The sequence below is a fragment of the Adiantum capillus-veneris genome, chromosome 28 (genome assembly GCF_014529385.1).
Source record: "Adiantum capillus-veneris isolate H3 chromosome 28, ASM1452938v2, whole genome shotgun sequence".
Classification (NCBI taxonomy): domain Eukaryota; kingdom Viridiplantae; phylum Streptophyta; class Polypodiopsida; order Polypodiales; family Pteridaceae; genus Adiantum; species Adiantum capillus-veneris.
The window spans coordinates 53,774,990-53,919,168 of record NC_140958.1 but is presented as its reverse complement, the minus strand read 5'-3'; the positions used below and the strand labels follow the sequence as shown (position 1 = coordinate 53,919,168).

At 42.6% G+C, this 144,179-nt stretch overlaps 1 protein-coding gene across 2 annotated transcripts; it reads right to left on the bottom strand.

Annotated features, from left to right (window-relative positions):
* Positions 1-49,198: 49,198 nt before the first annotated feature.
* Positions 49,199-120,874, bottom strand: LOC147420469 (outer envelope protein 80, chloroplastic-like). Of its 2 annotated transcripts, none has more exons than XM_086504697.1 (16): positions 120,156-120,874; positions 102,535-102,628; positions 102,067-102,149; positions 101,894-101,991; positions 101,736-101,805; positions 101,335-101,428; positions 101,161-101,245; positions 101,042-101,077; positions 100,801-100,954; positions 100,562-100,717; positions 50,793-50,863; positions 50,636-50,714; positions 50,454-50,569; positions 50,214-50,361; positions 49,713-49,782; positions 49,199-49,625 (listed from the first exon to the last, which is right to left on the bottom strand). In XM_086504697.1, exons 1-16 carry the CDS (start codon positions 120,771-120,773, stop codon positions 49,471-49,473), a joined length of 2,127 nt encoding a protein of 708 aa, XP_086360823.1. In that variant the 5' UTR covers positions 120,774-120,874; the 3' UTR covers positions 49,199-49,470. The 2 variants fall into 2 exon arrangements, with proteins under 2 accessions (XP_086360823.1, XP_086360822.1); XM_086504696.1 differs by having other exon boundaries at positions 101,332-101,428; positions 120,156-120,873.
* Between the last annotated feature and the right edge of the window lie 23,305 nt (positions 120,875-144,179).

The window sequence follows — 144,179 nt, the reverse complement described above, 5'->3', positions numbered from 1 at the left end:
TTCCCCCAAATAGGGTGCCTGGCTCATTTATGTGACACATTATTACCTAATGACACATTATTACCTTATGCACACTTCACATCCCTCTCCCTACCTCGCTCTCAAAGATCTCTCTCTGCTATGCATACGCACCGACTGTGTATAGGGCTCCTTCTCTCTCCCATTGAAGTTACCATGGAAACTATCACCTTAATCATAAGCCTTGGGATTCTAACGTGTTGATGAACAAACATGGAATGTATTCTCCTTGCTAGCGCTACTGAGTGCATCTATTGGAGGTGCTTCACTATTTACATGAGGTGAGGGATGCTCTATGCCCCTCACTTAGCCTTGTCTTTTGCGTATAGTGTGTGTTTGGGAGAGAGAGATGTTTAAGGGCTTTCTCTGCTCTACTGCATACCGTGTGGCTATGGAGTTGGTGGAACATGGGTGTGCTTCTCGGCTTCCAAAACTAACTTGGTTTTTTTATTGACAAGATATGATCTGCACATTGGATTAGTAAATATTGTTTAAATAAGTTCAATTTGCCACTAACCAATGAATTGCTAGAAAGGATGCATGCAGCTAGGATGAGACCTCATTCTCAAAGCAATGTACAAAAATAGTTCTAAGACTGAGTTATTTTTGTACCAATCATTGTCACTTGTCTAAAGCTAGCTGTCTTCTGAATTGAAATGCTCATTTATGTTGTATTCTTTACATAAAACAACACACACACACACACACACACTTACACTTGGTCACTGCATCAGACCAGGGTAGCTATTTCTAGTTACTCTAACTCTACCTATTGGTATTACTACCCTAACTATGTATGTTGGTTAGCACTGTTCCAAACACACTTCTGACAGTTTGACTAATCCTTTGCTACTTGAACACAAGTAGCGTACCTTTAGCATAAGGATCTCCACCTTGGGTATGAAAACACTGAAATGATACTTGAATTCCTTGTTGCTGGCCTACTATGCTATCTTGATCAGCGTGGTTGAATGAATACCACAAAAAACCTAACTCGGTGGTGGAACCCCTTATGGATTAAACCTTAGTTGGTTTGCTTGGGTTAGTGTGAATTCAACCCCTTGTGGATTAAACCTTACTTGGTTTTGCTTGGGATAGTGTGAACCAATATTTTGGAACATGGGCTCAGTGGGAGCAATCCCTAAAAAATTCTTTAAACCCATAAGTGCTAGGCTTCCTTCTCGGTTACGCTTTGCATTATCGGGGTAGTTTACTATGTCGGGGCAAAACTCTTCCCCTTCCACTAATGCTTCACGATACATCTCGATGGGCGGCTTGACACAACTCCGGGCCATCAACTGCTTGGCATGATTCTAAAAGCATCCTACCCTCCTATGCTAGGCATCTGCGGCACCTTTGTAACTGAAGATTTTTTGGGGATCTCCCTTGTCTCTGATTTCAAACTGTAGCCAACATGCTTTGAGCTGTTGCTTACCATACGGCTATCACTATAAAAAGGTGAGGGGTGTCTTCTCCTCCCTCACTTAGACTTGGTGTAGAATATGCAAGTAAGGTTGATGCTTGGCTCTGCAATAATACATATCCGCTGCTACTGTGATGATTGTTAGGATGGCTTCCAATTCAAAGGTTTTTATTCACCATCTTTAGTGTGTATTGTGCATTTTTTCCACATTGGCTTTTTTACCACTAATCTAGGTTTGCAGGACCTTGTGCTATTGATTTATACTGCTATAAGTGAATGGATGCAGGTGAGGACTCTGTCATTTCTTAGAAGTTTTTTGGCTTAAAGAAAATGTGCGTCCTTGACATACCAGGCTCTTGTCATTTCATGGAACATACACTTTAAATCGACCACTGTACTTCTACACTAGGATGAGACCTCATTCTTAAAGCAATGTACAAAAATAGTTCTAAGACTGAGTTATTTTTGTACTAATCATTGTCACTTGTCTAAATCCAACTGTCTTTGGAATTGAAATGGTAATTTATGTTGTATTATTTACGTAAAACAACTATACGTGCACGAACACACGCACACACGCACGCGTGCATGCACACACACACACACACACACACACACACACTTCTTTGTCGTTGTCTAATGGAACATGGGATGGGGAGGACTATGCAATGCCTACAATTTTTAGTGAATGGTTGAAAGGTAGAAAAATTGAAGTTTATAATTGTGCAGCCAAAATAGAAGTGATAGAGGGAATTGAAACCTTTGCCATTTTTAGACTCTCTCTCTCTCTCTCTCTCTCTCTCTCTCTCTCTCTCTCTCTCTCTCTCTCTCTCTCTCTCTCTCTCTCTCTCTCAAGTCTATGGCACTATGTTAAATGAGGACAGAGAGTCGCACACAAAGAGGACATCCACCCTTGTGTTGGCATGTGTTATGGGATTGACTGAACGGGCACCCACCTGGTCGGCCACGTAGCACCGAACACCACATTTCTACTCTTATTATTTTTCCGAGCTAGTGTAGTGATACTCTGTGTAAATCCTCATTCTAGAGTAGCAGGTCAATTTCCTAAGTTGTAATTTTGTCATGATGATTGTAAAGGTCCATGTGAATCAGCCATTGGCTAGTTAGAAAGCCGTAGGTATAAAGGTCAATAAATTTAATGTGAAAGGAGGCTTATCTTTAGAAGAAGAAAGGAGCTCTAAAAATGTACGCTCAAGCTATTAAGTTGATCCAATTTGTAATCAACTTTCCTAATGATTGGGTAACTAATTTTTGATTCCAAAATTGCATTGTGTTCCTCTCTCTTTGCTCTTTCAAAGCATTGTTAGTTTTGCTATGGTTTGCGACTATGCGTATGTAAGCCTTAATTGCAGATTTGAGTGCTTAAATCACTATTTTTAGTCGTTTTGACCATAGGAGAGTGTTCCTAGACCATAGGTCGATCTTTCTAGATAGTTTTGTTGCACTTTTAAGTACCTTTTTCATGATGGATCGTGATTTTGGTACCTTATTGGATTGCAACTGGACTTGGTAGGATAGTGCCCCTAGGTATCCTAGACCTCCTCCTACATTTTTGTTGCATTTTGAGTCCGTTCGAGTGCCAATTCAGTGTGATGACCTAGAGTTGCAAGAAAGGACATAAGTAGATTTACTTGATCATTGAGTGTTGGTTTGCTTGTTGAGTTGGTGTGTTTGCTTGTTAAGGTTCACTTCTTGAGATTGAAGATCTCAAAGAGTCTCCCCCATCCAAGTCACTTCCCTGAGTATTGACATTATATTAGTGTCGATGGCTATGCTATAGACGTCCGTCTCACGGGAAACCCACTAACATTGCCGCCGTTGTCGAGGATATGATCCTTAGATGGTGAGTGACCTAGTGCATTTTTATAGCGTTCTTTTTTGAAGATTTTTCTCTCCATTCCATTTACACCTTAGTAGTGAAGCAGCTAGACACAAGGTCTAGTGCTTGATAGAGTCTAGAAGTTGAGGACTTTCTGGATCTATTATCAAGAGGTAAAGAGGGTTGTGAGTGAGATAGCCAAAAACATTTCATTCTCCCATTTTCTCTATGCTTTCAGAGTGATTTTTCCGTTTTGTTTGTTTTTGTTTCATGTTTCATTTGAGTACTTAGGAGTAGGGTAAGAAGAAACTACCACCATCAAATTTGGGATAAAAGATTGAAGAAAAACAGGGTGAAAACCATATTTTGGCCGAAATGACCATAACTCTAAAATTCTGAAAATTTGATGGTAGACCTCAAAAGTAATGCAGATTCAAAAATTTGTGGATCAAGGATATTAGAAGACTCTCTAGAAGAAATCTGGAAAGTTTGGCCAGATCTTATGGAGAAACCTGGATCACGATCCATGTGTTGGGATGCGAGGTTTTGTTGCATCTCTTGTGTGAACAACTCCTTGCACCGCATGTGTCAAGCCATGTGAAGAACCTCTTACAACCTTTGTGTAAAGAACAACCACTTGTGTTCGTTCATAGGCAGCCACATCTTGTGCTCATGTGTCAAAAGGCTATCTCTTTTGTATAAGCCTATATATAGGCACATTCTGTTGAATAATATCAACCCTTTGTCATTTGCAATATACCCTATTGTATTGTGCAATAGTCTCTCTCTCAAGCTCTACACTAACTTCTCCAAAGCATGCCATTAGCATGAATGGCACACTAACCTATCCACCTTAACCCTAACAACTTGTATTAGAGCTATTCTTAGATTAGTATCTCCTAATCTAATTAGATCCTAAGCATTTTTCTATGCTAGATTCCATTGGCACCTACTCTAATTAGCCACTACAATTGTTAACTCAATACCCCTTTGCATTCATATTCATCATGGCGCTAATCACGTCGTTAATTCTTTTTCTCTTTTGATGTTCTTTGGTAATGGGATATGTACAATTTGTGTCACTACCCATACCAGTTGATCACGAAGAGAATTTAATGATTTTTCATATTTGCATCGTGATTGTCGCATCATTAGCATCAATAATTAGGTCAATTTTATGCATTTTCTCCCAAGCTCTACACTAACTTCTCCAAAGCATGCCATTAGCATAAATGGCATACTAACCTATCCACCTTAACCCTAACACCATGTACCCCAGAGACCATTTTGGTAGAAAACTCATCAATGACAGTGAGCATCAGTGGGATATTGCCATGATCAAGTTTATTTGAAAGAAAAAATCAAAAAGCACTTCAAAATTGCCTGATAGGGAAAAAACAGAAAAACAAGCATTTTAGACAAAAAAACTTGGGATTTTTCAACTTTTTGGGATCTAAATTCAAAAAAGGGTGAGATTTGGCTTCTACAGGAAATACAAAACCATTAGAAAAAAATTCATGAAAAAATGTTGTCAAACATGGATCGCGATCCATGTAACCTTTGACAATTGAAAGTGACATTTGACAAGTACATCCCTAATAACTACTGGAACTATTTCGCCAAAAGGCACAATGTCAAGAAACTAAAAAAAGTTGGTCAAAATAGCCAAAAACAAAAACTAGTCAAAAACCGCAAGACAAACATAAACACTTGCTTTTGACTGACAAAAAGTTGTCTAAATTCAAAAAGAAGAGGTGGAGTAGACTACTGACATTGCATGTAATCATTAGACCAAATCTGGTGTTCAGATGTGATGGAACGTGGATCACGATCCATGTACCTTATCAAAATTTTTGACTGGGATTTGAGCACTAGGTAGCTGAGACATAGACAAACACTTTTCCTAAAAGAACCATATACAAAAAATTGTAAAAAGTGGTCAAAAGAGCCAAAAATAGTTCATTGTCAAAATTGTCACAACAAACTGTAGAAGTCAGTTTTGGTTAGGCAAAACTGATCCAAATTCAAATTTTTTTTGTGAAGCAAGCTACAAAGATCATAAGCTATCAGCACACCAAAGATTGTCCAAAAGTGGTGGAACATGGATTGCGATCCATGTACCCTTGCGAATTTTTGGAAAGAAACTTTCCCAGCCTGTAGCCTAGATCATTGTGAACAAAAGTCTCCAAAGGAGTTTTGTTGAAAAAGTCCAAAAAACTCATCAAAAGAGCCAAAAATAAGTGACAGACTAAAACCCGCAGTGCAGACCTAGTATTGGGAATTTAATCTGTCAAAACAAGTCCAAATCCAAAAAGATTTGAGATTTATCTTGTGGACATAGTCACGAACAAATTCCTAAGAGATAAAGTTTAGATGTGGTTGAACATGGATCACGATCCATATATCTCAACCTCAAAATTTGATAAAAACTGATACAGAGCCTGCTTATGACCTTCTTTACATACTGTCAAAATTTGGAGAAAAACATCTGACAAGGGAACATGGATTGCGATCCATGTACCTTAGCATAGTGGGGGTATTTGACTTGATGATCTTATAGACATACTTGAGGACATCCAAATCTCAAGTTTGAGCTAAAAATACCTTCAGAAGGCCAAGATACAAGCCAAGGTTCCTTTTTTCTGGTCCTAAAACTGCTTTGAGTGTTGTTTCAAGTGCAGTGCACTAAAATTGTTCTAACTTTTCATTGACAACTCCAAATTGAGTTAGGTATGGACAGGAAGAAAGCTTGCGAGCAATAGGACACACCTATTTTTGGTTTTAGAGCTGAATTATTTTAGGTTTTCTAATTCCAAACTTTTAGGGTACCCAAAACTAGTTTCAAAAACCAAAAGAGTCACAAATTCTTGACTTATGAGAGACCTGATCAGGGGAAAAAAGGGATAGGTTGTGGGTAAGCGAAAGTGGGCTTGTCAAGGACTATCTTGAGAGTTTTGAGTGAGCCTCAAACATGAAAAATCACCCGCCACTAGGGTTCTCTACTCCACTCAAAGACATGAAAAACCCTGTAATGCCGATAACACTGGGAGTGGGAGAATACCTAGAGGAGAGGTATCCTATGATCAACAAACCAAATGTGAGATTCATCAAAACCAATGAAGCCATGAGAGTTCTAATGGATTATGCTCATGATGGCTTATACAGACTCACAAACAAGGAGCCATATAACTTCTATCAGTGTGTAGAACCCATTGCTAGGGAGTTGACCACCCATAAGAACCTCTATGCATTCATGTATATACATGCCCACGGAGTGTAAGATTTGATGGTAGATAAGTATGGATGTGAGTACATACTTGTTGATCCAGTTGACTAAGAACAATATGCATACAAGGGAACTCCAATCTCTACTTACTTTCAGCCAAAAATGATGCCAAAGTACGATTCAGAGAGGATTCCACCAGGATTTTCTCTAAGACGAGAGGAGAGAGCGAGAGAGATCTTTAAAAGAGACCACGACTTGATTAGATTAGTGACTAAACCACAACAATTAAGGCCATATCAAGTGGTTCAATGTGTTAAGACAAAGTACAATGGGTCAGGGGATCCATATGCTCATGTATCACTCTTCAAAAAAGTTTTGAGAGTTGAACAAATTGTAGATTTTCATACACAGTATGAGGGTTTTGGATTGATATTAGAAGGAACGGCTTTGACGTGGTTCCAATCACTAAATAGAGATGATTTTCCCAACATAGCACAACTCTTACAAGAGTTTGTAGAGGAGTTCTCAAAAAGGGGAATCAAGCACAACATGGTGTCACAAATCTATGCTTTCAAACAAAAGAAGGACAAAAAAGTGAAGGAAGCTCTACTTCGCTTCAAACAGTACATAGACAAATGTCTTGTGAGAGAGTTACAGACAGATGAGAGATTATTAGTTCTCTTCATAGAGGTCTTGAGAAACGAGACTCTCAAAAAAGACCTACATTGTAAAGGATGCACAACATTTGTGCAAGTCACTAGAGAAGCTCTTTATCTAGTTGACAATTGTAAGGCCTACGGAGAGGCGACGTACAACATAGAAAGTGTGACTAATAGTGCCTCTTCTCCAAAGAGTGAACTCGCAACAAAGCAAGATGTTCAAACTCCTACGTAGCCGAGCTTTGATCAAGTGGTTGAAGAAGTGATTAGAAGAATAAACGAAGGCTACAAATAGAACCTGAATGTATGAAAACCACATTTGAGGAGATGTAATACTTGTGGAGGGGATCACCCCACTCCATGGTGTAACACTCAACCAAAACCACAACATGTGCTAGAGAAAAACCCACCTCTTTTGAATGATTATAGAGTGGTATTCACTACACTCGGCCAATGTATGTGCCACAACCCATGAGAAATCAGTACTCCATGGATGTGAATATCCTTATGCTCATAGCCAATCAGGAATATGGGTCGAAGAACATTATTACCAGGCAAGAACAACCATTGGCTAGATCACCAGCTATGAAACAAGAAGGTCCATGCTATGAATGTGGAGGTGACCATTGGGCACGAGGTTGTCTAAGCAAGGGTCAACAAATAGAATTCTTTGTATTATGTGACGTTTGTGGAAGAGACCATCTACTCCAACACTGTGCTAAGAATCTAGACTACAAAGGGAAAGCAACAATGAATGTTGTAGGCGTGATGCCTTCTTCAAGCGGATCCGAGGTAGAACCTAGAATTACTTTAAAGGTAATGAGTCAAGCTCAAGCTCAAGAAGCTACCAAAATCGCAGTTGTTGAGGAACCCACATTGCCACCCCAATTAGAAATCAAAAACATATCAGTGAGAACTGCAAGAAAATCATGGAAAACCAATCGAAAAACCTTTGGCCTAAAAAATCTCTTCGAGTATACACCTCCTCTATCCTTGGGCTCCCTAGAACTTTGGTACCTGCCCTAGCCTTCTACACTGCACTCACATGCTGCCTCTACCTGGCATTGACCATCTCCTAGCTCGGACCAACTTTGGTTGCACCATCATTGCCCACCCCCTTGTTGAACATTTATGTTCAACCACACATGGCCTTATTGCACTAAAAAGCTGCACTCCACAAACAGACTCAGTGTACACTGCAAAACACCCACCATATGTACAAAACCGGCACCTGCTACCTGCCACCTTTGCTTATGCGGGTTTCCCAACCCCCTGCTTTACCTGTCACCAACCTCCTGGGTCGAACACTTTGCATTGGTCTCTTCCATCCACCTGCAACAGCTTTGCATAGTGCCACACCAAGGCACAAATCCAACCACATAGCCAAACTACCAGCATCATGCTTCTACTACTCCAAGCACTTCTTGGCAAACTGCCCACTCACGACAAAGCACTTCAAAGAACACCAAATAGAGCACTCTCGTGATCACCATCAAAAGACCTGCTTGTACTATCACTCACATCAAACAAACCTAACATATCTGACCTGCCCTCCCATCCATGTAAAGCTAGATCCTCGTCTAGCAAATCCTGTACCTGCTCAACAGCATACTGCACAGCCGCTTTTATCACCATTCCTTTCAACCACCACTCACAGACCTTCTTACAAAGCTTGGATACTGCCTTGGAATTTGCATCACCTATCATAGAGGGCACTGACTGCATAGGGAGCACCTCTATCTTTAACTACGCATTGCCCTTCTCACCTACTATGAACTCAATTCCAGCATCGTCGAGCTCCTCCTCGTGAATTGGCCCTTCAAGGTCAATAAGCACCGCCTGCTTGTCCGCTGTAATTACCTGTTCTTCTACTTCTGCATCATCAATCTCTGTCAAGGAATAGAGAAACTCATTCTCTATCACATCCTCCTCGTCCTCTTCCATAGGTACAACTGCTCTATTCCTCTTCGCAAAATTTTGCACCTGCTGCACCACTATGGCATACTCTACTGCTATCTTCATCAACATGGCCATTAGCATGGCACTGCACACCAGTTTTACTTACTCTTCACCACATGTAGGGTTAGACTGCTCCACTTGGTCTTCACTAAGCACCTCGGCTTGCACTTCATGCTTCTCCTTGCACATATTCACTGCCTCTCCACTAACATGTAAGAGGTCAAACTCATCATACCTAGATTGGGATGACTCGGTCTCCCAAGTCGTGTCTGCATCCATAGAACTACCATCACTCGACACAGTCTCCACTTTGATTTCAAGCTCGGGAATCTCCTCTAGCTTCACCGCTTTGACCTCGTCTGCAAACCGCACTCCTTGGTCTTTACCGCACTCCAATGGAGCTTCTATAGCTGCACTTGAATTCGGCAACACTTCCTTGTCCATTCTGGAACCACCAGCACCTCCTCCACAATTGGAACTTCCTTAGCCGGCATCTTCGGCATAGGAACCACCCTATCTCTCTGTAGCCAAAGAACCCTTGGTTCTTCTTTCACTTGCATTCCTCTTTGCACCACCTGTGGCTCAGCTACCACCGCATCACACTACTTTGGTATCATTGCCTCTTGCAAACATCGCCTAGCCTCGCGCTTCTTCAAAATCTTTTTGGTTCGCCCTCTCGCTAGAGCTACCGCCTCTTCATATGACATTGGGCCATCTATCTCCACTTTATCTCGCACTTTCTCATGCAGGCAATCCATGAACTTACACAATTTCAAAAAACTGGCATTCTGTGCAGCAGTTACCTTGATCAATTTCCCCCAAAGAGCTTCGAACTCCCACTCCAACGCTTGAAAACCTCCCTCCAAGCTCTGCTTCAAACTATCTAGCTTCCGCTTTACTTCATCTAGCTGCACATCCGCAACAAATCTGCTTCGAAAAGCCGCCTCCAGGGCTTCGCAATCGACTTTTTCTTCTTCACCCAGGCCATCAAACCATAGCCTAGCTTTACCACAAACTAGGAGCGGGAATACCTGTACCGCACCATCTTCTCTCGATAAACCGCTTTCCAACACGAACAATCCGTAGTCTTGAAGCCAAGTTTCCGCATCTTCAACCCCAGTAAAAATGGGAAATCCTGCCCAAGCCATCCCTAGCAGCACCTGCTCTTCAAAGGCCGCACCTTTGGCATCACAAAAATCACTGATTTGACTTCAACTAGGAGCATCAGCATACTCCTCCGTGGGGGCACCAGAAGATGGAGAGGGGGAATGGGGGAACACGCCCAGCACAAACAAAAGGGCCTCTCTATAGCTCAGGGTATTCACAGCACCCCTATCCTCTCAGAAAACACCTTCAAACACACAACTCACTCTAGCAGACCACCGCCTGCTCGATTTCCACTGCTCACACACTCCACAAAACCACCACACGATGCACACTTGCTGCCACGGCCTGTCTCCACCCTTACACATGCACATAGCCACTCAATCTCACTCTCTCACTCAAAACACCGTCGATCCGGGGGGGCACCACATCCACACTATCGGCACCGGGGAGAACCATGAAAGTAGGAGAAAGAGAAGGGGGGAAGGGGAAACAACAGCGAGAAAGGGCAACAACGGCTCGATTGCACTCCACAAAACACCTGTACAAACTCACATTGCCATCACCATGGCCACTTACACAAGAGAGATACAAAGGGCTTTGACAGGCACACTCCTCTGTCCAAGAGCTCCCCTTTTCAGGCTTCTAATGGCACAAAAACTAGGCCAAAAAAAAGCCCCTAATTTGATCAATTTTTTACCTTTATAGGGTGGGGTCTTCAATTTGGGAAATTGCACTTTAATTGGTCCATTTGGCACCCATTTTTGGTATCTTTTGGGAAGGGGGGCACCGCCTTTCTCCATCTGCTCTCTTTCTCTCTTTTGCACTTGGGGGGGGGGGGGGGGCATTAACGACGTGGCTATTGCCCCCTAGCATTTTTTTTATTTTTTATCCTTCAATTTTTACCTTCTTTGGGCTTAGCCTTGCACTACTCAATTAGCTTGACTTTGACTTTCCCTCTCTATTCGACTCCTCCAGCCTTCTCTTTGGTCCTTGGCCACCCTTTGTCCGGCTTCCATTTTGCTTTGCTTCGGCGACTTGGCGGTCTCCTGGCTTACCCCTCTCCCATCTCTTTGCCGCCATGGGACTCCTCCCCTAGCCTCGCAATAGCGATGTCGCTAATGGGTGGGGGGAGCTCCCTTTAAAAACTTGGGCCTTTTGGCCGCGGGCACAACCCCCAGTGGGAGGCCTTGCCACGTCATCACCGGCGCCACCTTCGCCAACCTTCTTCCCCACACGGGTACACCGCCTCGGGCGCTGCCTCACCGGCCAAAACCTGCGTGATCCGCCCTCTGCCGCCTACTTTCAACACAGCGCCCACGACGCTAGGCTCCATAGCTAACGCCACGAGAGGAGCTCACTCCTCTTTAGATACCCCTAATGGGGGCACCTTCCAGCACTTATAGACTTCCGCCCTGAGCATGGGCACCGCCTATGGGCTCATTCAGTGCCATGTGGTAGTTGCCCGTGAGCCGCCTCCAAAAACCTCCCTTGAGTACTCAAAAAACTCTCTTAAGAACTTCCCCATGGTGTCCCTTTTATCCTGCAACATTTATTTGCTCACATGCTCAATGCACATTCTATCAAGCCTAGTACGAAGATCTTCTTGTTAACTCCAGCCCACCCGGACCTCGTTCCCCTTTGGCCTTAGTGTGCCTTCGAACAGTGTGCGTAGAAAACCAAAAAGTCGTCTGGCACCCCACTTTCATTTTTTAACTGCCGACTTTGACTTACAACAACTCCCCGCTCCGAGCTTCGATTCACGTGCCGTCACTTTGTGCTAACTCCACACAGTGGACACTACCAGCGAGAACCTTGGCGAGGCTAAAATGATGCTAGATGGCACCTTTCCCAATGCAGTCAAGTGGGATCAGACCCGGCCCCCCGAAAATATTCAACTGACCATATCTTACTAACCAGAGCTCCGATTCGCAATCCGAAAAAACAGGCATGCTCCATAACTCGAGCTCTACACATGTGTGCACTGACATCAGCTCGGGCCACCTGTTCCCAGCTGCCCTGTCCGTCGAGGATCTGCTACACACTCCAGCTTTAAACCGCAATATCTTGAGCACCAGGGCTCCTTTCGATGAGCTGTCTAGACCGGCTTGGAAAGCACACAAAAGACCACATTCTAGCACATAAAACCCACATCTCGGGCACAGAAGGCCACCACCCTGCTTGGCTCTTTGCAGCACACCTTTGGCCTAAAAAACCACTTCGAGCATACACCTCCGCTATCCTTGGGCTTCCTAGAACTTTGGTACCTTCCCTAGCCTTCTGCACTGCACTCACATGCTGCCTCTGCCTGGAATTGACCATCTCCTAGCTTAGACCAACTTTGGTTGCACCAACGTCTTCTAGAACAACCTCTAGATGAAGATGAACTACGTATATAAAGTGAAATATATACTTAACTTATACAATAATTTTTCTTTGGATAGACAAACGTTGTTAGCGTGCAAAAGAAAAGGAAAACGAGTGCCTCTATAGCCTTGCATGAGTCACACTGTCGGAAGGAAGAACTATTGCACCGCCCAAACCACTTGTGATAAGCACATGTAAAGATTTATGAAACACCCTTCTAGCATGAAGAACAATTGGAATTAGGAGAAACCAAGGACAGAATGATGTAGCTCATCTCAAGTAAATGTCCGTAGAGTATCCATAGACTAAAAACAGAGGAAAAATGAGAGAGATATGGCTATCCGAAGTTGGGGGTACTCTGTCTTGCTAAAAATTGAGCTCTCTGAAAAGTTTGTAGATGTTGTAGCTATAATAATGGGGGATTTTCTTATCATTTATCCCCAAATATTTCTCCTCTCTCCTCATCCGACAAGGCTTTCTTGTAAAACTTCATTTTATTGGTCCTTTTTTGGGCTCAATTTGGGTATATAATGGACATTCGGTGACTTTTTGACCAAGGGAAGGGGTGGGGGCAAGTGTCTAGAGGACCAAAATGGGCACCCCATCCTCCCCTTATACCCCCCACTTTCCCCTTTCCTCTTCTCATGTGGGATGATCTCATTGCCACATGGCACATCCCTCCCACTTTTCTCCAAGTCCCTTCTCTCCCCACAAAAAATTTCTAGCTTGTGACCCCTTCTCAGGACCAACTTCCCCAGAGCATAGTATACCATTCGGGCATCAAATGTGACACTGTAAAGCACAGCTCGGACCCCATTGCTTCGACTATCTTTAGAAATTTCAATTCCATCATTTCTAATTTTAGATCATTGGCCCAGTTGCCTTTGTCGCATGTATCTTCAACCACTTTCTAAGTCGGGACCGTCCACTTCAGATGCACATAACTCATTATCTACAAGTCCGATTCACAAGATATAAAGCACGACTAAAAATACTTATTGAAAACCATGTTTTGGAAACTCAAAAAACCCAAAATATCAGCACTCAAGCCTGGCAAAACCAAACCTTTGTACATGAATTTTTACATGGTCACTTCCAAGACTTGAAGCACTATGTACACATATATACATGAGGCTAGTTAGCAAGCTTTTTGGCATGATCTAATGACTTTATGCTCATCCAAAAAATGTCTGACATAGCTTGCCAACCCCCCTGGTTTTCTTGATCATTCATGACAAGCAGAGGTTTCTAGGGTGAACAAATGTTGTAGCTCATTCCTAGAAACCTCATTCACATTTTCACATGTCTTTACATTGTCTTCCTCCATTGATAACATCTCATCTATCACAATTTTCATCAAATGTGCTAGATATTTCTTTAGTCTATAGCCATTGACATGGTATTTATGTTGTGCACCACCCAAATTTATCAATTGATATGTGCCATTGTCAAACTTGTTCACAACAGTAAAAGGACCTTCCCACTTGATTTGAAACTTTTTTCCTGGAAAGTATTGTCCAACTCACGATTGTACCGCAACACAAGATCACCCTTTTCAATCCCCTTATCTTTCACACACTCATTAGCCTTTATTTCAAACTTCCTCATAGTAGCTTAAAGCCAAAACTCTGTCCAATTGCAAACATTGTAAATCCAATAACCTTTTCTGCCAAGTATCTCTTTTCTCTTGATCTCCCAATGACAATAATTTAAGTGTAGGAATTTCCACTTCAATTGGCAATAATGATTCTTTTCCATAGACCAAGTGGTAAGGAGAAAACCATGTGCTCATTTTGATAGCAGTCCTATATGCCCATAATGCACAAGGCAACTATGAATCCCAAGTTTTCCCATGTGTCTGGGTCATCTTTGTCAAGATTTTCACCAACTCTCCATTGAACCTCTCATTGAGACCATTGCATTGTGGTTAATAAGGAGAGTTGTACCTGTGTTGTATATTGATCTTTTTGCTTAGGAAATTTAACAGCTCTCCTCTAGATCCCGGTCCTCTATCAAAAAGTAGTTCTAGTGGCACACCAAAGTTGCAGCATATATGTTCATATACAAACTTTCCCATTTCCTTTTATTGATAATTTTTTTGACAGCTTTAGCTTCTGCACAACATGGCAAATAATCGATTGCTGTCAAGATGTAAGTATTCCTTTTACTAGTCATGGGTAAAGGTCCAATAGCATCAAGGCCCCATTTTTCAAACACATCAAAAGCTAGAATTGTCTTTCGCCTCGTAATTCAAGCTTCAGAATTCTCTTCCCCATTTTCTGGCAAGACAAACAAGATTTGCACCAATGGTTAACATCTCGCTGAATACATAGCCTTTTGAAAAATCTTATGCAACATGATTTTCATGGCAAAATGGCCTCCAAAAGATCCCTCATGATTTTCTTCCAGAATCTTGTAGATCTCCTCTTTCTAGGGCACAAGATGCAATACTAAATCACTTCCTTTCATGTAAAGCACATCATCAAGAATTTTGTACTTCCTAGCTTTTCTTATAAAAGTATACTTTTAGGATGATGGTAGACCCTAATTAAAACACTTGTTTAAAAAAAATCCACCTCCTTTGATAACCCTTCCCTTCCATGATATAAAGGGGCATTTGCCTTCAACACAATCACACAAGTGATCATTTCTTGGGCATCACCATAGCTTCTTCATTTTGAGACCTCTCAATATGCTGCAAACTCCTTGCTTCAAACTTTTTGAGTAACGATTTCACCTTGAAGCATAAATTCTTCAGTTTAGGATTCGTATTCTTCCATACTCCCAATAATTGCTTCACGACCAACAAGGCATCTCCTTTGATCTGTAAGCGTCTAATTCCCAACTGTAAGCTGATGTGCAAGCCACCTTCAAGAGCCATGTACTTTGCTTCATTGTTACTTTTTGCATCAAGTTTTAGCCCCTGTTTCCTTACAAATTTTCCTTGTGCATCATAGATGACAATTTCTCCAAAAGCAACATCGTGACTTCTTCGATTAGAGCCATCAAAATATAACATTGAAGCATCAAATATGGCAAGAGTATCGACTTCCTTATTTCACACCACCTCTTCCTTAACCAAAACAAGAGTTTCTTTATAAGTGAGTAAATCTACCAGGGTAGCACGAGTACTCTCTTCTACCAAAAAGGTGAGCTGGAACTCCTGAAGTTCAATAACCCATTTCATCATTATTTTTTATGTATTCAAATTATTGAATAGCTGTGAGGAAGCAATAAATAATTCGTGAGAAAAGTGAATAAATTTTGCAACAAGTAATGTCTGAATTGTCTGCAAAGCATAAACCATCACCAATTCAATTTCAGAGTAATCTCTTTCATCGGGAGTGTTCACTCTGCTAGTGATAGCCGTTTTTCGGCTTTCCATAATTGCCATAGTAAGCTACCTCACCCTATCAAATCACTCAAAAATTTTGGTTATCCCTACCATTTCACTGTACATAGGCGTGTGTGAGTTAGGGGACTTTTTCCATATCTTCTTAAAAACCCTCAATTAGCTAGTCATTGGGCTAGTTGAGCCAAAAAATTAAAAATAATAAAAAATATAAGTATATTATGACCCATTTGTGTGTAAATATTTCATTGTATATAGGGCCTAAATATAAGGATTTTTCATAATTATTTTGGTATTTATTTAAATATTTCTACATATGGTGTGTTATTTATGCTATGTACATTGACTCACCATTACCATATTTTTCCTTACCATTTTGCATACTCTTTATTCCATATAAAAATAATTTCATGCAAGCTTCTCTTATTTTTGGTGTAATTCCATCCCAACAAAAATCCAAAAAAACTAGTTTTATTTATATGTATATTTTTTCACTATTGTGATTTTTCCTTCCTACATCTATTCTCTTTTACTCTCATAAATTAGACAACCAAAAATATTCATCTTTTTATGGTAGACTTATAATGAGAGAGATTTATTTTGACCCCTTTATATTTTTTCCACCTATATTATTTATATTTGACATGTACATATTTTTTTAGACCCCTCAATATTTGATTTTCTTAGTTGTACTATTCACTTATATCATGATCTCAACAATATCTTCAATTATAGACCTACCAAATAAAGTCAAGGGTATGCGGAATGCATGCATGCACCATGGGGAGCTCACTCTTGGAGGTATTCAAAAGAATCATCCAAAGAAGGACCTCACAAGGACCTTGTGTAGTGGAAGAAACAGTCGGTTTTGCTGAATTTTTAAAGATCACATGCTCCCCGAATTTGAAAAGGTGATACAAACAAAAGTTGTAGCTCGTGAGCTGAAAGTTCACCTCAAATTTTTTCATATTTTTTTGAGCTACGAGGTGTGAGCTAGGATTTTATTTTTGAACCCCAGTTTGCCCATGCTATGCAGCCACACTCCCTCTTCCACTTTATCATTTTCCTCTTTCACACACACCTCTCCACTCATCATCCCCACCTCTCTCACCACTCCTCTCTGCACCCTACTCACCTTCTTCTAAACCTTGAAGAATAAGAGAAACCATGGTGAACTCATATTTCCTACACACACTTCCATTCCAAAATTGACCACCTAGTCTCATTTTTCCTCATCCATATTACCCATATCTATCAAAAAACCATAAAATTCAGCCTCTTCTCTTGAAAGACAGCATCATGGTGAATGATTACTCATATTCAATTACCTTGGCTCCCAAAGGAAGGTCAAGAGTGAAAAAAACGTACCGTCAAAGCTAGTGGACCGTCAACAAGCGTCAAAATTGACCCTACTCAAGACACTTGGAGCATCAACATTGTAAGAAATCCATGTTTCTTACCTATTAAGAGTTTTTTCTTCCTTATTTGTATCCTACTTGGATACTCCCATTGTAAATATCCAATTCCATTTTTAAATCAATAAAATAACTAACTCTACTAATTTACTAACACTAACCTACTATGAAAAGTCATATCACCTCCACTTCTCTCCTCTCTCTCTTCTTCATCTATCCACACCAACTTCTTGATAATTCCAAGCAAAAGAAATTAGATAAGTGCTGAAAATCTAACCCAACCATGGTTAGAGGAGTAACCCTAGCCCTCAAAATTGCTATAAAAGGAAGGTGTAGCTAGCACAAAAAGGGGAGAGCCATAAGCAAGAGCACTATGCTATAGCTTGAGAAGCCAAGGTCAACCTCTCTAGAAGGAGCTGTTGAGTGGAAGCTCATTGTCTTATGCATGTGAATCTGTTGTATTAGGGGTGATTAGCAAGGGAACTCTATGCCATTGTAAGAGAGAGGGATCATTCAATTGAGAGTAGGAAATCTATCATTTCTCCTACTAGTGTAAGCCCAACATTTGCTGAATCAAGGAGGGTGGATTTGGAGTAAGCTTGGATACTTTGTCTCTCTTCCAACGTGAAGTAATGGACAACAATGATATGTAAGTGTCTTGGTGTTTTTTTAAAGTTCTTGATAGCTTGTCTCTGGGTGTTGTCATCAATTTAGCCATAAATCCCACATACTGTAAGAGGGCGACAACAGGGTGGAGAGGACTCCCCTGGCCTTAAGACAATGATTGGGGTGGCTTTTCTTGTGATGTGTTGTGGTGGTGTGATTTACTCAAGCTATGTTGAACAAATACTAATCTCACTTTCACTGGTCATGACAGATTTGTAAGAAGGTATTAGTGCAACAAGCACCCCCTCCCCCTTCCCTCTTTTTCTTACATATATAATTGTGTTTGCTTGATCATTGTCGAACATTTCAAAGCAGCCCGAGCACTCTCTCTCTCTCTCTCTCTCTCTCTCTCTCTCTCTCTCTCTCTCTCTCTCTCTCTCTCTCTCTCTCTCTCTCTCTCTCTCTACGTGTCCTAGTTTGCATCCAAAACTAGGTGGTGCCCCAAATTTTGTAGGGTTAGGTTGCGGGTTTGTGTGTGTTTGCTGTTTTTTCCAACCCCCAACCCAATTGAGCAGCACGGGAGCCTAGAAGAGTGCTTAGAGGCCACTCTTCTTGTTGCCCGCCCCGGACCGCCTCAAATTGGTGCCCCCACGGAGGAACGGCTTGTGTATGTTTTGTGAAGGCTCAACTTTTAGCATAATCAAGTAGCTTGCATGAATGACGAGAATTTGTATGATCCTTTCCTTCCGATTGCAAGGCAAAAGGTACACATAATTGTTAGTACTAAGTTGCAATTTCAACGAGTAATTCGTAGAATTTTAGGTTCTCTTAGGTCTTTGTTCTATTTTAGGCATTAGGTTATGTATAGAGCATGGATAATGGCCCAAAAATTTTCCCTTTTTACTTCACACCACATATTAGGATAAATATTGCACTTAGTAGAAAGATACATTTTCAGCAGCGTATGGTGTTTATGTTTGGGGCTGAAAGAACAGGGGAAATTATTGCATCTCCACAACCTGTCATTCTACCTCTCATCAACTACCACACTTCTTTTGAAGTACATGTGTTCATTTTATTTTAAAATGAAGTGCAGCCAAACAAAATAGTGTGTATGTTGGTTTTTTGTTTGTCCACGTTTGTTACAAAAACATAAAAAACGATCATTTGTTCTAACAAGGAGTGTGTGTGCAGTGAAAATTCAATCCTTAGAGATCTAGCTCTATTACCGATTGAGTTGCAGGAGCAGATAGTAAAGCGTCTCCCTCATAACAAGAGGGTGGTGAAGCTAAGACTAAAGGTCCTGCGTGTGGATTCCATTTTCCTTTTGTTGTTGGGCACTAAGGAAGACCGTGCATTCATCCAAATAGTGTGTGCCATAATATTGGTAAATAGAGTGAAATTTGGTGTTTGGCGAGTGCATTTCACCATTGAGGAAGACTCTTCAGGAAACTTGCGGCCAGAGTTCATGCTTCATAGACTCACATTTGGTGAATTTTTCCCTCATTTGCGTCTTATTAATAGTCTTCCTTTCACTTTCAACAAAGGAGATAGGGAGCTATTTAGGGCTTGTCTTAATAAAGAGGGCATCGAGAAGATTGCAAATTTGTATAAATTCTCATCCTTCTCTACTTTCTATGACACTTTGTTCATAGAGATGTTGTAAATCTCTTGATGCTTATGAATGATTTAACCATAATCCTAAGGAGTTTTTGTCCAGGAGTTTTGTAGCACAAGTGGAGTCTTTAAATCTTGCAAGCTTGATTGGACTTGAGGAGGATGTTCTTTATGAAATTGTGAGAAGGTTGCCTCATTCCGACTATGTGGAACTCGAAGGAAAGGAGCTCCTAGTCAATTGCTACTTTCTCACAGCTTTCGAAGAGCATGAAGATCTAGTTTTTATACAAACCACTTGTGCATTGGGAATTGTAGAGCAAGTGCAATTCATTACTTGGGACGTGGTTGCTCTTCTAGATCCAGAAAATGAAGTTTTAGATATTTTTGTATATCGACTTAGCTTTGAAGAATTTCAACCCTTCTTAGAGCTCATAAATAGTCTACCCTTTTGTTTTGATCAAACAAATCGAAACCTCATTGAAGCTTGGATAGCTGAAGAAGAAAATCTAGAGTGTTACTTTCTTACTTCTTCATTTGCAGGCGAGTGGTTCTAAATTTCTATTGTATCCCTTGTTACAACTCGTGTTGTAATCTTTCATAATAATGGAAAGCCAACACCAAATGTTCGGATACCCTCTTTTCTTTGGAGAGCCTAGAGAGGATGCAGAATTATTTTTAGCAAATTTCAAGATGTCTTGTCGTATCAAGAGGATAGTAACTGATCAAGAACGTGTAGAGATGTTTGAGGTGGTCCTTAAGAAAGATGCTAGCACTTGGTTTGACTCTTTGACTGAGGAAGTTAAAGGGAATTACACGGAAGTTGTGAATCATTTCAAGAGATACTTCTTTGATCCCCAAAACACTCAAAAACTATGGCAAGACATTGTTTCTCATAAGCAAAAGGATTTAGATGACTACTACTTGTACAAGCAAGAGTTTCTACGTCTTTGGGCTCTATGGATACGAAATGTTTCTAACCCTGGTGATGGTGCAGAATTTCTAAAGAAGGAGAGATTCATAGCTGGACTCTTTCCTGATCTTAAGGTAAAGGTGGAGGCGGATGCACCTGCCACCTATGATGCAGCTGAAATTAGAGCTTCCAATAAGTATAGGAAACTCAAGTGCCTAAGGGGAGAGGTTCCAATAGAAGGTCTTAGACCCAAAGGTAAGTCACAAGCATCAACATCTAGGGAGCTTCCTGAGGTAACGGTGGAAGTGATTGAGAAGTTAAATGAATCTTTAAGCAGCTTGTCAATTCACCTTGCACAAGCTGTAGGTCCAAAAGGACAAGCAAGGAAGTCTGAAGAGCGAGATCCACGACCTAGGAGAGTCTTACAATGTTGGAATTGCGGAGAGTCTGGACATGGGATGTATAATTGTCCTTGTCCCTGTGGGGAGCCAGGGAGACCTAACTTGAATTACCCAGTGATGAATGCAGGTGAAGAAACTAGTCAGCAACCACGGCTTCTACAAAGGCCAAATGGAGCTAGACCACCTCCACAAGGAGTGGAAGGAGTTCCACCTTTGCCAGACCCAAATGTGCATATGGTAGAGGTGACAAACTCAAGAGAGGTTGACATGGAAGCAAATGGCATTAAGCGTGGCCGAGGAAAAGGGAAGGAGAAAGAAGGAATCACGTCACAAAGTGACCATGGACGAGAAAAGAAGGCAAAGGAGACCAAGGAAGCTAAGAAGACTCGACGTCGTATCAACCTCCAAGACTTCCCTCTTGGACATGGAACAGCTCCATATAACTTGTTGGAAGACATGAGAGGTAAGGGTCCTGATATCTCATAGCCTTAGTTTCTTGCATTATGTCCACAAGTTAGGAGAGATTTAACAAAGGCAGTTAGCACTAGGAGAAAGGTAAAAGAGAGTGTGCATGTTGTAAAAATTGCACATGCTGAAATGAATGAGGATATTACACCTGTGTTAGATTGTTACATCAAAGGAAGATTGGTTAGGAAAGGTCTAGTGGATGGGGGTGCACAAATTTGCATCATGATAGAGGGACTCATGCAAAAACTAGGCATGCACATCCATGAGACACCTGAAATTAAAGTCAAGATAGCAAACAATAGCAAGGCTAGGTGCGTAGGCATTTGTAAAAATGTCTTTGTGGAGGCCTTTGGCATTAAGAAGGCGGTGGATTTTTATGTTATGTCTACCAAAGGAAATGGTTACCCATTTATCTTAGGTAGACCATGGCTAATGAAAATGCAAGCTTTGCAGGATTGGGAGAGTGGAAAGCTAATTTGCAGGAATGACAATCATAAGAAGGTTGTCTTTGACATGAAGGAGCAACGCCAAGAGGAGCTCCATGAAGAATCATCTCAAAGTGAGACAAAGGAAGGCTGGACCGATAGCACTTCAGAAGGAGAAAGTAGCGGCAGCATTACTGAAGAGGAGTCTTCCATCTAAGTCATGGGGGTAAGGTTTAAGCCAAACAACCGGGAGACCTCTTCTCGAGGTTTGGAAGAGGTAGGTACTCAAGAGAACCAAAATGTGCAAGATGAAGGAATGTTAGAAGGTATGTTGTCTACAACACTTACAAAGGACGAAAGAGAGGAGTTCAAATGTGTGCTAGGGAAATTTCCAAGGCTTTTTGCTAAAGACTACACCGATGTGCGTGGAGTAGATGCTGTTCAACACAAAATTGAGTTGAAGCCAAAGGCCACACCTAAGGCTCAAAATCTACGAAGGCTAGGAGTCATCAAGGAGCAGGCTTTACTCAAGGAGGTAAGAAAGCTTCTAGCAGCAGGTTTCATTTATCCAGTGGAGAATTAAGAGTGGGTCTCTCCCGTTGTTGTCACTCCTAAGAAAAATAGCAAGTGGAGGGTGTGTGTGGATTACCGTCCACTCAATGAGGCAACAAAAAGAGATCACTTTCCCCTCCCATTTCAAGATGAGATACTAAATGAGGTAGCTGGTCATGAGAAGTACACTGTGTGTGATAGCTACTCGTGTTACTTTCAAATAGGTATCGCATTGGAAGATCAGTTAAAAACAACCTTCATCACTCCTTGGGGTTGTTATGCTTTTAGAGTCATGCCATTTGGTCTGACAAATGCTCCTGCAACATTCCAACGTTTCATGAACATGGTGTTTCAAGCATTCTTTGGAAAGTCAATTAGGGTGTTCATTGATGATTTCTGCATTTATAGCTCAAAATCATTGCATCTACAAAGGGTAGAAGAAGGTTTAAAGAAGCTCTATGACATGGGAGGTCAACTCAACCCCGACAAATGTCACATAGGTGAGGATGAAGTGATCTTGATTGGTCACAAGGTTTCCTATAAAGGCATTGAGGTGGATCCTTCAAAGGCAAAGGCTCTTATTGAGCTCCCATCACCCAAGAATCTCAAAGAGGTCATCTCATTCATTCAAAAGGTGAAGTATATGTCACTCTTTATTCACTTAGCTTCGGAGTTGCTTCATCCTTTGCAAAAGTTGACACAACAAGTAGAATTTGCATGGTCTTATGAGCTTGAAGAGTACTTTTGTAACATTAAAGTCATCCTGTCAGAGCTACCAACACTCATGCCTCCTTGTTGGGAGTACACATTCTTTGTTAGCTCTAGTGTTGGGAAAGAAACAATTGGAGCGGTTTTGCTACAACAAGATCCCCATAGTACCCGGATGCGACCCATCTACTTTGCTAGTAGGGTCATGAATGCTTTGGAGAGAGGCTACACGGAGGCAGAACTCATGATGCTTTCTCTCATGTTTGCGGTGAGAAAGTTTAGATCCTACTTGCTACCAAAACCTTTTGTAATTCTCACTGCAGAAAATTTGTTTCCTTGGGTGTCATCTCAAATGAATCTTAGCACTAGGATCTCAAAGTGGATTATGGAATTGCAAGAGTTCCAATACTCTTTCAAGGTAGAAGATAGTGTGCGTGCACAATTGGCACGGATCCTTACTTATAGGGTACATGAGAAGGAGATTAAGGTGCCTGAAATAAAGACCCTACCATTGCCACCACCGAAAAATATTCCTAATGCTTTTACCTTGTTCTTTGATGGAGCTTTTCGATGAGTCACAGGAAAAGCAGAGGGAGGGCTAGCATTGCTCAACCCAAGTGGAGAGGTGGTCATGAAAGAGAAGGTCAATCTACCAGGTTCAACTAGCAACAATGAAGCAGAATACGACACACTACTTCATGGTTTGAAGATGTGCATTGGCCAAGGGATACAACGTCTCATGGTAAAGGGAGATGCACTTCTCATTGTTAAATAGATTTTAGGCATTTGGGCATGCAAGAATGAAAGCTTACCGACAAAATTGTATGCCATTCGTAGGATGTTTAATCACTTTGAAGAAGTGCAACTATATCATATTCCTAGGAAACAAAATGAAGATGCCGATTTACTTGCACAACAAGCAGTTACATGTGTTGAGAAAGAAGTGCAGGTCATCATGGTGGAAGCAACTGTCAAGCAACCGAGATACCAGGGATTGGAGTCATTGACTCCCATTATTAGCTACATTTTGGAGGGTCAGTTTCTGCAAGACTTCACGAAGGCTCAGAAGAGGAGACTCATGAAAAAGGCAAGCGCGTATCTCTTCCTAGAAGGATCCCTCTATCAAAGAGGGAAGGATCAAGTGTGCAGAAGAGTACCAACTATCAAGGAGATTCCAGTCATTCTAAAAGGTTTGCATGAAGAGGCATGTGGTGGTCATTTTGCCCAAGAGTTAACTGTGAAGAAGATTTTGCTTGCGGGGTATGTTTGGCCAAGTCTGCATGTGGATGTCTAACATTGGTGTAAAAGTTGTCACAATTGTCAGGTAAATGGGAATAGAATATTGGTGTATGGTCCAAGGCAAATCGTCCTTGCAAATGGACCCTTTGAAAAGTGGGGGGTGGGTGGAAGCACAAAGTGTGGCAAAGGTAACTGAGAGGACAGTGAGCAAATTTGTCTATACTCACATTTGTTGTAGATTTGGCACACCTTTGGAGATTAATTCTGATAATGGTCCAGGGTTTAGAAAGGGCTTGCTCACAGAGGTCTGTGAAGAACTTCACATTCTACATCGTCATAGTACACTCTACTATCCCCAATTCAATGGTCTGGTAGAAAAAGCTAATGGTGTCATTGCAGGCATCATTAGAAAGATGGTGAGAAACAAGACAAAGTTGTGGGATGACTTCTTGGATGGTGCCTTGTGGGCGTATCGAACCACATATAGGGAAGCCACGGAGTTTACACCATTTCACTTGGTCTATGGTCAAGAGGCTTTACAACCAATTGAGCTCAACATTCCAACAATGCGACTTTATGGCAAAGCAGCACAAGATGATCAAGAAGCATGGATGGATCGACTTCTTACCTTAGCTGAGCTTGAGTGGAAAAGAGAAGTAGCATACGAGTGCTACAAGAGGGAAGCTTGACAAGAAACTAAAGGACAAAGGCATCAATGAAGGAGATCTTGTGCTAAGGTATGACAATCGACTCGATAATCGTTTTGATGCCAAATTTGAAACTAGATGGCAGGGGCCATACATAGTTAAGAAGGCTTTCAATTCAAGTTACTATCAACTTATGGACTTGAATGGGAAAGAGCACTCCAGGAAGGTAAACGGGTATCGCTTGAAGCCTTATTTGAGTCACCTTCTACCAAAGGATCTACCAAAGATCTGTCAAAGGGCAGATGTCTCATGTAAGCATTGTTACATGAAGCATGAGTGTAACTCCAGCCAAAATTCTGAGGGTCCAAACAATGAAGATCTTGTCAAGGACTCTGAAGCACTCTCTTTGGAAAAGATGCTCTATGATGGTACATGAATATACCATCATCCTGGGGGAGGGCTAATAATAGCCGTTTTTCAGCTTTCCATAATTGCCATAGTAAGCTACCTCACCCTATCAAATCACTCAAACATTTTGGTTATCCCTACCATTTCACTGTACATAGGCGTGTGTGAGTTAGGGGACTTTTTCCATATCTTCTTAAAAACCCTCAATTAGCTAGTCACTGGGCTAGTTGAGCCAAAAAAATAAATATAATAAAAAATATAGTGTTTTTATGGCCCATTTGTGTGTAAATATTTCATTGTATATAGGGCCTAAATATAAGGATTTTTCATAATTATTTTGGTATTTATTTAAATATTTCTACCTATGGTGTGTTATTTATGCTATGTACATTGACTCACCATTACCATATTTTTTCTTACCATTTTGCATACTCTTTATTCCATATAAAAATAATTTCATGCAAGCTTCTCTTATTTTTGGTGTAACTCCATCCCAACAAAAATCCAAAAAAACTAGTTTTATTTATGTGTATATTTTTTCACTATTGTGATTTTTCCTTCCTACATCTATTCTCTTTTACTCTCATAAATTAGAACACCAAAAATATTCATCTTTTTATGGTAGACTTATAATGAGAGAGATTTATTTTGACCCCTTTATATTTTTTCAACCTATATTATTTATATTTGACATGTACATATTTTTTTAGACCCCTCAATATTTGATTTTCTTAGTTGTACTATTCACTTATATCATGATCTCAACAATATCTTCAATTATAGACCTACCAAATAAAGTCAAGGGTATGTGGAATGCATGCATGCACCATGGGGCGCTCACTCTTGGAGGTATTCAAAAGAATCATCCAAAGAAGGACCTCACAAGGACCTTGTGCAGTGGAAGAAACAGTCGGTTTTGCTGAATTTTTAAAGATCACATGCTCCCCAAATTTGAAAAGGTGATACAAACAAAAGTTGTAGCTTGTGAGCTGAACTTTCACCTCAAATTTTTTCATATTTTTTTGAGCTACGAACTATGAGCTAGGATTTTATTTTTGAACCCCAGTTTGCCCATGCTATGCAGCCACACTCCCTCTTTCACTTTATCATTTTCCTCTTTCACACACACCTCTCCACTCATCATCCCCACCTCTCTCACCACTCCTCTCTGCACCCTACTCACCTTCTTCTAAACCTTGAAGAATAAGAGAAACCATGGTGAACTCATATTTCCTACACACACTTCCATTCCAAAATTGACCACCTAGTCTCATTTTTCCTCATCCATATTACCCATATCTATCAAAAAACCATAAAATTCAGCCTCTTCTCTTGAAAGACAGCATCATGGTGAATGATTACTCATATTCAATTACCTTGGCTCCCAAAGGAAGGTCAAGAGTGAAAAAAACGTACCGTCAAAGCTAGTGGACCGTCAACAAGCGTCAAAATTGACCCTACTCAAGACACTTGGAGCATCAACATTGTAAGAAATCCATGTTTCTTACCTATTAAGAGTTTTTTCTTTCTTATTTGTATCCTACTTGGATACTCCCATTGTAAATATCCAATTCCATTTTTAAATCAATAAAATAACTAACTCTACTAATTTACTAACACTAACCTACTATGAAAAGTCCTATCACCTCCACTTGTCTTCTCTCTCTCTTCTTCATCTATCCACACCAACTTCTTGATAATTCCAAGCAAAAGAAATTAGATAAGTGCTGAAAATCTAACCCAACCATGGTTAGAGGAGTAACCCTAGCCCTCAAAATTGCTATAAAAGGAAGGTGTAGCTAGCACAAAAAGGGGAGAGCCATAAGCAAGAGCACTATGCTATAGCTTGAGAAGCCAAGGTCAACCTCTCTAGAAGGAGCTCTTGAGTGGAAGCTCATTGTCTTATGCATGTGCATGTGTTGTATTAGGGGTGATTAGCAAGGGAACTCTATGCCATTGTAAGAGAGAGGGATCATTCAATTGAGAGTAGGAAATCTATCATTTCTCCTACTAGTGTAAGCCCAACATTTGCTGAATCAAGGAGGGTGGATTTGGAGTAAGCTTGGATACTTTGTCTCTCTTCCAATGTGAAGTAATGGACAACAATGATATGTAAGTGTCTTGGTGTTTTTTTAAAGTTCTTGATAGCTTGTCTCTGGCTGTTGTCATCAATTTAGCCATAAATCCCACATACTGTAAGAGGGCGACGACAGGGTGGAGAGGACTCCCCTGGCCTTAAGACCATGATTGGGGTGGCTTTTCTTGTGATGTGTTGTGGTGGTGTAATTTACTCAAGCTATGTTGAACAAATACTAATCTCGCTTTCACTTGTCATGAAAGATTTGTAAGAAGGTATTAGTGCAACAAGCACCCCCTCCCCCTTCCCTCTTTTTCTTACATATATAATTGTGTTTGCTTGATCACTGTCGAACATTTCAAAGCAGCCCGAGCACTCTCTCTCTCTCTCTCTCTCTCTCTCTCTCTCTCTCTCTCTCTCTCTCTCTCTCTCTCTCTCTCTCTCTCTCTCTCTCTCTCTCTCTTTACGCATCCTAGTTCGCATCCTAGTTCGCATCCAAAACTAGGTGGTGCCCCAAATTTGTGTAGGTTTAGGTTGCGGGTTTGTGTGTGTGTTTGCTGTTTTTTCCAACCCCCAACCCAATTGAGCAGCACGGGAGCCTAGAAGAGTGCTTAGAGGCCACTCTTCTTATTGCCCGCCCCGGACCGCCTCACTAGCATAATGAAGAGGCTTCATATACTAAGATTCCTTCCCCCTTTGCAACAACATGGCCCCAATGGCATTATCTCCGACTGATGGGTTAACATAAAACTCCTTTTCCCATCCAAGAGCTTGCATAATGTGTAGTGTACTAAAAACTTCTTTGACTCTGTGAAAAACATCTTCACAATCACGTGTCCACTCCAATGGATCATTCTTAACTGCTTGGTACAATGGATACAATAATTGTGATGCCAAAGGTATGAATCAACATAGATATTTAACATTTTTTATGAAAGTGGCCAACTATCTGGTATCCTTTGGAGATGATAGCAATTACAAAGCTTCCACTTTCTCTGGATCTACTTCAATATCATTTTTTGAAATCACTTGTCCAAGAAGCTTCACCCTTGGCTGCGCCAAATGACACTTCTTAGGGTTCAATTGACCCCCGCATTCATCATACCTTGCAAAAGTCATTTCAAGCTTTTGAACATGCTCTCTCCTTGAACTGTATACACAAAAATCATCTATGAATCTTTTGACAAACTTCCCAAGGAACAGGGTAAGGATCCAATCCACTTTTTTTTTTAAATCTCTAGGTCTATTTGTCAACCCAAAACAAAGGCAGCAAAAATAGAAAAAACCCCATGGAGTGATAAAAGCAGTTTTTTTTCTAATCTTCAGGAGCAAGGATAAGTTGGAAATACCCTGAATAACCATCACCTTTGTCACTACATTTAACGGCTTATAGAGTCAACACAAACTCTCCAGCGCCCATCTTTCTTAGGAGTGACCACTACAAGGCTCACCCATTCAACATTATCAACTGGTACAATGAACCCTGCATCCAAAGGTTTATCTACTTCTTCCTTTAAAGAATTCATTTTCTCCTTACCCATCCTCCTTGATTTTTGTCTTATTGGTTTTGCCCCTTCAACTAGTTCAATCTTCACGGATCTCCAACAAAACCCTTTATTTCTTGATATGAAGTAATGAAAAGATTTGGAAACTATTCCAATATTGTTAAGTACTTTCTTCTTTCTCCTTATGTCAAATTAGTAAACATATTTTGAATCAACTGCTTCTTCATTTGCAATTCCTGTTTGGGCTGCATCAACTCCTCAAGTTGCTCTAAACAACTCGAAGCATTTATCCCTTGACAATTGCAATACTTCACCAATTTCTCTCTTCTCCTCGTCCAACAGCAAGAATGACACTTCACACTCATCATTGGAACTAGAAGCAGTGCTACTTTCCGCATCTTCAGAACTATCTTCACTGGTAACCTTGGATTCATCATTTTCACTCGCGTCTTCTAGTGCCAAAGGTTGCTTGGTAGTCATATCAAACACCCTCTTTTCACCCTTCTTGCCATACACACAGATTGTGCCCTTGCCCAAATCTTGCACAGCACCAACAGCTCTCAGCCAAGGTTGTCCCAAAATGAGAGGAAAAGATCCCAAGCAAGCTGCCATAACATGAAAGTTCATTATAACCTTCACGTAAAGACTTCAACTTCCAAATTCTTAATCAGCCCCACTTTCACTTTGGCATGGTTTTCTAGTCGAATCCTAAACATAGAGCTCCCGCATGTAATGAGGCCCAGTCTCTCGGCACATGAATGTGTGATCACAAAAACTTGAGCACCTCCATCAATGTAGGCTTCTCCCACCACTTTGATAAGCACCTGTAAAGATTTATCAAAAACCCTTCTAGCATGAAGCACACTTGGAATTATGAGAAACCAAGGACATCATGATGTAGCTCGTCTCGAGTAGATGTCCGTAGAGTATCCACAGACTAAAAACAGAGGAAAAATGAGGCCACCCGAAGTTGGGGGGTACTCTCTCTTGCTAAAAAATTATCTCTCTAGAAAGTTTGTAGGTGTTGTAGCTATAATAATGGGGTATTTTCTTATCTTTTATCCCCAAATAATTCTTCTCTCTCCTCAGCCGACAAGGATTTGTTGTAAGACTTCATTTTATTGGTCCTTTTTTGGGCTCAATTTGGGTATATAATGGGTAACCGGTGACTTTTTAACCAAGGGAAGGGGTGAGGGCAAGTTGTTACCATATACATGTGGTAGTGATGTGTGTGAACACACTTAGGACCATCGAGGCATTTTTCCCCTCTTAAGGAGGTTTTTCCCCCCGTGCATTGTATATACGCCCATCCATTCTAGGGCTATCTATCTTTCCATTGCACACTAAGTAGTACACTCTCTGTTGTGTTCCTTGAGCTTCCTTCGTCTTCTCCAAGTTGTGTGTGTTTTCCTTGCAAACCTAATTCCAACAATTGGTATCAGAGCAGGTTGCGTCCTCTCGGGCTTAGTTGCTAGTAGCTCCAGCACATGCCTGCTCACTTTCTCCGATTTCAGTGAGCTTTGGTGAGTATTTGTAGGCCTGCTCAGATTTTCTATTTGGGCTCATTTTGGCCTCCATTTCCACTACAGGCAATACTGCATGGGCTATTTTGTCATTTTGTGCAAAAATTCTGTCAGTACCATTTTTTGCATAACAGGTTCCTTACAGTCTTCTTCGGTTTGTGGTGTATAGCACGTGTTGTTACTGCTTCATTTATCTTCTTTTTGGGTAGTTTTCACATCAAGTGCAGCATTTACCATGGCTGACAACAATGCAGATGTGTTCAAGATGTTTGCTGCTGAGGACAAATTGCATAGGGACAATTACCCTATGTGGGCTTACATGATGCAACATGTTCTTGTGTCAAAGGGCATATGGAATATTGTGCATGGCATTGATGCTTTTATTTCTTCTCAAAGAAAGGGTGGTAACAACAATGTATCCACTTCTTATGGCTCTTCTGCGAGTGGAAAAGCACCTGTTCCTAATGCTTCTATTGGCAACAATTCGTCCGGAAATTTTGGTGATAAGGGCAAAAAGAAGATGAGTTGCCATTATTGTAAATCTAATGATCACTTGATCAAGACTGTCCTAAGTTGAAGGCCAAAGAGGCTAAGAAGAAAGAGGGTAGTTCCACTGCAAATGTTGGTTCCACTACAAATGCAGTCATTGTTGAGTCTTTTGTGAAAGGAGACTGTGATGCTGATGTTGATGTAGAATGGGCTTTTAGTGCAGAGTTGCTGCAGATTCACATGTGTGGTCTTTTGACAGTGGTGCTACAAAGCGCATTACCTCACATTGTGAATTATTCACCTCTCTCGAGTCTGTCCCTCATGGGAGTTCACTCACTTGTGCCAACAATGCCTCTTATCCAATTCAAGGAGTTGGAAAGATTGTGCTTACTGCTGAAAATGGAAGTTCTTTCACACTTGTTGATGCACTTTATGTACCTAGGATCAAGAAGAATCTTTTGTCTGTATCTGCACTTGCTAGACTTGGACTTGTAGTCAAATTTGTGAATGACAGATGTACAGTTCATGATCTCAATTTTGATGAAATTGTCGCATTTGGTGTTTTGTGCCGTGGGCTGTATAAGCTCACTTTGTATTACAAGTGTGGACAAAATTTTGCAAATGCAGTTGCAGATTCAAGGGCTATTTCAGATGCAAAGCTGTGGCATGCACATTTTGGGCATCTGAATTTTGCGAGTTTGCTGCGTTTGCAGAAATTTGATATGGTTGCTTCTTTGCCGCCTCTTGAAGAACCTATCAAATATGTTTGTGAAGGCTGTATTTTGGGTAAGAGGCAGTGTTCGAAGTTTCCAAAGGATGGTTCAGTTAGGGCCACATGCAGGTTGCAGCTTGTGCATAGTGATGTTTGTGGGCCCATGCAAACTCCGTCCTTGGGCAATTACCTTTACTTTGTGACTTTCATTGACGATTACTCCAAGAGGCATGCATGGGTATTTCCGCTTAGAGAGAAGTCCGAAGTTTTTATGTGCTTCAAACAATTTTTGGCTATGGCTGAAAATGTATCGAAATGTACTATGGGCACGCTCCGTTCCGATCGAGGGGGGAGTATATGTCTCATGAATTTAATGAATTTCTCGCTAGTCGTGGGATAAAACACCAATATATTGTGCCTTATACACCTCAGCAAAATGGTATTGCTGAGAGTAAAAATAGGTCACTTATAGAAATGGCACAATGTATGGTCAAAACTCAAGCTTTTCCGCATTCTTTTTGGCTTGAGGTCATCATGTGTGCCACTTATGTATTTAACAAGTGTCCTATGAAATCTTTGCAATCTATTACTCCATATGAAGCATGGCATGATAGAAAGCCTTCTATCGAGCACATGTATGTTTTTGCTTGTTTGGCATATGCTTTGGTGCCACAAACACAACACAAAAAACTGGCTGATAAGGCTATCAAATGTATTTTTGTTGGTTATAGTGTTGAAAGCAAAGGTTGCAGATTGTATCATCCGCAAACAAAGTGTATTCTGGTTTCACGGGATGTAGTGTTTGTGGAAGATTCTATTCATCCCTTGTTGTCATGTACTAGAGATAGTAATGTAAGCTCACAGGACATTTATGACACTTTGTTGCCTCTTTTTAGTGGTGGAAGTTCGAATGTAAATTCCAATCAGGCAATTGTACAGCCTATGGGGGTTTCTAAAAATGTTACAGATCAGCCTATTACTGATGCAGATGTACATGATGTACTTGATGAGGAAAGGGCTGAAAATGAGCAGGCTAGAGGTATGCCAAAATGGCTAGTGCACACTTTACGTGATAGTAAATTGGATGCACCTTTGTCTAGTCGTACTCGTTCAGGTTCTTGCCATGCCTCTTCTGCATCAGATTGTTATGCTTTGGCTGTGTCTAACTTACATGATGTTGAGGAACCTTTGTCTTTTGATGAAACACAGAATTTAGAAAATTGGATGGCTGCCATGCAATTAGAATATGATGCACTTATAGAAAATGACACATGGATTTTATGTGATTTGTCTCCTGGCAAAAAGGCCGTTGATACAAATTGGGTTTACAAGTTGAAACGCAAGCCGGATGGTGAGATTGATCGGCATAAGGCTCAACTTGTTGCAAAAGGCTATGCGCAGCAAAAAGGCATAGATTATGAAGAAACTTTTTCCCCCACTTGTCATATGACTACTGTTCATTTTTTATGTGCATTGGCATCTCATTTTGGTTGGGATGTACATCAATCAAACATTGTTACTACTTTCTTGAATGGTGACATATTTGAGGAAGTTTATGTAACGCAGCCTTGCGGTTTTGTCAAGAAAGGACAAGAGGACAAAGTGTGCAAATGTAAGAAGGCTTTGTATGGGTTAAAGCAATCTCCTTGTGCTTGGTATGAGAAGGCTGACACTCATTTGGTCAAACGAGGCTTTCGTAACAGTCCAATAGAAATCACATTGTATGTAAAGTGTGAGGGCGATGTACTTCTCATTGTTGTTCTTTATGTGGATGATTTGCTGATCATTGGTCCCAATGAGGTACATATTACTGAATTTAATGCTAATTTGAATGCTACTTTCAAGATGAAATATTTGGGGCTATTGCATCATTACTTGGGTATACAATTTCCGTAGTGTGATGGTGGTATTGCCTTGTGTCAGAAAAGTTACATAGAGACATTGCTATGTAAGTTTGGACTTGAAGATTGCAAACCTATTGCCACTCCCATGGAAACAAATTGAAATTGAGTCTTCATGATACTGGTGATCTTGCAGATGTCACTCTTTACCAAACTGCTGTTGGATGCCTCATTTATATATGTAACACGGGGCCGGATATTGAGTTTGCAGTTTCAGAGGTCAGCAAATTTATGCATAGCCCAAGGTCTAAGCATTGGCAGGCTGTCAAGAGGATTTTCCGCTACTTGAGTGTCACTTTACATCTTGGCTTGTTTTATCCCAAGGGGGGATCATTTCCGCCAGACTTACATGCTTTTTCGAACTCAGATTGGTCTGGTTGTTTTGACACGCGAGTGTCGACAAGTGGTTTTTGTTTCATGCTTGGCAGTTCATGTATATCATGGTTGAGCAAGAAGCAACCTACTGTGGCCACTTCTAGTTGTGAGGCTGAGTACAGGACAGTCTTCATAGCTACTGTTGAGTGTATGGCTCAAATGCCTTATGGATAATTTGGGTGTTGGACAGGACATTGCCAACACTATCTACACTGACAGTCAGAGCACATTGGCAATTGCCAGAAACCCAATTTTTCATGCTCGCACATCGCACATTGAGGTGCATTACCACTATGTTGAGGAGAGGCTCTCAACAGGAGAGATCAGCTTGACTTATGTGCCAGCACAGGACAACCTTGCAAATCTTTTCACAAAGGCATTTTCTTGTGAGAAGTTCAAAGCTTTCTGCAAAGCTTTGGGCTTACTCCCCTTTGTGGATTGATCATGTCCTCAGGGCATGGCACTTCCCTTTACTCATGTGCATGCTCTCGTTCACCACATCACTCTAGGGGGGATTTGTTACCATATACATGTGGTAGTGATGTGTGTGAACACACTTAGGACCGTCGAGGCATTTTTTTCCCTCTTTAGGAGGTTTTTTCCCCCGTGCATTGCATATACGCCCATTCATTCTAGGGCTATCTATCTTTCCATTGCACACTAAGTAATACACTCTCTGTTGTGTGCCTTGAGCTTCCTTTATCTTCTCCAAGCTGTGTTTTCCTTGCAACCCTAATTCCAACACTAGTGTTTAGAGGACCAAAATGAGGGACATGCACCTGGATAGCTGAGCGGGAATCCAAAATGGCCTCTCTTCTCCCCCAAATGTCCACGAGTCCCCATAGCCAAGCTTTGAGAGTGCTCCTCTCACCTTTGATACACCCTTATTGGGCACCCCATCCTCCCCTTATACCACCCACTTTCCTCTTCTCGTGTGGGATAATCTCATTGCCACATTGCACATTCCTCCCACTCTTTCCCAAGTCCCTTCTCTCTCCACAGAAATTTACAGCTTGACACCTTCTTAGGACCAACTTCCCTAGAGCATAGTGCACTGCTCTGGGCATCAAATGCGATGCCGTAAAGCATGGCTTGGAGCCCATTAATTCGGCTATCTCCAAAAAATTAAATTCTCTGCATTTCTAATTTTAGATCATTAAGTTGGCCCAGTTGCCTTTGTCGCATCTATCTGCAACCACTTTCTAAGTCGAGACCGTCCACTTTGGACGCACATAACTCATGATGTACAAGTCCAATTCACAAGATATAAAGCACAACTGAAAATATTTATTGAAAACCATGTTTTGGAGACTCAAACAATCCAAACCATCAGCACCCAAGCCTGGAAAAACCAAAACTTTGTACATGAATTTTTACATGGTCACTTCCAAGACTCGAAGCATTATGTACACATATATACATGAGGCTAGTTAGAAAGCTTTTTGGCATCATCCAATGACTTTATGCTCATCCAAAAAATGCTTGACAATGTCAATGTTATTAATCAAGTTCTTGGAATGGTATGGTTGCAGAGAAGACATACCATAAGCACAATATCTAAACACATCCTTGTTTTGTTCTTGAAACACCACCGTGCCAATCACGTTGGCGTGGCATACATTCGGACTGAGTACATGCAAAAATAAAAAAAAAGTCCTATTGAGAACAACAATGAGAGAAGTGGAATGAACCCACCTCATTTGGTGCTCTATACATTACTGCACTAGCATGGGATATTTTAGAACATTGAGCAAATTTTCACACATGAAGGGTAGGGGTAAAGCAAACATGAGCTGCATTGTCTCCTTGCCCTTGAATAGACAAAGAATGGAAAAATATACTTTTTGTTTTCTCGCTAAACAAAGCCTTGCTTAAACTAACTATGCTCTTTTTGGCAGAGTTAGCTTGCGAGAGGCTCAAGTGTTGGTCTTCACATGTTAAAAGATACCATGTTGAGTGCATGGTTTAGCTAGATCGATATAAAATGATGAGACTAACCTATTTTCAGTAATACTAATAGGCTCATGCTTAATTGATATTTTTTATTTTTATAGCATTTTCCTCTTTTAGTTTAAGTTAGGGTGACATGGATAACAACTAGAGTCACCCCAGTTACCTGTTATGCTGTTTGAAATTGATTGTTTTCTTACTGTGGATGCAGGTAAGGGTGCTCTCTCTCTGCTTTTGCTAAAGGAAGGACATGTTGCCACTTTTCCATTTCTCTAGCAGTACCCTAGAGAAACTAAGAACTCGCATGCACATTAGAAAGATGTATTTTTTAGTATGAATGACTAAATAAATATGTCTACTTGTCAATATGTGTTATTCTAGTAACCTTCAAGATGTGGTTACATGACGCAATATAGCATCTTTGAGTTTCCATAAGTTTTCTAGTGCGCCATTTGGACACTTGCCAATAATGCAACTGATGTGGTGATATGGCACCGTGACATATTTTTGAGTTTCCTTAAGGCTTCCCCGTGCTTCATTCGGACAATTGGCAATAATCTCAATTTTCCCTTTTCCTTAAGGCTTCCGCGTGCTTCATTCGGACAATTGGCAATAATCTTCCCCGTGCTTTATTCGGACAATTGGCAATAATCTCAATTTCACACTAAAAGATCTGGCCTGCACATTAGATAGATGTATCTTTTAGTATGAATGACTTAAAAGATATGTCTACTTGAAATGGAAGTTGTGGTCTATGGGTCTTGAATTTTTTAGGAAGTTACATGTGCTATTTTACCCTATGTATATAAGAAACTCTCTCCTACATACATGGGTGGACAATGGCACATAGTGCACTGGAACACCAGAACCTGGGCTACAATTCTCTTTCCATTGATATCTTGTTTATCTAGATATCCTTGGATGGGGGGATTCCACACAACCATTATGGCTCTGTTTAGGTTGGTTTAAGGATGGCCTCCCTTCCAAATTTACTTACCTTGTTTAGTTCCTAGTTTCTAAGCTTACCCCTAAAATGTAAGTGCTCTAAGCTCATACAATTTTATAAAAATTTTGATAACCTTGGATGGCTTGTATGCACTGATAATTTGAATATTGTCTCTAACAAGGAGATGAAAGAATTGCTCAGTTTTGGGTTGAACCATATCCCCACCCAACCACTGAATCAACACTCGGCTTTTGCTGCACTACTTGATTGCTTGGCTGACATAGCCAATGTCCTAACATTGGACGGTATAACCCTTAAGAAATTGAGTTATGGCAAACATTAACACTAACTGTTGAAACTCTAACAAATTGGTGTAGGGGTGGTCATCACTTGGTGGTGGCCCCCCCTCACCAAGTGGTTGACCCTCCCTGGGATAGGGTGGGTCTCTCTCTCTCTCTCTCTCTCTCTCTCTCTCTCTCTCTCTCTCTCTCTCTCTCCACAAAGGAATACTTTCATCACTTCCTTTTCCCAATTTCTGGATGAGGTTATATGGAGCGATGGTGCAACTCTATATGCCTATGTGACCTCGCCACGTGCCATTCAGAGAATTAGCAATTATCTACAACATTTTTAGGAAGTTGTTGCATGGCGCGATGGCGTATTTTTGCTTTTATGGAAAATCTCCACGTCGCTATTACACAAACTTGCCATTATGTACTTTTACCTCTCTCTCTCTCTCTCTCTCTCTCTCTCTCTCTCTCTCTCTCTCTCTCTCTCTCTCTCTACACTTTCACTAAGATAGACACCACAACCTAGTAATACTTAATGTGATGACACCTAGGAAAATGTACGATGGAGTGGACACATGACCCCAAAATATCTCTTTTGACTTAGGGACTTGGGATATAATAAACCCAAGGGCCTATACCCTAGGCCTTTTTAAAGATAGGACCCCTTGTGTAGGGGCAAATACCTAGGTTGTTAAAAGCGGAGCGTGATGGCACAGTTACAATGCCTTTACTACAATTGAACTCAAGGGCAGTGGCCTTGAGTTTTATGAGGTGGTGCACCTTTATTGCTTGATGCCTAGACCTAAGCCACGGCCCTTGAATAGACAAAAAATGGAAAAATATATTTTTTGTTTTATCGCTAAACAAAGCCTTGCTTAAACTAACTCTGCTGTTTTTGGCAAAGTTAGCTTGCGAGAGGCTCCAATGTTCATAGAAAACCAACCTTTAGTGTAGTTTTCAAGTAAAAAAAATGAAATTTTACGGGTAGGCGAGAGGGTCAACTTGATGGAAACCGGCTAAATTTGGAGGATTTTGGTGTAAAAACCGATAAAAGCACTAAAATCTTCACTAAAAACTAGGAGATTTCCAATGCTCTCCTTTTTCCATTGGTTGCTTAAAACATTTTTGGCGAACTATAGACTAACTATACTGACGCCACCATTGGCCACCCTGACCTTCAAGTGGGAGGTTGTTGGGGTGTAGGCCAGGTGGTCATCTATAATGAAATATAGGGAGAGAAAGTGAGAGTTGACATGCACTCTCACTTTCTACTCCACTAACCCGATGTCTGTGCTTCTCCTTCTTCCCCAATTCCCCCTCACACACTCTCCCTTGCTAGTGCACCTATGCACACACGCATCCGTACGCACGCGATCTGTACAATCTCTACATTTTATTTTATTGCTTCTCTTTAGCATCTACTTAAAGAATTTAAACCATTCTTTGTTTGTGAAATATGCCTCAATTACGGATCATGCATCCACTTCGGAGTCAGGAAGGTCATATACTTCATGTGTTTGGTCTTTGTTCATGCAAAAAAACTTCTTTCTTCAAAGGACCATAAGGAGTGCATCTTGCTCTATAAAAAAGTAGGAAAGAATATAAAACATGAATACATGGGCAAACAGCGAGTAAAAGTTAAACTAAAAATGCATGAAGGCACAAACATGTAGCCTAAACAAGTATGCTTCAATGAATGCTTGCATGCCTCTACCCTAGGTTTTCACTGCAAGCTTGAATGCATGCATATAAGATTATGGAGCTTAAATGCATGCATAGATATCTAGCCTCTAACCCGGATCTTCTTCAAAGCAAGCTTACAAGCTTATGGACCTTCGAAAACAATAGTATGATGTGCAAAGATAGCCAATAGTACATGCATGCATGCACTAGTAATACATAAGGCTAAGAAACTTAGTAAAACACATGAATTCTCTGTTGGGAGTAACAACATCTGCCATCTTTGGAGTGGAGGTCTTACATGAAGTAGTATTGAACACCTTCTTTGCTCTCTCCTGGCAGGGGATGTCGATGGTGTGTACAAAGAGGAGTCTGAGGGTGGAGGAGACGGAGATGGAGAATGGGTTTTCTTCCTTCTCCCTATTGAATTTTTTTCCTTTCCTTCAGCTGAAGGAGTTGCTTGGCCACCAACGTTGCCCGCCCTCTCCAATCATTGACGCATAGGCTTCATGATTGTGCAGTAAGGTGCTAGCCCCCCCACTACTTTCACACACGTAGTGAGGTTCTAAAATTTCAAAGAGTGAAGCTTTTGATTCGATTCTTATAAAATATTCAAGTAATGTTCACTCACCTAGCTACCAAACATTGAACCCCCTTACTACCAGACTCACAAATAGGTAGCCAGTGTACCATCTATTCATGCATATACCCAGGAGCTACATGATCAATCAAAAGTAAACCAAGGAGAGATATTTCAGCAAGCAAAAGTAGTTGCAGCTAAAAAACAACCACCTAAGAAATGAATTGATACCAAGATCCGAGGATGTTGATTTTGACATGCAGCCAAAGGTGGATGTCAAAGATGACACTATGAATGATTTTTACAATGCATGTATCAAAACGTGATCCTTAGACAAGGGATTCAATATTCTCTTGGGTCTTTGTTTAATGATGAGAGTTTCCAAATGCAAGAAAGGAGAGATGAAACTATGAATGATTCATATATGCATGCATGACAAATGTGTGTGAGAAAGTGAACCCTAGACAAGGGATTCAAGATGCTCTAGGCTCTTTGTTTGATGATGAGAGTTTCCAAATGCAAGAAAGGAGAGATGGTTCCACTCTCTATGCTTTCAAAAAGGAATCCTTGGAAGTAAAGGTTAAAAAATTCTATGTGTTTGATAGAGGTAAGAGGGATGTGTTTGATTTCAAGAATGCATGGGCTTTTGCTTCAAGAAAGAGAGGTCTTAGTATATTATGTGTGTGGATCTTGGTTGAAACATGACTATGACTGGTAAGAGAATCGACAATTTTTCTACATCTCTTTGTATACATTCTTTGTGTATGGATTGGAACATCGAGGATGCCTAGAATAAGCTATAAAATATCTATGGAACACTTGAAAATGTTCCATACTTGTTGGAGGGCAATGTGTAATGTGTTTTTACAAAACGATGCAATCTACCCCAAAGACTTTGAGAAATATTTTTTAGTGATTTTGGACCCCTTAGATGTAAATAAATCATGTTTTTACAAAGCATACAAAGGTGGTGTGTGCCACCTGTCTCTACGTAGGGATAGTACATAGTTTTGTTATTTTTGTACACAGAAACGTCGACACTTTTTGTAAGTGAACTTAAAATATAAAGAAAATTTATTTTTTTCTTAGATTTGGGTTGTGAGTAAAGGGTATAATTCATTGATGAAGAAGAAGCTTCATGTTCAGGTAGCCTATGGTGAAGGATGATGTTTCGTTATAGAGGGGCGCCTCTTGTTTTGTGAGAGCCTGGTGTAGTGAGTTGAGAGTATGTCTCTCCTAAATGGGATTAAAAAATTGGGTTCTTAGCTTTACATGTTGGCCTCTCTTCATCTTAGTTTGAAGTATGGTAGCTATGTTGTGTGTAGCTCCCTAGGTTGTAGCTAGTCGAGAGTAGACTATACACTGCAATACCTTGTCTATATATATAAGAAAGAGCAAGGTTTATCCAAGTTTTCCACAAAAAAAAGAGTTTTTTCTTGATATTATTGGGTCTTAAAATTGGGCTTAATTTGAATGGGTTTTGGCCAAGCTATGTGCATATATGGGGGCACCAATGGAGGCTCTACTAGCACATGAAAGGGCGTTTGAAAAGAAATGAATATTTGGATTTATAATGAAAAATTCAGAGATTTCATGTTTTTTTCTCATAGTTTTTCTTTGATTTATTGTTTTCTTTTCTTTCTTTAGTGTAGCAAACTATAGTGGGAGTTATAGTGGTATAGAGGAAAGTTAGTTGGGGCTAGTCGAGGTTGAGTGTGTGTAAGGTTGAGAAACTTTGTGAGTGAGAATCAACCCATATCCTCTTGAGAAAAATATATATTCTTCCTCTTTTTCTTGTGGTGGTTTGAGGTGCTATAGAGACCAGTCCCCCAATTCTACACATCATCATTGTCATATTTATGATTGTCCTGAGCCTTTTTCTTGTCTCTTTGCCATGCACAATAGTCTTTCTTTAAGTGTCCTTTCTTATAGCAATGACAACACTTCAACATTGCGCAAGGAACCTCTACATTTGCTACAAGAACTCTTTCATCCTTATTTTGGCATGGTTAGGAGTGCGACATCTATGACTTTTTTCATTGGCAATATATATGTCACCTTGCTTTCCAGGCTCCATTGACTTCCTGTGTATCTCTTCACTAAGTAGAATGGAAAGTACAACATTATAGGCCAATTTTTCTCAGGCACAAAGTTGTTAATTTTTGTGCAAAATATATTCCATAAAGAGGATAAAGAGTTCAATAAGAAGATGGACCATACTTTGTTGTCAAAATCTAGTCTGTGTGACGTCAATCAATGAAAAATAACATCAAAGGCATCCGAGTGCTCAAAAATTGTGCCACCATCTTTCATGCAAAGCTCAAAGAGCTTCTTCATCAAGTACACATGTGCTTTGCTCTCATACGTATTGTGTGGCTTGTCCCATAAGTCTTTAGTAGTAGCTTCACCCACTGTGGTGAGATACATAGACTTTGTGATGTGTAGGTGTAAAGTGGAATTAGCTTTGGAGTCTTCTAATATTGTAAATGTCCTTCTCAAAAGAGGACTACATATTTGTGAGACTTGAGCACTATGGCAAGAATATCCAAAAAACTATGGCAAGAAACCTTGCAAAATTTTGGCAGAATCTTGTTTGTAATGGGAAGAAAATCTCAATCCAAAAGGGTTCTCAAAGTGCCATAAAACACATACGTAGACTCATGAGAAAAATAGAGTCAAGCTAAAAGGGCTCTCAAAGTTACATAAAACACATAGGTAGAGTCATGAGAAAAATTCAATAGAGTCTCCTTTGTATGGGGAGCTAAAACTTGACGCAAATGATGCATAAAATCCATAAAATCAACTCAAGAGATTAAAACTTGGCATGAATTGTCAATGGTCACTAACAAACACCATACACGGCGTCAAGCAAAATATCCCATGTAATGCATGACCTATGGCTAGGATACTGCTATGGGGAACTCCAATAACTTGTATCACCAAGTTTTCCTCAACATTTGAGAATACCCTAGCTTTAGAAAATGCCACGTAGGGACCTTCAAAGGCTACGCAATAGACACATGACACTAGCCACAATCTCAAAACAGGCTATGTCAGTCTGAGTCTAAAACATTATTAGGACCAAAAGCAGCTAGAAAAGGGATGTTCGTTAATCAAAGGATTAAAGAATCGTTCATTTGGTACGTATATAAAAGTATGGAAATCTTGTCTCCTCTATCTTGGGTCTTGATGGTCCTATTTTGGTGGAGAACAACTAAATGTCTTGGTCACTTGGACAAAACAGCTATATTTAGATGGTTTCAACAATTACGCTCATTAAATTTGCGGCTCAAAGTAACGAAGTCTAACCTTTTGTTCTATTTTATATTTCACAAAATCATTGCCAGAAGATACAAAATCTCTCTTTGAAGGCTCTGAAAACAGTCATTAATGGCAAATCACGTACTTTTTCAAACGTCTACTTGTTTCACATTCCCTCCATTTTGTGAGAGCTTTGCTTCTTTCAGTCACTATATTTTTATTTTTCTTCTCTGATCTCTGAGCTTTCTTGGTGTCTTCTACACCTCACCCTTCTAATAGCCATAACTTCTTGTGGCTTTCATAACATTAGAGAGGATGGCCTTTGGAAACCCATGTCTTTTTGTTTGAATGACTCGGTAACAATGCTTCCTTCATGCAAAGGTGTGCACAAGGTGAAGAGAACCAAGAAGATAAACTAAAAAACCATTGGAAAGGTCGCATTCTTGCCTCCAAAATGATCAACAATGGCTGGCTAGCTAAAGTTCATGTGTACATGGCCAAGGATATGGTGCTAAACTTGGATGAACATCCCATGCTCAATTCTTACTATAAGGAATACAAAAGCTTATCTATTTGATACAAGGAATTTAACATTCTCCATTGTTGTCTCTCATTTTTTTATTCTATTTCACTTATCTTTCCGTCAACAACTATGGAGTGGTAACCCGTGGAGAGCCTAAGTGGCACATTCAAAGCAATTCATAAGGGAATTGCAGATGTTATGTATGCTGACAAGCCACCTTCCTTTTACAAAACAATGGATTTGTTTTTCTATTTTGCAAAATACACGGTTCCATCAAGAGAAGGTGTGTATGGAGAACTGCATGATTTACACGTTCCCACCATAAGATCACTTGATTGGGAAGCCCTCGATGCATGTACCACATCAAGCTTCAAATCCAAAATCAAAGAAGGTATCCTTGAAGCAATGTCTCTGGGTAGGATTTCAAAAAGGATTTAACTTCAATGGTTCTTGCCTATATATGTCTTTGTGGCATGTTTCAAAACAATGGATTTTCAGAGGACAAGGATGATGCGGCTTAATAGAAGACTGTCTATGATTGAATTGGATAATGTACTTGGATTAAGCTAGGGTACCAAAGAAACTTTCCATCTTGGTGATAATATCATTTGTAGAGTAAGACCAAACTCTATGTCTATCACATACCAACTATGTTGTCAGTCATTAGTTGTGGGCTATGACTATAGGAGATGGAGAAGCAAAGTTAATAGTTGGATTCCTCTCGACTTTGAGGAAAATTTCCCAGAGTTTGAATTAAATATCATAGTCCATCCATTCACTGAGCCTAGAAGCCTTATAGTAGCAACAAATAGGAGACTACAAAATGTCAAAGAATCTCTTGAATTTCTTGTTGTGAGCACAAGGATGGAGAATTCAACCGCATGCATCACATGTCTCCCTCCAAAAAGAGTTGTATTTGATCCACTTGCAAGGACTTGACAAAAGTGGAGTTCAATACTATAATCATTACATTTTGCAAATATACATTTTTTTCCTACTTGTTGTGATCATTATTTATGTGGTATTAAATCTAAATGACACTGTGATACATAGTTAAGAATCGAATATTTGGTATTAAATTCTTAAGTACAAAATTATGAATCACCAAAGGGTGTATGTTCATATGGACAAAATGAACAAAAGTCTACATAGCTTTTAGGGAGTAATGCAATCAATCATGAAACTCCACTTTTATTTTTGCTTGAGAGGATCTTGCATCCTAAGAGACCCTTTTCCTTTTGTGTTCAAGAGGGGGTGAAATTGGTTCAAGGTGGTGGTGAGCTGGGTTCCTTCGGGGTTATGACTTGGCTTGGGGGACTTTGCAGTGGTTTCTTTGGGAGGTGGTGCATTGGGCTCAAGAGGGGTTGGCTTGGCAAACTTGGCAGCCTTTGGAAACATGAATGGAAGTTTGAAAGGTGAGCCAAGCTTTTTTCCCTTACTGTTCTTAGCTGAATGACGCTTTTGAACCTTGAATTTCAGTGGTGAGTGGAATGGAGGGTCCTTTGCTTCTTCCTTTCCTTTTGCAGCGCTCGTATTCTTGGTAGAGCTCTTCCGCTTGGTAGAGCTCTTTTTCTTTCTAGAGCTTTTCTTCTTGTCCTCCATTGCTTTGTAGATACACCCTTGGATGCTCTACCTTTGTTTGGTGGCATAGGAGAGTCTCGATCATCTAGGTTTGCTGGCATAGGAGAGTCTGGATCATCTGGGTGCCATAGGAGAGTTTGGATCGTTTGGGTTTATTGATCTTTCCAAGACCATGGAAACAGTCTTCTCTCTCACCCGTATGACCCAAGACTCTGGATATTCATGCAACTATAGCAAATAGAAAAAAATGAAGAACATGAGTAGATAAGCTAAAAGTTCAAAATAAATCAATGGCACATGTGATGCACACTTATAGTGAGTGTAGTCATCCTACACCTTAACTCAAGATATCTCCATGCATTGGCAAGCACCGTCCATACACAAGATGTTGAGTCTGTTTGTAAAGGAACTTTTTGATTGTAGTACTTGAAAGCTTCTATATTGTAATCCTTGTTTGTGGTACTGACCAATGATAAGTTTGGCAGCACTGCAAGCATAAAAGGAAACATCAATCGAAGAGCTAATAGGAAACAAGGGGCCATCAAACATAGACCATACTTCACGATTACAGTTTACTTCTCCCATGAATACTCGGCAGTGAATTCATAAATATAATATCTTTCTCCAAAAGATTGAAGATAATAAGACTCCAATGGCCTCTGCAAGAAAAATAACAATTAGCTAGGAATACCACAAAATACAAAAATGTTAGGAGTTGAGACTTACTCTTCAACATAGGTGTAGATTATGTAATTGCATGGCAAACTCTTCAAAAAAATGTGAAAGATTTTTCTGCTTGTTGAATAGGAATTGTATCACTAGAGGATCAAGTATGGATACTTGCATAGCTGTAGCCTCAGAGATCCCTCATAAGATACCTGAAGTCAAAGGTTATCTCTACAGAAGAGGCCACCTGATTGTGGGACCATGGGTGTGGCCAACGTCCTGATAAAAGCCGGACTACAACCACATAGTTTTTTTAGAAAACTGGCAAGTTCAGCACTAGAAGAGGAAAAATTGACCAATTCCTGATTGTATTGCTGAGCCAAAATAGGGAGTTGGGGGATAAATTCAGAGATCATAGCAAAGCCATCCTCAGGTTCTTTGTCTAGAGCAGCAAGGATCTTGACCCAATCATTGAAAGAAAGCATGCATAAAATAGAGGATTTCTTTTCTACTAATAGGGAAGAGTCATAAATAAGTTATGAAGCTTCCAAATTGCTAATACATCGAAGGACAAGAGGGCTGGAAACAGAAAGATGTTCAGACATCTTCAAAGTCGAACTGCAACAACACACGTAAATATCTTTAAGCAAAGATAGGACTTTTAGTTATGTCCATATAAACAAAACAATAAATTTTGTTAGACTTGGATATGTATTACAAGTCTCAAAGAGCCTACCAATCGTTATCCATGTCAAACTTAAAACAATTAAATTAGCTACATTCTTACTTCGTTGAAACTTTAGGAGTTTGGTATAAAACTAAAAGTATTTGACAAAGAAATGGTCTAAAAAACTACGACACAAAGTGGTCATGACATCCTCAAAGGTTCAAAAAAAATGTTTCATTTAGTTATGTTAAACCAAAGATTTGTCTTGCCCTACCGTGACGGACATATATACAAGCAAGCCGGGGCGGGGACCCTCGTAAATGAGGAAAAAGTTATCTCGACGGTCCTAAAGGTGTTCACACATCACTACCATAATATGGTAACATTTGGTTTGCCTCACGATGCTATTATATCAACTCAAAACTCATGGGAAGGGTTCATTTGGTAAATGCCTTAAGGTAGAAAGTGTTATTTTTTTTTCCCTCGAGGTATTTTCTATGTTGCAAAGAGATACACATGACCTTCCGAAGCAAGGCTACAAAATTTTCAAAAAGAGGTTAGTGTTGACCTCATGCACAATGGTATAGTCCAAAGTATTTTGCATACATGTTCATCTCCTTGGCTAGTGATTTTTCATTTTTCAGGGAAAAAGTGTCTCATCAATGTTAATGTGATTACTTTATGAAAAAGGAACCTTTTCCATTGTTTTAGGGAAAAAGTATCATGTCAATGTTAACGTGATTACTTTATTAAAAATGAACCTTTATACATGTAATTAGAAAGATCCAAGGAGGGGGAAGAGATTTAGGGCTATGTGAAGCTAAGAAGTGTCATTGAGTGCATTTTGTGATAACGTGACAATAAGCAACATACATATTATGAACCCTCAAAGTAGTCAGTTGAGCATGTCTATTGAGCAAGAGGAGCAAGCAATCCATTTAAAGGGAAACGGGGTGGACTAGGCCACATACATTGAAGAAATCGGAGTCTAAACATTCTCAAGTGGTTGGCAAGTCCGTCACGGTCGGGAGTCGAAGGGCGTGCTCTCCCAGCCGTCCATTTGCTCCACTTTCCTGAGCAGAATACGATCCCTTCACTGCCCGATGAGTGACAACTCAGCAGGCAGAATTTGCTGACGCTGTGGACAGTCTGCAGACCAATCAGGGGCATCCAAATCAGCAACCAGAATCTCAGACCACCAGTGGCGAATCAGCACAGGGAAAGTAATTGTAGGATTGACATGTCAACAGTAAGAATACACATCAGCAGCGCAGGGAAAGTAATAGCCCTCCTCCCCCCGACACGTGACGGCCGGGAAAGGACACTGAGTGTCCTTTCCTCCAGAAAGAAGACTCCCCCATGGCTCCCGGCTCGCCGCCGATCGCCATGGGGTCATCTTCTTTCTGGGAAAGGACACTCAGTGTCCTTTCCCTACACCTTCATTTTATACCACGCTAGTTGGTAGTTTCCACCAACACTTGGAAAATCCTCTATTTTTGGAAGGAGGAAGAGCATGCAATGCCAAGATTTTGACATGTGGCTATTTGAGAGCTAAAAAAAGAACCGCCACTATCTTATAATATAGACGTATGGCACACAATAACTAAACTCGAATGTTGGGAATAAGAATAAAAAGGCAAATTTAAAATGTGGGTTGGTACAAAGCCCAACCCTTTGTTAAATTTTAACAAAATTGTGCCTTAACCCTCATCCTTCTTTGTTGCAACAGCAAAGAAATTGATCTCCCACATAGGGGTTTAAAATAGCCTAGGTGTAGTGTAATTGCAAAAGGCAAAAAAAAAAAAGTGTTCAATGTAAATATAACATTAGGATGGAAGAAGACTAATAAAAATGGATGGAATTTATGTATCTGGACTCTAAAATGCTTAGTTTCATCGTTTAGCCTTAAAGTGGGATATCTTGACTTGTGATTAGATCTTGAAATGTATGAGCTGACAGCATAAAAGAAGATGCTTAAAGTAGAAAGACTTTGTTTGATCTCTCTCTCTCTCTCTCTCTCTCTCTCTCTCCCCACATGGTGATTAGGATGGGCATTCTATTGCTCTCTTCTTGGTTGTTCATCTCTATCATAGCCATTGAGAAGGAAGCCCTTCAGAAATTGCATTCATAGTTAGAATGTGTAGCAATACTAAATAGTATAAATAAGTATACATTTTTTATGAGGGCTCAATATTTTTTCCAAGTATTGAGTGTGTATTCTTCAAAAACATTGCCTGTAGTTTTGTGAGAGCACTTTTCATGGTAAGCTTGAAGTAGATTTTTTAAATTACTTCTGGCTACGCGTGGGCATTTTAGTGGAGTCCTCATAAAAATAAGACAAGTGTTTTGGTGCCAAACTAGTGCTAAAGGCGATTTGAAAAATAGATTTCGTTTATCCACAACTTGCACATTAGCTATTAAATGTGTGAGATTATGATTGATTAGCATTGATTAGCCTTTTATATGTTTTGAGTTTTATCTTGTGGTTATGCGGATTTAAAATTGTTCTTTAAGTGGCTGGATTTGCACATATTGGAGTGTCAAGCTACATCAAAAAATTCACAAAGGGTACTCTAGATAGGCCAAATTGCTCCATCTTGTATGCTTGAATGTGGGATAATCTTATCCCATGTGAATCCATAATATGAAAATATCTGTAGGAAGAGTCGACTTTCTCGATTTTCCTCCCATGTTCATATTGATGCATCAAAATCATCGACATGGCCGCATATTGGTCAGTCAGCATTGCATATTTCCTATGAAGATGTCTATGTCAAAAACATAGACATAGTCAAGCTAACCCAAAGAAAACGTGTCTGCAGAAGGCATAATAAGGTGTAAGAGGGCAGGCGGGAAGCCCAGGTGGCCTCTTATTCATGACAATATTGTATTTATCTAGAGCATTTTAAGATTATCAACATTAATCCAGACAGACTCTTTTGCCATATTTGACTGCACGAAAACCATCTCATTGCAACCAGAAGCCTGCACGTTCTCAGCTTTAGTCGTTTATATCAATGAATCGAACTTGTTGACGGAAAAAATTGTTAATGGTGGATTTATTAAGGGCAAAAATCATTAAAATTTTCAGCAGTGTACACAAACGGACACTACACTTAATCCAGCAATTTCGGACAACCAATTCTCTTTATAACAAAGCTCTGCATGTACAACAATATCGCAATAAATGGTGCAAACTTTCTCGGACAACTGAGCTTGGTTTCTATAGGCAAGAATTCAAAATTTTCGAATACATAAGCAAAAACATGGGAGCATCAATGTGTTTCTTTGCATCCATGCATGCTGAGTCGCTCATTTTACTCGAGGCTTAAGATGGGTCAAGATGCACATTTGGCAAAGAGAACCACCATGTAAAGAAACGTGTAGGCATAGTTTCCACTCAATTGCGATACCCAATCCCAAAATGAAACCTCCGTAGATTGATATCATTCAGTGCATATTCGAGACGAAGTGGACCTAAAGGGGAGTCTACCCTGATGCCAGCACCGTATCCGTAACCAGTTCCGGGCTTTCCACGGGCACCAGCAGGGTCCCCTGCATTCACAACAAAATTGGTAACAGATCTAGGTCTTCAAACAATGATTCAGCTTACGAATTGAATCTGCTGAAGTGAGCACATGCCTGAAACAGACTGGCCTGATCCAAGATCTGTTCCATAGTCTGCAAAAACCGCACCTTCAACAGGTCCGTACTGCAAAAATAGCACACAATTGAGAGTGCAAAAATTTCTTCTTTCTTCAATGGGCAAGGAGCAGGCAACAATGGGACAAGAGCCATGCTTCGGCATCCCCCATGCCACCAAATAATGCATGCTTGGGTAGTGGAGGGAACAGAGCAAGATAATGTTGTTCGACTGCCTTTATGTAGCAGCCGGCCTATGGACCACATAACCTTGTGAGACTATCAAAGGACTTGAACTAACAAACTCGTGATTGTGAGTCTCACGAGTGACTCATTTGGAAGAAAGACACAGAAAATCATGTGGTGAACCAGATTTCTTTCTTTCAAAATGGCTTCTTCTGTGGGTATAGCACTGGGGGTAGAAGGCACTCACTACCTGCAATATAACTTGCACTGCAAAAGATTTGACAGAACAATCGCTTAAAGCAGAGAGAGAGTTACCATTGGAAAAGATATTTCCCCACTAGCAACTACGCATGATCGCCCTGAGCCAACTGCCCCTTCTTCATACCCTCGAACACTATTTGTGCCTCCGATGGGAAAGGCTTCGTGGGGAGCAAGATCCCCAATTACTGTTCCTCCTGAGAAGCTGTACACCTTAAAGTTAACAATCTGATGCTAATCCACCTCTGAAAACTACACACTCAGCACCCTAGATCCCATAATCCGATCAAATATTACCTCGCAATAAAGCGCGCAGGACCTATTTGGATACCTTGACGTGCACGAACATTCAACCGATTGAAGAACAACCAATCTTGTGCGACTGGTAAGCCTTGCTCCACATTAAAAACAAACTGTTACATTAAGAAAACGCAATCAGTTCAAGGAAGCTACTGCGAGCACCACGAAGATTGATTCACCTGAGAAGAGCCATGGTCACCAGAATCTGTATAAACTGTTTCAAGCTTCGCAACAAGCATATCATCATACGCCTTACCGCTGTCCAAACATGAGAATGTCAAATTTGAAGGCTACAAGCCTACACAAAAGGATGTATTTCCATAACTGTAGCATCACCTGAAAGTCAAGGGGCCTCCATACATATCCGCAACTTTGGGGGAACCATTATCATCTCTAGCTCCTGCACGCTGACATGAGGTGTAGCACCTTACTAATGTGAGTTTCAACCCCTTGATACCAAACCTTTCCCTCATTATTTCAGAGAGATCACATACACAATCCCCATTTCCAACAAAAAATACATAATAACAAACGTGTCTTTAAACAGCTTCCCTAAGACCATGTTTACCAGGAAACGCCATCCCATGGCCTTGAAACAGCAAATGGCGTGGTTGGATAGCTTAACTTGGATTTGTGTGACGTTTGGAAACACTGAGCCTTGCCACGTGGCATCTCTTTGGTGACTAAACAAATTTTTAGCAAGGATGGAGAGAGAGAGAGAGAGAGAGAGAGAGATTCCACGTGACCTTTGAAGGCTACACGAGTCAGCATATAGAGGAGACAGAGCAGAGGTGAACATCAGCCACTAACGCTATTTTTTTCTTGGTATCTTTTAGCTCTCTCTCTCTCTCTCTCTCTCTCTCTCTCTCTCTCTCTCCGCTTCCACTGCTTGTTCAGAGAGGGCTTCGGACCACTCTCCAGAGTCATGCGGTACAAGGATCAGAGATGCTGGGGTCTGTTTTTGCTCGAGCTGCGCAGACACAAAGAGAGCCTGATGAGAGGAGAGGCCAGCCAGTCTCAGAGACAGATCACAGACTTCTTTAGAGCAGACACTGGACACCCGGAGGAGCTACTACCACAGGAGAGCTCGCCACCTCACACCGGAGGCACACTGATCGACCGAGCGACCGAGCTAGGGAGATCCAGATGCCCACGACTGCGGAGGACTACACAGCATCGACGGAGGTTGCATCAGAGGATTCGGATCACTTTGGCCCAACATGCACGACGCCCGGTCAGGCTATTGACCATGGAGGAGATTGATGAGATCCACCAACGACCGATGCTGGATCTTTTGTGATCTGTGATTTAGCTATCCCACCTATTTGCTTAGATCACACCTAGCTGTTTCAGATTCCATAGCATTTTATTCTGTCATTTTATTTTGTCATTGTCATTTTTGTTACTCTGACTTTGTATCAGATCCACCACATTGTAACTTTCTGGTCTCATAGGTCATTCTGGCCTTCTGAAGACGTTAATATAACATTTCATTTCATTTCATCTCTCTCTCTCTCTCTCTCTCTCTCTCTCTCTCTCTCTCTCTCTCTCTCTCTCTCTCTCTCTCTCTCTCAAAATAGAAAAGAGGCTGATTTTATTACTTGAAAGTCCCCCAGCACGCTCAAATGGTGCCTATTGTGAGGGCAAGTTCGTCATTGTTTACATAGCAAGCCCGAAGGAATCAAACGGAAGACTGAAAAACTAGGTACAACTAGGCACATGGCCAAATGGAAAAGATGGGATGCCAGGGTAAAAAACCTCTCCTATAGAGAGAAAAAGTGCCCTGTCAAGCTAATCGGAGAGAGGATGACAGCAGCCTATGAAAAATAGGCACTTCCACCAAAAGTCCAATCAGCAACTGCAAATCAAGAACCTGAGCCACCAAAAGCCACCAGCCGTGAAGATGACAATGAGTAATTGCAAGAGCTCGGTGTCGGGCAAATGCCCGCCAACTACAGAATGGAGAGAGCATTTGGTGAAGAAGATGAGGGAGAAGAGGCAGCTGTCATCACCAAGAAACTGCAAGAGGGTAGCATGAGGTGGGTAACAAAGCACTACAACAGAAGTGGCAAGGAGATAAATAAGGTGAAGCCACGCACCTCCTATTAATGAGTTAATAAGGTGCTTCACATGCAGATAAATACCTAGTCTGGGTACTAATGCAAGTTGCAACTGTATGGGAACACTCCCCCTACACCTAGCAGACACTGGCTGTGCTCATGTGCAATCAGAGGGTATGCAACTAATCTAAGTGCCTAGACATGCACGTTCTGCGTACAGGCCCACAAAGGTGCCAGAACACTTCCTAGGTTGTCCTTAACCCTAGAAACAGAAGTTAGCTTGTCCACATGCACATAGGGTTAGATGTGCACGTGACACTAGATCTGGAGGCTATAGGGTTCAAAGCAAGGCAGGGGAGGGGTCACAACAAGGGGTCGAGGGTGGCAGTGGGGGTAGCAAGCGCGGCGACAATTGCAAACAGCACAAGGCTGGCTAAGAGGGCAAAGAAGCGCGAGACGAGACAGGCAGAAGGGCCACGGCGGTAGAGGGGTGGTAGGGCATGGCATGGTAGGGGCAAAAACCTGCCATTGCCATGGCAGAGGGACGCCATCGCTAAGGCAGCTCTCTCTCTCTCTCTCTCTCTCTCTCTCTCTCTCTCTCTCTCTCTCTCTCTCTCTCTCTCTCTCCTCACATCAGCTCGAGATTGAGACTGGTAGATTCAGAGGGATACCAGCAGACAGCAGGATATTCCGATTATGCCAGAGAGAGCCAGAGACAGAGTTGCACTACATATGTCATTGCACAATGTTCTATGAGATACGGGGGCGTTTCCACTGCTTATTCAGAGAGGGTTTTGGTCCTCTATCTAGGGTCATGAGTTATGAGGATCAGAGATGTCTTGGACTATATCTACTTGAGTTACACAGGTATAGAGACACTTTACTGGGGAGAGCTAGAGAGAGGCAGTCCCAGAGACACATTACAGATTTCTTTTCACTAGATATGGGACAGCCAGAGGAGCAGCCACCACTGCAAAGCTCGTCCCACACTCATTCGACCACTACTGGCACTCTCATCGACCGAGCATTGGAGCTACAGAGATACAGACGACCGCGACTGAGGAGAGGAGCTACACAGCATCGACGGAGACTACAACAGAAGATTCGAGCCATACTCTCTCGACATCCAGAGTGCAGATGTGGATGGATCCTCACCATTTCTTCCATCTTTGTTTCACACACTGTTACATCCAGTTTACCGGGTACCTATTGTCTCAGCTGCTACACCCACGTAGTTTTAGATTGTAGTAGTAGTAGTAGTATTTTGTTCCACTCCTAGTTCTTTTCTAGTTCTTTTGTACCCAGACATGGTATTAGATTCACTATTTTGTAACTGATTGGTCTCATAGGTCATTTTGGCCTTTTGAAGACGTTAATATAACATTTCATTTCATTTCATTTCTCTCTCTCTCTCTCTCTCTCTCTCTCTCTCTCTCTCTCTCTCTCTCTCTCTCTCTCTTCCCCACCCCCAAGCAAAAGAGGCTGATTCTATTAGTTGAAAATCTCTCAGAACGCCCAAATGGTCCCTATCCTGAGTGCAAGTACATCACTGTTTACATGGCATGCCCGTAGGCATCAAACAGAAAATTGTAAAACAAGTTACAACTAGGCACATGGCCAAATGGAAAAGACTGAAGGCCAGGGTAAAAAAAACCTCTCCTAAAGAGAGTAAAAAGTGCCCAGGCAAGCTAAATGGAGAGAGGATGGCACTAGCCTCTGAATGATAGGCACTTCGAGAAAAGCCCATTCACCAACTGTAAATCAAGAACAAGATCCACCAAAAGCCAGCAGCGGTGAAGATGACAATGAGCAGCTATGAGAAGCTCAATGTCATGCGAAGCCCGCCAACTGGTAAAATCTGACAGCAAAAGTTAATGGAGGAACACAAGGGAGAGAGCAATTGGGGGCGAAGATCGAGGGTGAAGAGGCAACTGACATCATCAAGAGACTTCAGCAAGATGACACAAGGTGGGTAACAAAGCACTACACCGCAGCAGACAAGGAGCTTTTATCAAGAAGAGCGAGCAATCCACTTGTTGAAGGTGGCTCCTAAAGACCATAACTGAAGAGGGAACTCCAGGGAGACAGTGTAGGAGGCTCTGAAAATTGCGTCCAAGTGAAAACCGTCAAAAGAGTCCTGGGAGAGCGAGGAGACAGAAGAGTATCTTTTCGACCACCAAACAAGCCACAACCAACAAGTCACAACAACAAGCAAGCCAAAACAACGAAACCCCCAAAAACCCCACCCAATAGAGGATGAAAACAAACAACCAAACAAAAGCAATAGAAAGGAAAAACACAAAAATAATAAACTCGAAGGACATGCATCCACACACACACACGCACCCGAAAGCAAGTCCTCAGAGGGCAACGAAACTGTTGCTAAATTGGATTTATCTGACAGAAAAGTAATTCTAAATGAATTATTGGATTTATAAGTGAGAGGGTTTTTCCGCTTGGAACACCAAGAAAATTAATTCTAAATGAATTATTGAAATTTTAAGTGAGGGTTTTTCTCACTAGAGACATCTGAGTACAGAGTATTCCTAGTGCGTATTCAGAGTAATGACGAGAGCACTGTGAAAGGGAATATCTGTAAAGCCACCAGGAATGGGTACTTCTGATGCATCACATCGGATGGGTGACACGGAGCATCGGGAAGAAGTATCCAACCATCCGAGAACGGACATCTCTGATGCGTCATAGGATGGGTGACAGAGAGCATCACGAAGGAGATTGTACCGTAAATTCGATAGGAAAAGACTAGGTGATGGGTATTCCTGATGCGTCACAAGGTGGGTGACGGGTGCATCGGAAAGGGAATATCCATAGTCAGGAGGAAATTCCGAACTGTGTTAGAATTGTGCACAAGGAAAAGCAAGCACTTGAATGAAGATGGGTTCAAAGGAAACTTTGAGGAAAAAGAGATGCTTTCTAAGAAAGCCCGATTGCTTTTTGGGAAAGCATATGCTTTCCCGCGAGGAAGTCTATGTCTGCATTGCAACTGTGCATGTGATTGCATCCAGGGACGCCTAGGAAGTGCTGTGTAAGCATTGTTTTTTAACATATAAGGTTTTATTGAGTTTTTGGGCAGATTCAAACCATTTTTAAAATGTCGGTCGCCCACTTGATAAGTGGGCAGCCACCTGGAAAATAAAGTAGCATTAACCAACCAACCATTTCTCTCTCTCTTTCTGGCAGAACAATGCAAAAAGAAAAAGATTATAATTATAAAAAAAAAGCCAGCCGCGATCTTTACGCGGGCAACAGCGCTCTGCTATCTCTGTCGTGGCCAGGGAGCTATAAAAGCATCACACGTCCTCTCCCAGAAAAAAAAAGACCAGTCTTTGCAAGGAGAAGATGCTGCTGCAGATTTCAGCCGCAAAGAAGACGTTGCCGGTGCCCATGGCTGCCTTGAGTGTACCAGATGACGCCACGACCTAGTGCGCAGTGAGTTTCCTCCTGAAGAAGTGCCTAAGAAGCATGTTTCCACCGCGACAAGCTGCTGTTTTTCTCTGTTTTCAGCCCTAAACGTCGTAGACGGGGCTGATTTACGAGAAGGAACCCGAGAACACACCTGTTTTGTGTGTAGGATTGGAAGAGAAGATTTTTCTATGTAGAGATCTCTTCCGGGGAATTGCTTTGTCACGTGACACATCCCAACCCTATGTGTCCGTGGACAAGCTACACCAGAGCAAGGTTCAATCAGTTTAGATTAGCAGTGATCTGGCACTTTTGTGAGTCTATTCGTAGACCGTGCATGCCCACTCACTTAGCATAGATGCATATCCTCCGGTTGCACACAACATGATCATCGGAATTCCCATCAGAATCCATTAGCATCAGTTAGGGGAATTTTCCAGTGCATTTAGCCTATTTTCCTATTTATTGGTATTTTCACTTATTATTTTTAAGTGACTTTCCAACAAAAGTAGGTAGGGCAATTTTGCTAAGTTAATATATAAGCAAACCCAAGTTAGCAGTTGTTGGCAGAAGAGGCAGCAGGAGATTCCCGCTCAACAAGCAACTTCTCAGCAGTACCCCCCTCAGCAGTAGACCCTCGCCATCCACACCTTCCCTTGGGCGTTTCCTCCCAAAAACCATTGCCTACAAGTCCTCTTGCCTGGCGTTTTCCAACCACAGTAGATACATCCCCGCCAGCATTTTTCAGCCTTGACAAAAACGCCAGCATCACTTGCAGATTCAGCGTTTTTTCAGCCTTGTCGAAAAAGCCAGCTCAGCAGTAGCAAAAACGCAGAATTCGGCAGTTGGATTCTCGCAATTTTCAGCCTATGACACAGTAGCAGATCAGCCCCTAGACGGTTGCAGATGTTCCCCCCATTTTCAGCCATAAAAATGCAGCCAAAACGGTCATTTTCAGCCACCGAAACAATCCCAGTATTCAGCGATTAGAAGATCTCAGATTTCAGCCATCAAGTCGTCGTCGTCATATCCGTCGTCGTCGTCGGCATAGTCCCATTGCATCAGTCCATTGCATACGCATTGTACACCTTTGTGCAATCAAAGTAGACCACTCTCGCCGACGAGAGTGGGGCCTTCGAAGGAGGGTTTTACAACGTCTCTGGTATCGTATCTCTCTTCTCTCTCTATCTCTCAGTCTCATACACTTGCACGCAGAGTGTCCATTCACTTTGTCGTTATCATAGCATTTTCCACTAAGAAACGGAAGGCTCTCCCTTCCATAAGAACTAAAAGGGACCTTGAGCACAGTTCGGAGCATTCATCTTGAGCAAAGCGCAAACATTCATTCCGCTGCACCTAACATTGGTATCAGAGCTTTGGCACTGTTCTGTATCACTCAAGGAAAGAACCACAAGAATTTTTTTTGCTTGTTGAGGTCGCACGAACCCAAGTTCGCTTGGGCGTGTCGACTCCTAATCGTGTTTTGTTGAAGAGTGACAGGAATCCCAAGAAAGAAGGGCTTGTCCACCCTCCCCTTGTGTCTCTTTTCACTCATTGAGAGCGGACCGTGCACTTAGCGGCAGGCCAATCGACGTGAGGTGGGAAAAAGCAACCTTGGTGTGAGCGCAAGGCCGCCAAGAGGTGCGCCCACGGAAAGGAGTAAAACTCGGGTGAAGAGAAGATCCTTCTCAAACGCGGTTTGCAAGCGAAAGAAAACCTCAAGAACCTCAAGAACCCAAGAACCCAAGTTCCTTTTGAACTCAAGAGCCAAGACCCCCAAGAACCCACGACTTCAGAATGGTCGTCACTCGAAGCGGAATGGATACTTCGCTTGGAGGTGATGAGCATGAGAGAGGCGAAGAGGAATTTTCCCCACCAGGAGGTTTTTCCGACCCTCCCCCTTCACCATCTACGACAAGGATTGCACTAACTCCTATGGAGGCTTTCGACAAGAGGATGATGGACAAGAAGTTAGAAGACAAAGCAAGAGATGCCGAACAAGAAGCAGAAAGAAAAGCCTACGAAGAAGACATGGCAGCCATAGAGCGCCAGTACCAAGAAAGAATGGCAGCCATAGCACGTGAGAGCGAGCAAGCACGCTTGGAAGCCAAAGCAAGACAAGCAGAATATGACCGCGAGACCACAGCAAGAATGCAAGCAATGTTGCGACTCTTTTCTCAAATGCAAGCATAGCATCAACAAGATCGGGAACAGGAGACTCTCTCAGTCTCTTCTTCTCCAAAGCAAGACACACAGGATTTGCATGATTGTGTGAAGCATGATCATGATTTGATTGATAATGATTTGCATGATGATTTGAATGACAATGATAAGCATGATGATTTGGATGTCAATAATAAGCATGATGATTTGGATGACAATGACAACCATGATGATTTGCATGATCAAGATGTCATTTCTCACGAGCATGATGATTTGCATGATCAAGATGTGATTTCTCACAAGCATGATGAGTTGCATGAAGAAGATGTGATTGTTCACCAGGATGAGGTGTTAGTGGATGCTTTTTCTAGCGAAGCTAACCTCGTTGCAGATTCGATCAATCACGAAGAAGCGATCTTGGCTCTCGAGCCTGGTCCAAAGAACCCTCACAGGAAGTATTATAGGTTCGCATGATTAGTACGCATGCATTGATCGAGTGTTTCATTCGTGATCGTTTCCTGTATTTTAGTCAGCGTCGTTATGTGATCCTTTTTCCTAGGCATGACATATTGTATGTTGAGCACGTTTCTCTCATGGATGAGCACGAATATATGCGGAATTTTCGTGAAAAGCGGAAAAGTATGTATGTAAGGAAGTCACATTCCATGTCTCTTCCTTGGCATGACACAGTTTCCGAACGAGCACATGAAAGTATGAGCACCAAGCGTGGGCATTTCCATTGTGTTTTGCCACAGTTAATTGCTCTAGATCATAAGAGAGAGATTCGATCTCATTGTTTGCATGTGTTTGATGAACGGGTTGTCACTCCGTCTCTATGGTCATCTACATTGCATACACAGTCTTTAGCGAAGACAAGATTTTTTCCACTCACTTTACATGGAATGGGTATGTTCATGGTTTTGTGTTGGAAATGGTTTCAGGAATTTTCAGCCATGGAGATTCTTGAAGATGGAAGCAACACGACTCTAGACACAGTTAAAGCAAAGAAGGAGCCACAGAAGACTTTGAGTCGCTTTCGGCGCAGCCCAAAGAAGCAAGCGTTGCAGACCTTTATGAAGTTCAAGTACCGCTCGACCCACACCGTAGAGTGGGCCGACGAAGAGTCCCTTCCAGGATTCCGGACGCTGTATGGCGATCTCCCTCGACGCCATACAGTTCGGTACCAGTGCCTCACTTTGAAAAGGAGGGATGTCACGTGACACATCCCAACCCTATGTGTCCGTGGACAAGCTACACCACAGCAGGGTTCAGTTAGTTTAGATTAGCAGTGATCTCGCACTTTTGTGAGTCTATTCGTAGACCGTGCATGCCCCGTCACTTAGCATAGATGCATATCCTCCGGTTGCACACAACATGATCATCGGAATTCCCATCAGAATCCATTAGCATCAGTTAGGGGAATTTTCCAGTGCACTTAGCCTATTTTCCTATTTATTGGTATTTTCACTTATTATTTTTAAGTGACTTTCCAACAAAAGTAGATAGGGCAATTTTGCTAAGTTAATATATAAACAAACCCAAGTTAGCAGTTATTGGCAGAAGAGGCAGCAAGAGCTTCCCGCTCAACAGGCAACTTCTCAGCAGTACCCCCTCAGCAGTAGACCCTCGCCATCCACTCCTTCCCTTTGGCATTTCCTCCCAGCAAGCCATCGCCTACAAGTCCTCTTGCCTGGCGTTTTCCAACCTCAGCAGATACATCCCAGCCAGCGTTTTTCAGCCTTGACAAAAACGCCAGCATCACTTGCAGATTCAGCGTTTTTTCAGCCTTGTCAAAAACGCCAGCTCAGAAGTAGCAAAAACGCAGAATTCAGCAGTTGGATTCTCGCAGTTTTCAGCCTATGACACAGTAGCAGATCAGCCCCTAGACGGTTGCAGATGTTCCCCCCATTTTCAGCCATAAAAACGCAGCCAAAACAGTCATTTTCGGCCACCGAAACAATCCCAGAATTCAGCGATTAGAAGATCTCAGATTTCAGCCATCAAGTCGTCGTCGTCATCAGCATAGTCCCATTGCATACGCATTGTACACCTTTGTGCAATCAAAGTAGACCACTCTCGCCGACGAGAGTGGGGCCTTCGAGGGAGGGTTTTACGTCTCTGGTGCCGTATATCTCTCCTCTCTCTATCTCTCAGTATCATACACTTGCACGCAGAGTGTCCATTCACTTTGTCGTGATCATAGCATTTTCCACTAAGAAACGGAAGGCTCTCCCTTCCATAAGAACTAAAAGGAACCTTGAGCACAGTTCGGAGCATTCATCTTGAGCAAAGCGCAAACAATCATTCCGTTGCACCTAACATGCTTTTTGAGAACCGAGTTGCGTTTCGAGCGTCGAGACTTTGAAGGTAACGTTTTTCATGTTATGGTCTTCTCACTCTCTCTCTCTCTCCCCATCTATCTCTCTCGATACCCTCTCGCTTCAGTATTAAGTGATAAATTCTATTTATCCCAGTATATTCTATATTGCTATGCGTTCCCATTTGTGACAGTGGTATCAGAGCATGGTCTCCTCTCTTTCTCTGTAAAGGAGGACGACTCTGGGAAGATACGAGAAGAAGCCATGACAAGCCAAGAGAGAAGCAAGCAGGCAGAATCCTAAGCCCTACAAGAAAAGCTTGCAGTGTTGGGAAAATTTTTCTCTCTACAGAAGTAGACACAAGACTTGGGATTCTCTGAGAAGGCGACAAGAGTATGATGCTCAAGAACCTAGAGAATCCAAGGAGCGGAATGCTCAAGATTCTTCAGAATCCAGAACATATCCATGAATATCAATCTAGAACCATAGCCAAGAAATCTCGTCATTTCGGGCAGGATATGAAGGTCTCTAGACCTAGGAACACTCCTGTCAAGTTTGATACTTTTGAAGAAAGGGAAAACGTCCCAAAAGCTACCGCTTTCATTCGACAGTTTGAAGTTTCCTTTGCAAAAGGCAATTTCTGAAAAGCGTCGAAGCTGAAGCATGTGACCAAACACCTCAAGGGGATTACAAGTACTTGGTGGTATACCAAAGCTCTACAAGGAACTTACAACAAGACTTGGATTCAACTCAAGGCTGAATTTTTCGACTTTTTTTTTTTTTCCTCTACGCTTTGAGGAAGGCATCCGAAAAGATTGGGATCGGTTTGCCCAATAGGAACACGAGCAAGTCAAAGCAAGTAGTGGTTCAAGGTGGCTCCACTCTTGACCCTCTCTGAGGGAGGAAAGATGAAGAAATTCAACGAAGCACTTTTGCCCGAATTTAGTAGATGAATCTGTAACATACTTTGCAACAGATGGTGGAGTCAACAATAAAAGCTGAAAGCGTACACCTTAGTGTACACAGAATCTAATCCCCGCAATGGGATGGGAATCATTGAACATAGAAACAACGGATTTTTGTTACCTCTCCTCGAAGGATAAGTTGCTATCCGGAGAAAGTTTGGAGTGAGGGAATTCAATCTAACTCCTGAGATTTTCAGCAAAAGACCCTCGACTTTAAGTGAGAGGGCAAGTCTTTGATCAAAGTTTAATGAGGGATTCAAAAACTGCGTATTGCTTTTATGCACGAGGTATATAAATGTGTCACCAAGACCGATCATTCTCGATTGTTTATGAGAGTAGAATTGAGTTGAAACATTGCTTTATGCGATAAATTGGTTTGCTTAACCATCCAGAAGGTCAACTATTGATATGGTATTGGGTATTTCACCAACAAATTACCTACTATTGCGGTAAGGACGGCAAAAAGAAAGGAACCTTTCCGAGATTTCAAGCAGAGTAAAAGCTTTCGCTAAGCTTGAAGCCTAAACCAATTAATGGAAGCTATCGTAATGCTTTTCGCACAAGTGAATGAACGCTCTCTTTACGAGGGAAGAAACTAGCGACACCTACAGCTTGTGCTCGAGGAATCCAAGGATTGAAATCCTAGTTTATTTGATGAGCGGGTTTTGCTCTGAGATCGAGCCAAGGAATCGTCAGGTTCAGCGTCTTCGCTCTAAGGATCTTACGAAGGGAAGGTAATTTCCCAGGTTCATCGAAACTCTAACACAGCTTAAGAATTATGTACACCTTTGGGCACATGGATAACACACAAAGATGCATACCTACGCTAAGGAAGGTCATCTACCAATCGAATTTTTTTCTACTGAACGGAATGAGATGAACCAACTTCCTTTTCACGAATTGGTCGGGAGTTTGTTATACTCCCTTGAGCGCCTTTTTGCGCGCAAGGATATTCCGACATGAGAATCTCTATTTGAGATGTGTTCGGTGGAAGGAATTTGAGTTTCTCTACGGAGAAGAGGTTTTCTGATGCTCGTTGATCATTGAGTACGCTATGTTGTTTTACCATTACTAGCAACTTTTGGTTGCGGTATATGTTTCTCCATAAGTAGGTCAAGTAGCATTTACACACTGCTGAAATAAATTCGAACTATTAGGTTCGTAAGAGTATAATTCGCCAACCGTTTCAAAATGGTAAGAAGTACCTTAACCACGTATGTGAGAACATCATTGAGATCACAGCAGAGTAATAAAATGTTTCCCTTGTCATTCCGGAGGTAATGACGCGAACACATTTTCGGGTCCCAAAATAGCAGTTCCCTAAATTTTAGGAGATGCTGCCATTGTATCTTTCTAGGTCATCTGACCCTCTTTGTACACTACAGCCACACCAAGAACTGAAATGTAGCCTCTGTAGCAAAGGATTCCACTTTGGCTAGTCAATGACCCCACTTTGGCTAACCATAGTCCTTGTCCAATCTTAGTGCTCTCTTGCCCTCCGGCCTGGACTCCCTCTGAACAGTTCCACACTAGCTATGCAATGCACGGGAGTTAGATTTCCCGAGGGGTGTTTCCAAAAAGTGAAAATGAATAAATAATAAGAAAGAAATCAACAAAAAGGATAGATAGTAATCACACGCTGGTGACATAATCCCCTCTTGAAATCTCAAACGTCCTCGTTTGCATCTATGTCGTACATGCTCACAGTCAACACTGGTGTGTTCAACACCTGTCGACACATGTACGACACATACATGCTCATTGTCAACCCTGGTGTATTCAACACCTCGTCGACACATGTATTACCTGCATATGAACCCTGTCCCAATGACATAGTGGTAGCTTCGCACTCTGCCATTGCTTTGAGTCATTAACTTTCCAATGACAAAATGGTAGCTACGCATTTTGCCATTGAATTTTAGTACACGTTGGATCCAGTAACACTTTCGAGCATACCCAAACCGACAGTTTAAGAATGCAGTTACACATGTACCCTTTAATAGAAGCAATTACTGTATCCTTGACAAACTGACAAGAAATACTCACTTCTATAGCACTAACCACAGTTTTGGACATTCCGTAAGAGCAATTGCCAAACTGACAATCTGTACAACTCTAACATTCATGTAACATGTACTTGATTTGAGCTCACTTTAAATACCATGTACATCATTTCTTTCAGAAGCCATTGTCACACTGACAATCCATGTAGCTTTGAAACTCAAGGGGTCAAGGTAGGTTGCAAATCGAAGGCTTCAAGGTAAAGTGATAACACAGTTGGTGACTCTGCAAGTTCACCTTCTTCCATCCACTTAGCATCCATTGGTGGATAGTTTCTGAACTTCACCAAGTAACGCCTAGCAACCTTGCCTTTCACTTTTCTTTCTTTATGTGCAAAATCTGTTCCGGGACCAAGATCTCGTCAAGTTCCTCGACTTCCGGCTGATCTTTAGCTGGCATATCTTCTGGCACATCACCCACATAGAGTCTGAGAAGACTCACATGAAACGCATTGTGAATCTTCCAACTCTCAGGCAATTTCAGTCTATATGCAACATCATTGATTATGTCGCATACTTGAAAAGGCCCACAGTAACGCATGCTGAGCTTTGGAAACAGTCTTTCCTTGCCCTTCATCTTCTTTAACCTTGCCTTTTCAAAGCGTAGAAGCACCCAATCACCAAGTGAAAATACCACTTCACGACGGTGACGATCAACTCCTTTCTTTTGCTTTGCACGAGTCTTTTCTAGGGCCACTTTGACCTTCTTGTACATTTCATCCATGTCCTGAATATACTTGTCTGGTTCAAATATCTCGTCCTTTGTATGCAGTATGGGAGGAACTTTCTTGCCACCTTCAACTATCTCAAAAGGTGCCTTGCCGGTTGATGAATGCACTGTATTGTTGTATGCATACTCCACCAATGGCAAATACTTCTCCCACTTTCCTTTATGCTCTGACACATAGCACTTCAACAGATCTAGGACAGTAGAATTTGCCTCTTCTCACTGCCCATCTGTTTGAGGATGAAATGACGAAGAGAATTTGAGCGTTGTGCCCATATTTTCAAACAAGCCTCTCCAGAACAAACTTGTCATGCGTGGATCACGGTCGCTAACAATCGACTGTGGCATGCCATGATACTTGAAAATATTGCTCATAAACAAGCGTGCCATCTGATTTGGCTTTATCTTCTTCCTGACAGGAATAAAATGAGCCTGCTTGTTGAATCTGCAAATGATGGTCCAAATACCATCGTTTCCTGTATGCGTTCTAGGAAGATCAAAGATAAAATCCATAGCAATACTTTCCCATGGTTTATCTGGAATAGGTAGTGGTTGCAATAACCCTTGTACCTTTTGCCTGTCAAACTTGACCTTTTGGCATATTAGGCATTCTCGCACAAAGGCATCCACATCTCTTCTCAATGTAGGCCAGTAGAAGAATGTCTCAACCGCTTTAACTATAGCATCGATACCACGATGCCCTGCATATGGTGGGACATGACTCTCTTCCATATCTTTGCGTCGCAATGGCTTTGTGACACAATCTGCCATGCATCATTATGAACCCATCTTTGAGAAGATAGTGTTCATGACGTTGTCCATCCATTAGCTGCTCGAAGACCCTTGCAAAATCTTCATCATTTGCATACTGTTCCCTCATATCATCAAGTTCATGATGATAAGGAATTGACACAGCTGAAATTTGAGGCTTCCTTGACAAGGCATCAGCCACAACGTTCTTCTTGCCTTCCACATGCACAATCTAAAAATGGAACATGGACAAGATATTTGCCCATCCCATATGCTTCTCAAATAACTTTGCCTGTGTCAAGAAGTATCGCAAGGTCTGATGATCCGTTTGGACAACGAAATCTGCACCTAGCAGGTAGTGTTTCCAACTTAAGAGCGCATGAATCACGGCCTACAGTTCTTTTTCATAGACTTGCATAGTCTTTTCTGGCCCTTGCAAGATTCTACTCTCATAGGCACTACCCTGCCATCTTGCATTAGCACTGCACCAATGCTACTACCGCAGGCGTCACACTGGACCACAAATGACTTCCTAAGATCTATCAAGACAATGACTGGATCTGAAGTCATCTTTTCCTTTAAGAGATTAAAAGCTGAAATCTCTTTTTGTGTCCACCTGAAGGTGACCGCCTTCTTCTGAAGAGAATGTAAAGGTGAAGCAATCTCAGCGAAATTTCCGATAAACCTTCTATAATAGGAGCATAGTCCCAAGAAGCTTTGGACATCGTGCACCGTCTTCAAATCTGGCCATGACTTGATCGCTTCACCTTTAGCAAGATCCATTCTGACACCATCCTTTGAGACAATGTGTCCCAGGAAGTGAATCTCTTCCAAAAAAAATTCACTTTTCTTTGCATTGATGAGCAACCTATGGCTGCGTAGCTCTCTGAACACAATGGCCAAGTGATGCTTATGCTCCTCTTCATTCTTTGAGTAGACTATCATGTCGTCAAAGAATGTACCAACAAACTGCTGGTGTGGACGGAAAATTCTGTCCATCATCCTATTGAACGTAGCAGGAGCATTTGTGAGACCAAAGGGCATCACTAGAAATTCGTAAAGGCCAAACGTTGTTCTAAAAGCAGTCTTGTGCACATCCTCTGATCTAATGCGGATCTGATGGTACCCACTCTTTAGATCTATCCTGCTAAACATAGTTGCTCCTTCTAATTTGTCCAGAATATCATCAATTCTAGGTATAGGGAACCTATTCTTGATGGTATTCTTGTTCAGTGCACGGTAGTCGATGCACATACGCTATGAGCCATCCTTTTTCTGCACCAACAACACTGGAGAACAGAATGGAGATGAACTGGGCTGAATCAGCCCCTTTTCTAACAGCTCCTGTAGTTGGCTCATTATCTCTTTCTGCTGAGCCGCACTAACCCTGTGCGGAGGCTTATTTGGTGGGCTACTGCCTCGCACCAAATCTATCCCATGGTCCTCGGGTCTCTCTGGCGATAATTGAGACGGTAATGAATCTGAAAAACAGTCACTATACTGTTGTAAAAACATTGACCTTTCTTTATCTAACACAGATAAATTTGATTCATCACAATCTGACACTTCACGTGCAAAAACCAAGTACGCAGAAAGATGCTTTTTCATTACAGAAGTAATAGCAGAAGCTGATACAGTGGGAATAGACTCCCCTTTAAGCTTTACATCCAGAATGTGAGTCTTTCCCCTACTCTATACAGTGATCTTTTTGTTGTAGGCATCCATGATTCCATGTACACGAAACAACCAAGGAATACCTAGCAACACATCACATCCGTCCAGTGGCATGATGTAAAATTCTTCAGCATCTACATAGGACTGGATATGTAGGCGCAACTTTCCGATGACGGGTGTCACAGCCTCTGTATGGCCAAGACATGCCAAACCTGTCTCTGCTGTATACCTCATCTCTTCAGGTCTAATTCCCAACTTTGAAGCCAATTCTGAGGAAATGAAGTTGGCTTTGGCACCTGGATCAAAGAAGATAAGGACTGTTTGATCCCTGACCTTTCCCCATGCTCTGCAAAGCTCACTTGCATCTGAATTTGGCTTGTCGCCCACTATATCTGGCACTAGACCAGCCATGGGCCTCCTTCCTTTCCTGTCCTCCTTGTCTTCAAAATCAGCTGGCCTTTTCTTTTGAGGACAATTATAAGCAATGTGGCCAGGTTGCTCACAGATAAAGCATTTGTTCTCTGACCTCAGGACCTTCTTTTGCTCTTCCGACTTGCGAGGAAAACGTCTTTTCCATTTCTTTGCCGGTCCCTTTTCTGATTCAGGCGTAGCTTTGCCCTGCGTTGGCTAGCTCCTGAGTCTCTTTAGGAACCTCATTGGGAACGTACTTCTTCGCTGAATTTTTCTTGGTTGATCCTTCCTTGATGCTTGTATTAAATTCACAATCTTCTCCCTTGAGCAAACCATTGCCAGTGTTTGCTACCTCGATGAGCTGCATCAAAGTAGTGACTTTGGTCTTCGTGCAATACTTTCTCAATCCTTTGGGTAGGCCACAACAGTATTTTTCAATCTGTTCTGTCAAGGGCACAAACCTATAGGAAGTTACTGGAAGTAGAGCTTTCCAAAACTTCCGATTGTAGTCATCCAGATTCTTGCAAGTGGCAGCATTAAGCTGGTGCCATTCTGTCATGAAATCTGCTTCAAAGTCATCAGATAACTATGCTGCTGCAAAAATCTGCTTGATGTAAATCCATGTGGACGGAGCTTGCCCTTGAAGCAATAAAGTTGTCCACCATTGTCCCGCATTCCCTGTCAAGAAAGTGGCTGCCTTGCGGACCTTTGAAGCCTCTGTAAAGTTTCCCCTTGCATAGGCCTTGTCAAACGGCTAGAGGAATGAGAGAGCCTTCTTCCTGTCATCAAACCCTGTAAAGTTCGTGAATGTCACACCTTTGCCACCTTCTTTGTACAGAGTTAGCCTCTCCAACGGCGTTAAGTTGTCATATGGAAGTGACTGAAACATGGGAACACTATTAGGGTTCATCAGTGTTCCTTGACCGCTATTAAGTTGACCTGGAAATGCCATAATTGGCTGTTGATTTGTAATTCCAGCCATACCAAAATTTGTCTGTAGCATCCCAAATTGGCCCTGAGTGCTTTGAAACCCTGATAGCATGCCCGTGACACCATACATGGGGTTAGGCATCATTGTTTGAGCATCCCCGAACACTGTTCCTGGCGTGTAAAACTGATTTCCAGGTGCATGACCAGCCATGCTCTGGAATACCAATCCACCTCCAAAATAGCCAGGGTGTACTGAAGATGGTGGGAAGACTTGTTGCATAGCCTGTAGGTTATTTCCCTGCCCATTAGAACCAGCTATAGGCTGCTGAAAGGTGGCTGGCTGAACTGGTACAGCTTGAAAGAGGCATTTCAGCCACCTATTCTTGCACCTTAGGCACAGGTTGTGGAGACTGCATGTTCTCCGTCAAGTGTACAGGTGTTTCCATTGACTCTGCAGTATGAATCACCTGTGCTTGAGCCTTAACAGGCTATTGAATATGATCCTGTGACCCAACTTGCTGAGACGGAAGAGGAGTTTGCAGAAAGGCTAAAAACCTCAGGTTCTGCATTACTTGTGTGAACATAGCCACAGCAGTAGCCAACTGGGTCCTGAATATATCATCATCCGTCTGTGGTGGTCTTCAAGACTCACCCACTTCATGTGTCTGTTGACCCTGCGAAGAGAAAACCTCTTCAGTCACATCATCTGGTCTGTCAGCCATAATTGCAATTTCCTGTGTCTGGTCTATGATCCCTTGTGTCTTCAAGCCCAAACTGACCAAGGCTCACTTCTATGGGAAAAAGTGATTTAATCCCGGCGATGGAACCATGAAACCGGCCTGTTAAATCCAAAAAGGGCGGTAGACCTTAGCCTTAAACCTTATTTGATTTCACCCATTTAATTTGTCGCCCACTTTCCCTGTACTTTCAAGACACAACAAAGGGGAAAGGGATACAGGCTGCTAGATTGCACCTGTATGAGAAGACCGACACCAGATTGGCCCCTAAACACGCGCCCCTTTCGGTATTTCTCTATTCTTTAAATTTAAAAGAGGGAATAAAAGCTGTGGTTCCCTACAAGCTGTCCCGCACAATCTAGGCTGAATTTCAACTGTTCTGGCCTGATTTCAGACGCATAACTGTACTAGGACCCTTCACATTCAGTATTCCCATGCATTGGATGACTTTCCCGACGCATACGGACACTTTGCAAAACCTAGCGAGAATCTACAACACGCTGAATTCTCTGTTTTCTGCCCCGAAAATGCGCCAGATCACCTGTACAGCGGTCCCCTAGCGTCCCGGAACCTCCTGGGGATATTAGGGTCTGTTTAGGGCCAAAACCCTAAACCTGCAAAAATACACAGCAGGCTGTAATTCACTGTTTCAGGCTCCGTTTTGCGTGCCGGTCGCATCCGTAGCAAGTCCTTGAGCTCCCGCACCTGTAGGGCTACCTGCCCTTTGAATCGGACGAGATTTTGCACGTGAAACCTCTTCGAATCACCTGTACCTGCGGGGGATTAGCCGCTAGCTAATCCAATACCTGTGCAAGAGGCTCTTGCCTCGGCAATCGCGCATGAACCTACACAATTGTACATTGGTCAATTGAAAAGCCCACTAGAGGTGCATAATATACTGCCATAGGGGAGAGAGAGAGGGCAATGCGTAGCGTGCAGGGCATCACTCCTGGCACCGCACTGTACATAAGAGGGAAAGGAAACACTCCATAGCTCTCAACCTGTGAGAGATGCAAAAGAGGCCTCCTCCCAGCTTAGAAATCAGCGCCCATTTTTCTGCATGAGGAAAGTCCATGAGAAAATGACACTTAGCGCATTTACAAGCATTTTCCGTTTCGGGTTCGCCGCTTAAAAATCTCCCGACCGGTTGCCAAGTTGACTTCACGGCACAGTAATAAAATGTTCCCCTTGTCATTCCGGAGGTAATGACGCGAACACATTTTCGGGTCCCAAAATAGCAATTCCCTAAATTTTAGGAGATGCTGCCATTGTATCTTTCTAGGTCATCTGACCCTCTTTGTACACTGCAGCCACACCAAGAACTGAAATGTAGCCTCTGTAGCAAAGGATTCCACTTTGGCTAGTCAATGACCCCACTTTGGCTAACCATAGTCCTTGTCCAACCTTAGTGCTCTCTTGCCCTCCGGCCTGGACTCCCTCTGAACAGTTCCACACTAGCTATGCAATGCACGGGAGTTAGATTTCCCGAGGGGTGTTTCCAAAAAGTGAAAATGAATAAATAATAAGAAAGAAATCAACAAAAAGGATAGATAGTAATCACACGCTGGTGACATAATCCCCTCTTGAAATCTCAAACGTCCTCGTTTGCATCTATGTCGTACATGCTCACAGTCAACACTGGTGTGTTCAACACCTGTCGACACATGTACGACCCATACATGCTCATTGCAAAGGATTCCACTTTGGCTACTCAATGACCCCACTTGGCTAACCATAGTCCTTGTCCAACCTTAGTGCTCTCTTGCCCTCGGGCCTGGACTCCCTCTGAACAATTCCACACTAGTTATGCAATGCAGGGCAGTTAGATTTCCCGAGGGGTGTTTCCAAAAAGTGAAAATGCATAAATAATAAGAAAGAAATCAACAAAAAGGATAGATAGTAATCACACGCTGGTGACAAAAAGATTGAAAAGACGTACGAAAATGCACAAAAGATCTTCGGATCAGAACAATTGGCCTACCCAGAGCAAAGGCCCGGAACAAGAACCTTCTTTAATGTGATCGCAGACTTTGTTTGTGAAAGAAAGACATCGAGATTAATGCTCTATGATTTGGGCATTCCCTAAGTGGGAAGTCACAAGAGGTTTAATACCCTTTGGACTAATAGCGCAGGATTATGCGCAAGGACAGATACTTAGATTGATTTTTAGGAGGAATATTCTTCTCGAGGTTGAGAAGGCGAAAGTGAGTTAACAGATTCACGAATGAGGAAACTTCCGATCTGTTGGAAAGACGCAAATGACGAGTTCTTACATGGCTCATAAGTTTATTAATTGGTGAAGGATATCCTCGAGATACTAGAGGAACGACATGAACCGGTAAGGTAAGTTCTCTTTTAAGAAAAGACTAGCTCTACTCACCATTGAGCAAGATTTGGAATCTTTCCGGTTTCTCCCCAGTAGTTCAAGTGGATCTCTACAGTTGAGGATAACTTTTTATAAGTGAGAGGGATGTTGCTAAATTGGTTTTATCTGACAGAAAAATAATTCTAAATGAATTATTAAATTTATGAGTGAGAGGGTTTTCTCGCTTGGAACACCAGGGAAAATAATTATAAATGAATTATTGGAATTTTAAGTGAGAGGGTTTTTCTCACTAAGACATCCGAGTACAGAGTATTCCTAGTGTGTCATTCAGAGTAATGACGAGAGCACTGTGAAAGGGAAATATTTGTAAGGCCACCAAGAACGGGTACTTTTGATGGGTGACACGGAGCATCGGGAAGAAGTATCCGACCATCCGGGAACGGACATCTTTGATGCGTCATAGGATGGGTGACATAGAGTATCACGAAGGAGATTGTACCATAAGTTCGGTAGGAAAAGACTAGGTGATGGGTATTCTTGATGCGTCACAAGGTGGGTGACCGGTGCATCGGAAACGAAATATCCATAGTCAGGAGGAAATTCCAAATTGTGTTAGAATTGTGCACAAGGAAAAGCAAGCACTTGAATGAAGATGGGTTCAAAGGAAACTTTGAGAAAAAACGGATGCTTTCTGAGAAAACAGGATTGCTTTTCGGAAAAGCAGATGCTTTCCCGCGAGGAAGCCTATGTCTGCATTGCAACTGTGCATGTGATTGCATCTAGGGACGCTTGGAAAGTGCTGTGAAAGCATTGTTTTTAACTTATAAGGTTTTATTGAATTTTTGGGCAGATTCATACCATTTTTAAGATATGCCGGCAGCCCACTTAATAAGTGGACAGCCACGTGGGAAATAAAGCAATAAGGACCAGCCAGCGATTTCTCTCTCTTTCTGGCAGAACAACGCAATAATAATTAAAAAATAATAAATAAATAACGGCCGCGATCTCTTCGCGAGCAGCCAATGCTCTGCTATCTTTGTCGTGGCCAGGGAGCTAAAAAAGCATCACACCCCCTCTCCTAGAAAATAAGACCAGTTTTTGCAAGGAGAAGAGGTTGCTGCAGATTTCAGCCGCAAAGAAGATGTTGCCGTGATGCCCATGGCTGCCCCGAGTGTACCAGATGACGCCACGACCCAGTGCGCGAGTTTCCTCACGAAGAAGTGCCTACGGAGCGTGTTTCCACAGCGACAAGCTGCTGTTTTTCTCTGTTTTCAGCCCATAAACGTCGTAGACGGGGCTGATTTACGAGAAGAAACCCTAGAACACACCTCTTTTCTGTGTAGGATTGGAAGAGAGGATTTTTCTATGTAGGGATCTCTTCCGGGGAATTGCTTTTAGAGAACCGAGTTGCGTTTCGAGCGACAAGACTTTGAAGGTAACGATTTTCATGTTCTAATCTCTAAGTATTTGTTTGCAGGTGTACTTCCTCTTCATGAGGGAGTAGGAGCAGAGAAAGACATGAGCCTCTGCAGGAGAAAAGCGCTCTAAGGAATCAAAGCAAGATCAGCCCAAGGGTTTTGTACCCGAGTTTGGGAAGTAGATCCATGAATCCGAGTTTGGTAGACTCCCACGATGTGATCCGGAAGTTGAAATTCCCAAGGGAAGGACTTCGTGCCCAAGAAAGCAGAGTTATTCTGCAACAAGAGGAGTCTGGAAACCGAGTCGGAAGAGAGTTGCAGGATGTTATACCCCGAGTCTGGAAGGTGAGATCCAGAGGCGAGATATAAGGTGCAACGGAATGAATGTTGTATTTTCTCAACATTAGTGATCTTTATTGCTCAAGGTTCCTTTTAGTTCTTAGGGAAAGAGAGAGATTTCCGTCTTATGGAGAGTGCTATGATCACGAACAAAGTGAGTGGATATTGTGCGTGCAAGTGAATGAGACTGAGAGAAGGAGAGAGAAGAGATACGACACCCGAGAGGTTGTAAAACCCTCCTCCGAAGGCCCCACTCTCGTCGGCGAGAGTGGTCTACTTTGATTGCACAAAGGTGTACAATGCGAATGCAATGGACAGATGCAAGTTGGACTATGCCGATGATGACGACGGTGATGATGACGGCTAAGGCTGAAATCTGTGATCTTCTAGGGCTGAATTCGGGGTTGTCTTCCTGGCTGAAAATGACTGTTTTCTTGCTATTTTAATGGCTGAAAATGATCGGGTTGTCGGGGCTCCTGCTGGGGGACAAAACTGTGATGATCTGTACCCCTTGGGCTGCGTTTGTAAGGGCTGATGTACCTGCTGAAAAAACGCTGAGAAAATGCTGAAGGGGCTGATGTACTGCTGCGTTTTTGGCGGCTGAAATGGTCTGCTGAAAACGCTGAGGAACTGCTGGCTATCGCTGCGATTTATGGCTGCAAAAACGCCACCATAGGCTGCATTTTCAAGGGCCTGAACTGAATGCAAAAATGCTGAGTTGCTGAGGATCTGAGATTCCAAAACGCTAGGGCTTTGGGGCTGATGCTGATGGTCAAAAACGCTAAGGGCTGATGCCTGTGGGTCGCGGGAAAACACCAAGATGATGGCTCTGCTGCTAGAGAAGGAAACGCTAGGGAGATCTGGGGGTATGGCGAGGTTGGGAGTCCAAAACGCCAATGTGCTGAGGTACTGCTGAGAAGTTGCCTGTTGAGCGGGAAGCTCCTGCTACCTCTTCTGCCAGAAAGTGCTAACTTGGGTTTGCTTATATATTAACTTAGCAAAATTGCCCTACCTACTTTTGTTGGAAAGTCACTTAAAAATAATAAGTGAAAATAACCAAAAATAGGAAAATAGGCTAAAGGCACTGGAAAATTCCCCTAATTGATGCTAATGGATTCTGATGGGAATTCTGATGATCATGCTGTGTGCAATCGGAGGATGTGCATCTATGCTAAGTGACTGGGCATGCACGGTCTACGAATAGACTCACAAAAGTGCCAGATCATTGCTAATCTAGACTTGACTGAACCTTGATGTGATGTAGCTTGTCCACGGACACATAGGGTTGGGATGTCTCACGTGACATCCCTCCTTTTCAAAGTGAGGCACTGGTACCGAACTGTATGGCGTCGAGGGAGATCGCCAACAGCGTCCGGAATCATGGAAGGGACTCTTGGCCGGCCCACTCTGCGGTGTGGGTCGAGCGGTACTTGAACTTCATAAAGGTCTGCAATGCTTGCTTCTTTGGGCCGCGCCAAAAGCGACACAGTCTTCTGTGGCTCCTTCGATGCTTGAACTACGTCTAGAGTCCTGCTTGTTTCGTCTTCAAGAATCTCCATTTCTGAAAATTCATGAAACCATCTCCAACACAAAACCATGAACATACCCATTCCATGTAAAGTGAAGGAAAAAAATCTTGTCTTCGCTAAAGACTGTATGCAATGTAGATGAACATAGAGACGGAGTGACAACCCGTTCATCAAACACATGCAAACAATGAGGTCGAATCTTTTCTGTTTGATCAAAATCAATCAACTGTGGCAAATCACAATGGAAATGCCCATGCTTGGTGCTCATACTATCATGTGCTCTTTCGGGATCTGTGTCATGCCAAGGAAGAGACATGAAATGTGACTTCCTTACATACAAACTTTTCAACTTTTCATGAACAATCCACATACATTCGTGCTCATCCATGAGAGAAACGTGCTCAACATGCAATATGTCATGCCTAGGAAAAGGGATCACATAACAATGCTGACTAAAATACAGGAAACCTTCACGAATGAAACACTCGAACAATGCGTGCATATCAATCATGCGAACACATAATACTTCCTGTGAGGGTTCCTTGGACCAAGGCTCGAGAGCCAAGATCGCTTCTTCGGGATCTATCGAATCTTCTTGTGGGGGATCTGTGGACCTCGACTCGAAAGCCAAGATCGGTTCTTGGTGATTGATCGAATCTACAACGAGGGTAGCTTCGCTAGAAAAAGCATCAACTAACACATCATCCTTGTGAACAATCAGATCATCTTCATGTAATTCATCATGCTTGTCTTTTTCATCCAAATCATTATGCAAATCATTATCCATCAAATCATCATGCTTCTCATAATCATGCAAATCCTGTGTGTCATGCTGTGGAGAAAAAGAGATTGATAGAACCTCCTTATCCCGTATCCTTTCAACCTTGTCTTGCATATTAGCAATGAGAGATGGAGAAGGAACAATGTCCTCGCCATGAAAGACAGTAGACTTGACTGAACTGACTGAACCCTGCTATGGTGTAGCTTGTCCACGGACACATAGGGTTGGGATGTGTCACGTGCCACGAGAACCTTGTTTCTCAAGGATTTGGAATAAGGAACGGATTTTCCTTGGAACAAGGTTTTGCCCTAGGAATAGGAAGCCGAGGCTTCCGAGAACAATCAAGTCTTATTCTAGAACGAACGTGGTAATATGTTCGGTTCAAGTGCTTGCATAGCCTTCTCCTCAGTAATAAAGATACTGTTACGAGGGGGGGGGGCGGGGGGGGGGGGGACCATCCCATATTCTGGTCCCCAATACTGTGTCAATCTTCTCACTCTCTATCTCTCTCTCTCTATCTATTTCTCTTTATATCATCTGGCTTCAGTATTGAGTGATAAATTCTATTTATCCGAGTATATTCTATATTGCTATGCGCTCCCGTTTGTGACAGAAACTCTCTCTCTCTCTCTCTCTCTCTCTCTCTCTCTCTCTCTCTCTCTCTCTCTCTCTCTCTCTCTCTCTCTCTCTCTCTCTCTCTCTCTCTCAGGTAGTTTTATTTTATTTTCATTTTGCTATGATGGAAGACACTGTAACCAAGGATGTATTCGGATTTGTCCTATAGGTCAGCTTTGGCCTCGACAGGACGTTAATATATCTTTCTTTCTTTCTCTCTCTCTCACTCTCTCTCAACGGGCTCCAAAGTCCGAGACCGGACTGATCTTCCACGGGTGTCTTGATGCACTAAAATTACATACCCAGGCAATCTCATCCAGTTAGGAATATTTAGTAGTTGGCATGTCACAATGCAACACAAATGCTTACATATGCATGTTACAAGACACAACAAACAGCGCCGCTGAGCACTCCCCCGAGACAAACGATCTGCGGTATGAAGCTACTCAACGACTACCTCGTCACTCCCCCCGCAAATAACCTAAAAACATCCGGGCCATGAGCTCAGAGGACTGTACAACCAAACGCTCCCCAGACCGCAGTTCGTGTCGCTTGGAGGTTCAAGCATACAACCAAACGCTCCCCAGGCATCGGCCTGCATCATTCAGAGGTTTTCTAGCATACAACGGAATGCTCCCCAGACATCGGCCTGCATTGTTCCAAGGGTTTTCAAACATACAACGAAACGCCCCGTAGGCATCGGCCTGCGTCGTTACGAGGTTCAAACAATACCAAAATAGTATTTCTCACTTCTCCACCCGGGAGTAAAATCACCAATCATTGAAACCAATATTAAAACAAGAGTCAAACAATTCAAATCGACACCAAGACACGCTCAAAACAGATACCATCTTCAAACAAATTTCAAACAACATCACCAAATAAGTTCAAACAGAACTCAAACTTAAAAAGCAATCTCGACGTCCGTCGAGATCGAACAGTCGATTGACTTTCCATCCTGAAACCTGCACCAAAAATTGTTGGGTTAAAGGCCCAAATGGCCCCCCTTTGTGTATAGTTATAAAGGTTATTAACCTTTGGCCAAGTTCACATTGAACTTGGCTACTAACTTTAAAATTGGTCCTATACTTTTAAGAAAGGAAACATGTGAGCCAATTTAGCTCACTCTATTATTCCCCTCAACTATCGAGTAGCGCTCCCTCTCTCTCCCTCTTTGATCTGTAGCGCTCCCCTTCTGCAGCACAGTGCCTCCGCTCCAAGCCTCAAGGCCTGCACTCCTTGGAGTGCTCTTTCACTTGCACACACCGCTCCGCGTATCAGAGCCCAATTAGGGTTTTCTCCCGAGCCTGCAAACGCTGATTTTCAGCCAAGGAGGTCAACTTTCACGCGAGATTTTGCAATTTCATCGCCAAAGGACTCGTCCCCGGACACTAGAGAGCTCCCGGCAAGTCAAATTGACCTAGACCAGGCTGAAATTAGGTCAAAATCAACAAATTACAGGTTATGACAGCAAAATACAGGTTTTGCAAATGATGTATTTATTAAGGTGTGGAAACATCTTTGCTAAGTCCCCGCTACTCGAAAACACTGAAATTGCCGAAAAACAGGTCCCAAAACAGGTGTTTTCAGCAAATTTCAGATTTACGTAGGTTTTTGCAAGTGTTTTTATGATGCGACTACATTGGGGAAAGTGCAAATTGATACAATCTACGCACATTTCACAAGTTTTGGCTATGTATAACCATTTGTGGCTCAATTTCGTGCAATTTGATGCTACAAATTGGAGCTTTTGCTCATACATGCTTCTAAAGGCTATGTATTAGCCTTATGTATGTTATGTGAGGTTAAAAACAACTAAAATTGTTGTTTTTTAGCAAAAATTCGCTCGCTGAAATTTCCTGCGCATAAATTTCAAAAATTGTTTTTTGTGCCCAAATCGACCTATTTTGCCCCAAATTGCTCATGTGACCATTTGGAGCTGTAGTGCACACCTCTGTGAGACTATACTCCGGTTTTTGTGCATTTTGCCCAAAAATTCAGCCTATTAACCCTCTTATTCGAGCAACTATGGCCTCATCTTCTTCGGATGTGAAGAATCTCTTCGAGATTAGGAGGTTCGATGGAACAGGTTTCGACCTTTGGAAAGACAGGATCCAGAGAATCCTATTTCTTAAGGATTGTGAAGGGGCACTTGAACAGGTAAAGGACGGATGAAACATGGGTTAGCCTGAACAGGAAGGCTGTTACGTACATTAAAATGGCCATGACCGATGAGACAGTCATTGATGTGAAAGGTCTCACAGGTGCTTTTGATGTGTGGGAGAAGTTAAAGAGAATGTATAAGAATACAATGCCTGTCAACCAAGTGCATTTGATGCGAAAACTTGTTGCAACTAGATGAGTCCAAGAGCGCTGCAGAGCACTTGTCGTTGTTCGCAGGTACTTTGTCGCAGTTACAGGATTCAGGCTTGCCCCCTTTTGATGATAAGCTGAAAGCTATCTTCTTGTTATGACCTTACCTGAGTCATGGGAAACATTGGTGGTTTCATTGTTCAATAACCCCAATTTGACTTTTGATGGTGTTAGGGGTTCTATCTTGAATGAGGAAATCAGGAGGAAAGCAAGTGGAGAGGGAGGCAGCTTTGCCAACATGGTTAGAGGCAGGACAGAAAAGAAGAATTCCTATGCACAAAGGAGTAAGAGTAAGAGTAAGAGTAAGGAAAGGGGAAATGCCAGCAAAGGCAAGGGTAATCTGACTTGCTATCAGTGTGGCATGAAAGATCACAAGAAACCCGATTGAAGGTACTACAAAGCCGAATTAGAACGGAAAAAGAATGGGGGAGACAAAAAGAAAGAGAAGGAGGAAGTCAAGACAGATGCACAGGATAGCTCAAAGGACAAAGAGAAGGCCAACATGGCTTCTAGTGTTGTGATTGAGGAGCTGTCAGATGTAGAGGACACTTTGTGTGCCACTTTGTCAGATGATGATGCTTATGACATTGATGCCTCTCTTAATGTTCATTCACAGGACATGCAGATCACCAAGAGTGATCTTATTGATGCTTTGTTGACTGTCAATGATGCAATATCCCAGACTTGGATTGTTGATTCTGGTGCTTCATTTCATGTGACTCCTATCAAGGAGTGCTTCTCTACTTTTGATGCAGGCAAGCGTGGCCATGTATACCTTGGAAACAATCATGCATGTTCCATTGAGAGTATTGGCACTGTGCATCTCTCCATAGATGGCACAAATGAGCTTGTCTTGCATGATGTTAGCTATGTGCCGGCAATAAAGAAGAGTCTGCTTTTTGTTGGTCAGATGGATATGCATGGTTACAGCATCTTGTTTGAGAGAGGATCATGGGAAATGACTAAAGGCTCAAGGCGGATTGTAAAGGGCACAAAGAAAGGGACACTTTACTGCATGCATGGAAAGGCCGTGTTGGACAAGTTTATTGCATTGGCTGAAATTAACTCTCACATGGAGTTATGGCACAAGAGGCTTGGCCATATGAGCCAAAAGGGCCTTTTTAGGCTTTGTACTTTGAACAAGCTTGATGCTAAAGGCACAAAGCTTGACTTTTGTAAATGAATGTCAATATGGCAAGCAAGTAAAGCGTTCTTATTACTTTGGTGTCTCTCGTAAATCTTGTGTGCTTGATCTTGTACATTCTGATGTATGTAGCATGCCTACTAAGTCTATGGGAGGTGCATGTTATTTTGTCTCCTTCGTTGATGATCATTCTAGGAAAATTTGGGTTTATTTGCTTAAGTCTAAGGATGAAGCCTTTGCTGCGTTTAAGAAATTTCATGCATTTGTGACCACCCAAACAGGTAGAAAGCTAAAATGCTTGCGTACAGACAATGGGGGGGAGTTCACAAGTGCTGAATTTAACAGATCTTGTGAAAATTTGGGCATTAAGAGAGAGCTTACTGTGCCATACAGCCCCTCTTCTAATGGTGTGGCTGAAAGATTCAATAGGACACTTTGTGAGAGGGTGAGATGCATATTGTCCACGGCTAATCTCTCTCGTGGATTTTGGGGAGAAGCTTTGAAAACTGCAATGCATATATGCAATCGATCCCCTCACATGTCTTTGAAAGGTGACATCCCTGAAGAGGTTTGGTCTGGCAACCTGCTTCATATGATCACTTACGCATTTTTGGTTGCGAGGATTTTGTGCATGTTAGATCTGAGTTGAGGAGTAAACTAGATGCCAAGTCCATTAAAGGCCTTTTCATGGGATATGGTGAAGAAGGCGAAATGGGTTACAGGATCTGGTTACCTCAGCTCAAAAGGGTTGTACGAAGCCGGGATGTTGTTTTTAATGAGGCACAGCTGCTTCAAAACAATTGTGCCTCAAAGCATGACCATAAAAGGGTCAAATTTCAGCATGACCAACCACCTGTTAGGCCTATTTTTGACCCTCAGGATGCACCACATATGGCTAAAAAGGTAGATGATCCAGTGCTGTTTGAGCCAAATAATGTTGGACACCAAATTGACGCTCCTGCAAGGCATTTGCAGCCAAGAAACAATGCTGAAAATGGTGCTGAAAATGATGTACAGCAGCCCATTGTTGATGATTTTATCATGCCACCTGATGTAAACCCATTGCCGGATATTGTGGATCATTGGGTGAGGCGATCTACTCGTCAAAGACGGCCTGTGAACAGATATGATCCCTCTTTGCATTATGTTATGTTGACAGATGAGGGAGAGCCTCTTACGTATAAAGAGGCAAAGACATGTGAGCACAGCGACAAGTGGGAGCTTGCTATGCAAGAAGAGATTAAAGCTTTGCATGCTAATCATACTTGGGATTTGGTGGAATTGCCCAAAGGAAGGAAGGCTATTCCTAACAAATGGGTGTATAAAGTCAAGACTGTTGATGCAAAACCCAAGTATAAGGCAAGGCTAGTTGCAAAGGGATATGTTCAAACCAAGGGCATAGACTTTCAGGAAGTGTTCTCTCCTGTAGTGAAAATGACCACTTCACGTATATTGTTTGCCATAGTGGCTGCTCTTGATTTGGAAATGGACCAAATGGATGTACATACCGCTTTCTTGCATGGTGATGTGGAAGAAGAGCTTTACATGAAGCAACCTGAGGGTTTTGTTATCCCTGGCAAGGAACATTTGGTATGTATGCTCAATAGAAGCTTGTATGGGCTGAAACAATCATGCAGACAATGGTACAAGAAGTTTGATCGCTTCATGCTTAAACATGGTTACAAAAGAAGCCATGCAGACCATTGTTTGTATACCAAACGTGATGAGGATGGCAGCCCTATCATTCTTGGGCTCTATGTAGATGATATGTTGATAGCTGCAAAGAAAAGAAGCATTGTTGATGCTCTTAAAGGGCAGCTGAAATCTGCATTTTCAATGAAAGACCTTGGGGCAGCTGAACATATACGTGGAGTGCGTGTTAGAAGGCAAAGAGACCAGCGCCTATTGTATTTGTCACAATAAAAGTACATTGAAAAGGTGTTGGACAGATTTAATATGGCTGAAGCAAAGTCTCTTGGCGTCCCATTACAGCCATATGTCAAGATCTCCAAGGATGATTGTCCCAAGTCAAAGGAAGAAGCCAATGACATGCAAAGTGTGCCTTACGCTTCAGCTTGTGGTTCACTTATGTATGCTATGGTTGCTACTAGGCCTGACATAGCCCATGCAGTGGGAGTTGTGAGCCGGTTTATGGCTAATCCAGGCAGGTTGCATTGGGATGCAATGAAGTCCATTATGAGGTACTTGAAAGGGACTAAAAACAAATGCCTCTGCTATGGTAAAGGAGCATTGGAGTTGAAGGGATTTTGTGACTCTGACATGGTTGGTGATGTGGATACGGAAATCCACAAGTGGCTATGTGTTTACTCTTGCGGGAGGTGCTGTTTCATGGTGTTCTAGATTGCAAAAGATCGTTGCATTGTCTACTACAAAGGCTGAATATATTTCAGCCACTGAGGCTTCTAAAGAAGCTATTTGGTTGTCACGTCTATGCAGTGAGTTTGGTTTGCCTGCCAAGGCACCTATGCTTGGTTGTGATAGCCAAAGTGCCATATGTCTGGCAAAGAATGCCATGTTTCATGCACGCACAAAGCATATTGATGTGCGGTATCACTTCATACGAGAAGTGCTTGAGGATGGCCTTATTACATTGGTTAAGGTCCATACATCACAAAATCCAGCAGATGCTCTCACTAAGTGCTTATCCAAAGCACAACATCATCTATGCATAAGGATGGTGGGAGTCATGTAGCTTAAAGGCGCCATTTATGCCTTTAAGTGGGAGGTTGTTGGGTTAAAGGTCCAAATGGCCCCCCTTTGTGTATAGTTATAAAGGTTATTAACCTTTGGCCAAGTTCACATTGAACTTGGCCACTAACTTTAAAATTGGTCCTATACTTTTAATAAAGGGAACATGTGAGCCAATTTAGCTCCTTTATTATTTCCCTCAACTATCGAGTAGCGCTCCCTCTCTCTCCCTCTTCGATCTGTAGCGCTCCCCTTCTGCAGCACAGTGCCTCCAAGCCTCAAGGCCTGCACTCCTTCGCGTGCTCTTTACACCGCTCCGCGCTCATCAAAAATTAGGGTAAGGTTCTTTCCATAAGGTCATAGCCAACCACAGCATGGTCCATCAGCTCTTGGACAGAGAGTGTCCCTCTCGCGGCGATGGTAGTCCCAAAACATCGATCACACTGGACCTCCAAGGTTATCAACTCGAAAAGAGACGCCTATTGAGAGATGTCCAGAAATTTCAAGTTATAATCTGCTAGGGTTTCCATGGCAAGCATTTCAGGATACCCAACTCTGCGAGAAGTTGCACTCCGAAGGAAAAATGTCAGAAGCCATATAACTTCTGGCAAAAAAATTCCTGTAAGCTTGCCTGGATCAGAATCATGATCATTGTAACTTATTTAGCACTCACATCTAGACCGCGCTGATCTCTTCACGGAAGTCTTGATTTACTAAATCTCGTCACTATCACGGTCACATCATCCTTGAGGTGACTAAGATAAAATGCTGCAGTCGTTTCATTTTTCCGAAATGTACCTATATACTAGGCAACCTGCAACCTTTGAGCACTTGAACATCTGATTAGCACAAGTGTCAACCTGCAGTTGACATTGAAACTCCGTCCTATCGAGGTCGATAGGTGGAATGGGCCGCGTTCTTCCCCCAATTCCTCGGAGAGAGGCCGATTCGCGATAGATTCTTGTTGGTTTCTTCACTCATGCGAGTGGGTGGAACGGTTTCCTCCATCCCAAATTCACTGCCCGAATCCATGTGTGCTGCGGTGAAGGGATCGAATCCTTCATAGAAGAAGAATCGTCTAAGCTCTGATACCACTGTAATAGAAAAGATCTAGTGCAACACATGTGAGAAAACTGCAAACAATTGGATTAGAGAAAGAGAGAGAGAGAGAGAGAGAGAGAGAGAGAGAGAGAGAGAGTCGACACGGCATGACGGAGTTCTAAGTCAAGACGCGTTGGCCCCAAAGATTTCTTTATTATTACTTTGCAAGAGTATAATGTCCAAGGGTCCTCTCTCTCTCTCTCTCTCTCTCTCTCTCTCTCTCTCTCTCTCTCTCTCTCTCTCTCTCTCTCTCTCTCTCTCTCTCTCTCTCTCTCTCTCTCATCCCAAGCTAATCTACTGGCGACAACGGCCTTGGCACACTTATAAAGGCCCTTGGCCTATCCAAAAGCAATAGAGCACTGCCACGTCATCAATTCTGTGCAAAATTGCCTTCCTTGCTTTATTTTAATGGGTTGAGGCCCCTCGGCAAGTTCTGGTAAGTTGGTAGGGTTAGGTTTTTAAGTTGGGCCTCACCCTTCTAGACCTATATAGGTGAGCCCTTGGCTCACCATTACAGCATCAGAACCACATACCTACACGGGCAGACAGCCCCTCACATCCAGCACCCCCAATGTTTCCTCTCTCCACCCTCTGTAAATTTCAGCCATCGAATCAGCCTTGCGTTTTCATTCTCAGCCTCACACCCTCTAATCAGCCCTCGTGTTTCCATTTTCAGCCTATACACCCGCAGCAAATTAGCGTTTGCAACCTATCCACCCAACAGCATTTTCAGCATACACACAGTCAGCATCAGCAGGTCCGCATCGACACCTTCAATGTTTTGCAAATCTGTGCCAGATCCCCTAGCATTTTCAGTTTTCAGCTCATTAGACTCTCAGTACCGTCGGTTCCAGCATCCTAGCGCATGATCGCATCAGCATCTCATCATCAAGAACCAGTGTATCAGCCTTTGTGCAATCTAAAGCAAATACCACTCTAGCAATAGAGTGGGGGGCTGTCACGAGGACGTGGCAATTCCTAACTTGAGTTGTTGGTTTCTTTCCGATGATTTTTGTTTAATTTTTGGGACCCTCTTTTTGAAGTTACAAATGGTCGGACATTGTATGGCCAGTGTGAAACAGCCAACGGCCGAGAGTTTCACCTGCAGTCGGGAAGGGCAAGTCACCACGAGTTGGTCAAGCCAATCGGCACTGGAATCCGAGCAGTAAAGGGTGTCTAGGCTCAATTCAAAGTCAATTAGGCCACTCGCTACACTTATAGGTTGGTGGGTACTATAAAATTAACATAAAAGAGGCAAAGTGGACACTTGGCGGCTGGAGATGCAATTGCAGACTCATCCCAGCTGGGGGCACCCATTTCAAGAGAGGGGGCTGATTTTTGCCCATAAGACAGTGTGTGAGTAGTGGGTGCAGGTGTCACAAACTGCTGACGTGTCAAAGCCTAAAGAATGGAGCCAACTTGTAGAGTTAGCCAAGGGGCCTAAACCCTAACAAGAGCAAGTAACATAAGAAGTCCTACCAACTTAGGGGACCGCGTCCAATGGGGCCCCAAGTGACATAAAGGATTAAAAAAAGCAGGACCCGCACACACGCAAAAATTGATGACGTGGCAGATTTTCAAAAATTGCATTGGCATGATGACGTGGCAAGCTGTACGGATTTCCACGAGTTGCACTGGTTGATGACGTGGCAGTTGTACGGATTTCTGTGATTTACGTTGGCAACTTTTTGGCTTTGCTTTTGGACCAGATGCTTTTGAGTTTGAAGGCTTTTTATTGTAAACTTCGTTTGGGGCCTAGGGCCTTTAAATATGAGGTTAGGGCTCATTCTCTGGCATGCTTCCTGGAGAAGGTGCAGAGTCTGGAGTACTGGCCTGTACTGTGTTGATGTAATATAAAGAAATACTGAAAGGGGCGCCAAGGTTTGGGACCAATACTCTCTGAGGTGGAATTCCGCCACTCCGTGTCGCGTGTCATCCCTCTCTCTCTCTCTCTCTCTCTCTCTCTCTCTCTCTCTCTCTCTCTCTCTCTCTCTCTCTCTCTCTCTCTCTCTCTCTCTCTCTCTCTCTCAGTTCACTTGTTATTGAAGTGCTAAAAGTCTGTGTTCAGTCTGTTCTTTTCTATTGGCACGTGGTGCCCGTCTTGTGACAGTGGTATCAGAGCATCAAGCGTGTGCTTTTCTAAAAGCATACCGGTCCTACAAAAGAGCAAACAGAGCTATTGGAATTTTTATTTGAGGTATTTTCGCCCTCTAACCCGGACTTATTAGGCACTCCCACCCTTACTTCATCGCGCATCGGGCGCGCTCCCGTCTTCACCACTCATATCTTACAGGGCATAAGCCATAAAGATCACTTGCAAGAGAAGGATCCAGATTTGTTTCAAGTCACTGTTTTCCTCAAAAGCAGTGCCATGCAGATGTTGATGTCTATAGCTACCAAGCAGCACACTTCCAAGGACTTGGCAAGCTTTCAAGAAAAATTTTGCCCGAAGTTCTATGGTTCTGACATCTTCCTTCGGAGTGCAACTTCTGGCAAAGTGGGGTATCTTGAAATGCTTGCCATGGAAACCCTAGCAGATTATAACTTGAAATTTCTTGCCATGGAAACCCTAGCAGATTATAACTTGAAATTTCTCGACATCTCTCAGTAGATGTCTCTTCACGAGCAGATGACCTTGGAGATCTAGTGCGATTGCTATCTTGGGACTACCATCGCCGCCAACGAAAACACTGTTTGTCCAAGAGCTGATGGACCATGCTGTGCTCGGCTACAACCTTATGGAATGAACCTAATCGTTTCAAGATGGAAAGTTCGTCGACTTTTCGAGCTCGATTGATGTCAAGATTGCTTTTTAAGTTTGAAATCTGTTTGAGAACTTGTTTGGTGATCCTGTTTGGAATTTGTTTGAAATGGATGGTATCTGTTTTGAACCTGTCTTGGTGCCGATTTGAATTGTTTGACTCTGGTTTTAATAATGGTTTCAATGATTGGTGATTTTACTCCCGGGTGGAGTAGTGAGAAATGTTGTTTTGTTACTGTTTGAACCTCCGAACGACGCAGACGGGATGCCTAGGGAGTGTTTGGTTGTATGCTTGTAAAATAATTGTTGTGACTCCCGGCCCGGACTTGAATGGTTATGTGGGAGGAGAATTAAGAAGTCTGAGCAGTGGTTACTCTCAGCACCTCCAAACGACACAGGCTACGGTCTGGGGGGCGTTTGGTTGTAAAAGGCCTCTATATCTCCCGGCCCGACCTTTTTAGGTTATGCGAGAGGAGTGATGAGGGAGTCGTTGAATATCTCCCGGCACGGACCTTATTAGGTTATACGGGAGGAGTGTTCATCGGCAACTTTATGTTTCTATGTCTTGTAACATGCATATGTGAGCATTTGTGTTGCATTGTGATGTGCCAACTACTGAATATTCTTCATTGGATGAGATTGCCTGGGTATGTAATTTTAGTGCATCAAGATCAGTACGGTCTGGGTGTGATGACTAATTTTACTACGTCGGAATATCAAGAGTTTCGACATGGACGAAAGGAGAAGCTAACTCCTTGATCGAAAGAGCAGAAAGGAGAAGCTAACTCCTTGATCAAAACAGCCGAAAGGAGACGCTAACTCCTTGATCAAAAGAGCCGAAAGGAGAAGCTAACTCCTTAACAAAAAGAGCAAACTGATTGTCCCTCGGAATGACCGTCGAAAATTTTTGAGCTAACTTGAGTTGTTTTGCAGATATGCTGTAATCGCGGACGACTACTCTCTTTCAAGAAGGGAGTTGTCACAAACTACTGACGTGTCAAAGCCTAAAGAATGGAGCCAACTTACAAATGTCGGCCGAGGGGCCTAAACCCTAAGAAGAGCAAGTAACATAAGAAGTCCTACCAACTTATGGGGACCCCGTCCAATGGGGCCCCAAGTGACATAAAGGATTAAAATAAAGCAAGACCCGCACACACGCAAAAACTGATGACGTGGCAGATTTCCGAAAATTACATTGGCATGATGACGTGGCAGGCTGTATGCATTTCTGCGATTTGCACTGGCTGATGACATGGCAATTGTATGGATTTCCGTGATTTACGTTGGCAGCTTTTTGGCTTTGCTTTTGTAGCAGATGCTTTTGAGTTTGAAGGCTTTTTACTGTAGACTGCTTTTGGGGCCTAGGGCCTTTAAATATGAGGTTAGGGCTCATTCTCTGGCATGCTTCCTGGAGAAGGTGCACAGTCTGGAGTACCGGCTTGTACTGTCTTGATGCAATATAAAGAAATACCGAAAGGGACGCCAAGGTTTGGGGCCAATACTCTCTGGGGTAGAATTCTGCCACTCCGTGTCGCGTGTCGTCTCGCTCTCTTCAGTTCACTTGTTATTGAAGTGCTAAAAGTCTGTTCAGTCTGTTCTTTTCTATTGGCACGTGGTGCCCGTCTTGTGACAGCATGTGCTCACAACTTTAATGGAAAGCTTGCCTTCTCCCTTGCTCTATGTAGCGCGACGATTTGCTCTCACACATCTCTCTCTCCCCTTTGCACATATGGTAATGCCCCACTAGTTGGGCTTCTCAGATTACCACGTACAGTTCTGGGGGTTTTATGCGCGTTTGCCAAGGCAAGAGCCTTCTGTACAAGAACCAAATTAGCTAATTGCTAATCCCCTTCACATACACACAATTTCATCGCGAAGGGATTCGAGAACGGAGAGTTTCCTCGTGTGAAAACTCATCCAATTTACAGGGGAACTGTCCCATTGTGTGCGGGAGCACCTGAGACACGCGTAGGCGTGCTTGCTCTGCTTGAAACGGTCCAAAACAGAGAATTTCAGCCTGCTGTGTTTTTCTGCAAGTTTAGGGTTTCGTACCTAAACTGCAGGGAATCGCCAAGGGAGCCTCGGAAAGGCGTACAGGGCAGTAGGCACCTAAAAGTGGCAAAACAGAAAATTACAGCATGCTGAAATTGACCTGCAGCTCACTAGAAAGCTTCCATACCGCAAGGGAAAGTGTCCTTGACGTGTACTTTTGACCTATAGGGATATTTGCGCCGTTATGTTGGCAAAATTGGGTCGGAAACCTGCAATTACAGCCATGGAGAGGTTTGGACAGGGTTAGGTGGAAGCGTTCGGATCGTTTATTTGCCAAGGGAGCCTCGGGAAAGCATTGGGTGCTTGTACAGGACAATTTAGAGAGATTTCCCGCGAGGAATCTCATCTAATTCAAGGGGCAAGTGACCCTACAGGTGCGAGAGCTCGAGGGGTATCCACAGAAGTGATCGGCAAGCCGATCGGAGCGCAAAACAAAGAATCAAGCGAGCTGTAATTTCTCGCCAGGTTTTGCAAAGAGCTCTAAAGTGCGTGGAAAGTCAATGTTTACTTGGGATTCTGTCCGTGGAGACTTCTACTGTAATCATGCTGCCGAAATCGGGTTAGAGTAGAGGAATTTCAGCCCAAAAAAGTGAGACAGCTTGTAGAAGTTTACACGTTTTTCTCAAGTATAATAAGAATAAAGAAATACCAAAAGGGGCACCAGTCTTTGGGGCCAATCACTGTCTGCTTGGTAGCGCTCTAGCTACCAAGTTGTGAAATGTCTTGAAGTGTTGAATTCCAGTCACAGATTTATTTGGGAAGTTTCTGTACGTCCTAAAGTTAAAGTAAAGAATCCGGTGAAAGCCAAAGTCCATAGCCCTACGGGCCGGTTTCAGGGGCCCTTGGAGGGGGGCTTGGGACTCCATTTGGTGTTAGTCTTCTTTCTCTCTCACTCACAGAACCTTCACTCACAGTTATATTCGCTCATCTCTCTCTCTCTCTCTCTCTCTCTCTCTCTCTCTCTCTCTCTCTCTCTCCACATCTCTTGTTAAGTAAAAGGAACCTTGTGTATATGAGGAGCACTCATCTAGAGCTATCACCATCAACACGTCCATTGCACCTAACATTGGTATCACCACTCCAGAAAGAACCTAAAGAACAATAGAAACCAAAAACACTAGGGATCCTGGTTGCGATTTGCAATGGCGACAAGGCTATGGGCTGATCTGCAATCGCCCGTGGCAGCGATGGGCTGAAAACTGAAAAACATTGGCTGATCTGAGGGCTGAATCTGAAAACGCTGGGTTGATCTGGTACTTCAGCGAAAAACTGAAAACACTGGCTGATCTGGTACGATGGGCTGAAAACTAATAGGGTGTCGCTATCTGTTTGGTAGCGCTCTAGCTACCAAGTTGTGAAATGTCACGAGGACGTGGCAACTGTTAACTATGTCACGAGGACGTGGCAACTGCTAACCTTAATTGTTGGTTTCTTTCCAAGATTTTTGTTTTATTTTTGAGACCTCTTTTTGAAGTTGCAAATGGTCGAACATTGTATGGCCAATGTGAACGTTAGTTTCACCCACAGACGGGAATTGGGTCGGCAATGGAATTCGTATGGTAAGAGGATGTCTAGGCTCAGTTCAAGATCATGTAGGTCTCCCCGTCGCACTTAGCAAGTTGGTGGATACTAGGAAGTAAACTCAATAAAGGCATAAAGCCAAGGTGGGGTCACCAAAGGAAAGTACCCGACAATTGGGCCACAATGCATTTTTGGAGGCGGTCCCAATGGAGATAGATAGTCAGAAGACCAGTGGGAGCCCAACGGAAGCATCTCCTAAAAATTAGGGAACTACTATTTTGGGCCATGAAATCTGTTCGCGTCATTACCTCCGGAACGACAAGGGGAACATTTTAGAACTCTGCCGCAAAGTCAATTGGGCAACCAGTCTGGTGGAACTGCTAGCAAAAACGCAAGGGATCCTGGCTGCGATTTGCAATGGCGACAAGGCTATGGGCTGATCTGATCGCCCATGGCAACGATGGGCTGAAAACTGAAAAACGCTGGCTGATTTGAGGGCTGAATCTGAAAGCGCTGGGTTGATCTGGTACTTCAGCGAAAAACTGAAAACATTGGCTGGTCTGGTACGATGGGCTGAAAACTAACAGCGATGCAATCTGCTACTGTTGGATGAAAGGCTGGTGGGCTGAATGTGCTGATGGGAAAATGCCATGGGTGCTAATGGCGGAACTGCTAGCAAAAACACTAGAGGTGCTGCGGGAACTAGTGCAAGGCATGATGCCAAACCCCATGTATATTAGCATCGGCATGCAGCAAGGTTGCAGTGCAACCAGGGCCAGTTTGGGGTGCCACAGGGTCATTTTGGCATGGCTGGTTTTTCTGGACAGCAGCCAGATATGGCACCTCTGACGCAAAGTGTTAATGGCCAAGATGTGCCGATGATGCCTCCTACAGTGCCCATATTGCAGACTATTCCTTATGACAATTTGGGGGCACTGGAAAAGCCGAAAGCTTACAAAGAAGGTGGTGCAACTATGAAGTTCAACACTTTCAATGGCTTCGAGGATAAAGCAAAGGCTCTCACTTTCCTCCAACAGTTTGATACAGCTTATGCAGGAGGGAATTTTACAGAGGCCTCTAAGGTTAGGAAAGCTGCCACTTTCTTAAAGGACAATGCGCTTACATGGTGGATGACATTGTTAATGCAAGGACAGGCACCCGCCACTTGTTTACTTCAAGCAAATGTTTGCATCTGCTTGGCTATCAAATGAATTTGAAGCCGACATCATGACAGATTGGCACCAACTTACTTCGGCTACATGCAAGAGCTTGCTGGCATACAATCGGAGGTTTTGTAAAGCGTTACTCTCAATGACCTCCTACAAATTTGTGCCATTGACAGAGCACATAGAGAAGTCTCTTCGACGGATATATGGCTATCCAAGAAAGTTTGGAGTAAGGCAATTCAAACTAACTCCTGAGATTATGAACAGAAGACCCTCTAAGTTTAAGTGAGAGGGCAGGTCTTTGATCAAAGGTTAAATCTTTGTGGGATTCGAAAACTGTGTATATGGACGAGGTATATAAATGTGTCACCAGGACCAATCACTCTCGAGTGTTTATGAGAGTGGAATTGAGTTGAAACATTGCTTTATGCGATGGATTGCTTTGCTCAACCATCCGGAAGGTTACTGATTGATCTAGTGTCCGATAGTTTCCTAACAGATTACCTGCTATTGCGGGTAGGACATTATGAAGGAACCATTCCGAGTTTTCAAGAAAAGAAAAGCTTTTATCAAGCTTGAGTACCCTAGGAGCCTACACCCCTTACCCGGTAAGGGAAGATATGGTAGTGCTTTTCGCACAAGTGAATGAACACTCTCTTTATGAGGGAAGGAGCAAGAGCCAGCTACTACGGCATGTGCCCGTGGGATTCGAGATTTGAAATCCCAGTTTCTTTGATGAGGAGGTTTGCTCTAGAACCAAGTCAAGAAATAATATGGTTGAGCGTCTTCGCTCTAAGGATCTTACGAAGGGAAGGTAATTTCCCAGGTTCACCAAAACTTTAACACAGCTTAAGAATTATGTACATCTTTGGGTACATGGATACACACGAAGATGCAGACCTATGCCAAGGTGGGTCATCTACCAATCGAATTTTTTTCCTGTTAAAAGGAATGAGATGATCCAACTTCCTTTTCAAGAACCGTACGGGAGTTTGTTATACTCTCTTGAGCGCCTTTTTGCGCGCAAGGATATTCTGACACGAGAATCTCTATTTGAGATCTATTCGGTAGAAGGAATTTGAGTTTCTCTACAGAGAAGAGGTTTTCTCATGGTCGTTGATCATCAAGAACGCTACCACTAAAGTAGCAAGTATGGTAGTACAATCCGCTCACATACTACCAATATGAGCATGAGCTCTTATGTTCGTGAGTTCAAAGACGGAAAGAAAGACCTTAACCACATATGGGAGAGCATCCCTGAGATCCAAAGTAGGTTCATTCTATTGTGAACCAAGTTTGAACATACGATCAGAAAATGCTATGGCTAGAAATTTACCTGCCTAAGATTTTGCGAGCAGTCCTAGATGCTTGCTAAGTGAAAAATTCTTGATGATTTCCGCAAGAAAGAGACGCAAGTAGGCGTAAAGAAGACACTGCAGGTGATAACAACCCGCTGGAGGAAAAACGCGGAAAGACGTGCGGCAATGCAGCACAAGGGATCTTCGGATCAAAACAATTAGCCTACCCAAAGTAAAGGCCTGGAACACAAACTTACTTTGGTAAGATGGCACATTTTATCGGCCATAGGAAGATTCACATGAGCTTAATACTCTCGACATGCCCTATGCGGGAGGACACAAGAGTTTTAATATCCTCACGACTAAAAGCGCAAGATTATGCACAAGGACAGATACCTAGATTAATTCTAGATGTTAATTCCAGTTACAGGTTTTAATTGCAAAGATTTCTCTTTGTCCTAAAGTTTAAGTAAAGTTTCAAGTGAAAGCCAAAGTCTACCACCCTACGGGCCGGTTTCAATTACCATCAGGTAAGAGTATTCAAGGGTCACATCTCCAAGATTGCCTTGAGAACAGAGTGAGGGCAGTGGGAGTATGTGGTTATGCATTCTGGATTGACAGGCGATGTAGGTACTTTCAATCGTCACACGGTTGGTCGTTTTGTGATATGATAGGTATATGCGTGTTGATTTTCCTTGATGACATTCTGATTTTTTTAGCATCTTGGAAACAGCATGAGTGGGATGTAGAGAAGGCTTCTTAGCTGAATGTCAGTTGCACATTGCACCTAAGAAGTTGGATTTTTTTCTGGCTGAGGTGACTTATCTAAGCTATATCATGTCTCACTCGACCCAACAAAAGTAGAACAAGTTCGTAATTGGGATTTACCCATAACAGCATATGATATGCATTCATTTTTAGACCTGTATCAAGTATATAGTACGCATATTAAGGATCTTGCACGCATTGCTGCACCTATGACTTGAAAGGGGTTTAAAACACGCCGACAGTGCGTTCTCTTGCCCTAGGCTTTTGAATCTCTCAAGGTTGTGGTGACTAAAGCTCCATGTCTCATCCTTGCCTCTTTAGATGATCCTGTAGAGGTATGGACGGATGCGAGCAACGTCACCATAGGAGCAGTGCTGCAGTAGCATGGCCGTCCAGTTGCATTTCTTGGTAGAAAGTTAAACAATGCAGAAAAGAATTACTCGATGTACGATAGAACCTTCTCTCTACCATTCATTCTCTAAAGCATTGGAAGCATCTTTTATATGGTAGAGAGTTTGTGGTTCGAACTGATCACCAAGCCCTCAAGTGGCTCCAGTCTATGCCTAGTGCACATTGGAGTGACCCACGACCGTCAAGCCAGGTGGTCACAATTTTTTGAGCAATTTGGTGGTTATGTTCTAGGTAAGGAACCCAATTGGGTCTTGCATTAAGTCACAGAGAACAGGTCTTGACCCTTGAGTCACGATCAACAGTCTCCATTCACAAGGAGTATCGTTTTGCATGATAAATTAGTATGCACATTCCGAGTTTGGTAAGCAATGTTGCAGGCTCTTGAAGCACAAGCGCCCAACAACTATCTCATTAGAGCATGAGAACCAAGTACTTGCATGGGCAGCCAGCACCGTCACCATCCAACACCCCCAGCGTTTGCAAATGTCAGCCATCAGATCAACCTTGTCGGAGTGAGTAACGGAAGGTGGAGAGAGAGAGAGAGAGAGAGAGAGAGAGAGAGAGAGAGAGAGAGAGAGAGAGAGTGGCGATGGACACACAAAAGACAGATGGAAAAGGTTGGCAAGCCCCAATAACTCCAGATGGAAAAAACTGCTCTGTACAAGATGGCAAGATATGAATGGGCGAGTGCATCCCCCCCCCCCCCCCCCAGCCGGGTAAAGTGCTGAGCAAAACCCTAAATGTGCCTAAAGATCCCTGTCCAACCCACAACCTAGGGCCAATGCACGTGATGTGAGTGAAGCCTATAGGTAGGGTATGAAGCATCTGGAGATGAAGAATCTAACACCCCCCCTCACAACAGATACGGAGTCGCTGAGGAAGAATATGCAGCACGCCTGGCAAATCTAGAGTGTGAAAAGAAGAAGCACCAGCCAAACAAAAAACAACGAACCGTCCAGCACCAATGTGATGATGACCGAAGCTAGGTCAGGCTGATCAAGTCGCACAAGGAAGCTGATGGAGAGGCTAACAACAGAACAAGTCGCTGAAGAGGATATATATGAGGGAAAGATGGAAGACGAGCAGGGAGCTCATCGATGAAGGTCAGCAGAAGAGAGACGGAAGAGCGAGAACCCCTCCTGAAGCAGAACACTCGGACACAAAAGGATACAAGGCCAAGGTGGTAAACCCGGGAAACTCCAAGCCAAAAAGTGATCTCGATCATAAGAGGGAAGGAGGTGGATGAAACTAGACGCTGAAGCCATCAGCCTGTGAAGGACTAGAGATGGCGGTGGCAGACGTCTGTCGAGAAGCCATCCCATCCTCAGGATCTGAATCCTTCTTGCGGTCCCACCGTCGTTTATAGCATTTTGCTGCATAATGACCTTTCTTTCCACAACAGGTACAAGTAATGTCAAGGCGAGAAGGTGTACAACCAGGTCCACACTGTCCCGGAGTACTACCACCCCTACTGGATGTAGAGACCAATGCAATAGAACCCGTAGAGGCGTCTGAGGTGGCTCTGTCCTGAATGCACGAAGCTATCTGCTGCATTGCGGGTAAGAGCTCCTCCCAAGTAATAGTAGGGCCCGTGGAGGTAGTAAGTGACTGGAACAAGGTATCATTAGTGTCGGGAAGCTTGAGCGGCAATCAGGTTGCCATGCCCTCAAAAGATATCTGGTGACCACAAGCTGCTAGCTCATCACGGAGGAGAAGCATGCGGGATATGAAGTCCTGGATAGTCGGAAATGGCGAGACCTGTAAGTCCATCAAAGTCTTCTCCAGACCGAGGATCCTTCTGAGTGTCTTCGCCTCGTACAGGTTGCAAAGGAAACCCCATACCTCATGTGCAGTGGTGTGAGACTGTAAAGACCTCAACACGCTATCCGCACAGTTGATGAGTAAGAAAGAGTAAACTCTACAATGGTTCAGATTCCACTGTGTAAGGTGCAATGATTCTTCCACTTGGCATTGTGCGGCACTCTCCTCAACCAATGATTATTTTCAAGTACTAGAATGGCGATACCTGGAAGCACACCACCGAACCGGCCACCTTATCGTGTGAGCCGAGCACAAAACAAAGAGATTATGAACCAAGTGAAAGACCTCTTGGAAAAGGGTCTTGTCCAGCCTAGTACTTCATCGTACTGCTCTCCAGTGTTGTTGGTTTTGAAGAAATACGGATCTTGGAGAATGTGCATCGATTTTAGAGCTCTCAACAAAATCACCATCAAGAACAGATTTCCAATTCCTAGGTTGGATGATATACTCGACAGATTACAAGGATCCTCGTGCTTTAGCAGGACTGATTTGAAGAGTGGATATCATCAGATCTGAATCGCGCCGAGAGACGTCTACAAGACAACCTTTCGGATGACTTTTGGGTTATTTGAATTTTTGGTGATGCCTTTTGGCCTAACAAATGCTCCTGCGATATTTAACCGGATGATGGACAGGATTTTTCGAGAGTACATGCTATTTCTTTGCACTTTCTTTGACGATATCATTCTTTTCTCCAAGAATGAGGCAGAACATAGAGATCATCTGCTTCAGATATTTCAGGCATTATGAGATCACAAGTTAGTTTGACAGGCATAAAGCACAGGGATTGTTACAGCCTTTGCCCATACCCACACGCCCCTGGGAAAGTATTGCAATGGATTTCATTTTTAATCTCCCGAGAACAAAGTGTGGTCATGATGGTATCTGGACTGTTATTGATAGATTTAGCAAGCACGCTTATAAGAAAACAGTCAAGCCGGATCACTTAGCGAAACTGTTTGTGGCCCAGATTTTCAGATTACATGGCATGCCTGAGACGATTGTCTCCGATAGGGACCCCAGATTTACGAGTTTGTTTTGGAAGGCAATTTGGGAGAACATTGGCACGCGGTTGCAATTCTCGTCATCTTTCCACCCGCAGACTGACGGGCAATCTAAGATTGCCAATTCAGTGGTTTTAGATTTATTGAAGTCTTACATCTCGAGTCAGAAGACTCAATGAGAAAAGTATCTACCTTTGGTGGAATTTGCCTACAACAACACGATACACTCTTCGACAGGAAAGGCGCCATTGGAGATTATTGAAGGTGTTGCGAAGGTTCCACCCTTCCTAAGCACGAAAGATAAGATTTTTGAAGCCGATGAGTATACGTGCGACTTAGACACGGCTTTTGCAAAGGTCCGCGAGGCTTTGCAGAAATCTCAGGAAAGACAAAAAAAGGCAGTGAATCGCCATCGTCGCGATTTGAAATTGAAGGAGGATGATTGGGTACTCTTATGTTTTGAGAAGGCACGCCTAAGAAAGAAGAAGGGAAAGGAGAGTCTTTTTCCAAAGCTTAGTATGCGATATTGTGGACCTTTCCAGATCTCCGAAAAGATCAACGATGTCTCCTTCCGACTGAAACTGCCTGACATATGGAGGATTCACAATGCATTTCATGTGAGTATCTTGAAACCTTTTAAAGGTGGTGTGCCTGATGATGGGGAGCCCGATGAGCAACCCGAAGTGGAAGAAAACGAGGAGATCCTTGTTCCTGAACAGATTTTGGCACATAAGGACACAAAGAATAAGGGTAAAGTAAGAAGGCGGTTCTTGGTTAAATTCAAGAACTATCCTGCATTGGATGCGAAGTGGATGGAGGAGGAGGACCTAGCAAATACTCCTCAGATTGTGAAACTTCCCTCGAAGCTTTTGGTTTAGCATAGTCTACTCCAAATGGAACGGAATTCCGCTTGGCCGCAGATATGGTGCAGTGGGATGCATAAGAGGGGAGTTACTCCGATCCTTTGTCAACAGATGCCTTGATTTTTGAATACTAGAGTCACTGATGTCTCTTTGAGCTTCAGGGATACTGAGAGCCGACAGTATTCTGCTGTATGACTTTATGAAATGGAATTCCGGAATATGAAACTGATTTGTTCTTGACTTGTCTTTAAGTGGAGGAACTGAAAGATGAAATAACTGTAGCATTTTGGTATAAAAGATCTCAAATAGACATGGTTGCAATAGGGGTTAGTCAATCGGGCATCTATGAGGTCCCGACTAGATCTAGATGCGATTGCTAACTGCATTGCCGATAAATCATGGTCTAAGATCCGAATGAATGTTGAATGTCATGTGATGTCCTATGATGTCTAGTGATGTCATGTGATGTCGTGTGATGTGACTGTCGATTGGTACATGTGCTAGATGTGCGTTCCTAGTGCGTCGGTACTAACAGTCAATGTCTGCTAAGACAATTTATGGCCTCTGTCTGTTTTGTAGGCGTAATCGAGGGCGATTACAATGCTTCAAGAGGGGGTATGTCACAAACGAGTGACGTGGCGTGCCAGTACACATCCACACACACAACCCCGACGGAAACCCTAAATGCTGACGTGGCTGAAATTCCCGAAAACTGTGCAGATTTGCTGACGTGGCAGCTTCCCCGATTTGCGGCGCATCTCATGCTAACACGTGGCAAAACTGTACGAACCCCCGCATTTCACGGAAAAGCAGAGCGCTGCTTGTGGCTTTTGCTTTATTCTACGCAATGAATAGAGGTAGAGAAAGAGCGCTTTATTTTTTTGTGAAAGCCTTGCATTACAAGCGAGAGAGAGAGAGAGAGAGCCTTGCTTTTAATTTTTTAGGCTTTTGATTTGACTGCTTTTGGGGCTCTACTTTTGGCATCCCTTGTAATCTTTAAATATGTGAGCAGGCCACTCACAACTCAAAGCATCTGGACGCAGAGTCTTAAGTGTGAGCGCCTGCCCGCACTCTTGTACTTTGAACTCAGATTAATACAAAAAGAAATACCGAAAGGGGCGCCAATCTTTGGGGCCAATATCTCTAGGCACGGAACTCCGCCGGGCCAGTGTCAAATCAATTGTGAACTGTGAACTATTTTGAAGTGGTTATTTGTGCTGTCGCGGTAGATTCTCGACTTGGAGTGTCCAAGTCTGTTACAGCAAAGAGGTCTCGTGTGTAAAATCAGAAGCAAAGGTGAGGATAGGATCGGAAAACCACGCCGGATAGAACACCAGAAGACCGCGAAGTAGGGTGTACATGACGGGAGAGGCAAGGGAAACCCGAAGGGATGCCGATGAAGCAAAGTCGAGTGCTGTCCAAACCTGAAATCGCAGCAAAAAGGGAGCTCGAAACACCGCGCGAATGCAGGGGTTTGAGCAAAAACGCAAGGTGATGAACATCGGATGCCGAGAAGGTAAGGTGAGATCTGTAAATGCACCAAAACAGGCTGAAAATCTGCAGGTAAGTGATTGAGAAATCGCCGGAAATAGTCACAATTGTTCAGCTTCCAAGCGGGAAGACCAAGGGGCAAGGAGCAGGGCTCCGGCTGTCCAAGACCGGCAAGAAGAAAACGCTGAAGTGAAGGTTAAAAAACGCCCAACCGTATCCTGACTGCCACAGAAAACGCTAGGAATGTTGGCTGCTGTCCAGCCCAAAAACGCTAGGGTATAGGGCTGCAAAAGCAGATCAATGGGCTGCCATCCTGCAAAAAAAAACGCTATATCCACAGGCTGGCTGAAAAACGGTGATGCAAGGGAGTCCCTCCTGCAAAAAACGCTAGGCCAGAGGATGGGGAAAAACGCAAGGTAGAGGAGAGGGCAGTGGGTGGCGATGAGGAAGAGGGAGGGAGGGCGCTAGCACAGGGTGCAGAAGGTGATGCAAATCCACAAAATGCTAGGGCTGAAGCAAAAAACGTTGGATCCCAAGAAAACACTGATGGGGAAGAGGTGATTCTTCGTGATGTAAATCTCCGCAGTGTCCTTCCAAGTGTAGGCAATGGCAGATCCAAGCCTAGAGCTCTGATACCATGTCAGAGTGAGCAACCGAAGGTGGAGAGAGAGAGAGAGAGGAGAGAGAGAGAGAGAGAGAGAGAGACAATGGCGATGGACACACAAGAGACAGATGGAAAAGGCTGGCAAGCCCCCAATAACTCCAGATGGCAAAAACTGTTGTGTACAAGATGGCAAGATATGAATGGGAGAGTGCATCCCCCCCCCCCCTCCTATATATAGGAGAACAGGGAGTAGGTAGGGTAAATGAGGAAAAAATGGAAAAGGACCAGAATAGATCCGGCCGGGAAAAGTGCTGAGCAAAACCCTAAATGTGCCTGAAGATCCCTGTCCAGTAAGTGTACGGGTGGCCAACCCACAACCAAGGGCCAGTGCATGTGATGTGTGCGAAGCCCGTAGGCAAGGTGCGAAGCATCTGGAGACGAAGAATCTAACAAGCCTTGCGTTTTCATTCTCAGCCTCACGCCCTCAGATCAGCCCTGGCGTTTCCATTTTCAGCTTATACACTCGCAGCGGATCAGCGTTTGCAGCCTATCCGCCCTTAGACAACAGCATTTTCAGCATACACACCATGAGCATCAGCAAATCTGCTTCAGCACCTTTAGTGCTTTGCAGATTTGTGCCAGATCCCCTAGCGTTTTCAGTTTTCAGCCCAGTAGCCTCTCAATACCGTCAATTCCAGCATCCTAGCGCATGATCGCATCAGCATCTCATCATCAAGAACCGTTGTATCAACATTTGTGCAATCTAAAGCAAATACCACTCTAGAATAGAGTGGGGGGCCCTTGGAGGGGGGTTTGGGAAACCATCTCGTGTTCGTCCTCTCTCTCTCTCTCTCTCTCTCTCTCTCTCTCTCTCTCTCTCTCTCTCTCTCAGAACCTTCACTCACAATTCTATTCTCTCTTATCTCTCTATATACATTGCACATCTCTTGTTAAGTAAAAGGAACCTCGCGTACCTGCGGAGAACTCATCCTAAGCTATCACCATCAATACTTCCGCTGCACCTAACACAAATGAGACGTATCCAAAGGTGCATCTGTCAAGATGAATCTGATGGTGGTCGGGCGTCAAACACTGTAGTATCCATAGATCCAAAACGAGGAGAGGTATGTGACGAAGCATGGTGCAACAACTGTTCAAGGCTCAGCCCCAGCATACAATCCCCGTACTATGAGCTAGCCAAACAATGCCTTGCTCTGCATCTCGGGATCAATAATTCCCAAGCCTCCCTCCTCTCTAGGTAAAATGACCGTGTCCCAATGGACTCGTGGTTGTGTGTCAATAGAGCCATCTAGGCCACCCCACAGAAAGTTGCGCTTCAAACATGCCATGATGCCAGAGTGTAGAGTCATGCAGGATGTGATTCACCACAAGGGCTCTGCCAGCCAAAGACAAATGCAAGGATGACCAATGGCAAAGTTTCTTCCTTGTAGACTGTAAAATAGATGCAAACTGCTGCTCTACTGACACACCAATGCCAACAAGGAAGCCCAAACATCTGCATCTACACAAATATGCGCACACTATATCATGACATGGCGTTTCTATCCCCGTTTCCATTTTGGACTGCTGAGTGTTTCCGTTTCACTTGTAAAAGCCGTTTCAGTTTTCGTTTCAGTTTCCTGCTATGCCTGAGACTACTGAACAGAAACTTAACATGCAACCTTCTACATTCATGTGAAAACATCTGTTGGGGTACTTTCTCAGACAGCCCAATATTTCTTATAAGAGCTCGTACCATCTGAAGCATAGAACTTAGTTTGAGAAAATGTACCTGGAAAGATACTCCAGCAGTACCACTCCATTTCGGTCTCAAAGGACGACTGTAATCTAGTCCTGCTGTTAGCCTGCCAATGGTTACACCCCCATGGAGAGGCCCTGAGGAGCCTCTCTTGATACCATGCACTACAGTCCCAGGGGTCCGAGAATTCTGTTACAGACAAGCGACAAAAAGACATGGGCTTTACAGACTCATTCACAAACAGACTGATTCACAAAAAACAGAACACACACCTGCACAGTGATAGAGCGTGATGTACGCTTGTCATCACCTTCAATCCAAGGGTCGGTGTAATTGATTCTGAACATTGAATCAACTTGGCCCCGTTCCAATGAGATGTTCAGCTTTTGGTTTTTACCCATAACATTTCGATGAGAATAAGCAAAACTGTGTACATGAGAAAAAATACTAAGTACACTGAATGTTGTTGATGCCAAATCAACGCAAGGTATCAAAAAGAAAATATAGTCAGACCTGCCAATTAGACCAGAAAGAGGACCGCTGGTAATGCTGCACAGAAAAACATGTCATTTGCAGACGGTAAAAGACATGCAGTCTCTGTCTAAATACTCTATAAAACCCAGGGCAATTACCCGTTCCCTGATAAACCACCACCAGCAGAAAAGCCTCCCGGGACACGCTCGACTACATTCATAGTCAAATCCACCATGCGTGAGTCTGCTTGAGCAGAAAGCATGCATCAGACACCATGAAGTCCATAATTAACCAAAAGTGGTGAATAACTAGAAACTGGTAATGACTACCACCACTAGCGGCTTGAGGCACTATGTTTACATCCTCCATAATGCCCATGGTTAAGACAGTCTCCACATCTCGTCTGCCTTGCTGCAAACTATAAACCTGTAAAATATAATCAGCATAGGATAATTAAGAATTTAAATAACACTCATCCTCTTAACCGTTGCACTCAGTCTTTCCTTGTCAATTTTACTTCTTAGGAACTTATTATAGCCTAAGTTCTTTTACACCTTCAGAACTCCCAGCGAACCAAACAAAGGTTCTCAATCCAGAATTTTTTGAAAACTACACTAAAGGCCAAGTCAGCAAATAAAAGGTTGCACTTCAGCGTTTAAATCAGAGATCATAAACCTGCCTGAAAAGAGCAAGCAATCACAGAGGTTAAAACCTAAGCTTAAAAGGTACATGCCTGTCCCTTTTTGGTGGTCAACTGTCTGAGAAGAGTCTCTGGGCGTGTCTTTCCTGTTGTGGGTTCCCCCCTAAGCAAACATGGGTTAATCATTAGCACGTATGAAGAATGATCTTCAGAACAGATAAGGCATCTCAAGATGGCAGGAAATTACATACGTCTTTCTATCAAGAAACCGGATGTTGATATTATTTACCACTGCCTCAGACACTTCGACTCGTATGATGCCACCTGATAAAAGTTCAACGTCTGTCACCTACAGCAAAGACAGCAAACAATATAACCTCTCCATCTTCATGAACAAACACAATGACTGGCTAATAGTACTCACTTGGGCAAACAAACCACGTTCCATGTACCAGCCATTCAATTTGTCAAGTACTTTATTCAGACGTTGGATATTTATCACCTTCCCTGTAAAGTTTTACAACAAGAACTACTCCAGTGAGCAGGCTGCCACACATATCAATATATAACCACCAAATCAGGTACAGCGAGAATGGCAGAAACTCCCTATACAGAGCACTCTTCAAGCTTGTACTATTCCCAGCATCCCCTTAATCTGCACGTGGAGCTTTGTATCTCTACCCATCCCCTTAATTCCCTCCTTCCTCTTTCCCCCATGCAATGGAGCATATATGTCGAACACGAGTCCTATTTGGGGAAAGGAGCAGTGTCCTTGCTCTTCGGGAAATTACATATTCAGTGCATGTATGATACTAGTCAAAGAAGATAAAAACCATTACAGCCTCAACAATCAGAAAGTAGGTGACCTTTGAACAGTAACAAAAGAAACTACCATATTCATCTTTGAATGAATCTTCTACAATCCGTGTTGGAAGAACATTTGCACCATCACAGATCATTCCTTTAAATTCCTGATTAGGCTCTACCTGCAACAGTGGGACAGCAAGCTCCAGTTGATGTTGATGAATAGATGTACAACATTTGTGCAAAAGAAAATTTTGTCCAGCTTAAGCATAGCTGTGCAATGACGCCGGGGAGAGGGGGGATCCCATATTTCACAACACAAATGATTAATTGTAACAAACTTGTCTTAACAATAAGAATCTTTGGACCAGTTTCACCTGGCTGAACTCATAGTTAAAACAGGGTATTTTTTCCTACGGTAAGGCAGCCGGGGGAACACCTATCGATATAGGGAGCCTTAATTCATAGATAGATAGAGCAATGTTTTCAAAATTTGCTTCATGTTTAAGTTGCTTTGATCAAAGCGTGAAGCATAGGTGTAAAGGACACTACCTCGCATACTCTATAGGACCATCTTGGAACACGTAATTTGTCATGTGCACATGGCTCTGTGTGCCGCGTGAACATGCTTCATCGACTTTTAGAGCCAATTTTCCCCTTTTTCCTAGATAGGAGTGTCTAGAATCCTAGGAGGATTAGTATTGGCAATTTTGTGAGCCTGTTCATAGGACCTGCATGTCCGGACAAGTCCATTAGATTAGGTTTTCTGGTTTTGGAACCCGCTTGCTTAAATGGTTTGTACACGCACATGTTGTTACACTATGTTGGGCATCTTGCATGGCGTGCATGTAGTTCTAGGTTAGAGGAATCCAACGAGCCATTCCCCGCGTCGATCGGATTCCCGGGTGGGCAAATGTGCAACCCCTATTAATAAATCAATTTATTGATTTATTTGTTGGGTGTGGTGGACGGATTGCCCTACCTAAGCCTAAGGAGGTTAATAAGTGAAATTTCAGGCCTATAAAGGGACCCAAAAAGAGCTAGCGATATTATCATCTGGAGTAAGCGCTTCACAAAGCCTCGCATTTTTGGCATAAGGCAGATTCAGCCAGTGTTTTCAGCTAGACCAGCCAGCGCTTTAGAGTTTTCAGCCATATCATTGCCCAAAGCCAGCAGATCAGCTAGCATTTTCAATTTCATCCCTTCGCCGTCACGGTGGTGCGAGGTCTGCTAACGCTATCCCCTACAGATGCGATCGAGTCCTTCGGCAACCCATTGCTATCCATCATCGGCATCGTCGAGATCTGCATTTTCAGCCCTTCATTCCTCACATCGGGAGTGCAAATCAGCCCCTTGGTGGCAATCCGCAATCCCACATGGACAAGGATACAAAGGTGCATCAAATCAGCCCCGGAGGTGCCTCGTCTTGAGGAGTTACCACGGCAAAAGTCATCATTCAAGTCAGTAGAGTCTGCACTTGAGGCATTGCATTGTGTGTACATTACATTTAGCAATCTAAAGCAAATACCACATCTGCAACAATGTGGGGGGCCCTTGAGGGGGTTGGTTGGGACCCCACGAGTGTCGCTCTCCTCTTCTCTCTCTTTCTCTGTCCCTCTACACATCTCTATTGCATTCTCTCATTCCCTCTCTCTGGGAAAAGAGAAAGGAACCATCATTCAAGCTAAAAGCAATCACTAACGCAAGGAAAAGAAGTAAAGGATTTGTGGAAGTGTAAAACCTAGATCTTCACCATTGCAATTCCGTTGCACCTAACATTGTATCAGAGCTTTGAAGATTTTGCAATAATCCACTAATCCACCAAAAAAAATCTTTCTTGTGTTGTTGGTTGTGTTGGCAGCCCTTTGGTGTATACTGCTCCCTCTCTTGGAACAGCAGAACAGCAGGCCTACCATTGCGCGTAGAGCCGCGCACCTTGAGCATCAGAAAATAGCAACCAATTGTATAGCGGGTATCGCATGCGGGGTGCACCAACGAGGGGGTAGATAGTCTCCTGCAGATTAGTATGCGACCTTTTCCTTGAACCAAGAGGAGAAATCCTTGCATCGTCAAGACTCGTAGCGGTTTGGAGACCTCTACCAATCAAGAAGGGGAGCAAGTGCCACCTACGGATCCTCCTAGCCCTCCCCCAACCCCTCCTCCTTCGCCACCAAATCCCATGGATGCCATGATGTGCTTGATGATGGAGATGATGATGCGGTAAGACAAAGCTCAACGACAAGAGCGTATGGACATAGAGGAAGCACATCGATTAGAGCGGGTGGAAGCGGCAGAGCCTGAGGAGCGTCGATTTGCGGCCGAAGCCGAGGCTCATAGACTGGAAAGGGAAACTATGTGTGATTTCATCTCCACTTTGGCTGTGCGATTGGATACTTACCCCGAAGCCCAATTATGAAAAGGTTGCCAAGACCATCCCGGAGGCGACCAAGGCTACACGTTCAGACAACCAACCAATTCCCGAGAAGATCACATTCAATAAGTACGATAGTAAGATGGATGCTATTGTCACTTATTCTTGGTTGCATCAATTTACATCCTATCTGCCCGTTGTTAAAAAGTCTAATAATAACAAAGTTCTCTTGGCTTCCATACATCTCACGCGTGATGCCATCACTTGGAAGGGTGAGTGAATGGAGGAGGAGGAAAAGGCCCATCAGGCAGCCATTCAGAGTCTCTCCTCGTTCCCCTTCTCAAGCTTACTTGGGAGGAGTTTGAGGAGGATCTAAAGACTCACTTCTTACCTCCACAGTTTTTGTAGTGATTGAAAGAGGATTTTCGGGCTTTGTCTCAACAAGGTAAACCTATATTATCGTATGCTAACCGTGTGTCACTTAGGTAGACAATTGCGAAAATCGGATGAGGAAAGGTTAGAGGCCTTTCTCTTTGGATTGAACCACTCGATCAAGTTTGATGTGGAAGCCGGTGATCCAAAGACATTGCAAGACGCTATACGCTTGGCTCAACTCAAGGAGATGAAGCATAACCAAGGTAAGTTCAAGACGACCTCAGGTAATGGTAACTCTTCCTCTCATGACTCGTCTAAGGACAAGAATTCTAATGGGAATGGTAACCATAAAAGGAACTCTTCCAGTTTTTCTTTTCCAGCTAATTCTCCATCTCAATCTCAATATAAGGCCGATAAATCTAAGGATAAGGGTAAAGGAAAATCTGATAAACCTCAACTCACTCCGTATGAAAAGATTGCCCAAGGAATTTTAGGTAGTCAATTAAGTAGAGAAGGACGAGCATTGTATGCAAAGGAACGTAGGTGCTTCCATTGTTCAATCGTAGGCCACATGAAAAAGGAATGTCCTAAGAAAGAATCTAAAAAGGGAAACTTTTTCTGCGTCAACTTCTGACTCTACCCCTCAAGTGAATGCTATGAGTGTGGTAGAGCAAGAAGCTAAGCAGGAGGAGACTTTTGAAGAGGATGAACTCATAAAATGTTATGGACATGTGAATGGCCAAAGGAATTGTTGTGTTATTTGATTCTGGAAGTTCTCATGATGTCATAAGTGAATCTCTTGTGAAACGTGCACGTCTTCAGGCTTCCCCCATCCCCACCCTCCCGGTATAATCGGCCCGTACAACGTAGAGGGCGGTACTATTTCAATTACCTGTAAACTTTACACAGAGCACTGAGAAGGGAAGAGAACACAGTTGCGTCCAGCGACTAGAATGTCACTGCGCACACGAGACCGACACCCTGTAGGCCCCAAAGACTGGCGCCCCTTTCGGTATTTCATTAATTTAGAGAGAGAGAATTACAAAAAAAAAAACCCTGGAAGACAACACCTGCATCCAGCTAGTACGCTCCAGATTCGGCAAAATTTCGGCAACATAACGATACCGAAATCAATCCGAATCAGTTTCTTAGGTAGGCCCTCTGTTCCACGGATATATTCCCTCAGTCGGGAGCACAAAATAGTAAATTGCAGGTCGCTGTAATTTCTGGTTCAGCCCTGTTTTTGACCTGATTTGGGCACACGACAGTCCCTACACAGTTCCCTGCACCTTGGGCTTGGTGCCCCTTGATTCTGGAAGCATCCCGAGCACGAAACAGTCTCAAAACAGAGTAAAAACAGCAAGCAAACAGTGCTGAATTTACTGCGCAATCGAGAGGTTATCACCCTCTCGTGGACCTGCTTTGGTGCAGCAGCTAGCTACACCGGTTCCTGTGCAAAGAGGCTCTTGCCTCTGCATGAAAGCATATTTCCCCACAGCTGTACATAGGTCAAATGAGAAGCCCACTAGTGGGGCATAACATACTGTACGCAGGGGAGAAAGAGAGTAGTATGTAGCGTGCGGGGCATCACTCCCGTCACCATACTGTGCATAGAGGGCAAGGTAAGCATTCCATACCTTCTGTACCTGCTACAATCCACCTGAGGTTGAAAATGGCGCCCCCTTTGTTGATATGCAGCTCGTTTTTGCCTCCCAAAGTGGCAGAATCGCTCACACGTCGCCCAGTTTCCGAGTTTGGGCTTTCCCTGCTAAAAATATCTCAACTGGTGCGTCAATTGACTTGGCAGCAGAGTAATAAAATGTTCCCCTTGTCATTCCAGAGCTAATGACGCGAACACATTTTCCGGTCAAAAATAGCAATTCCCTAAATTTTAGGAGATGCTTCCATGGCGTCCCTATCGGTCTCCTGACCATCATTGAAGACTACCATTTGACCAACATCTACAATGTGGGTTAATTTACTGGCCCCTTTCAACTTATAAAGTTGCAGTGACTTGACGAGTGGCCCAAATTCCAGTTTGGCGCACACGAGCTTCCATACTCATCACAATTCAGTGCTAACTCGCCCGGGCAGTCCCTGTCTAACGGACCTAGATCCCCGATGTGAGAAACCCATTTGGCTGCAGCCGTTTCACACTGGCCATGCAATGTCCACTTGCACCTTTTCAAGGGTTCCGGGACAAACAAGTAAAAATAAAATAAATATATCTAATACTTATTTACGGAAGGCAACAGGAAAAATACACCTCCTGGTGACACACCCACCCTTGAAATACTGCAAGCGACCTCGCTTGCATGCCAATAATACATGCGGATATCTCCTGATATCACATATATTCTATGATGGGACTCCAAGACATACATGCTTCCGGAAATGTAGCGTTGGACGATTAAACAATCCCACCAACCTGGCTACGACACATATATCAAGCATAGAAGTCTTCTAGTGTACTCTTGAGCACAAACTTCTCTAGCTAAATTCTGTATGGAAAGAGTCGATACAATTGCTTAACTACTCTCTTGAGCATCATGAACCATCCTCTTGCCTTGCTCCAAAAAGGATGCATCAAGTCACTGTGGGTTCCATCTGAAAGGCTTCAAGATACAATTGCAATAGCTGAGGTGAATCAACCAATTCAGACTCTTCCATCCATTTGGCATCTAACGATGGTTAGTTCTTGAACTTCACCAAATAGCGTCTTGCAACTTTTCCTCTAACCTTTCTTTCTTTATGTGCCAATATCTGTTCAGGAACAAGGATTTCATCCATTTCTTCCACTTCGGGTAGTTCCTCATCAAGCATATTCTCTGGCACATCACCAACAAAGGGCCTTAGAAGGCTGACATGAAAAGCATTATGTATTTTCCAGCCTTCTGGTAGCTTTAACCTGTAAGCTACATCGCTGATCTTTTCTGAAATCTGAAAAGGACCATAATATCGCATACTGAGCTTAGGAAACAAGCGTTCCTTGCCTTTCCTTTTCCTTAACCTTGCCTTTTCAAAACGCAAAAGTACCCAATCACCAAGTGAAAATACAAGTTCACGACGGTGACGATCAGCAGCTTTCTTTTGCTTAGCCTGAGTCTTCTCAAGAGCAATCTTTATCTTCCTGTATGTTTCATCCATATCTTGCACATACTTGTCTGCCTCAAATATCTTGTCCTTAGTCTGCAAAATGGGCGGGACTTTCTTTCCTCCTTCCACTATCTCAAATGGTGCCTTACCTCTTGACGTATACGCAGTGTTATTGTAAGCATATTCAACCAATGGGAGATGGTGTTCCCAAGTTGCCTTGTGCTCTGAGACATAACATTTGAGTAGGTCCAAGACAGTAGAATTTGCCTCTTCTGACTATCCATCAGTTTGCGGATGAAACGAAGAAGAGAACTTGAGCGTAGTGCCCATGTTCTCAAACAATGCCTTCTAGAAAAGACTCGTCATACGTGGATCCCTGTCAATGACAATTGACTGAGGCATCCCATGATATTTAAAGATATTGCTCATGAATATCTTGACCATGTGTTCTGGCTTTATCTTCTTCCTAACAGGAATGAAATGGGCCTGCTTACTGAACCTACAAATGATAGTCCAAATCCCATCATTTCCTGTTTGCGTCCTTGGAAGATCAAAGATAAAGTCCATTGCTATACTTTCCGATGGCCTATCAGGGATCGGCAATGGCTACAACAATCCCAGTTGCTTTTGTCTGTCAAATTTGACTTTTTGGCATACTAAGCATGATCTTACAAATGTGTCAACATCTTGACGCAAAGTTGGCCAATAGAAGAATGTCTCAACCCCTTTCACTGTAGCATCAATTCCACGATGCCCAGCATAAGGTGGAGCATGACTTTCCATCAAAATCTTTGGTCGTAACTGTTTAGTAACGCATAACTTTCCATGCATCATTAGAAAGTCATTCTTAAGCATATAGTGCTCATGATGTTGCCCATCAACAAGCTGGTCATAGATCCTTGCAAAATCTGAATCTTCAGCATATTGTGTCTTCATTTCGTCTAGTTCACAATGGTATGGAATTGACACTGCTGAAATTTGGGGCTTTCGTGACAACGCATCAGCCACCACGTTCTTTTTCCCTTGCACATGCACAATCTGAAAATGGAACATTGACAAGATGTTTGCCCATCGCATGTGCTTCTCAGACAACTTCGTCTGTGTAAGAAAATATCGCAAGGTTTGATGATCCGTTTGGACAACAAAATCAGCCCCTACCAAGTAGTGTTTCCAACTAGTGAGAGCATGAATTACTGCCAGCAATTCTTTCTCATAGACTTTTCAGTCTTCAAAAGAATTCTGCTCTCATATGCAACTACTCGGCCATTCTGCATTAGAACTGCACCAAGACTATGGCCACACGCATCACATTGAACCACAAAAGGTTTAGAAAGATCTGGCAAAATAATTACCGGATCTGAAGTCAACTTCTCTTTCAAGTGTTTGAACGCTAAAATTTCCTTGGCTGTCCACTTGAAAGTAACTCCTTTTCCTTGCAGTGCATGGAGTGGAGAAGCAATCTCAGCAAAATTTCGGATGAACCTTCTGTAATAGGAACATAAGCCTAGAAAGCTTCGAATGTCATGTACGGACTTCAAGTCTGGCCATGACCTAAGTGCTTCCACTTTAGCGGGATCCATGCGTACCCCATCCTTTGAAACAATGTGGCCAAGGAAGTGAATCTCTTGCAAAAAGAACTCACTTTTCTTCGCATTAATGAGTAGCCTATTCTTGCGTAGCTCATTGAAAACTGCGGTCAAGTGATCCCTATGCTCCTCTTCAGACTTTGAGTAGACAATCATGTCATCAAAGAAGGTACCCACGAAGTTTCTATGTGGTCTAAAAATTCTGTCCATCATTCTATTAAATGTGGGAGGAGTATTTGTGAGACCAAATGGCATGACAAGAAATTCATAGAGACCAAATGTTGTCCTGAACGTAGTCTTATGGACATCTTCTGGTCTAATGCGTATCTGATGATACCCGCTCTTTAGGTCTATTCTTGTAAACAATGACGCTCCCTCAAGCCGATCAAGAATGTCATCTAACCTGTTCTTGATGGTATTCTTATTCAAGGCGCGATAGTCAATGCACATGCGCCATGAACCATCCTTCTTCTGCACTAAGAGTACAAGCGAACAAAAAGGGGATGAACTGGGCTGAATCAGCCCCTTCTCTAAAAGCTCGTTGACCTGACCCATAATGTCTTTCTGTTGGGCTGCACTAACCCTGTATGGTGGTCTATTCGGTGGACTAGAACCTGGCACAAGATCTATAGTATGATCCTCAGGTCTCTCATGAGGTAACTCCCCTGGCAAAGAGTCCGAAAAACAATCACTGAAACCACTCAAAAAAGTTGACCTGTCTTTATCTAAGGTAGACAAATTAGATACAACTTGAGGTACTTCTTTTGCAAAGATCAAGTACGCAGAAAGATGATTCTTTATTACAGATGAAATAGCATCCTCTCTTTCCTTTCAAATGACGAGGAGAAGAACTATGGCTTGACCGTTCCTCTTGAGAGGAGTTGGCGACCGTCTAAACCACCGTCTTCGTGGAGCCATATCTTCAAAGGAACTTAGGGATTCGCTTCTTTCTCGTTCTTTGGATTCCACCTCTCTTTAGGGAGAGAGTCTTCTTTTGGGAGTCTCATCAAGAGGCCTCCTAAGCTCTCTCATCTTGGAGAGGAAGGGAAATCCCATAAGCACGAAGTTGTTGGGTAACTTTGGCTTGCAAAGCAAGGTTGCCCATAGCTTGATGCAACCAAGTAACAAGATAATTAACAAACATGGGGGCATTATCAATAGCACCTTCATGTGCAAAATCAAAGTTATCAATGTTTATTCTACTCTCTTAGTTATTGTCAATCATGCTAATTAAACGTATCTATAGAATTACTTTGTGCTTTGGAACCCTCAAAAACATTAGTCGCTACTCTTCTTTACTTTGAAAATTAGTTCTCAAGCAGCCACACCCGTGGTTTAGACACTGTTAATTGCAAAGACTAGTGGAGAGGGTCTAACATTGCTCGGTTGATTATGGTTCCTATTGAGCTTGCTCGTAGCTCAATAATGGTTAAGCCAAAGGCAAACCCCAAGAGACTCCATTATTAAGACTATAGTTCCTAACGGTGTACCTCGAACTAAGTCCTTCTCAACCAAGATAATAAATCCCTGTCTCACTTACCCTATTGCTTAAGGACCTCTCTTCTTAAGCAAGAAAAGAGAAACCAATAGCTCCGATACCAATGTAATAAAAATGACCTATGAACTTTGAGAATAGCGGGATTAAGAGAATTAGAGTAAGCATTTTTGTAAGACTACTTGGAGAACATAGAGGGTGGACTTAAGTAGCGGTAGCAACATAACCATAATACTTAATTAACTTTGCATAAACAATACTTTTGTAAGAGAGAGATTTTAGAGAACTTGACAACAAATGAGGACCGGATTTATATGGAGTCGGTCTCCCCTCCAATAGGCTTTTGTATTATAGATTCTCCCATTAAGAGAGACTTGGTACAATACAATCTTTGTGTTCCTTGAGACCTAGGTGATGCAATGAAGATGGAAAGATTCATGAATCACGAGCATAACATAAACTTTGTAAAAGCATTAACAATCTCTGGCCTCAATCCCAAGGCCTCAAACACCTTCAAAGGTGGATAGAGCTAGCGAGGAATGAGCGTAGGTAAGAGAAAGAAGAAGCAATCAATAGGAGAAAGAAATAGTTCCTCACTTATCATCACTGTTCTTGCTTAGTATAGCATAATAGCATAGTCATGAAGATGAAGAAGATGGCAAGCTTAAGCATTGAAGCATGGCTCTTGGTTGGATTTGCATTCCATAGCCAAGAGTGTTGGCCTAGGCTCTCAACTTCTCAACAAGCTTGGAGAAGGAGATGGAGCTCTTGCACTTTGCACTTCACACAATGAGAGTGTGTGTGTATGTGTGTTGTGCGTGTGTGTGTAGGGAGGGAGGGGAGAGAGTATAAGGATGCCCAAATCAGCCCCCCCTCTCATGCTTCGTCTCTCTCTCTCTCTCTCTCTCTCTCTCTCTCTCTCTCTCTCTCTCTCTCTTTTATATTATTTAATTATATCATTTGGACAAGTGTCCTCTTTTCCCTCTTTGAGAGAAAGAGCTTAATTATTTATTTAAATGCATCTAAATTCTCATTGGACCCCTTTAAAGCCTATCCAATAGGAATCAAGCACATCATGAGGGCAAAATGGGGAGGATCTTGACATGTGTCTTTTATACTTCTTAAGAGATCATGTTTAAATACTTCAGGCACCTTAGTCATTTAAGCATGACAATCTTTTATGCCTCTTCAGAGATCATGTTTGAATTGAACACTTCAAGCACCTTAGTCATCTAAGCATGACAAGCACCTCAAGCTTGGGCAAGGCTCCCACAAACATCTTAAGCACCTTATCATGAAGCACGACAAGCACCTCAAGCTTGGGTAGGGTTCCCACCTCAAGGTCAGCCCCAACTTGCTTAGGACTTTTTAACGCTAACCTTTGGAGGTCTTTAATGAAGCTAACCCTAAGGTCTTTAAGACCCATTAGGTAGCATTGCTCTTTGAGAGACCATCTCTCATTTGGATCCTTTTACCTTGGCCCCGTTTTGAGATAGATCCATAAGCACATACCTATATCCTAACCCTTGTTCCCATTTATTCTCCCGCATTAAATGATCAGCTTAATATGAGAAAATCATTTGGGTTGGTTGGATATTAGATTTTATGACCTGACACAAAAGTGCAACTAAATCATCAACCTGCTACCCATTGGATAGGTAGCTCCGTCGACAATTCCAAGAAAAACGTGCATTGCAAAAGACACAACCAACCTACTAATCCATCTCCTCGAAGAAAACACAACCATAGAAACCTGCTCCAGAAGTGTTAAAGAAGATCCTATTGTTGTCCAAACACTTCTCTCTAAAGAAGCAGCTAGAAATGAATAACTCACCCTCTGGATCCAACAACCGCATGCTTGCTCCCCTTGTGGGAAGGCACGGTACCATGGCTCCATTTGGGAAGAAACCAAAGCAATCCAACATTGCTACACATTCGAAGCCGCCATCGGGTTCCTCTCGGTGAAGAGAGATCGGAGTACTCAAAGGTAAGGACGGGGAACTCGTAGACGAGGATCCAAGGCCTCCACATATGCAAATATGTCCCAAACTTGGAGAAAACCAGGAAAAAAAAAAACAACAAGCTTCTTCTCTCTCAATCATGTCCAAAATCGCACCAAATCAACCAAATCCGAGCATCCAGGTGGTCGTATCACCATAGGGCTATGATACCATGTCAAAGGTGGCAATGGAAGATGCAATGAAGACAAGAATTGGCTCGTGATCCGGTGGACACCTCAAGTCCAATCTAGAACACCTGCAATGACAAACATATGAGCAAGGCACATCTGTGGAGAAGAGAGATCATTGAGGTAGAGAGACAGGACATCTGATAATGAGAGAGAGAGAGAGAGAGAGAGAGAGAGAGAGATCTGGGAAAGGCTCTCCATGTTGATAACAATCTACTCATACAAGTGACCAAGGGTGGTCCGGCATAGAATTGATATGCCCATGGATAGACCCAAGGCTCACTCTGCCCGACCCAGCCTCCATGCTCCATGACCCTGGAAAAAGGGAGAGAAATAGGAGATGGGTACCAGATGCCTAGGGAAAAGTAGGGGATCTTGGGATAAAATATCATTAACCTCCAGGGGCCAATTGGACATGAAACCAAGCCTAAAACCCAAGGCTAAACATGGCTAGGCACAACCTGACATGAGAAACCTACCTCACACCGGCCACGCACAGCCACAAAATAGCCCTCACTCCCTAACACTTGTCCCTGAGAGAAACTAGGACCGACTGGACGAACCAAGAGAGATGCCTAAACTCTAACAGGGTCTACATATATAGGGAAATACTAAATTCGCCTACTCAGCCAAAAAACCACGATCATGAAAATGGCTAATAAATGCTAATAAATGTGTAAACTCACTAAAGGTGACCTGCAACACACATTTAGTAGCAAAAGTGAAGAACAATGGAGACTCTGACCCCGGGAAACCCCAAGAACATGGGTCCCTCTTTATGCCAACCTACCGAGTGGGCAACACCGTGGAGTGAAAAGGTACGTCTACCTCAGATACAGCCCGGCACAGCCACAAAACAACCCTCACTCCTTAATCTGCTCCTCGGCGATACTAGAGCCAGTAATCTAGACTCTAATAGTCCTCATCTCACAACGTGATAAAGTGGTGATACCATTTAAAGAAATAACGCCCAGGGGGCTCAACTTGACGGTCAATATTCTCTGGGACATAACTCCACCATCCTCCTATCATCTACAAAGTGCAAGTGTGATCTTTCAGTTTTGTTAAGTCTTTTAGGCGGAGTTTTACGAGTTTCAATGAGTCATCTCTCGCAATGTGTCACAACTTAATTGAGAACAAATCTTGTATCCTTTTCTAAGTGTTCTCTATGATGTCTATGTTGAGCGGATGTGCGACAGTTGCACCCAAATCTGGACCCTTGGACCTATTTTTAAAATAAATCATTTTATGATTTATTTGTTGGAAAAGCTCGAGGACAGTTGCCCTACCTGAAGCCTAATAAGTATTTAACCAGTGATATGCACCCATGGAAAAAGCTATCTGAAGACAAGTGCAGGAGATAACTTCAACCATCTGGCGTTTCCAGCCCTACACAGCAACCAGCACTTTGGGACAGCAGATCAGCAAATCAGCAGCAGTGTTTTCAGCAATCAGCCCTAACGCTCAGTTCTGCAGCAGATCAGCAATCAGCGTTTTTCAGTTGCAGCAGCAGATCAGCCCCAGCGTTTTCAGTTTTCAGCCCTTTCCCTCGCCGGAAAGTGGCTCGACATTGCCTTCGCAAGTTTCCCGTTGCGGTCCGGTACTTCGGCAGCCCATCGAGCCTCCCCTCGGCCATTCCCTCACCGGCATCAAGTGCTCCGTTGCTGTCCATCATCGGCCTCGTCGAGATCTGCGTTTTCAGCCCATCATTCTTCTCACATCGGAAGTGCAAATCAGCCTGTGGTGGTCATTTGCAATTCCTACATCGAGAAGGATCCAAGGTGCATCAAATCAGCCCCGGAGTGCCTCTTCCCGAGGAGTTACTGCAGTAATTTGTCATCGTCAAGTCAGTAGAGTCTGCGTTGAGGTATTCCATTGTGTACACATTCCATTTACGCAATCTAAAGCAAATGCCACATCGGTAACAGTGTGGGGGGCCCTTGAGAGGGTTGGTTGGGACCCCATCGGGTGTCGCTCTCTTCTTCTCTCTCTTTCTCTCTCCCTCTACACATCTCCATTGCATTCTCTCAACCCCTCTCTTCAGGGGAACATAAAAGAAACATTCATTGAAGCACAAAGTACTCACTAACGCAAGGAAAGAAGGAAAGGATTTTGTGGAAGTGCAAAACTAGATCTTCACCATATTCAATTCCGCTGCACTTGACATTGGTATCAGAGCTTTGAAGATTTTGCACTATTTCGCTAATCCCAACAAAAAAAATCTCGTGTTTTTGGTTGTGTTGCCAACACTTCGGTGTATACTCCTCCCACTCTTGGAACAACAGGTCTGCCATTGCGCGTAGACCCGTGCGCCTTGAGCGTCGGAAAATAGCAACCAATTGTATACCGGGTGTTGCATGCGAGGTGCGCCAACGAGGGGGTAGATAGTCTCCCGAAGATTAGTCTGCTACCTTCCTTGAACCAAGAGGAGAAATCCTTGCATGGTCAGTATAACAGTAAGATGGATGCTATTGTCATTTACTCGTGGTTGCATCAATTTACATCCTATTTTGCGGTTGTTAAAGAGTCTGAAAATAACAAGGTTCTCTTGGCTTCCATGCATCTCACGGGTGATGCTATCACTTGGAAGGATGAATGGATGGAGAAGCAAGAGACGGCCCATACGGCTGCCCATGCCGAGTCCTACCTCGTTCCCCCTCTTGAGCTTAGTTGGGAGGAGTTCGCGGAGGATCTCAAGACTCGCTTCCTCCCTCCATAGTACTTGAAGCGTTTTAAGGAGGATTTTCGGGCTGTCTCAACAAGGTAAACCGGTGATGTCGTATGCTAACAATGTGTCACAACTAGGTGGACAATTGTGGAAATCGGATGTTGAGAGGTTAGAGGCTTCTCTCTTTGGATTGGACCACTCGATCAAGTTTGACGTGGAGGCCGGTGATCCAACGACATTGCAAGAAGCGATACGCTTGGCTCAACTCCAAGAGATGAAGCACAAAAAGGGTAAGCTTAAGACGGCTTCAGGTAATGGTAATTCTTCCTCTCAAGACTCGTCTAAGGAAAAGAACAAGGATTCTATTGGGAATGGTAGCCATAAAAAGAACTCTGTCAGTTCTTCTTCTCGATCTAATTCTCCATCTCCATCTCGACTAAGGCCGATAACTCTAAGGATAAGGGTAAAGGAAAATCTGATAAGCCTCAACTCACACCTGATGAAAAGATTGCCAAAGGAGTTTTAGGTGGTCAATTAAGTGAGGAAGAACAAGCATTGTATGCAAAGGAACATAGGTGTTTCATTGTCATGTAGTAGGTCACATGAAAAGGGAATGTCCTAAGAAAGAATCTAACAAGGAAACCTCTACTGCATCAACTTCTCATGCTACCTCTCAAGTGAATGCTATGAGTGTGGTAAAGCAAGAAGCTAAGCAGGAGGGGACTTTCAAAGAGGATGAACTCATAAAATGTTATGGACATGTTAATGGTCAAAGGGTCATTGTGTTGTTTGATTCTGGAAGTTCTCAAGATGTCATAAGTGAATCTCTTGTGAAACATGCACTTCTTCAGACTTCTCCCATCCCCACCCTCCCGTTGCAAGGGGTTCTCTGAAGGCATGGACGCTTCGATTTTTCAAGAATGTGATGATGTCAAGTTGATCATTCAATAAACCCAATTTACTCGTCCTTTTGTAGTCTCTAAACTTGCAGGCTGTGATATCATTTTGGGCATTAAGTGGTTTCACATGTTCAAACCCATTATTGATTGGGAGAAGCTCGCGTTTCTCATCAAAGATAATGTGTCGCAGCCCGTCCTCATTTGAGTCGAGAGTGGTATTCCCTCTCTCTCCCTCTCATCTATCAATCCAGGAAGACAAAGAGCTACGTCGAGGAGCCCAAGAGGCGGTCATCTATGTCAACCCCACATCAAGGAACTTGGGTATTCCTGACAGGTATAGTGAAGGTTTTGTTAAGGTCAATTCGGTGTTTTCCCAAGATCATCATTCCCTTACATACCCTCCCCAGGTGATTTCTCATTTAGGAGGCTTCGCCCTCCCAAGGTACGGTCTTTTGGTTTACCAGTTCTATTTGTTCGTAAGAAATCAAACTCATTTCAGTTTTGTGTGGATTTCAGGAAACTCAAGTCAAGGATGGTCAAAGTCCGAAAGCCGAGACCTCACATGGCCGTTCCTTTGGAGCGTCCACAGGAGGCACAGCGCGTTTCCAAAGTGGAACCGTCGAGTTGCCCCCACAAGGGTGGACTTCCAAGGAGCAATCTAAAACAAGAACCACCTGAGATCATTGTTCCAGTCAAAGTGTTTTTCGAATGCTTCCATTTCAGTTTGGCAATAAGACAGAAGCAAAGTAACATTTCCTCAAATTCAAGGATCGAGGGACACATGAAGATACTTGGGTGGACGAAGGCTTTTTCATCCACTAACCAGATTTGCTAGCCTCATACAAGGAGGCCATGCAGATCAATACCCGTACCTCACCTTAAGCAAGAGGGGATGTCACGTGCACATGGCTCTGTGTGCCACGTGGACATACTTCATCGACTTCCAGAGCCAGTTTTCCCCTTCTTCTTAGATAGGGATGTCTAAAATCCTAAGAGGATTAGTACCAACAATTTTGTAAGCCTGTTTGCAGGACCTGCATGTCTGGACAAGTCCGTTAGATTAGGCTTTCCAAAGTACAAAGTACTCACTAACGCAAGGAAAGAAGGAAAGGATTTTGTGGAAGTGTAAAACTAGATCTTCACCATTTTAATTCCGTTGCAACTGACAATATGTAACAAACTTGGACACCCCAAGTCGAGATTCTACTGCGACACAGCAGAAATTCACTTCAAATTATTTCACATTCCACAAGAGAGACGACATGACCCGGCGTAGTTCCGTGCGAAGAGATATTGCCCCAGACTGACGCCCCTTTCGGTATTTATTTTTATATTGATCTTTGAGCAAAGTACAATGCGCCCGCAGGTGCTCACTCTCAGACTCTGCATCCACATCCTCTCAAAAGTGAGGCCTTTTGGGCTCTTTCATTCTTACAAGGGATGCCAAAAGCAGAGCCCCAAAAGCTTCAAAACTCAAAAGCAAACAGTCCCAAAAGCTTCTAACTTAAAAGCAAGTAAGTCCCAGAAGCTTTTGGCTCCAAAAACTGCCCAAAAAGCAGTCAGTGCAATTTTCGGATTTCCGCACAGTTCTGCCACGTCAGCAGCTGTCAGCGCGTTTCAGGATTTTCGTACTGTTCTGCCACGTTAGCAACTGTCAACGCGTTTCACGGATTTCAATACAGTCAGCCTGCCAATGCATTTTTCGGGCGTCCGTACAATCAGCCACATCATCACGTTTCCGTGTGTGTGTGTGTGTGTGTGTGTGTCAGGGTTGCACTGCCACGTCATCAATTTGTGACATATATGTTAGGTAGATTTCCTCTTATGTTTGATTTATGTTTATGCATGTGCACACATGATATATTGCATCTAGCATGATCTACGATTGTGAGTTACTTTAGCTCACTACCGAGTTGATTGTAACTGAGTTTAATCCTAAGGTACTTGGATTGAGCAGAAATATATTTCCTTCGGGGGGATTGCCCATCTTCAACCCTCAATTTGTCTCTTGTCTCTTTCTTGTGTTGTGTGCATTTGACTCTCTTGTTTATTTCTGCAAGCTGTCACTAGTGTTGACTCATTCTCGATCTACTCTCTTTGGTGTTTGTTATACATGTACTTTTCCAAGTTTTAAGAAGTGATTACATAAGAAATAAGCACTCTACAGTAATACGGCGCGATTATAGTGGTATCAAAGCTTCGGCTAGATCCTCATCTCTAATCATTTAGCGTCTATAAACATTTGTTTGTGTGCATGTTTGCTTGAGCTTATCTTTGTTTACAAAGGGAGAAACAAATGATGATCTTTTTGGTTGGTCATCAGCGCCACACGGCACTTCGGCCTTCACAACAACTCTCTCTAGTGTTTTCTCTCTCCTCTTCTCCTCTATCTCTCTCACATGTTCCCTTGTTACCACGCATTACGCTGCACTTTCACTTCGTCACCATCACCAAAGTCCCTTGTCTGCAGATTTCAACCGGATATCATCATGAGTTGGCTGATATGAGATAATAATACTCTAGAGACCCAAACCTTGCCGGTACCTATAGGAGTTTATTGGATGGGGAGACAGTACCTGGTTATTCTCTTAAGAATGATTTTTGTGAAATGAGTTTTGTGTAGCCAAACTGTGTTAGCCGAGGGCCATCACCCACCTTATGTAGGGCATCTCAGTATTACAGCAACCCTCAAGGCCAAACATGAAAGGAATAAAGCCCCGGGATTATTGCAGCCTTTGCCCATTTGAGATAGGCTATTGCCATGGACTTTATCTTTGAAATTGAATGGTCACATAACACTGACAAATTAACGTGATAGGAGCATGCTTTATAATCTTCACACCACATAGCTATCCTAAACCTTCAGTCCTTATCTATTCCTCTTCTTTATTGATTCTTTATGAGCTGCAGAGCTCCCTCCAATGACAGCTTCCATGTTAATAAATAGTCATTAAGTGCATTTGGCATATCACATTGATGAATAAATTAAATAAGAAACCATCAATCACAAATAATTGATAAGGAGGGGCACCTGGAATATTAGACGAATGCCATCTCTGGTATCTTCTGCAATGGGCATACAAGCAGAGAAATACCCGGTTTCTATGATGCGGTGGACGTCTTCTTGAACCTCCTTCACCGTGAGTGCAGAATTAGGTTTGGAAGCTTTCAAGGCAGAACCAGCTGTGCTGAGAAGCTCCTTGTTCTCTAATTCCTCTCCATCCTTATTCTGAATAAGGACTTCGCTGATGAGAACACGCTCCTGCTCCTCGCTTGTTGCCTGTTGTGAGCCTTGCCGTGGCCGCCTCTGAGGTCTAGGATTGGGATTGGGGTTGTGATTAGGGCTCAGATTAGCGACCGAAAGAGAATTGGAGATGCTTTCTTGTGGTTTGCTATCATTGGCAATGCTGCCATTTGTAGAAAGAGAGGCAAATGCCCAAAAAGGTGTAGGTTTGGGTGCAAGCAGATTTTGGAGCAGGTGCTGGAATTGAAGAAGACAAGGGCGGAGCTTGTCGAAGGCGCAGCGTGAGAGACCCTCTAAAGGGTGCAGAGAAGGTAACGGTTGTGGATTCGCGGAAGAGAAGTTGATGCGAGCAAAAGACACGCGAGCTTGAGAGGGGCTATTCGCCCCCGTCACAGAGCCCACCATGCGTGCTTCTTCAAGCCCAGCTTCCACTGCATAATCTCATTTGCTAATTGTGTATTGATGATGGCTTCTGAGGATCTAATGTTTGTGTGTGGGAGGGGGGGCTCGTCACTATGTGGCACGGCCATATGGCTCGGAGGGCATCTAGGGCCCAAATTTGGCGGGGCGAGGCGGCTTCAATCTCAGCCGATCGGATCATGCAGTGAACCAGGGTGAACTTGGGATGGGTGAACTAGGGTGTGATCATGTGTCATGCCAACATGGGCAGTGACACGTGCTAGCATGGTGGTAGGGCATTCATGTGGCAATCAAGAGGTCCCAGGTTCGACCCACACCTTGCGAGGCGAGTGAACTCGGGGCGCCATTTTTGCCCCCAAGTTCACCCTTAGTTCACCCCTAGGGAGAAAGCGAAAACAATGCTTACAGCTTTATTATTTGACCTAAGCAATATTATTTTCGTGCATTTCCCTAATTTAGGGTCCATTTCACATCATATAATAGTCTAACCCAGAGTTTTGACATGCTCTAAAAGTATTGCACAATCAATTTTGTGATGTTACACAAAAGTTTTGCAGCACTCTTCACACATTAGTTCATGGGAACGATATTTTCACATATCTCTATCATATGGACTTTGTTCTATGCAAACTAAGTGACATTATGGGATCTTGACTTTTGAGTTATGGATGCCCCACACAAAAGGGTATTTATGCAAATGGATATATAGATCTGTGTGTATGTGTGTGTATATATATATATTATAGGGAGAGAGAGAGAGAGAGAGAGAGAGAGAGAGGTGGGTATATGTGCTATGTTGTGTGTGGAATTTGATAGCCTTGATGGCCAGATACCTGTTTTTGCACTCAATTGAAACATCATATTACTTTATGCCCTATCTAGTCAGTTTCATACAGTTTATGGATGTGAAAGTCGAGATCTATGCAAAATACTACATAAAGGTAGCCAAATCATTTCCATGAGTGTGCCATAGTCTTGGATTCCGATGGTAACAATATTTCTCTATGGACAAAACAAAAATAGGATGTTCTCATCCCAAGAGAAAAGTTGAACCATTGCATGGTAGAGAAGCTAACCCCACTACTATGCCTAATGATGATTAGGAAGAGTTGGATACTTTTTCAAAATCCACCATTAGATTGAATTTTGTGGAGTTTGTGCACTTTATAGTTATCAAAGAGGACCCTTGAAGAGATTTGGAAGAAGCTATGCAATATCTGTGAAAAGGATATTTGTTCTATAAAGTCTATATTACAAAACAACTATTTGAATTGAAAATGAAGGGATGTAGTTCTAATTCTTCACATGTGAATGAATTTAACTAATCTTCAATTGGTTACAATCACAAAGTTGAAGATAGATGCAAAGATGAAAGCCATACGTTTATTATGCTTGACACCTTCATCATGGGACATGTTTGTGAATGTTATTAGCATTTCATCAATACTTGGCAAACTTTTAATTCTGATAATGTGGTTGGAAGCTTGGTCGTAGAGGAGGTCAAGGAAAGCAGAGTGCAACTTGAGAAAAGTAGAGTGCATCTCTTACAAGTGACAGAGGTAGAAAGCATGATAGGGAGGAAATCCTTTGTGAGAAAAGAAAATCCTACAATAATCGTAGTACATCTTGTGGCAAGAAAGACTATGAATGCTTTTACCAAAAAAATAAAGGCCACATAGGCAGGTGCAATGTAGTCACGAGTCACGATAGTGTGTTCCACTTGCCTGTTTATTGCTTGCATATCTTTTGACTAGTAAAGATGGCTTAATCACTGAAGATTGGAAATTAAGCTTTGGTGCATTGCTAGTTTCATGTGACCACGCATTGGAGAAGTTCTCACATTAAGGAAGAGCTTATTGCTCTTCATAACCATGCTCAGAAGGGAGTGGCAAAGAGAAAGAATCATACATCACAAGAAAAACTTGTAGTATGATTTTCCATGCAAACTCATCATTGGGAATGGGCTTTGGCCTATGAACCTCCTCTAGCATAGAGAGCATGAGCATCATGTGATTGCATTTGTGAGCCATTAAGGAAGGAACACGAAGAAGAGATTTGCACAGATTGGTTCCAATCCACCCCCATTCACGAGTGAGATCCTCCCTCATGCATGTATTTACCTCAAGGTATTTACTTTTATTAGTTAACTCAAAGGTGAGCTCAAAAGAGAGGTGCATTCCACTTCAGATAAAAAGTAAACTACTTTGTTGAAAATAGAGTTTGTGTCGTCTAAGAGGGGTTCCCTACCAAATAAAAGATAACGAGATCCAAATAGACTTTGCTCTTTATTGTAGAAATAAAGGCTGCTCAAAGTGAATGAGTCCTCACGTCCACATCTTCTCATTTGTCAACAAACATCAATCACATATTATATCATATTTCTTAGCAACAATGAATGTGAATTAAAAATAGAACATATTACTACATTCACATATTCATAACATACCCCCAAGTTAAGAAGCAAATATCCTTAGTTATATAGCCTCAATCAACAATCTATACAAGGTAACGATGTTGCTTAAATCATCGATTTTGTATGTAATGATTGGGCTATTCAAATCAATGGTGCACACAAAAATGAGTGTTTGCCAAAAGGTAGAGCTCTTTACAGTTTCTAATTGTTTCATTTATTACAATCATCCAATTTTCCCATATTTAGTCTTTGTTACGAGCAGATAGTTCCATGTATGAGTATGCAGTTTGGTATTTTCTAAGTGGACCAATAGACCTGACGCAAGTTTAAATTAGGAAAATTTTGATGCTCTTAGGAAGATTCATGTTTTCAAGGAGTAATTTCAAGACAAGCGTAAGGTGGGACATGGTCCTTGGCAAAGCTCGCTAGCATGCTAAGTATTGGGGTCTCCTGAAGATAGGGTCATGGATACTTTAAAAGGTGGTGGTTGGAAATAGAACAACATGTTCAAATTCTCTCAGTCTTTACAAGAAAGCGGTTTGTGTGTTATCTAATGTGTGTGATTGTGACATGCAGATGTGAGTGATGCAAATTATGAGCAAGAAGTGAAGCTTGAATCCATTGAACTTCTTCAATTAAATTGTTTACATACTCTAACACGTGTGGTAGTAACATCATGATCCAACAAGTCGAGACTTCTACATCATCTTCTAGGAGAGGGGGATTATTAGTCACAGATACAAAAGGGAGATTGCCTCTAAATGAATGTAGTAGATTTATTTGAAAAGAACCATGGATGCACCAATGAGGAGGTAATTGTAGCCTATAAGCATTATCATTAATCTAATGAATTATTTTAAAAGAGCCATAAAATCTAAGAACCGGCTTAATCTTGGGATGCTTTTCGATGTTCTTGAGTCAAGCCATGCATATTGACTTTCTTCATAAGTCATTGGTTTATGTTTCTTATTGACCTTTTTTTTTATTTTCCATGATGCCTTTGAGTAGAGTGGGTCAATTCAAGAACGATACTCGAGCTATTCTATCAGTCGTTGGCATTTTATCACCAAGATTAGCAAAAAGTGTGGGTAACCTTCGGCCATAGAAAATTTCAACAAGTGATTTTCTATTAGTGGAGTGCACATACTCATCCCCATTTTCTTGGCGGTCAATTGTTTGTAACATCAAAGGATATATAAATTTGTGCTATTAGTGGCTTTTGTCCATTACTTTTTGGTTGGAAAGCAGAACTAAAATCCATTTTACATCTTTAGTTGGAAAATTGAGCTATTCAAAAGTGATTATGAATATGTGAATCTCTGTCAAAAATGAAGGAGAACCATGATGAACACACATTTTTAATGAAAAGATTTATAGCTTCTAGTGCAGTCAAGCTTTTCTTACATAGAATAAACTATGCAATTTTATTAAATGTATTTGTTGTTGTCCATATCACGTCATGATGTGATGAAGTGAGAAAAATCTGTAATGAAATCTGTGGCAAGCTCGAAGGAATGGGCAAAGGCATGGGAAATCTTTGGGCCTAACCATGTGTATGCTTAACATGCTAACATACAATGCAAGTTGACACAAAAGGACGCACATCATGTTTCATGTTAGAGCAATAAAATTATTTGTTCACAAGCACAAAGTGTGGTGGAAATATCGTTGTGACCCATTTACGATGCTATATGCATTTCTCGTTTAACCAATTGTCGAAAAGGTGATGATACAAAATTAGTATGGTATAATTAAAAGCCATCAAAATATGAGAGTATCCAATTTTTATGCATCACTTCAATTCAAATAGAAGAAAAATCAACATCATCATAGTAATTGTCATGCATAACATCAATTAGTGACTAAAATATTATTGATGGAAGGATATCTACTAAGTGCACCTGCAACAACATTTTCATAGCCCGAATGCAGATTTGAAAATTATGCCTATTATATCCCTCCATCTTGACATGGTCTACAACTTTGTAGAAGACACTTTTTGCAAATTCCTCACCGTTTTGTTGATATTAAGCTCAGACTAACAATATGTAGGAAACTTCAGGTTTTCAATTTTCACGCAGTGTGCAAGTTTGATGCACATTTGAAAGCATGATAGGTGCTCAAAGTTAGAAGGTTCATTAACATTACTCAGGTATCCTTTCTTGTGATTGCCTAATGCACGACGAGCTTGTGTGTGAGACGTTTCATTTAGGAAAGTCTTTGGTCCAATCTTAATGCTTGTCCACATCCATGCTTGCCTGCGTGTATGTCACAGAGCATCATGATTTCTAGCATTGGTTGTGCGCGTATGTCGCACGTGTCAATGCAAGGAACTTGTCGATACACTGTATGCGAGCCACAAATGGCTCCAAGCACACAACAAGCCTAAACTAGTAAGCTCAAAGATGGCGTTGGTGTGTCACTCACCGCTCTACGCTTCCTGTCGTGGAGGATTCATCGCCGCGAAGAAGAGGGAGACGCCACTATGCCGCGCTAAACCGCCTCGCCGCCGTCCTGCCGCCGCAATGCTCAATCGCACTCTCTCTCTCTCTCTCTCTCTCTCTCTCTCTCTCTCTCTCTCTCTCTCTCTCTCGCATACACACACACACAACAAGGAGATGAAGAAGAAGGAGATGGAGATAGAGCAAGAGCACTCTTCAATTGCACAAACGAGAGAATAAGTGAATTTTAGGTTTAGTTGACTTTTATATGAGCTCGCCCCATTCACACTTGGGCGCCCATGCTTAGCCAACTAATCTCTTGAATGTTCCAGTTAGAGTGCCCCTCTCATCGGCGATCACTCTTACCCTTTTCCTATTGGACCGACAAGCCCGGTACCTGACTCTACCAAAAAAATAATACAACGTCTGTCGTAGGTGATAGGAATGTGCGTGAGGGTTAACATGCCCCCTTTCCTGATGTAGATTCCGTCCTCGGAAGCTATTGAGTTGAAGCTCGTTCGTCGAGGTGGAAGAGCATTTGAGATGAATGTCCTTAGCCTTCTTTAGTCACTGCAAAATCAAACAACGTTGGCACAGTAATTGCATTCTCATGTACAATTAAAAAGCATATGCAATTTTAGGCAGACAAATTGATTGGTAGCAGAATTCTAAACCATTTGTCAGCAATAAACATTAAATTGCAATATAATCAAACACATAAACATTTGGGAAGGTAAAAAAATAAACAAGTTCGGGGTCGCTAATTTAACAGTTGAAAGGCACTAAAGATCGACGATTAATACCATGGGTAAGCTTCTTAATTTTCTATAGTCAATTAAGTTGTTTAATCGCGAGAGTCAAGTATTTCATGTCCGAGGGCTGACTAGAGGCTGTACCTAGAAGACCTTGTAGTTAAGCTACGATAAAAGGAATTTCTCATGAAATCATCGCCTGACTGATTACCTTTTCTTTGACCCTCCAAAAGTCTTTTCTCGTTGATTTACTTTTGATGTGTGTGCTTATTTTGTATGCCTTGGGTTTTTTGCTTTTCAAGGAAAAGCGCCCACACTGGGAACCTCTAGGGCTCTAGTACCATAGGCGATACATGTGAGTGGAGTACCAAATCAAGCTGAGGTTTCTCTTCCACCTTAAGATTTTACATTGTGGCACTTTGATTTTTTGTTTGTTCGTTTTCAGCATTTTAATTTTGTAACTTTGGGGGGTCATATAACACTGTTACCCTCCCCAGGCTCATCACACTAGTAAACTCCCTTTATAATACTTAAGCTAGAGGTCAATAGGGACTAAGCCCACTAGAAAGTCCTAGTACATTTCTCACAATGCTGCCTAAATCGGTTTAAGAACCTAAGCAACCATTGATAATTAGGAAGGCATTCCCCATGGTATTAAGAGAAGATCTCTAACACCTAGCTTGGTCAAACTAGCTTAGTCGGATTGTTTTATTTTTAAACCTAGACAAGTGATTATGACAAAAAATTACATCGAATTTAATGTTTGATACTAAGCAAAGGCACTAAATATTATGCTACCAATCACAATTAAAGCAGACAAACATGGATGCAAAAAGATAAGGGACAATGCTAATGGACAAGAAACACATGTTTGAGTTTATAATCGTGCTTGATTTGAAAAGTGGATGAGAGAAAGATCCCATGAAGGTCCAAATCCTAACAACAGCAACACATTCATGTACACACTAAGAAACACAAAGAATACCTCTAGGAGGCACATCAGTGGTTGGGAAAAGGTACCAACACTTATTGAACAAAACAAAAAAACATAAGGAACCCTAACCTAATTATTTGCACTCCCCCTAGAGAGTCAAGGGAATAGGATATTGTAGAGATTGGGGAGAAACCCTAAGGCTAAACCCCTATCCTCGGCATCAAGATAAACAAAGTCATCATTCATGAGACCATATGTGCCATCCGTGTAGTCATGTAAATCTTCTTCTTCATCATAGGTACCCATGTTTACTAAGAAGGTCACTAGATGCCTATAGTCATCTTGGTCAAAAGGGTAGGCTTGTGCAATGGGAGAAACACTCTCTACTAAGTATGGGTCAGTCGTGGTCAAGAGACGTATCAGCCATTCTAACTCCTCGAAATTCCTCTCACATGCTAGCGTACCTACCAAATCCCATTCACATGCAAGCACCGGAAAGATCATGTGAAACATTTGTGAAAAGTAACGAGGGTACCTCTCACCCAAGGCAGGAGTGGATGACTCTAGCGTACTAGCCATATCTGTACACGGAAATAGATGATGGTTAGAGTGCAAATATTACAAGGGTCGTGTTCTTGTGCATAATGTGTTTTTATGATTTTGTATTATGGCTCTTGCTCTTTTACTTTTTTATCTTGTTTTTGTGGGTATAAGGCTTTATATATACATTCCCTAAGATTGGAGATTAAGAGGTCAAGGCGGAAGGTTAAGAGGGAAGCAAGTGAATGATGGATGTCAGCAAACACTCCCCCGTTCCTTGGGTAGATCATACCTTTTGGAATGATGTCGTCACCCTTTGAAACCAGTTGTTCCAAGTTGTTATAGGTGAAGGCTTTAACCAATAGTTTTCGACCGCCCTATGCGTTTCATCTAGTTGCAAGGGTGGTAAGGTACTCTCCCATGATTTTATTTGCCACATTGTTGTAGGTGGTGAACTTACAACGGAAGATGCAAACTCTTTCTTGCTTGTATGGATATGTACAATGGTATGTGGAGGTTGTGTTGAAGCTTTTATTTCCGTATAGGAACTACACGAAGAGCAAGAAGCTTCATTTGATTTCTCTGTTCCTGAGCTAGGTGGAACAAATCGTTCTTTCTTTGGTACCCAAACTAGCTCTGGAGCAGGTGTGTAGCATTCCGTGATTTTTTCCTTTCCGCGATCTTCAATTTGTTTTGGAGCCACAGGATTGAGATCACATGGGCCCGGTGACAAGTAAGAGCACAATTTACGTTTTGGCACCCAAATTTGATCATTTCCTTCATAGTAGCCTTGGGCTTCCAATAGTTTTTTAGGAATCCAATGCAACGTTTCTTTACATTTCTTGGGGCGAATGGAACGTCTCTTACCAGGCGCCTATCTTTTAGCACTGGCTATGGTTGCTAAAGAAGCTTTAGGGACCCACTTGTATGTTTTCTTTGTTATATTGTGATGGGTCTTGTGTGTCTCACGCTTTATTTCAGCTACATCCATTGAAGCTCTAGAGAGTTGGGCTATGGGGACATATGGCTCAACCTCTTGGACATGCAATGTTTTGGGTTTTACTTCCTTAAGAGGCAATATCTCAGGGACTATGGCTTGAGTGGCAGGGCTAAGAGTTGGTTTCTGTGTTGTGACACCCCCTGTCTCCCAATCAATAGTGCATTTGGTCGCTATCATCCACGTGCGTCCTAGGTTTATATTACCCTCCATAGTTCCAACAGGCATGACCAAAAAGTATTGAGCTACAATCCCATTGTCATAACTGACAGAAGTGTGCCAGATTCCAAAAATCGAAGTTTTTTTCTTGTTGACACCCTTGACTTGGATAATACTCTCAGATAGAGGTGGCTTCCCTAACTGACACCACACCCCATATGATAGCAGATTATATTTAGCACCCATGTCCAATAAGGTGTTATATAGCACTTTTCCATAGGTGCTGTTTAGCTCAATAGGGTATCATAGAGGTGTGTCAGAGTCCAACCAATCATCGTCGGTTTCAACGTGGAATGCATGTGTGACTCCAAGGTTAGCCTCTCGTTTTTGTCTTATGCGTTCTTGTCGCTCCTTAGCCTCAGCTTGAACTTGTATCTTCTTCAATTCTATTTGTTCCTTGGGTGCCTTTTTTGTATGGATGGCACGTAGCTCCTCTTGACTTAAAGGATCATAGTATCTTTTAAATTTGCTCCCATTCAGGAATCCAATGGTTTCAACTCCATCAAGAGTCTCCACACGAATGGTTCCTTGTGGGGTGATCTCACATACTCTATATGGTCCTTTTCCCGCATATTTCAACTTTTTCTTTTCGTTACGCACTCCATACATAAGGACTTTATCACCAACATTGATATCTTTGTTCTTTAGATGACGGTCAAACCATTTCTTCCTCCTATCTTTCTCCACAAGTGCATTTGGCACAGCTAATTGCCTCTAATCATCTAACCTTTCAAGGATATATAATCGCTCAACTAAGGGGTTACCATCCCAACCTTCTTGAGAAGCTACTCGAAGACTAGGAACGACAAAATCCCATGGTATAACCGCTTCTTAGCCATACACCATCTTGAATGGTGTGCAGTTAATGACAACTTTGTACGCAGTACGATAAGCCCATATAGCTTATGTAAGTTTTAAATCCCAATCTGTGCGATGAGCTTCCACCGTTTTTGTGAAGATAGAGATCAAGGTCTTGTTGGTGCTCTCAGCTTGGCCATTTGCTTGTGGATAATAAGGTGTGGAATTATGGTGAGCTATCATAAAGTTGGTAGTGAGTTCTTTTATTACTCCCTTTATAAAATGAGTACCATTGTCACTCACAATCTCAAAGGGACAACCAAATCTTGTAATAATGTTCTCAAAGAGAAACTTGGCAGTTGACCTCGCATCGGCCTTACGTGTCGCCCTGGCTTCCACCCACTTTGTCACATAGTCAGTGGCGACGATAATATATCGAGATTGAGTGCTATGAGCTGCCGGACTAATTGGCCCTACAAAGTCCAAACCCCATTTTTCAAATGGTTGAGTCACTTTAACAGGATGTAAGGACATCCTATCCTTCCGTTGTGTGATCTTGTAACGTTGGCATTCATCACATCCTTTTGCAAAAAGTGATGTATCCTTAAATAAGGTTGGCCACCAATAACCTGATTGCAACACCTTTCTAGCTGTTAGTTCCCCTGAGAAATGTCCTCTGGCTATACCCATGTGGGCTTCTTGCAGTATGTATAAAAACTCATCCTCCCGGGCACAACGTCTAAGAATATCATCCTTCCCTACCCTGTAGAGAGTTCCTGTATTGAGAGAGTCAGGTTCACATTCTTTTAACAGTTTTCGAGCTATGTCTTTACGAAGCTCTTTGGGTGGAAAACCATTAACTAGAAAGTTCACAATCTTCTCACTCCATTCAGGTATGGTTTCGACTAGGAATAGAGAAGTATCGGGCAACTCATCATCGACTCCAGTAGGGGCTTCACCATTGGGTATGCGAGACAAATGATCCATCATGGCATGTCTTTTACCAGGTCTCACCACAACGGTAAAATCAAAATCAAGGAGAATTAACAACCATCGTGTAATTCTTCCCGTGGAACAAGGTTTATTTACTAAATACAACAAGGCTTGATGATCAACATAGAACACAAACTTGTTGGCTAGAAGGTAGTAGCGAAATTTCTTCACTGCATAGCATAAATCATACCTAAATCTTCTCGCTCTGTAGTGGTGTAGTTTCTCTCGGCATCATTCAACTGACGACTTGCAAAGCTAATGGGGTAGTTCAGTTTATGTTCTCCTGGTTGAGCTAGAACACACCCAATAGCAAAGTTCGATGCATCAATATGCACATGGAAAATTACATTCCAATCGAGCACTCGTAGAATAGGTGCGCTAGTCAAGGTCTTTTTCAATGACTCATAAGCATGGTCACACTCATTGGAACTCAATAAGAAGCTTGTACAAAGGACGAGCTATCTCGACAAAGTTTAAAATAAACCGTCGGTAATAACCAACATGGCCCATGAACCTTTGAACTTCTTTATAGTTTGTAGGTGGTGGCAATTCAGCAATGGCTTTAATTTTGCTCTCATCTGTGGAAATCCCATTTTTGGACACTATATGCCCTAAAATGACTCCATGTTTAACCCAAAATTGGCATTTGAAAGGGTTTAAGGAGATGCGATACAATCTACACTTCTCAAACACTTTTCGTAAGCATGATAGATGTTCTTTCCAAGAGGAATAAACACAAAGGTCATCTAAGAAAGCTTCACAAAACCCCCTCAAATATTCTCTAAAAGCAGTGTTTATTAATCTTTGAAAGGTAGTAGGGGCATTGGTTAAGCCAAAAGCCATAACACGAAATGCAAACACTCCAAATTCGATTATAAAGGTTGTTTTAGCTTGGTCCTCCAACGCAATTGTGATTTGATTGTAGACAGAATACCCATCTAAAAAGCTATAAGCTTCCTTCCCTGCAACTCTTTCAAGCACATGTTCTGAATATGGCAAGGGGTAATGGTCCCTCCTAGTGGCGGCATGACCTCCTTGAGATCCACGCACACTCTGAGTTTCCCATTCTTTTTTGGCACAATCACTATTGGAGACACCCATTCTCAGTGCTCAATAGGGTATATGAATCCACATTCCACAAGCTTTTCAATCTCTTCTTGAACGATTTTTGCATATTTAGGATTCATTGGGTAGGGTCGTTGCTGAACTGCTTTAGCGATGCTATTCATGGGGATTGTGTGTTGCACCACGGAAGGTGGAACACCTTTCATATCATGATAAGTCCAGGCAAATATATCCCTGAATTCCTTGAGAAGTTCTTTAAGTACACTCTCCTCAGTCTCTGTCAGATCTTGGGCAATGAAAACAAGTTTGGACTCTTCTCCTGGGTCTGCTAACTCTATTTCCTTAACTATCGCTGGACCGTCATAGACTCCATTGCTCCCATCGATAGGTTTTCTTTGAGCCTTTGTATACACAACCTTACGTTCCTCTGTGGTATAGGATTTGAAATGTTCAGGTGCAGGGTGTAAGTCTGTGGGGTCCTGTTGTTTTGTGGATTGTGATTTCACTTCCGATTCCTTTTGTTGTTGAGCTAACTCTCGATTTTGTTGTCTCCTTACAATACGGCTCAACTTTGGCTTCTCTGTAGCCTCTAGTTGTGCGATGTCAATGGGTTGTGGACTACACAATAACGCTTTGAAGGTATTCACCCCAGTTATCTACCAACTTTCGATGAGCATCACATGCCCCTATATAATTAAGCCATTCTGCGGTAGATTTCTTTTAATTTATTCTAGCACGCACATTTGCTCGATATTGTCACCTCTTATATCTCTTACTCTTCTTGTTTAATCCTCGATTACGGCCGATCTCTAGTGAAGAGTCACTAGATGAATCGCTTCTTGTGTCTTCTGCTCCCTTGGATAGATTGTCATCTAGGGTACCACTGGCCCTTGAATGGTTTGTCCCCACATTTGTACTAAAATTTAACTCAGATTCTTTGTCCTCAGAGTCAATTTCAATTGATGATTCTGACCCCAAATCGTGTGGGCTATAGTCTTGTGAGGCGCTATTGGTTGCAATGCCAGTCAAAACCTTCATCTTGTAGGTTATCAGAAGCTATATGCATTTCTTCTAGCATATTTAAGGGTACAAGTGGTGGCATTTCATCCCCCTCAGGTGTTACCCAGGTCGTCCCCCTATTTCCCCAAGTGTCTATGGCTACTAGGTGGACCCAATCCACATTGTCCGACTCAGTCATCCGAGGTAGTACATCCATATAAGGAGAAACTTCCCCAACATCGGTGTCCTCTTTACACATGTAACAATACTGCAATGGGGCCGAGTGAACTGTGGTGTCAGATCTATGATCAATTATAAATCTGTTTCCTAGGGGATGTGCTCGACCCATCACAAGATCCACTCGAATGACAGAATCTTGGGACTGCAAGTAGACATGGTTTTTAGACCAATCATGTACCATTTTTGCTTCCCTCATGAAAGGACGTTCTAAGATTATCTCCGATGCCATAGTGTGTTTGGAGAAATCCATAACAATAAAGGTGATCCTTATTTTATGTCCAAAGACCTTGATCTTGAGACCTTCTAGCATCCCAATAGGTTTAACAATAGACCCATTGGCCATCTTCACTACTATGGTTGTGGTCGCAAGGTGAGGTCTTCCCATAGTTTCCCAGTAACTTTTAGTCACGATGCTAACCCCAGCGCCACCATCAAGGATTCCCTTCACAGTTAATCCCTTAGTAGTGATTGGTATGGTCGCATTGGATTCATCACCCTCAAAGTATTGTCCCAACTTATTAACAGGTATTTCTATAACAAGGTTCTCATCTAGGTTGGGTTGTGGATCTAAGTGTTCCTCCTCTATTGGCATCTCCCCCACTCCATCCATATGTGAAAATTGTGGTAGCCCACACTTTAGTTCTCCATTGAGGAAGGCTTAAAGAGCTGAAACTAGCTCAGGGTCTTTATATAGTTTGGACATGATGGTGGTTCTGACTTCTGAAGACATGAAATCCATCAATTTGGCAATGTTTAACGGCACCTTTTGGACTTCAATCCCTTGACGTGGGGAAGATGGGATCTCCATTTCTTCGATAGGATCACGTAGTCCCTCTGTAAACATTATTTCCTTCAAGAAGTGAGTACGGCCACTTTCCCATGACTTTAAGTCACTTTCTTCTTGGATGACACTAGGTATGGCTAAGGGTCTATGGACTTGGTGAGGTTGTTGTTGGGTAGGGAACATGATGTCTGTAATATGGATCTGCCTAGGTGTTGGTTCTAGATCCCTTTGGGTATCTTCTACCAAACTCCTTAATTGCTTGACTCGCTCAATCTCCTCTGTAGGGTTTGGATAAGTTCCTATCTTCTTCTTGGATCCTGGCCATTGTGGCTCATGAAGATCTTCCTTGTTGGTTTCTATCTTAGTGGTCGTTTTGGTCTCCATGGTTTCACCTGAATCCGAATATTCTTTAGCGTCGTTCATATATACGAGGTCGTCACCAATCCCTATGTTGGTCTTTGAACTGGGGTCTGACTTTGCTGCTTTTTGTGATCTCTTTCTTCGTGTTTTCTTCTTTTTTTGAGATTGGACAATTGATGCCGTGTCTCTTTCCTCAAGAATATAATTTTGTTTTTGGAGCGTCGATCGTGTGAGTACGTTTACTGGTACCACAGGTGTACTTTGTGATGGCTCCTCGGTAACTTCAATCAAGTTTAATGGCGTGATCTTCAGTGCATTTGGATTATTTGGACATTGGGTAATCAAATGATCTATGCCACATCGATTACACATGAGTATCGGCATTGTAGACGGGCTCGCTTGATTAGTTTGCATTAGTGTGGCGTTCTTTTGTAGCCTAATAGGACACTCGGCTACACAATGTGGACCTCCACACTCATAGCATTGACGAGGTGGTCTCTTAGCAATGTAATTGATATTTTGGCCTCTTGCCGCAAGAGCAGCTACTTGATATACAGGTTTGACTTGTCCCCAATAGTCCTCCATGTAGTATTGTGGAATTTCTTCAAGCACATCCATCCCATAGGCAATATTAAGGTCCATATTTTCCTCACAGCCTTCCAAACAAGCAATAGATGACTCACAACCCACTCGATTCAGAGAAGTGATTCTCAGATGTGGTGGTTGCGGTCCTAGCACTGGAGGTGGTAAGGGTGTTGTTTGAACAACATTTTGGGCCCTAGGGACCATGTGTTGTGCTGTTTGTTCAAGAGGTGGGGCCGGCATCAATGCAGGCACACGAGGTGTGTCTGTCCATGCTAAGGTTGGTTTATTGGCCATCACGCGCTTAAATACTATGCAATCCTTAGATTGATGACCATACCTCCCACAGGCATTGCAGTTCCCATTGAATTTTACTCTAAAAGTACGGCATTCACTGGTACTATGCGGTCCATAGCATACTGAGCACCATTGTTGCTCCCTTCTTGGAATCGTATGATTGTTTTGCGGAGCACGATTGTCTCTAAGACTCTCTTGAATAGCCTTGGTGAGATCTGCTAAAGTCATCTCAGATATCTTTGGCTCCTTAGCAATAGGCTTTAGGGTCATTGGCTGATGCCCTGATGCTTGGGAGCTAATAGATTTAGGCTCAACAGACACTCTTTCTCCTTGAATCATTAAATTTTCCTCCAATTGGATCGCATTGGTGGTGACTACTTCCAAAGCGGTGATACCTCTAATGGCTAGGCCATTGTAGATATCCTCATGTCGTAATCCCCTAATGAATCTATCAAGCAATTGATTATTGTTGAAGCGTTCATTTGGATTGCAACGAGAATTCAAATGCTTTAAGCGACTAATAAAGTCCCTCACTGACTCTCCTTCCTCTTGTTGGGCTTTTTGGAGCTGAGAAGCTACACCCCAAAGCACTCCCTCTCGTATGTATTCTTTCAAGAACAATCTCCTAAGAGTAGGGTAAATCGTTTTTTCTTCCACCCTTAGGGTTCTATACCAATCCCTTGCCTTCCCACTTAAGGTTAGGCTTAAAGCATTACTCTTATGCACGTCATTATGTTCTCCTAGAGAATCACATATTTGTTCAAACACTTCGATATGCTTTCTCACATCCCCATCTCCACTAAATTTTTGTGTGAGCTTGTCTATTTGTACTACCTTACTTCTAGTCTCTCTATCACGCGTGTTACGCATATTCTCAGCAATAGATCTACCAATAGCTTGAGCAAATGGTTCCAAGTCACCTAAGTGAGCAGGCACCGTGGGTGAAGGCGCTCCAGAGACTACATGTGGAGTAGGTATTGGCATTGGGCTTGGCGCATAGGAAGCCCTTGGGTTCCATGTATGGTATGATGGTGTGCCATGTGGTGGCCCAAAGTTCATATGTGTGGTCCTAGGCATAGCAGACGTCGGATGTGACATGCTAATGCTGGCCGCTATGGTCCCATGGAAATACGAACTTACGTGTTGTGGTTGTGGAACATAGATAGTTGAAACCATGGGAGGAGTAGGGACTACATGAGTACGAGGACCCATGGGTGTATACGATTGGTACACACTTGTAGGTATTGTTGCAGGCATTGAGCTACCATGTAGTGGTGCTTTACTAACAAATGAGGTCCATGGCGTGTTTCTTGGCATGCCCATCATTGGGGTATGCATGGTAGCCGTGGTGTCATCAAGGGAAAGATGAGCTAGACTTGGAAAGGTAAAGCTATCACTTGTGGGCTTAGATTGCACTGAGACCCCTGGCAAAACAACATATGGAGGATCCATTGGACTTACCGAGGGAGTCTTTATTTGCGATAAGGTTGGTTGTTTAGCCTTTCCTTTATCCATGAATCTCATGAGACCCATTGAAGGCATGTTGATCCCCTTGTTCTGTCTCTCTAACTCAATGACCCTATGGATGACCTCACAAACTCTGTGTTGTTGATCCTCCACACTAGTAGCACCCATTGTGGATTGTAGGACATCTAACCAACCCGCGTGATAGGTTTGACATGTGTATAGGTCGGTTAGAGTTTCCATTTGTAGTTGGTACTCCCAGTTTTCATTTAAGAACGCTCCATCTAGGATTGAGGTGCTAGGGGTGTCCTTTGAGCTAGATGCAATGTTGCGGGTTGGCCCTCAGAGGTTGCTAAGTCAGGAGCACTCGATTTCTCTCCTAGCAAAGATATTGACATAGGAGCTTTTGATTTTAACTCTCTTCGTTGCTCTGCCTTGCGTAAGCTCTCAATTTCCTTTTCCCTCGCTGCAATGATATACCGCTCAACCTCTTGCACTTCGGCAAGGCTTCTACCATCGGTAATATGACCTCAGAGGGGAATAGCTCTGAAGAGTCAGGAGGTGCAGTGAATGAAGTATTCACGTGCACATTCTCTAAGGGTATAGCGTCTACGTTGGTCATGAATGGATAATTTACTTCCCCACCCCCCTCATTTACATCATTAGCTCGATGTTCGGAGCGAGTGGCTCTACTAAAAGTTTCCTTGAGGTGGCTAAGCACGCTCGGCCCGGACCGCGGGCCCATGACATGCATGTCTTGGCTTGAGCTATCGGGATTAGGCATTAGGAAACCCTCCATGACGTCGTAGTGAGAGGAAGAGTCACTAGCCGCTATGTTCGGGTCTTGGTTTGTACTACCTTGGGTCCCCTCCAAGGGGCCGGAACCTAAGGTAGGTGGATATTGAGAACTCATGTAAGTCAAAATTCTCTCTAGTTTCTTCGTCTCTAGCACACAACCAGAGCGCAGATGCATGTGCCTTTGGCACCCTATAAGCGTCGGCGAATAACCTCGAAGGTTAACCGCTTACTTTTTTAGGCGTCCGTTTTCACTCGTGTTTTTTACGTTTTTAAAGTTTTTTAATGATCGGTTTTTTTTTTTATGAAAGTGTGTGATAGCTTGAAACGAGCGTATCACTCAGAGGGTGGTGGTGTGCTTTACAACACAATGTTCGAACACCTAAAGCTCCGTTGGTTCTCAAAAAAGTCGATTTTTAGTTACGTGTGAAGCTAAAATACGTAATTTTAAAAGACGAATAAGGCTTGAGCCTGAGCGTGAGCTTGGGCTTGGGTCTGGGCTTAGGTTTGGGAGATATTCCCGATCCCAATCCTACCTTTAAATTTTCTTTTTAATTTAAAAAAAAAGGATAAGGTCACCGCAATCAACGCGCGAGCACACACACACTCTACCTACCTACTTACAACTAATACACCTATTGTTACACACTAACACACTTCATTAACTCTCACAGATCTACTTCCTACTTATTGTACTTTGCATTACATAGAACTAACAACCTTAATACTAATACCTTACACAGAGAAAACACAGTAACCTTTCAAAACTTCATTAACAAAGAAATACACAGTAGCAACACAAAATCCTTCTTCTCAACACACACACCTTCCTTCCCTACCCTTCCTACAATTGAAATTGCACCACAAAAGAAGCACAGAGTGCCATTCAAGCTTAGTGTATGGCATTCCCCGACGACGGCACCAAAAATGTGCGCGTATGTCGCACATGTCAATGCAAGGAACTTGCCGATACACTGTGTGTGAGCCACAAATGGCTCCAAGCACACAACAAGCCTAAACTAGTAAGCTCAAAGATGGCGTTGTTGTGTCACTCACCGCTCTACGCTTCCTGTCATGGAGGATTCCTCGCCGCGAAGAAGAGGGAGACACCGCTACGCCGCACTCAACCGCCTCGCCGTTGTTGTGCCGCCGCAATGCGCTCTCTCTCTCTCTCTCTCTCTCTCACGCATACACACAAGGAGATGAAGAAGAAGAAGATGGAGAGCAAGAGCACTCTTCAATTGCACAAATGAGAGAATAAGTGAATTTTAGGTTTAGTTGACTTTTATATGAGCTCGCCCCATTCACACTTGAACGCCCATGCTTAGCCAACTAATCCCTTGAATGTTCCAGTTAGAGTGCACCTCTCATCAGCGATCACTCTTACCCTTTTTCTATTGGACCGACAAGCCTGGTATCTAACTCTACCACATAATAAATAATACACCGTCCGTCGTAGGTGATAGAAATGTGCGTGAAAATTAGCGGGCTTCTTCACATGAGGTTTGAATAAAAAATAGGGAGCAATGTGTCCACGACACTTAAAACAAATAGGACATGTGTCTTGTGGGCATGATTGTGCACTATTGTGTGTAGGTTTATTTGAATTTACATTGACAAGGATAGTCATATTACTTGCATGAGATACATTATTGGAGGGCTACGCATGTGCACGTGGTACATTGGATTGCATGTTTCTATACTTGTTATGAAAGTATTCAAACGCTAAGGATTGTTGTTGGAATAGGTAGGTCAGGTAGAAAAAGTTGAAGTTATACACGCCTGCAATTATTTTGAAAGAGATTGAATTTTTTTTTAGCATCATGAGCACAAGAACTTACTCCATATAAAGATGAAGGTTTAAGCATATTCAAATCAGGTTGAATACCTCTTCAAATCCATGTTCATATTTTGTTAAGGTCACATGGAATCCAAGAAAAATACTCCGGATACGACAAGCTTGGAATTTGTTCCAAGTGTGTGGAGCCTTGATGTGCCTTTTTCGCAAAACATTCCACCCTAAAAAGGCTTTTGCAGTCATGTGATTGGTTGCACGTGTAATCTTGTCAAACTCGAGAAATAATTGTCAAAGTAGCTAAGACAAGCAAAAACATTATCACTCTTTTTCTTGCCTTCGGTTGTAAAGGAGCGACACTTGATCGCCAATTCTTTGATAGTTTGTTGATGCTCAAAGATTGTGCGTAGAAGGGTTGTAAGTCTTTGATCTTCATAACGATGATTTGAGGCGGGTTGATCGCGAAGAGCATTCTCCAAAGTTTGTTGAAGGCAATGGGAAAGAGTTTTTGATTTAAAAAAAACGATGTGTACTTAAAAACTATGTAGCAAATGCAAAAGGAAAGGCTTCCTCGGGGGACTTGAAGCTTTTACTTTCAACTGATAAACATTTTTTTTTTTTTAAATAGCAATAGTAAACAAAAAGTCAAGTGATGAAACACTTCTTTGTTTACCGTGATGTGATGAGTTCAAGGCCCATGACTTTGAGAAGGGTTCCTATATGCGTGGACTCAACAATAGCAAATGTCCTCTTTGAGTACCAAATGGTATGCCAAAATCTATTCCTTGGTTGTAACGCTTAGGCAGATTTGCAAGGGTGTCACAGGTGCTCAAGTTGCATGAGGGGATTTGTGCAAGTGATGTGCTATTGTTGGAACTCTTTTTGTTGCACATGTGTTGTGATATCAGTATTATGAGCCATGATACATAGGCAAAAAACTTTTACATGTAGGGACATACATGAACGAGATGATCTGCACAGATCGGGTCCAATCCATCCCCATGCAGAGTGAGCTCCTCCCTTGTGCATTTATTTACAATTATTAGTTAACTCAAAACGAGAGCTTAAAAGAGAGGTACATTCCGCCTCGGATAAAAAGTAAACCATTTTATTTAAAATAGAGTTTGCATGGTTTAAGAGGGGTTTTCTATGGACTAAGAGATATATGAGAGCAAAATAGACTTTCCTCTTTATCAATGGAAAAAAGGACTTTGAATGGCTTTGCAAGGATTGCTAACTTTTAGGAATCAAGGGCTAAAATGTGGGTGATTCAGGTGACATAAGAAACCACTAGTAGGGTGACTATGGTTTTGAAACTCTTGAATGCACCACTATTCTTTGGAAAAGACATCTAAGGATCTAGATGAGTCATTTATCGCAGTGTGACTAGCAATAGTCCAAGTAACTTTGGAAGGATTTTCCTTTTCAATTTGAAAACGTTATTTTGAAATAAGAGTCTCGAGTGACCATTTTAATATAGAGGAGAAATTTCAAGTCTTAAAAGATGGAGAAAAGTTGAATCTCAATAAAAATGGGTTGAAAATTTCAAAACTGCTTTGGTAATATAATTTTACAATTTAAAAAGCTTGTGATTGATTCAACCTTTGGGAAGGGCTTTTCTATACTTTTGCACAATGCCCAACCGTATGCCTCTACTCTCTCAAATTGCCACTAATAAGGAGCATGATAAACATTTTGTAATAAGGGAAGCACGTGCAACTAGAGGTTAACTGGCAGACTAATGAAGTAGTGCAAGCCAGTCAATCGGCAAGAAGGAAATCAGCATACACCTCAAGAGATAGAATCAAGCCAATGCTCCAACCCTTGCTAGCCAAGACTGATCAAAGACTCTTGAAGTGGTGCTTGCTAAGTTACCACAATTGGAGGAGTAAGGTAAATTCTCAACTTTACCCACAAAGCTACTAATTGGTCTTAAAGACACATTTGGGCTCCATTGTTTATGCTCAACTTTTCTACATGGAGGGTCAAATTCAATTTGTTGACCTACAAGACTTGGGCTCTCTCGGGTCAACCTATGCATCATGAACCCTCTAGCTCAAAAGGTCTTCTCGATAAGTTTGTAGGCATGTTGATGGAGAACATTCTCCATTGGATCTTACATTACATGCGGAAGCTTCTATGCTCCTACACTAGGAAGCCTAGAAGTGGAGGTAATGTTGGGTGAAGAGTGGAGTGAAATCCAGAAACCACTTATTGCTAAATCCTTTAGTCTCTCCTCAATAGCCATTCCCTAGGAATTAGTTAAGCTAAAGCCACAATTGCTACTAGAAGCTTCTAGTGCAAAAAACTCACCCCTTGTGATGCAATGTAGAAGTGTAATCAAACTAGTGAACAAGGAAATTTTATTCAGAATATGTGTGGAGAGGGAGAGAGAGAGAGAGAGAGAGAGAGAGAGAGAGAGAGAGAGAGAGAAAGAGAGAGAGAGAGAGAGAGGAAGAAGAAGAAAAGTATTTTAACATCGTAAAAAACTATCCCAAGAGATCTTAAAGATCTATCCGAGGAGGCGATTTGAACTCAAGATGTGTTATTCAAGAGGGAAACGGCATAACCAATCTACCACTCTTGGGAGTGGGAGAGAGAGAGAGAGAGAGAGAGAGAGAGAGAGGCTTAGACTCCAGAACTAAGACACAATATTTGGAACCCACTGACTAAACAAACTCATCTCAAAATGTACAAGTGAGTGCCTAAAAATCCATTATGGAATACAGGATGACATCATTGATTGTGTCAAGTGATAGTGACCTCATAGATTAGGTCATGCTTAGAATGCTAGGCTTAGAATGCTAGTATAGAAGAGGTTGACGTATACCTAGCATTCCCCCCTTTAGCTTTAAGGTGAATTATCCTAACCTTTGAGATGACACAAAGCTCCAAAAACAAGATTGTATGGGAAAAAGAAAGGTGGGAAACCTAGCATGGAGTTTGTAGGCTCATAAGAGATGATGCACGAACATAACACTAGATTAACTATCCATGCATAGCTCATAAGCATGTTGTTTGGAGTTCAAAATTTGGGCCACATAGCCTTGGCACACTCAAAGGCTAGTAACAGTCCCCCAAAATACAAACCTTTGGGGAAAAGAGCTAGAGGCAAAGTGTTCTCATGAAGTAAGCTCAATGCAAATGTTGGGGAAAATAGTGCATGGGCAGTCTTATCACGTGTTGCTACTAGCACGGACACTGTCTAAACTTGACTACATGAGTATGTGTCAAATTAAAACCCAATGGGAAAAATCTTTGAAGTTATTGATGAAAACGAATAATAAAAACGATAAAAGTATATTCCAATTTTTAGAGTATGGAAAGTGGATCCCAATTGAGAGCATTATATTGTTCCTGAACATTATAACGATCCTTTTTTATTGCTTCCAAAACTTTGAGAAAACTGGAATCATTCTCTTCAAAAGGAATTGGCTGCTCCAAATCTTCTATTTTGAGGCCATAAAGCTCTATATAACTAGCTAGAATTGGTCCTAGCCTAGCCTCAATGTGTTTGCAAAGTTGCAATATCGTGGATTGAGGTGCCAATGTATGCTTGATGTAGACCCTTTTTTGCTTTGACACATCCATAACTTCATCCGTTCCATGCCAGTTCTTATTGAGGCTTTAACTTATGGGCATGATGCTTTTGTACTTTGCTCGCTTGCTCTTGGAGCAAGCCGTTGACATAGTAGATGATGTACTATCATCTCATTCAATTAAGATGTTAGAATTTTCATCACCCATGGTTGTGAGAACAACCTCTAGTGGACAAAATAACCTTTCATAAGGTTATATGAGACTTTTTAAGTATGTAAAAAAACAAAAGAATATGGTTATTGTAGATGTCACTCAGGGTGTGTGTATGAGACCAAAACGGCGCATGAATGGAGCACTTGAACACCTTGAGATAGCCCACCAGGGGGAACAAGTAAAGAGCACTAGTAGACAACCTTGTATGAGACACCAATGGCAGCCAATGGTGGCATTTGATAAGTGGAAACTCTACCAAGTACAAGCGCCAAGTGTTGGAAGGTGGCAATAGCCATTTGAAGGCTACCGCCTGAATGAAATGCACCCAATAGGGTTTGGTGTATTGGGAATAGGTTGAGAGCTCACAAGATCATGAGCATGGTGCTCAACAACAATATGAGAGAAGCTATGTCCAAGTGGGGATGGGCCTACCTGACTTGGGCACCCTCATTGTTACCATTGACCCCACCGGCTCCATCGGCACCTTCGGCTAAACGCAGCTCTTTGCCTTCAATGTCACATAGGGTGCAAACCCCGTCTCCACCCTTTGGGGCTCCATGCATGGCTACACTGTCCAAGCTAGCTCCACCATTGACTTCCACGGCGTTGAAGTGAAGGTCCTCACCTTCGATGATGGCTCCCTCAATGGCACCATCAACCTACGAGGCTTCATCAATGTTGGCACTAACGAGATTTCCACTATTGGCGACACTGGTGACTTTCATGGCGCTTGCGGCTAGGACATCGCCACCTTTCTCAACTCCACTACCACCCTTGCCTTTATCATCACTCTTCTTCCTATAGCCCGTCAGCTTGGCCCCTTGAATTAGTAACCATATTAACAATTACTAGTTGGAAAGCCCCGCCAGAACAACCCCCCCCCCACCTCTCTCTCTCTCTCTCTCTCTCTCTCTCTCTCTCTCTCTCTCTCTCTCCCCGCGCAAATGACATTGCTCGAAGGTGTGAGATAGAGGAGCTTTCGACGCATGTCAAGAGGGGGGGCGGAATCCCTTCCCTTTTTATATATAATATAGATGTAGCGTTGTACCATACACATGACCATTCATGCTATTCGTGTGTACAATATGTGTGATGACTCACCCATGTACTATTTTGTGTTAATAATGTTGAGCTCTAACGAGCCTTTCCGCCTACCTATTACATAGTTAA

Coding starts and splice junctions, on each gene's coding strand:
- LOC147420469 (XM_086504696.1), bottom strand. CDS start 120,773: ATGGTGGGCTCTGTGACGGGGGCGAATAGCCCCTCTCAAGCTCGCGTG. Junction 101,429..101,735: donor TGACCACCAAAAAGGGACAG/GCATGTACCTTT, acceptor TATATTTTACAG/GTTTATAGTTTGCAGCAAGG. Junction 101,246..101,331: donor GCCTCAAGCCGCTAGTGGTG/GTAGTCATTACC, acceptor CTGCTCAAGCAG/ACTCACGCATGGTGGATTTG.